General features: G+C 42.1%; 1 protein-coding gene across 1 annotated transcript; it reads right to left on the bottom strand.

Annotated features, from left to right (window-relative positions):
• Window positions 1–25091: 25091 nt before the first annotated feature.
• JAG1 (jagged canonical Notch ligand 1) lies at window positions 25092–68950 on the bottom strand. Its single transcript, XM_077282599.1, has 26 exons — window positions 68581–68950; window positions 67819–68124; window positions 51078–51129; window positions 48823–49077; window positions 48470–48530; window positions 45656–45786; window positions 45291–45410; window positions 44552–44665; window positions 44317–44430; window positions 41455–41568; window positions 41009–41055; window positions 39465–39638; window positions 38879–39029; window positions 38204–38368; window positions 38001–38114; window positions 36933–37046; window positions 36717–36830; window positions 35736–35852; window positions 35350–35377; window positions 34657–34742; window positions 31414–31527; window positions 30876–30985; window positions 29473–29712; window positions 28799–28930; window positions 28420–28567; window positions 25092–26780 (listed from the first exon to the last, which is right to left on the bottom strand). Exons 1-26 carry the CDS (start codon window positions 68656–68658, stop codon window positions 26326–26328), a joined length of 3654 nt encoding a protein of 1217 aa, XP_077138714.1. The 5' UTR covers window positions 68659–68950; the 3' UTR covers window positions 25092–26325.
• Between the last annotated feature and the right edge of the window lie 61492 nt (window positions 68951–130442).

Raw genomic sequence — 130442 nt, 5'->3', positions numbered from 1 at the left:
ACATGTGTCGGGAAATAATTTCCAAAGATTAATCCTTTATTTAGAGTCAAATTCCTTGCATAACCATGAAAAACCCCACAGCACTATCCCACCAGGATGGAGCTAGCAGGACAGATAAATGTACTGACCATCTGGAAATGTGTCCTCTTCTTCTGACATTTGTGGTAACGTTAATCTGTCGAGACTCCAACTCTGGATGATTAATTTGGCAATGGATGTAACTGAAAGAACGTAACCCTCTATTTAGAGGTGGCATCAAAATACTTCAGTTCTTTCAATATGTAGGGTGGGAGACTGATTTGAGGTTGAGCATTTCCTATCTCCAGTATATATTGGGCAGCTTTTCTGGCAGTATAGTGGATGCTGCAGGTGTTTGCCAGTAAATGAACCATCTTCTGTCTTACCGTAAGTGAAGAACCACATGAAACATGCAGCAGGTGGTCCTTATTCCCAGAAACGTACTTTAATCTGGATATAATCTCACCTGCCTGTGCTTCTGTTGTGGCCGCGCATATTTATTTCTTCGTGTTAAGCATAGAGGTTCTGTCAAATCTAAAGGTATTAATTGCCTGAATCATTTTTACATGACTGTCATAAAAAAGTACCAGGTAATAGCATAAGACACCTAAAAGGTTATTCCCATTATTGAGTTGATTGCCATATTGCTGGCATATGATTTAATGGATACACACAACCCAAAAAATGCGGCAAGACCAATTGTGTTATCATTAAACATGCTTTCTGGTTTAGGAAAACCCCTGTTAACCTTTTTAAAAAAAAACAAAAAAAATATTTTTGTCACTCACAGTGTAAGAAAGACTAAGTGCAACAGGAAGGGATGAGGGGAAGGGAACCCAACACTAGGGTGGGGGGAGTGGAGACCCCTTGGCAGATCTAAAGTCACTCTGTCTGCTCTAAACGTCCCTATATAGGCTCTGCACCTATCGCCGAGCTGGAACCTAATCCCTCTCTGACAATGGTGATAAGCCCTACTTAGGGAATAATGGGGTATGCACTAGTTGATCCCCACTACCACTAGAGACAGCTGGGATAGAGAACAAAGGGAATACTTATCTTGAGTAGATTCAGAGATGTAACACAGACATCCTCCAGCAACACCAAAGAGGAAGATAGCCGACTGCTATAGCTCCAAGCCTCAACAGGGGGAAATGGAAATATCACAAGCAACTCCCAGCAGAGGCTGGGAGTCTATAAACACCCAGGTCCAGGTATGTCCGTTAGTGCTGGATAATGGTTGCCACTGGGTCAGAGTCAAAAGAGTTAAAGGTGTCTGCAAGGCCAAACACAGAGACCTTCTGCAGCCTCGACACACCCGTGACAACTTTAGTCACCCTCCTCAGGTCCAGTGCTGAGTCTCTTCCCCTGTTATTGTCTACAGCGATGGAGTCATGTTGAAAGTGAGCTTAGTGTATCGTGCCATCAACTCAGTCTGAACTCCAATTATCAACTTGGACATTAGTGCTGCAGCCAATAACACAGACCGGGATCAGCGGTGGAGACTGAGCGCTAGACCCAGGAAGGGTGAGTAAAGTTTATTTTTATTTAAAACAATCTGCACCAGGGCAAGAGGGATTTTCAAAAAATGAAAAGCCTCTTTAATGATCCTCACCTTATTATATCATTAAATAATACAAAGAAAACATTTCAGGAATAAAAAAAGACAGATAGTGGGTAAACCCCCTCAGCTGGGGTACAGAAATACCGCCATGGTCATACCAGTAAGTAAGGCTGGCTTCATACTTTACAAGTTGGATCTATACATTAAAAAGAGAAAATGGTTATTTCCTCTGGTCCAAAAAATGCAAAATTACATCAACCTGACAAAATGAAGTAAAAAGATAATTTTTTTTCAACCCATTTTAATCTGCGTAGCCTGCCATATATTTCTGAGTATAATTTTTCGTAGTTCAAGCATATACGCCCAGTGGAATGTACTGTGTCTACAGCGGCAAGTCAAAGTTTGGGCACCACTGGTCAAAATTACTGTTATTGTGCACAGCTAAGCAAGTTGAAGATGAAATGATCTCTAAAAGGCCTAACATTAAAGACTACACATTTCCTTTATATTGTAAGTAGAAAATATATATATATTTTCATATTTTACATTTTAAAAATTACAAAAAGGAAAATGGGCCGATGCAAAAGTTTGGGCACTAAGGTTAGTACCTAGTAGCACCCCCTTTTGGAAGTATCACAGTTTGTAAATTATTTTTGTAGCTATTAAAGCGTCTTTCAATTCTTGTTTGAGGGATTTTCATCCATTCTTCCTTAGAAAATTCATCCAGTTCTGTGAGATTCCTGGGTTGTCTTGCATTCACTGCTATTTTGAGGACTAGCCACAGATTTTCATTGCTGTTCAGATGAAGGGACTGTGAGGGCCATTGTAAATCCTTGTGCCTTTTGAGGTAGTCTATTGTGGATTTTGTCATATGTTTAGGATCATTATCCATTTTCAACTTCAGCTTTTTTTTCACAGATGATGTTGTGTTTGCATCAAGAATTTGTTGAAATGTCATTGCACCTGTGAAATGATCCACATACCATTGGCTGCCACACAACCCCAAAGCATGATTGGTCTACCCCCATGCTTAATGATTTGCGCTATTGTCTTTTCCTGAAATTCTGAGACCTTTTTTCTCCACACTTAACTTTGATCATTATGGCCAAAGAGTCCTATTTTAACCTCATCGGTCGACCTTCCAAAATGCATCAGGCTTGTTTAGATGTTCTTTTTCTTATGTCTAACTCTGAGTTTTATTGTGAGGATATAGGAGAGATTTTCTTCTGATGACTCTTCCATGAAGGCCAAATGTTAGTTTATAATATGTGAGGAGGAAACGGTCAGATGTTTCTGCTGGTCTCCTACAGATAGACCTTATTGTCTGGAGATTATGTAACAAGCCCTACAGCCTCTCCAACCATTAATTAAATTAAGTCTAGCAATGTACAATGATCTGTTATAAATTAATGCAGGAAATTTGACTAAATGACAAATTAATGAACTGCTCTCTTTGAAGATATTGCTCTCTTTGGCTATAGTTTTCTCTTTTTTTATATACAGACCAGCCTGGGTATTTTGTTCTAAAAAAAGACAGTTGTATTTTGACTGACAAGTTATAATTTAGAAGCGTAGACTCAGCTTTAAAGGGAATGTCTAATTAATCAATTATATATTACGTAAAAATCTGTTTTTTTATGTTCATTTTATTTGTGTATATATATATATATATATATATATATATATATATATATATATATATATATATATATATATATATATATATATATCGGTGTGTATATATATATATATATATATATATATATATATATATATTTTAAAAGAGCTCTTTCAATTTTCAATCTGGCCACATTGGGGCTATTAAAGACTTTTCAGCAGTCTCATTATCATCACAGACTGGATTACAATGACAGGTAACACCATTATATACAGTGGGTACAAAAAGTATTCAGACCCCATTAAATTTTGGTTGGTTCTACTCCTTCATTGCAGTCCAGCTGTGTTTAATTAAAGTGATAGGACTTGATTTGTAAAGGCACACACCTGTCTATATAAGACTTCACAGCTCACAGTGCATGTCAAAACAAATGAGAATCATGAGGTCAAAGGAACTGGCCAAGGAGCTCAGAGACAGAATTGTGGCAAGGCACAGATCTGGCCAGGGTTACAAAAGAATTTCTGCAGTTCTCAAGGTTCCTAAGAGCACAGTGGCCTCCATAATCCCTAAATGAAAGAAGTTTGGGACCACCAGAAGTCTTCCTAGACCTGGCTGTCAAGCCAAACTGAGCAATCGTGGGAGAAGAGCCTTGGTGAGAAAGGTAAAGAAGAACCCCAAGATCACTGTGGCTGAGCTCCAGAGATGCAGTAGGGAGATGGGAGAAAGTTCCACAAAGTCCACAATCCCGGCGGCCCTCCACCAGTCAGGCCTTTATGGCAGAGTGGCCCTATGGAAGCCTCTCCTCAGTCCAAGACATATAAAAGACCCCATAGAATTTGCTAAAAAACACATGAAGGACTCCTAGACTAAGAGAAATAAGATTCGCTGGTCTGATGAGACAAAGATAGACCTTTTTGGTGATAATTCTAAGTGGTATGTGTAGAGAAAACCAGGCACTGCTCATCGCCTGCCCAATACAATCCCAACAGTGAAACATGGTGGTGGCAGCATCAGGCTATGTGGGTGTTTTTCAGCTGCAGGGGCAGAACGACTGGTTGCAATTGAACTTGAATGCAGCCAATTATAGAGATATCCTGGATGAAAACCTCTTCCAGAGTGCTCTGGGCCTCAGACTTGGCTGAAGGTTCACCTTCCAATGACCCTAAACACACAGCTAAAATAACAAAGGAGTGGCTTCAGAACAACTCTGATCATTCTTACCTGGTCCAGCCCTGACCTAAACCCAATTGAGCATCTCTGGAGAGACCTGAAAATGGCTGCCCACCAACGTTCACCATCCAACCTGACAGAACTGGAGAGGATCTGCAAGGAAGAATGGCAGATGATCCCCAAATCCAGGTGTGAAAAACTTGTTGCATCATTCCCAAGAAGACTCTAGCACTAGCTCAAAAGGTGCTTCTACTCAATACTGGGCAAAGGGTCTGAATACTTATGACCATGTGATATTTCAGTTTTTCTTTTTTTTTTAAATTTGCAAAAATTTCTACATTTGTTTTTTCAGTCAAGATGGGGTGCAGAGTGTACGTTAATGAGAAAAAAAATGAACTTTTTTGATTTACCAAATGGCTGCAATGAAAGAGTGAAAAATTTAAAGGGGTCTGAATACTTTCCGTATCCACTGTATATATGTCTTTGTTTTAAGAAAAAATAGATAATTGATTGTTGAATATAATATATTTGCACACATCCAGGATTTCGCATTTATTACTACCTGGGCTGCACTTTATATTAGGGTCCTAAAAGACAGCCACCAAGGAGCGGGGGCACCATATCGCACAACTTAGGGTGCCAACCTCCGCTGACAGGCAGGGACTCCCATAGGGAATTTTTTGGGTGACATAGTCCCTATATATTATATCCAATCAATTCATTATATTTTTTGGAGGACTGTTATGTATCTTGGCTGTTATATGTGTATTTGCCTGTATCATGTTCTATCGGGCTCTGCATCTGCCGAGGTATATCTCCATAAACATGGCGTCTGTAACCAGGTATGTTTTTCTTTGGAAGAGAGAAAATATGGTTAGAAGACCGTCTTTGGATTATGTGAAAAAATTAGACTAGTTTGGAGTCGCCTCTAGCCAGCTTTTACTGCTGCCGGTAGAGTAGATTGACCTGTCAATCATCTGGAGAAACACTAGGATCTTCCACCGATATCATGCAGACTGGCTCTCATTAAACGGGTTGTCCATTACTAGGAAAATCCCTTCTTAAACTGTTATGCCCCGATACTCCCCTCTCGTGCCGGCGCCGTTCCAGCGGTGTCGGCACTCGCGGTCCCGGGGCTGTGATGCGGTGTTGTGACATGTGGTGCCCGGCGCCCAATCAGCGCTGGTGTCACTGTCCCCACCTTTGGACAAACAACATGAAGAGGAAGTGAGAGATCAGCTGTAGCTCATCCTAGACTTCCTCTTCATGTTCACTTTGTCCGAAGGCGGAGACAGTGACGCCAGCGCTGATTGGGCGCCGGGCATCACATGTCACAACACCGCATCACAGCCCTGGGACCGCGAGTGGCGACACCACTGGAACGGAGCCAACACGGGAAGTGAGTAAAGGCTTTATTCTTTTATCGGGGCTGAACATTTACTTTAAGAAGGGGTTGTCCTTGTAGTGAACAAGCCCTTAATCATCTCCAGTGCTTTGGTCAGCATGAATCAAGTGACAGGTTCCCTTTAATATAATTTGCTTTTCTCGCCTCATAAAATGGTGAGCATCTTCATTTCTCAATGGATATTTTTAGGTAATTCTACTGTTTTTTCCATAATTACTGAAATCGCGTGCTTGTTTAGGCTCCACTTTAAAGTGGTCTTTTATCCTGGGCATACAGCTCATTACATCTGGTGTGTGTAGCGCTGCCTCCGCATTCACATGATCGTGCACGCTCCCACGCTGACTGATAGTCTAACACACTGGCAAATGTATCGGTATTTCAGAGAGGGAAGCGGAGAATGGAAATGGGTTTGCTCAGCCCAGATCTGTGGATTAACCTGTAATTTATAGATTAACAATATGGTGGATCTTGTAAACATACAGCGTTGCTAGAAACAGACTGATATCCCGTGACTGCACCAAGACAAACAGAAGCAGCTGACTTTAAGCTTCACATGCGTCTCTGCTTTCACTATGACAATGTATTACTTCTCTCTGTGCTTTTTTTTAATGCTGCAACTTATTTTTCCCACACTATTGTGGTTGTATCCATTTATAGAAAATGTCAGTGCTGCATACATGAAAAAATGTCAGATTACATTGGGCCGGGCACTCGAGCAGGGACCTCTGCCTATGGTCGGCGTGCTTTTTTTTGGGTTGACATAACCCTCTTAAATAATTCCGGAAGAGTAATATTTGGGATTTCAGTTACAGGGAGACTTTTCAGCCCAGAACCCCATATCATACTCATCGTTAGGGCTCGTGAACATGGCTGATTTTCTTGGACGAGTACTGTCCGTGGTTTTCATACCTATGATATTCTATGGGGATGTGCACATGTTCAGTTTTGATCCGAGGAATAAAATCAGAGTTTTTGATACGAGTGTCCGATCAAAATTGGCAATGCAAGTCTTCGGGTCTTTTCCCCAATTGCTCTGCATGTTGGAATACAATAAAGCTGGAGTTTTCTATATGGAGAGCGCTCCGTTCTTCACTGTTGGGTGGCTTGGAGAGTGGTGCTAAGAGCCAGCAGTCCAGTAAAAATAATCCAGACATATGAATGTAACTTGGCCAGTTTGCCAGCCAGTGCTTGGTCGGATCTATGCCTGTTACATGTAGTGCCGACACACACTCTCAGCGTACTTCACTGCAAAGCTCAAGAATAATTCACACCAATAATAACAGTTCAGTGTAACAAACCGAGAACAGGGGCTGCTTTTTGGCTCAGAGTATGGCTCTATCTGTGGATTACAGCTGACTTTCCCTTTGATGCTCTAGGAAGGAAGCGAGTTTGTTTTCATACTGTCTAGAGTAACAGCTGAAGTGAGAACGTCAGCAACACGAAACAGACAGTGGTGGATCTGTGCTGATGATTAGACAGTGTCTCTTGGCCTGGGAGATCATCTAATAATGGCGCTGTGTAATTCTGCGCTGTGTAACTGCCATTTGAATTACAGAAAACCATTCGGCCACAGCAATTATTACCCCCCAAAATGGGAATGTCCTGTGTAGAAAGTCTCAAATACCTGATTGGTTATTCTGATTTGGGGTGGGGGTACTTTTTGGGGGGCTAAAGATTGGCTAAAAAGAGTGACTCTCTCTGTAGACCCAGCACTATCATACATTACAGAAACATCCCATTGTCTCCAATGAGCTTCGTGCAATAATTTATTTTCCCTACGGTGACGCTGCAGCAAAATGAAATACTTGCAGCAAGGTGTACATCTAAGAAATGGGAGGAATAGAACTAAGCAACAGCACGTGAATAAGACTTGAGTATTCTAATAGATCACAGACTGCACATGAGTCAACAGTGTGATGCAGCAGCAAAAAAGGCAAACACAGTTCTAGTATGTATTAAGAGAAGCATAGAGTCTAAATCATGTAAAGTAATTATCCCCCTCTACTCCTTCTTGGTCAGACCTCATCTGAAACACTGTTTCCAGTTCTGGGCACCACATTTTAAAAAAGACATTGAAAAACCTGGAGCAAGTTCGGAGGTGAGAGTGTTAAAGGATCTGGGAATGTTTAGCTTGCAAAAAAGAAGGCTACGAGGAGATTTAATATGGTCTACAAATATCGGAAGAGATGTCACAGTGTAGAGGGATCATCTAGAGATTAGATATTAGAAAATACTTTTTGACAATGAGGGTGATCAATAAGTAGAATAGGCTGCCACGAGAGGTGGTGAGTTCTTCAATGGAAGTTTTTAAACAGAGGGTGGACAGACATCTGTCTGAGATGGTTTAGTGAATCCTGCATTGAGGGTTGGACATAATGACCCTGGAGGTCCCTTCCAACTAACATTCTAGGATTCACTCACAGATTTTAGCTGATCTCTAGGGGTCCTAGTAGCAAGACATGCTGTATCTTATTTTTGGAGAAAAACAAGAAAGGAACAAGCAGAAAGATTGGTTTAACCTCTTCCTGACATAGGACTTACTATTATGGCAGATACAGGTGCGGGCAGCAGCCTTAGGACAGAAGCCCACTCTACATACAGTAGATGCCAACTGTGTTACTCAGCCGGCACCTGCTGTTAACAGCAATGACCGGAGCTGCTGTTAGGATCCTGGAAGCTATTGATACTCCAGTGGTCCATTAGTAGTGATGTCCAACTAAAGGGGTTCTCGACAGATTGTTTTTAATTAGCTCGAGTTGGGACTAAGACTCAAGAGCTTATGATCAAGTTGGTCACCAGAGTGCAAAACTGAGTTTTAATTAATTTTAGGAGTCATCAAACCTTCTGACCATGGTAAATGGAGTGCACCTATAGACACAGGTCTACTTCCAGTAGCTGGCCAATTGCTATTATTGTGCCTTGAGACCTAATTTTTTATGACTTGTTCCCACATAATGTAATTGCCTTTATTAGATGTTCAAACAACATTCCCAGACTATCCCTTTACCACTATAAAGCTATATAAATATATATTTTAATAAATGCTTTTATTGCAGCTATTATTAAGTGAAACACTGATCCTTCTTAGTTTAATGGGAAGCAAGTCTATTTCTGCTCAAGCCTGGTGAATCATGCTTGGAGTAAAGAAAAAAAACACAAAGCAGCAGGGGGAGACTTATTGCATTTTCTTCCATTACTTGAGTGATTTCCTTCCAAGTCTACATGACACTTTGAACTCTGCAATTCTCATGAAGTCAGGGAAGGCAGAAGAAAAATAAATCATGGACACCACTTCTTGGTTAGCCTACAGTGGATGTGTAACCTAGGGGCAGCCATCTTGTGAATGGCAACTCCAAATATTTAGAGGTTTTCTCTACATCACAGAGGATTATCTAATATTCATAACTTTGTTATCAGTAGTTCTGTCCGCAGCATTGTTTCGGCATTCTTCTCATCAGTACAGATCAAGATACTGGTTGACTGAATGAAGACCCTAGATGCAGCTCAGCGAGGGATAATTGCTCGTTTTCAAGATACCCATCAGTATGGGGGTTTATTTTCAAGGCAATGCTTCATGGGAAATAAAAAATATGCTAATATGCTCATACCACCCAAACCCCACTATAGATGCAAGTTCACTAGAGTTGAGTTAAAATATCAGAGCCTGGTCCGTGAACACATTAGTAGTCCATGGCTTCCAAACTAGATCCCTGCAAGCCTACTAGCTGCAATTATCCTCAGCATGAGTTGGGCTGCACCATAATGCCATCCCAGGACCTACTCATCAGAAGAGGCCTCAAGAATGCCAATGGATAGTAGAAGGTTTGCAGGACTCTGGTTGGGTGGCCATAGATTGCTGATGTGGCCGCAGGACTTCTGACTCTTTCCTCAACTCTAAAATTTACTAAAATTGACTATTCTGTTTGGTCAATGCCAATAAAGACTGGGTAAAGGCTTAATATTAAGCCAAAACATGGATTCTGCAATACAATTGTATGTTAGAATAGTCATTGTTGGCTCATCATTTTTGTTTTGTATTTATTAAAGGCAACCTGGCATATCTATAAACTCTATTTACCTACAACAATAGGGGTAATCCGCAAAAAGTGTTTCAATCCTGTCTTATCAGCATACTGGAGCAGTGGCCACAGGGAGAAAATGAAGTTTTATTTTCCCCTCATATGGGCAGTAGAGAACGATTACAGTCACCACTCACTACACAATGAGCACAATGTAATCACTTCCCGTCACTTTTTTGATAGCCCGCTCTGCAGTGTGTGTGTGTGCACAATAAGCTGTAAATCCATGTGTGGGGGAATTTTTACAGGCGCGCTCACTGTGTAGTTAGTGGTGACTGGAAGTGAGCAGCTGCAGGGAGAATAAAGCTTCATTTTCTCCCTGTAGCTGCTGCTTCAGTAAGCTGGCTAAGCAGGATTTAAGGACTATTAACCTGCAGATTACCCCTATAGCTTCTGGTAAATCGAGTTTCTGGATGTGACAGGTTCCCTTTAAATAACCAGTGTTAGTCAATAGCGCAGCTGACACATCTTCATGTAATAATGGCCATACTTCCATATGAACTCCATACATAATGTCATATCAATGCCAAAACCATAATACAGATTCATACTTAATATTTTTGTTATCTATTTTATGGCTCCTTGTTTGTATATACAATAGGGATGAAAATACTGAGCAATATAAAGCTCAGTGATGAGAACACCTATATTTAATGTGCGATTTAATTCTGTACCCTTGTGGTTGATAAGAATGGTAAAAGTGAGCCGTAGCCTGAATGATACTTATAGGAAAATATCCTGCCGTGTGTAACTATGGTGTCATTTTAAATACATATGGGGAAAATCCATGATAATTTGTTTACTACTGATTTTTTTATTCTTGAGAATACAATTTTGTTTTTATTCGTTTCAAAAATTCAGTGGATTATATTATTATTATTTATTGTTATAGCGCCATTTATTCCATGGCGCTTTACAAGTGAGGAGGGGTATACATAATAAAAACAAGTACAATAATCTTAAACAAAACAAGTCATAACTGGTACAGGAGGAGAGAGGACCCTGCCCGCGAAGGCTCACAATCTACAAGGGATGGGTGAGAATACAGTAGGTGAGGGTAGAGCTGGTCATGCAGTGGTTTGGTCGATCGGTGGTTACTGCAGGTTGTAGGCTTGTCGGAAGAGGTGGGTCTTCAGGCTCTTTTTGAAGATTCCGATGGTAGGCGAGAGTCTGATGTGTTGTGGTAGAAGGTACCAGAGTAGGGGTGATACGCGAGAGAAATCTTGTATACGATTGTGGGAAGAGGAGATAAGAGGGGAGTAGAGAAGGAGATCTTGTGAGGATCGGAGGTTGCGTGTAGGTAAGTACCGGGAGACGAGGTCACAGATGTATGGAGGAGACAGGTTGTGGATGGCTTTGTATGTCATCGTTAGGGTTTTGTACTGGAGTCTCTGGGCAATGGGGAGCCAGTGAAGGGATTGACAGAGGGGAGAGGCCGGAGAATAGCGGGGGGACAGGTGGATTAGTCGGGCAGCAGAGTTTAGAATAGATTGGAGAGGGGGAGGGGAGGCCACAGAGCAGGAGGTTGCAGTAGTCGAGGCGAGAGATGATGAGGGCATGGACTAGGGTTTTTGCAGATTCTTGGTTGAGGAATGAACGGATTCGTGAAATATTTTTGAGTTGAAGTCGGCAGGAAGTGGAAAGGGCTTGGATATGTGGTTTGAAGGAGAGATCAGCGTCAAGGATTACCCCGAGGCAGCGAGCTTGTGTGACTGGGGAGAGTGGGCAGCCATTTACTGTAATGGATAGGTTCGTTGGGGGGGTCGCGTGAGATGGGGGAAAGATGATGAATTCTGTTTTGTCCATGTTAAGTTTGAGAAATCTAGCGGAGAAGAAGGATGAAATAGTGGACAGACATTGAGGGATTCTGGTTAGTAGGGAGGTGATATCTGGTCCAGAGATGTAGATCTGTGTGTCATCAGCATAGAGGTGATACTGAAAGCCATGAGATTCTATGAGCTGTCCCAGGCCAAAGGTGTAAATGGAGAAGAGCAGGGGCCCAAGGACTGAACCTTGTGGGACTCCGACAGATAGGGGGCGAGGTGAGGAGGTGGTGTGTGAGTGGGAGACGCTGAATGTCTGGTCTGTTAGGTATGAGGAGATCCAGGATAGGGCCAAGTCTGTGATGCCAAGGGGTGAGAGGGTCTGTAATAATAGGGAATGGTCCACTGTGTCAAAGGCAGAGGACAGGTCCCGGAGGAGGAGAACGGAGTAGTGTCGCTTGCTCTTGGCGGTTAAGAGGTCATTGGTGACCTTAGTTAGGGCAGTTTCAGTGGAATGGTGTGACCGGAAGCCAGATTGTAAGCGGTCAAAGAGGGAGCAAGAAGAGAGATGGGAGGACAGTTCAAGGTAAACGTGTTGTTCCAGTAGTTTTGAGGCATAGGGGAGAAGTGATATAGGGCGATAGCTAGATACAGAGGATGGGTCAAGAGAGGGCTTTTTGAGGATAGGTGTGATGGAGGCATGTTTAAAGCTTGAGGGGAAAACACCAGTTGTTAGTGATAGGTTATATATGATGTGACTTGAGCTCAGGTGACTGCATTCAGGAATTCATCTTGACATACTTAAGAAAAATTATATTTCAACCCTGAAGCATAAGGCTGTATATATACATTGTCTCACGGTTGGGTCAGAGGTGATACATCCAGCTATCTCACATTACTTTAATTCTTTTAAATCTTAATTAGATAATATATACACCGTATACATCTATCTTTCCATCTCCTCAGTATAAAGTAGAGACAGAGACCCTTATTGCAGCGATGTGTCACTTACTGGGCTGCTTACTGTAGTTTAGATAAAATCACTATTTTATAAGCAAATTATCACTAGAGGACTAGTAAACCGACTGCCATGTAGTCTGCCATGTTTATGAGTGACCCTTCCTCCATTACTGATTGGCAGCTTTCTGTACAGTAGATACGGGCAGAAAGCTGCCAATTAGTGGTGCGGGCGGGGTTATATTGGGCTTAGCATTCAGAGAACTGGTAGTAATCAGCCCAGTAAGTGATTCATCCCTGGAATTAGGGTTTCTGCACCTACATCATGTTGCTCTGAAATGAGGTAGTAAATATCTGATGAAAGATTCCCTTTAAATATATGAGGGGCCTTATTAGCATCTTTCTCTTTTTTCCTATAAGTTGCAGCTTGTCAAAAATATTATTCCATGTACTCACTTGTTGTTCAAATGGCAGGTTCTTCAGGGGGGTGACGATTAGAAATTACCGAACACGAACTGTGACGTTAGGGGTTTGTAACGTCCGGTGCTGAACTCCGAACACGGACTTCTCCCGGAAGTCCATTTTAGTGTTTGAAGATTCGGGAGAGATACAGAGAGAAACACCTAACCATTACTACGACCATTTTATGGCACCAAACTTTGGCTTCCCATTAAAATCTACTGGGATCGGGTAGAGTTCTGGAACCCAATCCGAACTTTGGACAAAAGATCGGTTGAACCCAAACAGCCACAGATCCGCTCCTCCCTATTGACAATCATCTGCATTGAGTTTGTATCTTCTCTCCCTAATTACATGGCTTCTCCAGATACTCATTTCTTCCTACACTTCAGAACCACACAGAAAGGTTAATTGGCCTCCGATGTGTCTAATATAGGAAAATGATGAGAAGACAGACAGCACAAGGCATAAAAATCCACATACAGTACAGACCAGAAGTTTGGACACACCTTCTCATGTAAAGATTTTTGAAGGCATCACAACTATGAATTAACGCATGTGGAATTATATACTTAACAAAAAAGTGTGAAACAACTGAAATTATGTCTTATATTATTATTATTATTTATTGTTATAGCGCCATTTATTCCATGGCGCTTTACAAGTGAGGAGGGGTATACATAATAAAAACAAGTACAATAATCTTGAACAATACAAGTCATAACTGGTACAGGAGGAGAGAGGACCCTGCCCACGAGGGCTCACAATCTTATATTCTAGGTTCTTCAAAGTAGCCACCTTTTGCTTTGTTGACTGCTTTGCACACTCTCGGCATTCTCTTGATGAGCTTCAAGAGGTAGTCACCGGGAATGGTCTTCCAACAATCTTGAGAGAGTTCCCAGAGGTGCTTAGCACTTGTTGGCCCTTTTGCCTTCACTCTGCGGTCCAGCTCACCCCAAACCATCTCGATTGGGTTCTGGTCTGTTGACTGTGGAGGCCAGGTCATCTGCCATAGCACCCAATCACTCTCCTTCTTGGTCAAATAGCCCTTACACAGCCTGGAGGTGTGTTTGGGGGTCATTGTCCTGTTGAAAAATAAATGATTGTCCAACTAAACGCAAACCGGATGGAATAGCATGCCGCTGCAAGATGCTGTGGTAGCCATGGTGGTTCAGTATGCCTTCAATTTTGAACAAATCCCCAACAGTGTCACCAGCAAAGCACCCCCACACCATCACACTTCCTCCTCCATGCTTCACAGTGGGAACCAGGCATGTAGAGTCCATCTGTTCACCTTTTCTGCGTCACACAAAGACACGGTGGTTGGAACCAAAGATCTCAAATTTGGACTAATCAGACCAAAGCACAGATTTCCACTGGTCTAATGTCCATTCCTTGTGTTCTTTAGCCCAAACAAGTCTCTTCTGCTTGTTGCCTGTCCTTAGCAGTGGTTTCCTAGCAGCTATTTTACCATGAAGGCCTGTTGCACAAAGTCTCCTCTTAACAGTTGTTGTAGAGATGTGTCTGCTGCTAGACCTCTATGTGGCATTGACCTGGTCTCTAATCTGAGCTGCTGTTAACCTGCGATTTCTGAGGCTGGTGACTCGGATAAACTCATCCTCAGAAGCAGAGGTGACTCCTGGTATTCCTTTCCTGGGGTGGTCCTCATGTGAGCCAGTTTCTTTGTAGCGCTTGATGGTTTTTGCCACTGCGCTTGGGGACACTTTCAAAAGTTTTCCCAATTTTTCGGACTGACTGACCTTCATTTCTTAAAGTAATGATGGCCACTCGTTTTTCTTTACTTAGCTGCTTTTTTCTTGCCATAATACAAATTCTAACAGTCTATTCAGTAGGACTATCAGCTGTGTGTCACGGGGAGACTAGGTGAGCGAGAGCTAATAACCTGGGCCCCTGCAATTTCCCTTAGACTAGGGAAATCCTGACTGACCCTCTACCTGAAGTTTACACTGATGGTGTGCATGTCCAGGCCTCGAACCTCACCCTGTCTCCTATTTCAACCCTAGGCTGAAACCTCCGCCCACCACCCAGTGAAGGTAATACACCAATACCCACAGTTAGCACAGACAAGGATAAAGGAAAATATACACCACGCCGCAGTCACTCAGGAATACACTATAAATGTGCAGGGCAAAATAAACACAAATATAGGAAGGAGTAAATAAGACAATGGAAAATACACCACCAGCAACGAATCTTTAACAACCAGCTCTCCACTCCAGTCCAAGATAACAACGCACCAGACAGAAGCTATAATCGGCGACGCCCAATGATCAGGAGAACTATTTAAAGGCAATGGGCATGGCCCAGCTTCCAATCCGAGGATCAGGTAAATTAACCCCGGAACAGCTAGATAAAATCTAGCCGACGCCAGTGAGCACATAGTGGTCAAAAGCGGAATTACCGCTGTCTGTCGAACGACCTGGTCTGAACAGCGTCCGACATGACACTGTGTATGCAACAGACTTCTGCACAGCACAACTGATGGTTCCAACCCCATTTATAAGGCAAGAAATCCCACTTAGGGTATGGCTCCACGGTACGGCTTGCCGGCGGGTTCTAAGCCCCGCCCCCTTTCTGGGACGCGATGGTGCCGGATGTGTACAGTACACATCCGGGATCATCGCACCCCTCGCCATAGGGCCCTGTGATATGCCTTGCGGGGACGCTGTGTCCCCGCAAGGTGTACGGACATGCTGCGTTCTGAAAAGACGCGCAGCATGTCCGGAGTCGCAGGGCCGCCGCGTGCGGGTTTCCACGCATAGTGGAGACGGGATTTCATAAAATCCCCTCCACTATGCTGGAACATCTGGACGCTGCTTGTTTGACGCTGCAGCGTCAAACAAGCAGCGTTTACTGACCGTGGAAACATACCCTTATTAAACCTGACAGGGCACACCTGTGAAGTGAAAACCATTCCCGGTGACTACCTCTTGAAGCTCATCAAGAGAATGCCAAGAGTGTGCAAAGCAGTCAAAGCAAAAGGTGGCTACTTTGAAGAACCTAGAATATAAGACATAATTTCAGCTGTTTCACACTTTTTTGTTAAGTATATAATTCCACATGTGTTAATTCATGGTTTTGATGCCTTCAGTGTGAATGTACAATTTTCATAGTCATGAAAATACAGAAAAATCTTTAAATGAGAAGGTGTGTCCAAACTTTTGGTCTGTACTGTATTCTTGAACAAATATGAGAAATGCTGCTAGGTTTTTCATCCTTTACCAGACAGTGCCTAAACTAACTAATCCACATTACCCGACGTTAAGGATCTCTTTACATATCAATTTTTATTTTCCATTCTTTAGCCCTCGCTGGTGGCTACCATACATGAAGCACATGCTCATATACAACACTCAAGCATTGTAGCGCCCTTATGATGTTGACATTTCCAAACAATGTCACCCATCCCTGTGTAAAAGTAATACGATCAAATAGCCAAACACACTTCCTTATGATCACTAGGAAATTTAACTCTTTCCTGCATTGGAGGCCTCTAAAAAAAATGTCAGACTTTTCAATTTTCCACTGAAAGGGGTTGTCAACCACTTGTAAAACCTTTATAAATACTGTATTCTCCAGTGTGATATAAAAATAAAATGCTCATTGTAATGTCCGCACCGAATCTCGCCTGACGTGGTCATACCATGTGAGCACTGCAGCCAATCGGTGGCCGCTTCGCTGATACTTCTCTTTGAAGACCAGGCACTGACATTGTTGGAACAGCACTAGTGTAGAAGGTAAGTATCCATTACTTTTTTACATTGTGGAGTACAGTGTTTAAGAAGGGGAGGTCCCGAGTAGTAGACAACCTTCTTTAAAATCTAGAAATACTCAAGCTACTTACCAGGTAGCGGTGTTTTTCAGGAGTCCATGACAGCACTAACGAGAGAGGGGATCCGCCCTTCAGGGACAGGAAACCTACAGAGATAAAAGGGCGGCACCTCTCTCCCGCATCAGTTGGATTACAGAGCATGAGAGGACCTCCATTGATTAGTAACACATAAATATCTTAACACATTTCACCTTGTGACTAAATTTTGTAGAAAATTAACCTACATTAGAATATACTTATCGTGATGAAACCCATACCAGCAGAAAGGGAGGGAATATAGGAGTGCTGTCATGGACTCCTGAAAAACACCGCTACCTGGTAAGTAGCTTGAGTATTTATTCAGTCGTCATGACAGCACTAACGAGAGAATTACAGAGAAAAGAGTATTAGGGTGGGATTACTGCTTCCAGCACCCTTCTACCAAATGTGAGATCATTGGAGCTACCAAGATCTAATCTATAGTGATTCAAGAAAGTAGACGGAGATGACCATGTGGCCGCCTTACATATGTCCTCAATTGACACCTCCGATCTCTCTGCCCAGGAAGATGCCATGGCACGAGTGGAATGAGCCTTTACGCCTTCCGGGACTTCTAGGCCACCTGCTGAATAAGCCAGAGAAATTGCCTCCCTAATCCATCTACTCAAGGTGTTTTTGGACACTCTAAACCCTTTTTTGACTCCCTGATAGGATATGAACAGGGAATTGTCTTTTTTCCAGGAATCTGTTAAAGAAATATATTTAAGAAGACATCTTTTGACATCTAATGTATGGAGTTTGAGTTCCTTTGGGTTTTTAGGATTAGGACAAAAGGTAGGGAGATTTATTTCCTGGAGTCTGTGGAACCTAGATGCTACTTTTGGGAGATAGAGGGGATCAGTTCTTAATACTACTCTATCATCTCTAATCTGCATATATGGAGTTAGTCTAGAGAGGGCCTGCAAATCACTAACTCTCCTAGCAGACGTAAGAGCAATCAAAAGAGCAGTTTTTAAGGACAGGATCTTTATAGATGCAGATTCTAAAGGCTCAAAGGGGGGTTCCGTTAACGCTGAGAGGACTAAGTTTAAGTCCCACGGGGCTAGTTTATTCTTAACGATGGGTCTTGATCTAGCGGCCGCTTTAATAAACCGAGCAATCCAATAATTTTTAGCTAACCCACAATTATACAGTGCCCCCAAGGCTGAAACTTGGACTCTGAGGGTGCTTGTAGCTAGCCCCATTTCGAGACCTTTCTGCAGGAACTCCAAGATCTTTGGAATACTAGCTTTCTGACTGATAACTGATCCTGAGACTGAAAGGAATTTTCTCCAGATTCTTACATAAATATTTGTAGTTGAGTTTTTTCTGCTTTTTAATAGGGTATTAATAAGTCCCTCAGAAAATCCCTTTTTTCTTAATAATGACCCTTCAAATCCCACGCCGTCAGATGTAAACTGGCCACTCGTGGATGGAAGATCGGACCCTGTGAGAGGAGGTCTGGGAGTTCTGGGAGAATCCATGGTTGAGAAATGGACATTTTCCTCAACCAAGGAAACCACGGCCTCTTGGGCCAGAATGGCGCTATCAGAATCACATGAGCTCTGTCCTCCCGAATCTTTCTGAGGACTATCGGGATCAAGTTCAACGGGGGAAAGGCATAGGCTGTTTCGAAGTGCCAAGGAATCAGGAGAGCGTCCACCACCACCGGGTTGTCTCTGGGATTTAGGGAACAAAATAGACGACATTTTTTGTTTTCTTTGTTGGCGAAGAGGTCTATTTGTGGGTATCCCCAACGATGGGTGATGTGATCGAAGATGGTCTGATTGAGCACCCACTCTCCTTGCCCGAGCTTTCTGCGACTTAGAAAGTCGGCTACAACGTTGTGCTTCCCCTTTATGTGCAGTGATGTTAGTGACCGTAGATGATTCTCGGCTATCTGTAAGATACGACCCGATACCTCCATTAAGGACCTGGATCGGGTTCCCCCTTGGTGGTTAACGTAAGCTACCGTTACCTGATTGTCTGAGAATATTCTGACGTGATGGTCCTGTAAGGATATAAGGAAATATGGCCAACAACTCTTTGAGGTTAGATGATAAACTCTGTTCGGAGGGTGACCAAACCCCCTGGACACACAACTCGCCCATATGCGCCCCCCATCCCGTGGGACTAGCGTCTGTGGTTAATACTCGCGATATGTGGTTTATCCAGGGTACCCCCTTACGAAGGTTTGGAGCGTGTAACCACCAACGTAAGGACTGAATAGTGGCATTTGACAAGGAAAGAGAATTGTCCAAGTGACCTTCTAACCGACGAGTGTTGTACAGAACCTCCCACTGTAGGACCCTGGTGTGGTACTGGGCCCATCGTACTGCCGGAATGCACGACGTGAGTGAGCCTAACAGTGACATTGCTCCCCTCAATGTTATAACTGGATTAGCAATCACTCCAAGAATCTGTCGTTGGATCTTTTCCAACTTAACGTCAGGTAGACGGCATTCTTGTAACCTCGAGTCCAATATGAGACCCAAGAATTCTTGAACCTCTAGAGGCTGCAACCGTGACTTTTTAAAATTGATTATCCACCCCAACCTTTGCAGGGCTGCGATTACTTTGTGTAGTTGGGACGTGCAGTGTGATTCGGAGTTTCCTATTATTAATAGGTCATCGAGATATGGAACTATGAGAATATCCTGCTCATGAAGATGCGCCATCACCTCCACCATTATTTTAGTGAATACCCGAGGGGCCACCGCAACACCAAAGGGGAGTGCCCTGTATTGGAAGTGTCTTATTGATTCTCCTAAGAGGACTGCAACTCTTAGATAACACTGGTGGTCTACGTGTATGGGGACGTGATAATACGCGTCTTTCAGATCCAAGACGACCATAAAGCACCCGCCAAACAATAACTTTATTGCAGACTTGACCGACTCCATTTTAAATGACGGGATCCACAAAAATCTATTTAGGCCTTTAAGGTTTATAATTGTGCGAAAGGTGTTATCTGGCTTTTTAACCAGGAAGAGGGGAGAATAGAATCCTTTACCCCTCTGTACTTCAGGAACCTCCACCAAAACGCCTTTCAGTTGGAGTTCCTGGACCTCAGTCTCTAACGCCAGCTGTTCTGTGGAGGAAGAACGCAATGGTGTTACCAGAAACCTGTCGACAGGAGTAAATCGAAAGTCAAACTTTAAACCAGACTCCACAATGTTCAAGACCCACGGGCTATTGGATATAGAACGCCATGCCGGATAGAAGGCTAGAAGCCTGCCTCCTACCCGGTCCGCCAGTCATTGTGGCTTCCTGTTGTCTCTAAAGGAGCTAAACATGTAGCCTCTACCTTTCTTTTTGTTGGCATCATATCTGGGTCTATCCCTATTTGGTCTTGTTCGATCAAACCATCTCCTATTAGTGCCTCTTCTGTAAGAAGGCCTACCCAGGTAGGGAAACCGTTTCTTACTGTCTCCCGCTTTCTCTAATAATTCGTCCAGAACCGGACCGAATAAGTGTTCTCCCACGCACGGGATGTTGCACAATTTAGATCTGGCCTGCATGTCTCCTTGCCAACATTTCAGCCAGATTGCTCTACGGGCTGAATTAGAGAGCGCGGCCGACCTCGCCGCCAATTTAACAGAGTCCGCTGAAGCGTCAGCAAGGTAAGCCGCAGCCCCCTGAATCATAGAGAGGGAAGATAATATTTCATCTCTCGGGGTTTTGTCCTTCAGCTGACCCTCCAGGCTATCCAGCCACACCATCATGGAGCGTGCCGTGCAGGTGGCAGCGATTGATGGTCTGAGAGCCCCTGCTGAAGTTTCCCAGGCTCCTTTGAGAAACACATCTGCCCTCCTGTCCAGTGGGTCCTTTAAAGTCCCCAGATCTTCAAAAGGTAGAGAGGACTTTTTAGAAGCCTTGGCTACAGCCGCATCAAGCTTCGGGGCTTTATCCCACGTGGCCGAAGCAGATTCCTCGAACGGATACTTCCGTTTGAAGGATGGAGGAAGAGAACCTTTTCTTTCCGGTTTTTTCCATTCTCTGGAAATTAGGGCGCTGACTTTCTCCACCACCGGAAAGCATCGGCGGGATTTACGGTCCAGACCTCTGAACATGACATCCTGCATGGATTTCTCTGGCGGCGTCTGCTCAATACCGATTGTATTATTTACCGCTTTAACGAGGCGGTCTATGCGGTCAAAAGAAAAACAGGAATGTTCATATTCAGAACCCGAGGAGGACACTGATGAGAGAGAGGCTTCCGACTTCAGATCTCCTAAGTCACTTTCGTGTGAACTTGGGGAAGCAGAGTCTATTATTTTAGACCCCTTGTTATGAGATTGAGATCTAGTAGAGCTCCTAATCTCTTGTCTAACCATCTGTCTCAGACTAGAAGCGAAATCTGGTGTTTCTTCCGCTATTAGACGTTGGATACACGGACCACATAGTCTTTTAACGTATTCGTCAGGTAGAGGAATACCACATTCTGCACATTCCTTGTGCTTAGATTTAGAGGACCGCTTCCTTCCCTGATGTAAAAAAGGGAATAAGGAGGGACACCAATCACTAAGTGAACTTTCACGATGATCACTTACCCCTACAGTGTCCGAGTGGTACCGAAGATTGCGGGGGGACCCTCTCCACCGAAGCAATATCCATCCGGCTCGAGGACTTTCCGGCTTTAACAGATTGAACAGCTTTACCTCCAGGACGACTACTGCCACTAGAACGTCGCTGGGTGTTTGCTGCATGGGGCTTCTCCAGGGGTTGCTGCTGCTCAGAAGGCAACTGCTCCTGCTCCTGAGACTCCATTGTAACAATGGATACGAAGCATGAGGCAGCCATCGATGAATCTTTAAATAGCCGGCCCCCTAAAGGTACCTCCCCCTGATGGGGGGACAGCAGGCCAATCCCGGTGAACTGCCTGGTGCCAGCCAGTGTGTGGGAGGCCCCTCCTTTCCCCCAAGACCCCTCCAATGGTACTCACAGCTTTATTCCGGAAGTACCGCCGCAAGATTCTACCTAAAACGCCCCCACGCCGATTATGCAGGGAAGAACGCTGGGCGCCGCCATGTTTTTTCTTCCATAGACGCACTGCGCATGCGCCGAGCGTCATTGCTTCTTGCCGGACTAAGCACCGCCCCCCTTATGCGCGTCACCTCCGGTGCGCCGTTTCCGGGACGCTGAGCGCAGCGCTCGTGCTGCATAGAATGCCGGTGTAAAGGGGAAGCTCTAGCCCCGACGCCGGTACCTAAGAACCCGCCGCTGCGATGCACCGCATAACACGCCCGTGCAGAGGGGACGCTCCAGCGCACAGTGCCGGCCGCAAAAGTACCGCCGCTGCGATGTGTGCCACCAGATGGGTATCGGAGGGCCTCCCACACAATACTTACCTGCACCTGGCGATGGGACACCACTCGAGCCAGCACTCCCCCTGAAGGCTGCTCCTGCCGTGCTGTTGCCTACCCCCACAGCCCTCTGTGGTGCGGCACTTCCAGCGTCGCGACCAACACCGGGGAAGGGGCCATCCCGCCTCCAGGATCGGTGAGTCGGACCTGGGTCCCAATTTCTTCGCCTTTCTTCAAAAGGCCTCTGCAGGGTCCCCTGTCAGGGACAGGAAACCAACTGATGCGGGAGAGAGGTGCCGCCCTTTTATCTCTGTAGGTTTCCTGTCCCTGAAGGGCGGATCCCCTCTCTCGTTAGTGCTGTCATGACGACTGAATAAAATAAAGTTTTCTTTATCGGTCTCTCCTTTTTCACAAACAGATGCGCTTCATTCAAAGGGTATCTGATCTCGTAGAAATGTCCAGGAGTCATTGATAGTCTTCAGGACAAGTAGTTCCAGCAATACCAAGATACCATCAAGCAAGATCTGGTTAATACACGGTTGCCAAAATTTTGGTTACTGAATTTTAACAAGTGTAAATAAAGGAAGTTTTATATTTACCTCCTCCTTCATTGCTGGAGAAATCTGATCTTTTGTAGTTTGGTCAATGTGTCAGTTTTTACAATCAGCATTTGGTCAGTTTCATGAATTTTTCTTGGCTAAAAAAAAATAAAATGGATGGATGGATGTTTCTACAGCTTTTGTCAAACAGTCTGTGAAAAACAGATGGCACTGTGGTGCCATCAGCTTTTTTTCCCCACAGATTTGCAGACTTTCATTAGAGAGTTTGATCTGGAACTGGGATGAATATTGTACAAGTCTCCATGCTGTTGAGCGAGGGTTTTTATTTTTTTGCCCTCCTTCAGATTGAGAGGTCCCTCCATCTGAAGGAGAAAAAAAAAAATTCAGATATGTGAAAAACCATAGACCAGAGGTCCCCAACCTATGGCTCGTTGTCCTATAATGGGTGGCTCACGGCTGTGGGCCAGCTTGATGCAGCCAGCTATTAATAGAAGGTCTCCAGATGGTGGACTTTTGTAAGCAGCCAAAAACAGAAGAGCAGGTCAGGATGCCCATTTACTGGCCCTGAGAGTAATCGGGTAATATTTTAAGCTGGAAATAGGTTGATACTGGTAGTTAGAGGGGGCTTTTGGTGTGGCTTATGGCCAGCTTTAAGAGCTGAAGGTGGCTCTTAAGGTAAAAAAAAAAATAAAGTTGGGAATCACCTTAGCTCTAGCCTTAGCTCTTGTATCTATGATGAAAGTCTCTGAAAAACCGATCACACTCGAAAAACGGGATGTGTGAACAAGGTCTTTATTGGATTTATTGCTATTGTACCTCACAATTTCCTCTCCACCCATCGTGTTTTTGCAAATGACATCAATCTGAAAAAGTATTTCTTTATTTTTTTACATTAGAGGTGGTCAAGATAGATTATCCAGAACCTCTTCCATATTGAAATAGGAGAGACAGAGCCCATGGTGCCATTGCCGGTCTCGTGTATGCCCAGCATTTAGACAGCCGTCCTATTTTTTTTTTTCATCAATAAGATGCATGTACAATATCTGCCGATGCCTGGCAAGCAGACGTCAGCACCCACTTGGCATTTTTCAGCTCCCAATGCAAGAACCGCTAGATGACCCCTAAAGGCCAAGTAACATGAAACTCCTTATACAAGAAGGAAACCGAACCAGTCTCGTACCGGTATGCTGCCACTATTGACGTTCTCTTCTGTGCGGTCGTTGTTGGTAAAGAACACAATGAACACAGTCTAAAGACCACTCAACCAGACGAGACAAAAAAAACCAAAAGAGCCGACCAGAAATCAAGAGGCCTAAATGGTAATGTGGATTTCTAATTGGTAGTAAATATTCCTGTGGCGCCTCCCACAATGGATGCCACGGTGGTGTGCAGGTGGTAGGTGCTGGTGCATTTAATACATAACTGGAATATTATTGACAGGTGATAACAAGAAGTGTGCTGAACAAACATGAATTCCAATATCACAGGTTTTCATACAAAAAAAATTTAATAAATATTACTTTCCAAAATTTGTAGCCTTGAACAACACATCAAAGAGGCAGGGTTTATATAACACTAATATCACAATACAGGGAATCTTCTGGATCTCTGCGGCCAATGATCAGGTCACAGAGTTTAGCCTTTTGGTGTAGATGTATACAAAGTTTGTAGTGTAAAGGAGTTACACGTCCCATTAGTAACACAGGGGTCCACGTATGGAATGTTTTGGGGTTTTTTTTGGTCCGGACACACAGGCAACTTTTTGTGATAAGTGGCAACAAAATGGTATACGGATAACAAAAAGATTTTTTTGAGGGTGGGAGGAGGGGGGTGATGGAAAAGTACAGATTTAACCTGTCAAACCGGGAATTATTTTTGCACGGAGATGGAGAAAAAAAAAAATGTGCATCTGACAAAGAACAAATGGACATTAGACATCAGGGTCAAGTTTTTGCCTTTTCAGTTTTGGCCTGGCCAGCGTGCCATTACATCAAGGGGTTTCTCTTTATACTATAAACGAAAAAAAACCCACCCATGTGCCATATTGGAATGGAAGGCAATATGTTATGTGGAAAAGCAACAGTGATCACTGGTTTTGTACTGTTCAAGTATTCAAAATCTAGCTTAATAGAATACTCTGGATTATCAGCAGATTACAAAAGAAAAATTAAAAAAAAATATCTACAAGTGGTTCTTTAGTTACAATTTCAAGGTGGAAGAAAACAGAAGAAAATCAAAAATTTACAAAAATACAAGATTGCGGAGCTTCGAACTTCAGACAATTTGATTTAAATTTTTTTTGTATTTTTTTTTTCCTTTTTTTAAACATGAACGCTGACATTCCTTGTACATGAATAGCTCTACATGGCTCCTCACACTGCCTTGTGGCAGAATATCTGCCAGTCACACTTTTTTCCTTGTTTTCTTTTTTTTTTTAATTTTTAATATCAAAGCCAAAAGCAGCAAAAGTTTTTCTTCTTTTCCCTAAACTCTACCTCTGAAAACGGTTTAATTCTCAACTTACAAAAACATTTCTTTTATGCGATGCTTTATAAAGGTATTTAACATCTGACAAAATGTACAAAAGAAAAAAAAACAAAAACACAACAGCATTGAGGCATGTGCGCCCATCCTATTCATAAAAAATAAAACTATTTGTAGAACACCTTAAATTTTGGCATATAGTTAACATGTAACAAGAAATAAATTTGGGAAGTGAAGAAAAAAAATAAAATAAAAATAATGAAGCCACAAGCTTACAAAGCTATCAAAAACCTTCAACTCTAAACAAGTACATATAAATAAAAAAAGGAATGATATTTAAGGCTCTTGATTATTAAGTTAATAAATCAAATATACACAGTGATTAATAAAAAAAAAAAAAAGGGAAAATAAAAAAAAAAATATTTACAGGTCTATACAAAACTTCTACGTGACAATTCTTCATTTTACCAGCAACAGCTGACAGTCTCGCCCGCCGCCCTCCCAGATTCCCGACACAAAAATACAATAAAAAAAAAAAATAAATAATAAACTTAAATTTCGATAGTTGCTGTGGTTCTGAGCTACAAAGGCACTTTCAAATACAGAACTAGTTGTACATTACTATAAAAACCAAATATACAAAATTAAAAAAAGGATATATAATAAATATAAATTAAAAAAAAGGTATTATATCTAAAGGCTGTATTATTGTGGACACCAGTCAAAAATGTGGCGTGTTAAAAAATGTAAAGAAAAAAAAAGAAAAAAAAAAAAAGACAAAACTAGCTAACTGCAAAGGCAATGCACGATCTTCCTGGGGGTTTCAGCTTCGGCTGAATTAACATTAGGGCACTTTTCACTAGTTTTGCATAGATGTGAAATGCAGCACTTGGTATTCCAGCCAACCACAGCAACTATCTTTGCCAGTGTAAGCCAGCTTGTCAAAACTTAAATTAACATAGGGATTCTAAGTAAATAATAGCCTTCGACTCAAATATTACACAACAGTTTAAGAACTAGAGAGTCGCGAGCCCTTAACAGCAGACACCAGCTCTGCATGGCAGCGCCGCTCCGCTATACGATGTACTCCATCCGATTTAGACTTTGTGCTGTTTCTAAGTCTCTGTTGTCCTGTTTATTTGTCCAGTTTGGCTGTTTTGTGGGAGTGCCATTAGGCGGCTTTTCATCTCTATCTACTAGCGTGTAGGCTGGCTGTTTCACGTATCGGCTCTTCTGCTGGTGTTTATCCATGTCGTCTTCCTCTACTTCGGAGTTGTGTGTCCTTATTTTGGCGTTGATTTTTTTGTTTTCGTAGTCTTTGATAGGAACGCTGATGGATGCGTGCTTTTCTATGGGGTTTTTAATCTGGTTCAGCTGCTCTCGGACATTGTTGGTGGTGTTGTCGTCGGTGGCCGTGTGACTCTGGCTGCTCGGCTTCCTACGTTTCCAGATGCACCAGTAAAAGGCAGTGATCAGGCAGCAAATCCAGGCCACCGTGAGGATGGAGCTCAGCAAAGGCACAAGGAAGTCTAGCGGGAGGATGGAGAGGGGTTAGAATATGGTTTCAAGACACGCAAAAAAAAGGAGAGGACTGCCGTTTTCTAGAAATTAAAAAGGGACTGTAAGTAAAGAATAACTGTTCAAACCAAGTATAGGCGCTCAGTGCTTCACGGTGGGGCCGATCATTTATATACACCTTCCCACCTACTCGTTTTCCTGCAGTCTCCACTGCGTCGTCTTTGATTGACAGCTCTGGCTTCATAGAAACACAGAAAGGTGGAGATAGATGGAAACCAAGCATGTAGGAAGGTGTATAGAAATGATTGGCCTGCTGTGATGTGCCGGTACTTGGTTTGAACAGTCGATCTGTGCCGACAGAATTCCTTTAAGGCCGGGGTCACACTTGTGAGTGTGATGCGAGAAACTCGTATCAATACCCGGCACTGCCGCCGGCACTCGAGACCGGAGTGTGCGGCTGAATCGAAATACATGCATAGAAATACATGGAGCCGAACACTCCGGTCCCGAGTGCCGGCAGCAGCGCCAGGTATTGATACGAGAGACCAAGTTTCTCGCATCACACTCACAAGTGTGACCCCTGGCCTAAAAAGGACTATCAGCACAAAATGACTGTTCAAACCAAGCACATGCGCTCAGTGCTCCATTATCATAGCCAAAATGGTCAGTACATCTTCCCACCTACTGGTTTTCCAACTATTTCTTCACTTCTCTGGCTCCTATAAGGCAAGAGCTGTCAATCAAGGAAGAAAAGGTAGAGATAGATGGAAAACAAGGAAATGGGGAGGTGTAGAAATGCTGCAGATTTGTTGCACGTTACAGTATAATTTCCTTTGTGGATAAGATTGCACAATGCGGCCGCAGCCATGTATCAGTGATTTTCTGCGTGTATGACTCATCATCATTATGGCCTCTTTTAGGGTATGCAATTATAACTAGTACACAGTGTCGTAGCGTTGAATGAAGGCTGGAGCATTGATCGGTATGTTGTATGGGGCAAATATATCTACATAACAAAAAGGTGTTATCTGAGCAGGCTCTTGTGCCAAGTGTCTTTAGCTTGCTCAAATAAGGTGTGAAGAGTCCCTGCGGCTGCATGTCTTGTGGCTGGTTAGGCAATCCCTGTATGTGTTGCAGCTGTCTAAGAACCGTGAGTGAGACATGCAGCCGCGGGGACTCGAACATATTTTTCAAGCACGCCAAAGTCACTTAGCACCCAAGCATGCTCAGATAACACCTTATCCCAGCACGTTTACGAATCACTAACTCGTGGGCAACTTTAAATTTCAAAACATCAGCCATGGGACCTTGCTGAGATTTACTAATGTAAAAAAATATATATATATATATTAACTTTAGGGAAAAACTGACATTACCTAGAAATGTAAAATCATGGTATTACAACAATTTATGAAAGTCACTGAGGCCCAAGTTTCGTCTCTCGTTATTTCGCATTATAGTATACCAAATGGAACACTTCTGATAAGGACTTGTTCTTATCTCAGATTTAGGTCTAGGACAAAAATGGAGCGATAGCCGCTCAGCTTGGCCTTTCTTCAAACCTCCTAATTTAGGTTATGGATGCCCTAAAACGGCTTAGACACACAAGTAAGCGCTGTAAATCCTGGCATGTGTTGGGTATAGTCTCACCTGTTCTGCTTTTAGTATGTGTTTGTACTCGGACTTCTGCCACCGATGCGATAAATGTGTTGTTTCCGTCTCTTTTGCTTACGAGGTCGATGATCTTTTCCGTGATACTCTGAATGGTGCTTCTTCCACTTCTGGTTTCATCAGCAGACTGGAAGGAAACGCAAAGATCGGTCAGAAAATTATCTTTTATTGTTTTTCCTATATTATATAGAAAGTCATCTATGGAAAAATTACTGGTGTGTAAACACACACACACACACACACAGGCACACACACACACAGGCACACACACACACAGGCACACAGGCACACACACACACAGGCACACACACACACACACGGGCGCGCGGTTGTGTAAAACACCATATATCTTACTTACTATAGCAACGTGGATCTCATTGTTTGCCGAAGGAGACGGCTCGCAGGTAACGTAGATTGAATATTTCGCTGAAGCATTCTTCAGGATGTTAAGATTCCTCAGTTCATTGCAAATGCTTTCTGTGGTGAGGCCCTGAGAGCACAAACACCACAGGTTAGTGACACTAGAAAGGGACAGTTTGTGTCACGGAAGTCTGATAACCAACATGTAAAAGCCCAACGTTACATCACATGATTACCGACAGCGATCAACTGTGCGGAGATAAAAATAGTAATGTGATCGGATACAGACAGTGAACTTTTCCCATCTCCAAGATCCTATCCCAATATGTCGTAGGTGTAATAATAATATTAGTTATAAATGTAGTATAGTTCTTCTGATTTGCTAGGATTCTTGCCTCATGTGCAGGGCGTTGCAGTAGCTTAGGTATCCATGGTTACAACTAGAGTGACAATTAGCTAGTTACCAGTGGTCGTAACCATGGATACCCAAGGCCCTGCCCATGACGAAAGAGACATAGCAAATCAGAAGAACTATACTACATTTATAACTAATTAGTACACCTACTACATATTGGGATAGGAATACCCGTTTAACCATCTGGACAGTACCATTATAGGAGATATTTTTTTTAACCAAAGGTGAATACAAGTATATAGGATGGTCTCACTCACCGGGGACATCAGCTCCTTGTTGAAGGTGAAAGTGATGTTCACACAGTTATTGTCCTGATAACTGGCATTGGAGTTACATTTTGTCTTCACCGGCGGCTGACCAGAGGGCCAACATTCCCCGGCTCCAGTACAGGGAGGGACAAAGCAGTGGTCGTCTTTGATGGGGACACAAGTTTGGCCAGTGGGACACTCGCTATGACCTTTACTGTGCAAATCACAGCGCTGAGGGCCACACCATACCTACAAAATTAAAGCAAATGTTAACATACGGCAAGAAAAAAAAAAATATAATGAATAAAAACATAATAGTGATGTCACTTTTATATGGAGGCTGAAATTCCTTTAATCCTAATCTGATGCAGAAAGTCAAAACAATCCTAATTCCCAATACAGCACTGCACTATAAAGAGGGAACTGCGCAAGGCTTAAAACCATATGCTTACAAAGGGAAACAGTCAGCAAGTTTGACCCCGCCAAATAGTTTAGACGAGGATGTAGCCCAGTGACAGATGAACTCACTGGTACCTTTATAACGTCAATTTATTGCCCGAATCTTGAGAAATCCACGTTTTTAGTGGTATGCAAATGAGATGTTAAGTGCAGTGGGTGGGGGAATGCACTTAACACCCAATTTGCTTACAGATAAAAATGTGGATTTCTCCAGATTCAGGCAGTGGGTTGAAATGATAAAAGGAACCAATGAGTTAATTTCTCACTGTGCTACATGCGCATATATAACCGGGTTAGGTGCTTGTGGGGTACGGGCCGAACTTCCTACAGATTCCCTTAAATGCTCTTCTGTTTATGGACGGTCCAACAATCCACAAAATGTAATGAACAGGACAATCTATTGCTGATATGACATCATATATGCCATATTATATAGCAGCATGATCCGTCACACACATATAATGTCTATAAAGTGGAGAAAAAAAAAAAATTATAAATATATATATATATATATATATATATATATATATATATATATATATTACACACACACACACACACACATATACTACGCTTTAGCTATTATAATAAGTGTGTGATGTATAATATCTCGTACACACGCAGCCTAGGCCTTGCATAAGCTCGTAGGTTTATGTTCTGTCAAGCGAGGAAACATCTGAGCTCAGACGTAACGCATCATCTCCAAGGATAAAGAATGAAGTGCATGAGAATGAAGCACAGCATATCTTCAAAAAAGCCGGCCGTGTGTACAGCATGAACTGTGCGGCCCGATGACTGTGGGTGCATCGTTACATGGCGAAGACAAGACGTTCATGATTTGTTCAAAGACTTTTTTGTCATTATCAATGCGGAACTCGCTGTGATATTAGTCTGTGTGAACAGCTCTCTGGTGCCCCTGGGAAGTGTAAGCAGCCGGTCACCGCTCCTCTTACCTTCGAGCAGGAAACCCTTCCGCTCAGACATTGGCACGTGTTACACTCTTCATTCCACTTGGCACCATCAGGCATAACATGTTCGTCAATTATACAAGGCCGGCCTGTAACTGCAGAAATAAGAAGGTCTGGTCTTAGAATAATTGGTCCTCAACCGTCCTCTCCATTAAAAGGTGCATTCAGATGGCCATATAACACGGACGACGATCACATCGCAGTGCTCGGACTGGCCGGCGGCTCGCCCCACAGCTGCATAGAAACACACTGTCACAGTCCGAGCACTGCAATGCGATAGTCGGCCATGTTATACGGCCGTGTGACTGCACCCTAGGCGACAGCTATAGCTTCCATTGTAGGCAATTTAAAAGGGATATCATGAACAGAACAGATGCAAACGTGTACAGATTTCTACCACCCACAACACTAATGAATATATTGATTGGACGCCAGCATTCGGCAGATTCCAGAAGCTTTATGTGAACAGTCCTCTCGATACCTTCTTAGCATAATATATAAGAGATCAGGACATGGCTTGTACCTTCTTGACACTTTGGGCCGCTGCGGCCGGGTGGACAGATACAACGATAGCTGTTGATCTCGTCTATGCATGTAGCTCCAAAGGCGCAAGGAGACGACTGACACTCATTGATATCTAGAAAGAAAATTTAAAAAAAAAAAAAAAAAAAAAAATTTGAAACCAACTCACTGAAGCTCATTGTGCAACATAATTAATATGTCCTCCCCGAGTTACTTGGCTGTTTTACTGCTAATTACATCACGCAACCTTTGTAACAGCAATAAAAGCAGAACGTATGCAAACACTAAGAGCGCTGGCTGCAAAAGGAAGAAAAAAACCATGATGAAATTCAAGATGTAGTTAAGAGTTTAAGGGCAAAGGTAAATGTTCTGTCCAAAACTTCCAGGAACTACAAAGGTTAAGTGATTATAGTAGAGAGTAAATGATGATGGCCGCGAGCTGCCCATTACTGCAGCCTCCATGTAAGAACTCACTATTTTTTTATAGTTAGATGTAACTAAACATTACAGATCAAGAGGAAAATAAGAAGGTAGCAGATAAAACTATGCAACGGACCACTGCATAAGGAGGCACATGTTAGCACCTTGGGATCTCCAAGAGCTGTTCTAGGGTTTTCCAGCAATGGAAAGAACAAAAAGTTTGCTGTGATCAGAAAACAAGATTTGAATATTTTCCCAGAAAACAGCTCAACTGGTAGGATGAGTCTAATTCACTTAAATAGGAATAGACTGCAGTACCACACATGGCCTATAGACAAGGGTGGTGCTGTTTCTGGTAAAGACTAGTGATGAGCAAGTGTACTCATTGCTCGGATTTTCCTGAGCATGCTCGGGTGGTCTCCGAGTACTTGTAACTGCTCGGAGATTTAGTTTTTGTTGAAGCAGCTGAATGATTTACAGCTACTAGCCAGGCTGAGTACATGTGGGGGTTGCCTGGTTGCTAGGGAATCCCCACATGTAATCAGGCTGTCTATCAGCTGTAAATCATGCAGCTGAGGCAACGAAAATAAAATCTCCGAGCACTTACAAATTCTTAGAGACCACCCGAGCAACGAGTACAGTCGCTCATCACTAGTGAAGACCTTTTACACACTCACACGAATCCTAAGTAATAGAATTAGTTAAGGAATGGTTCGGTGAAAAGAAGTCATCTAACCACGGGAGAGGTGATGAATGATTACTACTCAGGTGGTAAGAAGGGGACACATTGATTCTTGTTAGGATGGAGCAGCAGTGCCCCTGCCAGAACACCACTACAGTTATTCTCTTTTGGTGTTGCTTAAAAAAGCCAAACGCTGCGCTCGGCAGTCATATAGACAATGATTAGAGCGATGGCGGCTCCATTGTAAGGCAGATAAAGTGCCTGCCCTGGTGATCGGTGAGGATTCCAGTGGTTAGACCCCCACCGATCAACAAGGGAATAGGTGATAACTTGACAAAACATGGCCGATACTGAAATATAAAGTTCACCAGAAATTAAGTCCACACATTATTATGGGCAGCTTTTCAGACAGAAAACACAGTAATTTTTCCTAAGCCAAAAGGTTGACTTATTATTTTCCACTGTAATAAAATGTGGAGCCGGTTGAGTTACAAAGACGTTGGACGAGCCGTCTACCTCCTCCCCATCATCATCATCTTTCCCTTAGAAGTCCAATCTCTTCCTCTGATGCATAAACACAAAAGATCTTCCCTGCCTGCAAAGACCTGCACTCAGCACGCTGGCCGGAGCTTCTAACGAGCAGGCAGCGAGGGAGGGATGTCGTTATCCATACGCCAACTAGACCCCGCTTGGCTGCCACCCAAATCTGAGCAAGCCTATTCATAAATGGGTGTGTGAAAGGTTCCCAGCTGTATTAGCACGGCTATGGCTTTCCAAGAGGAATCTGGTGTGAAATCTACTGGGATAACATTTGGGACAGAATGCCATTTAAAAAAAAAAAAAAAAATCAAGGCTGGAGAACGCCAGGATGGATGGAAATTTCATTCTGCGCCATCCCAAGGCAGAAGTACGGGGAGCTAAATCGCAACTTAACGCTTCCTTTTCCAAACAAAATAAAAAGGAAATGTGAAACGCGTTGAAGGACATAAAACTTATTACAGGCTGACCAGTACCGGATTAGGAGGGCAGTGCAGGGCATATTCTGATATACAAGTCTAAATGAAGTTAACCAGATCAGTGGTGGCCAGTTTTCGTGTTTTTGGGGGCCACAATGAGTCTTGTTGTATGTAGGGTCATGTACAGTATAATCTTGTAGAACTTCTGGGTTCAGCAAAAAAAAAAAAAAAAAAGGTAGTAAATGGCTTAAACTATTAAGTGTTTTACCAGATAAATGCCCACCACCCTGGTCCGTTTACTTAAGCGCAGTAGTCAAGTGCCATCCACTGCTGCAGCCAATGATTGGCTGCAGCAGTCACGCGATACAGGTTTATTCATGTGTCCAATGGGAGGATGGCAAAAAGTGCCACAGCGGCAGAGGATTTACTAGGTCAAACCCCCTTATAGAGGCATTTCACTGCTATGATATTGAGGACTTCTCTTCAGGATGGCTCTTCAATGTCAAGTCAGCGGTGCACAATACCAGACACCCCACCGATCAGCTGTGCTCTGCTATAGCTGAATGTCAAGAATATTGGAGCTGACCAGCACCGCTCCAGTAACAGTTTAGTGGCTGGTGACAAGTAATACAGATCCGTTCCTTTCCATTTGAGTATAGGCAGAGTTCTAATTCTGAAAAAAGTGGAGAGGAAAAGGCGGTGGCGTCTTTGCGCTGTAGGGTGCGCGCACAGCGGCCCTTCATTATTTGGTGAATATTGGAGTTGTCCCGCGCACAATTAATCCAGGTGAGTGATCCACATCCCACCAATCACCCCGTGGTCTCACACAGGGAACGCTCCCTTTTTCTCTGCATATACTACAAGCTTTGATTCTCGGCAGTGGCCAGTGAATAGTTGATGGAGCGGTGCTGTTCAGCTCCGCTACCGCTTACATCCAGCCGCCAGTGCGGGGTGTCGAATCTTCACCAATCTGATACTATGTACCCCTGGGACAAGTCCTAAATGTCATACTTTAAAGGATAAGTAAAGTTTGCACTTAGAAATAAAGGATATCAATGGGGTTGGAGGCCAGAGGAGTCGTATGCCCCAGTAACAATTCCCAGTTTTAAATGTGCCCATTACATAACAGAAATGCTGATTGTTTCCCCAGATACGGTCACCCAGAAAACCCCCCCCCAATACTTACTAATTCTACAGTCAGGACCAGCAAATCCAGGCGCACATTCACACCGGTACCAGTTGTCTCCGTCCACACAAGTCCCACTGTTGTAGCTGAAAGAACACAACATAGACGTTAATTCTCCGCAACAATAAAGCATCAACGTTTATTTGCATCACGGCAGAGGAGAATTTATAGAAATTCCCGAGTTTCAGATGAATATAGAGAAACACTTCAGTCTTTTGTGTAATTGAAAAGACTTTTACAGGTTCATAAAAATTCTCTTTACGACACGAGCTTGTTCCCTTTACACAATCATTATCATATACTTCCTAGTAAAGATGCAGGCGACCAGACGGGAAAGCGCAGTTCTGGTAACAATCGGCCTTTTTGATATATTTCCCATGTAGTAGTACATGTAGTAGTAAGGATCCCTGTACAGAGGGGGCAAGGATGCCATTTAGGACATGCAATCCCTTTTGCAAAATATGTTGCTTGCCCTCATAGGTGTCATAGTTCAAAAGGGCAGCAGGGAGGGAGGCGGGCAGCAGGCATCTCCCCACCTCAATACTCTGGGTGGTCAGCACATTTTAAAAATTTCTCTTAAAAAAAAAAAAAAAAAGGGAGGAGTCCTTGAGACGGTGCATATTTGGCATTTCCCTACAGGGGTGGATTTTCCATGTTTTGCAGTAATACATATTTGTTTGCAGTTGTGCTTACCATGGATGTGGGCTGCAGTCATTAGTATCTAAAAACAAAACCAAAAAAAAAATAGAAAATTAAACACAGGTCGGGAACCACTCTAAACAAAATCAATCATGGGGTAATTTTATGCATTATAATAAAATCATGCAAACACAGGAAGAGACCCTTATAGGCGAAAAGGCACAGGATAAAAGCGAGCGAGGGGAAGCAGAAAAGTCATGTAGGAAAACACTGGGCAACATCTGTCTCTGGTTATCTCAAGCACAACTTTCTCAAGCCCAGGTGATGCTTCGCTCTTCTGGTTTCAATTTAGGGTACACAGGGGTGACGGGATGAGCTAAAAGGTCTCCACGTGGATACTCCCTCCCCCCATGCAGGGCAGCACTAGCACTTAAACTTACTTTGAGAGCATGTCGGACCTTCCCAGCCTTCTTTGCAAACACAAGTGAAAGAGTCCCCGCGGACCACGCAAGTTCCACCGTTGAAGCAAGGATTTGGCAAACAGCTGCTGTTTCTTGCTATGAGGAGAACAGTGCAATGTAAGCATGAAGCCGATCATGCAGCGGAGGTCTTAAGAGCAAACAAGATGTTCCCTGCGAGTTATTCCCTGCACATTGCAAGCAACAAATGCCCTCCATCTGCTGAGGTCCTACAAAACCTAAACCTAGAAGATCACAAGTCGTAGTGTGAGGATCTGTGATTTACTAATAGTTTAGTGGCCAGTACTCCCAGTTTCCTTCCAGTTATTAAATGGGATTGGCGGGATCAACCAACATTTGGCCAAAAGGCATAAAAAAAAAAGAAAACTACCATTACTTACATGACGATTCTTCGGTTACTCCAGAGCCAACACTCCCACGATCTCTCCATTTACTTCTCTACATTTGAGACATGGGTACTGCGGACGCCAATCACAGACCCCAATAATGATGCCAAGGTGGACTAAACAAGACCCCGTTTAGGCCAGTGATTGGCTGCAGAGGTCGTGTGGATAGATGGCGTGTGACCATCGCAGAAAGGTGAACAGAGACCAGTGGGGAGTCTTGTAATGGCAACGCAGGAGCGACGGAATTCAGCAGGTACCGAATGATCATTTTGAGCAAATTTTTTTTTTATTTTTTTTTTATTTATCGAAGAAAATTACGGAAAAAAAAAACACTCTTAACAGATCTTATAGGACAAACAGTTATGCTACTGGCAGTGGTTTTTCCAGTACTTCTTTGGATGCACCTACAGCACTTTAGCGATTACCAGGGCAGAACCTACATTGGGCTTCCCTAAATGTTAATTTTGGGGAACCAATTGACTGTTTTGATAAATACTGTCCCTGTCTAAGAAGTGTTACAGTTCTACTACAGGATTCATCCCTCTGGTGAACTTACCAATATTACAAGTGGTTCCCTCCCATCCAGGAGAACATATGCATTTAAATGTATCGCCCTCGTCGTAGCACGTCCCACCATTGTTGCAGGTGGACTCGTCACACTGGCTGTCTTCTGTAGTAGAGGGGGAAAAAAACAAAACAAAACAAAAAAACATGGTTATAGATTCAGCACTCAAAGAGATCAACATTTATCCTCAATTAGAAACACACTTACGGGAGTGGCACGTCTTTCCTTTCCACCCATTCTTACATTCACAGTAGAAATCATTAACCAAGTCTCGACAAGTACCTCCATTGTGGCAAGAATTTTTACTGCAGTTATTTATGTCTATAAACAAGAGCAACAGATATAGCACATGGTTAAAAACAAATGTATAGGACGTAAGGATCGTCAGGTGCCGCAGTAATCTGGATCAGAGAATCAAACCTCACCAATCTGTAAAAAGAGACATTAAAAGGGGTTGTCTGATTTTGTGGCGAGTCTGCAGCCTAGTGATGAGTGAATGTGCTCGGCTAAGGGGTTATCAGAGCATGCTCAAGTGCTAACCGAGCCTTCAGCGTGCTCGAAAAATGTCAGAGTCCCCACCTGACACGGCTGGGCGAGAGCCGCAACACATGGAGGGATTGCTTGCTTGTTAGGCAATCTCCACATGTGTTGCGGGTGTCAAACAGCCCTGAGACATGCAGCCGCGGGGACTCGAACATATTTTTTGGAGCACGCTGAAGACTCGGTTAGCACCTTATCCAAGCACGTTCGCTCATCACTACTGCACACTTTCCAATCCTTATATCCTTACACCGCATGCTGTCAGGATTCTCTGGCACTGCAAATGAGAGCGGGCCAGACAGAGTATGTGATTTGCAGACTTCCAGCCATGTTCCCACTGGACGTGCTCGGCCTCGCACAATTCACTTGCATTGAGCGAGGCCAAGGAACATCTAGTCGGCAAGTGACCTCATGTATGGAAATCATCTACTTGTGGTCACGCTCTCACTGGCAATACGGGAGAATCCTGACCGCGTACGGTGCGCCCGCTCTAAGGCTTTAGTAGTCTGCAGTCATATAGATTAACTGCAGACTGTCACCACAAACCCTGGAATATAATTAATGATTTCGATAGAAATGAAAAACCGACAATCCCTCAACAATCGCTAAAGACGGACCTACATCTCCAACACTAATGTTTAACCCTCAACATAGCCATTTACAGCATCACTGCTTGCTCCAGGACAATAAGATTTTCCTTGGCAGATCAGATCACGAATTCTTCCTGCCACTCACTTATTTCACAGTACGTTCCTTCCCATCCTTCGCTACATATGCACTGGTAGGAGTTCACCCCATCAATGCAGGTCCCACTGTTTTTACATGGGTTGCTTTCACAGTCATTGATATCTGCAATGAAAAACATATATTGTAATATCTCATATTATTCATGGCAATGACATCTCAATAAATATTTATATACACAAGGGTGCACTTACTTTCATGACAATATGTGCCGGTGAAGCCCTTGTTGCATTCGCAGGTGAATTTGCCACCAGCCTGGCTTTTGCATTTCCCATGTGGTCCACACACATTCGAAGAAATATACCTTACTCCTTCCGGGGTGCTGTTGGAAGCCACCGCAACCGTGCAGCTGTCAATCACTGCAAGATCGGAGAACAAACCATGGATTTTTTTTTTTTTTTAAGCATTTTGGGTGGAAATTACTAAAAGCAGCATTATATTTATCGCCAACAAGTAAGGAAATGCAGCATTTCTAACTGGACGTCTCAGATTCCACCATGGATGCGTTTTTTGCCCAATTTTCATAGGATTTAATCCCAGTATGATGAATCTGATGCAGATATTACCTCTAAAGTCCAGAGGCTAAGTATTAAAGTGGGACTTTGTCTTGTAGAACTTTCCTTTTTTTTTAAAAAAATTTAATTTTAAAAACACCAATTTAGAATTCCATAATAAAATGGGTCAAAGCACTTAATTGACCCATGGAGCGAGACTATGGCTTTAACCCCCTAGACACAGCTGGATTTCATCCTCTTGCTGTGAGGGTCATGACCATTTACACGGTTGTTGCACACATAAGTGATGGAGCTGTTGGTGGGAGCCCATGATATGGCAATGATGGCCGGCACAATGACGGGCGGCACGCATACCTTCACAGGGAGTAGTGCGACAGTGGTCTTTTAGCTGGGAGCAGTTCTTTCCCTCGTAGTCCTCGGAGCAGTTACAGAAGTAATCTGTGGCCAGATTAAAGCACTTGGCTCCATTCTGGCAAGGGTTGGGCTCGCAGTAATCTATGTCCAACTGTAAATGGGAAGCAAAAAAACTAAGGTTTTATTATTACCCCATTCAATGCTAAAGGGAGCAGACGCTCTGGAATCTGACCTTTCCATCTCTCTGCCTCCATTAATTTTACGTAAAGCAGAATGTACAGCCTTGCTTTCCCTAGATCTGAGCCGACAGATTCAGGATATAAAACAGTCACCAAAGGCCAGCAGCGAGCGAGCAACAAAACTTCTAACACGCAAAACATTTGCGATCTGTTTAACTGAATGGATCCGATTTCTCTTACTCATTCCACCCCCGACTTTATTGGCAGACAGCTGTAAGGAGTATGACTATATAGCAAGCCTGGCTGAACAGAAGGTATTTAGTGTACAAATCATTAGGAGGAGGGAAAAAAAAAAAAATAATTGGCCTACGACCATTCCTTAAGGTTTGCATTTCACCAGCGCTCACCTGACAGAGGTTTCCAGAGAAACCAGCAGGACACAGACATTGAAATCCATTGATTTCATCCTGGCAGTGACCCCCATTCAGGCAAGGGTTGCTGGCACATTCATTGATGTCTTTCTCACAGCGCTCCCCTGCATAGCCGGGCGGACAGATACAGCGAAATCCATTAACCAAGTCCTGCAATTAACACAAAAGGAAGGCTGTTTACTCAGATCCAACAATAACTTGTTAGAAAGGAAAATCCCCCCCCCAAAAAAAATTATCCTCAAATGAACGTAGTGTATTAGGGTATTTTTCCTTCAGCATCCCACCATAAAAACAAACACGGGCATATATGCACAATGGGCCATTACGCTCGTCATACGTGCACACTTTTTTTTTTACGTCGATGAGTATTTGTTCGATTTGCAAAGCACAAAATTGATTGTGTGTATGCGAAGAATAATGGCCACAGAACAACAAATATATACATAAATCATCACGGACCAAAGTGCGGAAACGTTATAATGTACAGCAGAGGCGGCCTTACAAAGAAGTACAACTTCTAACTAGTGAGGAGTGAAAGTGCGCTCTACTAGGGTTTGGATCGTGTGCTCTGGTACGCACGGAGTATCACGGGTGCTCGAGTGACAAGTCAGTAAAAAAAAACAACAAACAACCAAACAAACATGCGGGGATTGCCTGCCATAGATGGGCAATCCCTGCATGTTGTTGGACTAACATCCGCAAAAAATGTAGGGCCTCGAGCATGTCTGTCGAGAACCCGCGATACTCCGTGCGTCCCCGAGCACCCGAATAGCGAGCACTTTTGTGCATCACAATTATTAACTCATTAGTCAGTAAAGGGAACAGGTCACGATATACATGCAGTTCGATATGTGGACAGAATAGTAAAGAGAAGGAGAAGCTGAACAGAATGATACATAGAGTTTTTTATTGAAAAGACAACTTTTATTGTACTTTATTCATGGATATCACTGGTGTTTGTCTGCAGGAGTCCAGTGGGCGGTCCTACTAGTGATTGACAGTCTTCCCCGGACGACTGACAGCCATCTCTGTGTGCACAATCACTAGCAGGACCTCACACTGGACTCATGTATTCAAACACCAGGGATTTCAATGAATAAAATGCACGTTTTACTTAACCTTTTCCCACAACAATGTCCATCAGTCTGATCAGCTTATTCTGCCTGCAGAGCAGATGCCATTTTTATACGACAAGTTCCCTTTACACATGCATTGGAGGTTTTGTTAAGGGCTGCTACTACAGATGCAGTAAAAAAAAGTGTAGCCTGCTGTACTATTATGAGAGGTAAATAATGGACTACATGACAAACCTGACAATTATCGTTATAGAAAACTGGGTCAATCGGGCTCCACTAGTGTCAATCACCTAACAGTTAACTTATTTTTGTTTTTCCGCTTCTTTAACGGAGCCAAACAATGGCAATAAATAATGCAAATGTGAACACAGCCTTAAAAAAAAAAAAAAAAATCCTGTATAGCAAGGTTTGTCATAATGCAATCAATAGTGTAAAGAGACGTACCCTGCACGATCCTCCATTTTGACACTGGTCAATACAATCATTAATATCTAAAGAGGGAAAAAAAATAAAAGGGGAAAGAAATATTACACATTGTGCTTGTACCCATGACTCTGCACACACCGACTGCCGGCGACAGAATGCAAATCTGGAGTACAGAAGCGAGATAGCGACGTTTCCTGCATCCTTTCCTTTAGATAAGGTTATTCTTAAGGGTGGGACCTTGAAGCAATTCTTTCACAAGCTTTCTCAACTTCACATCATTGTTTTAGCCATGTTATCAGAATATGCCCATACTACAGACTAATACGTTTTGATAAAATTGTATATTTTCTTTCCAGGCGGACAACTCCCTTTTTCCTTAAATTATATATTGGCCATATATTTTCATCTAGGGTTCAAAAATAGGTAGAGGCAGGAAGAGGGGGACATGTGAATGGTGTACTTACTGATGTCGCAGTTCTGACCCGTCCAGCCAGGGATGCAGTCGCAGTAGTAACTACCGATGAGGTTTTTGCAGGAATTTGCATTCACACATGGTTTAACTTCACACTCGTTGGCATCTTAAAATAAAAAAGGCATTGGTATAGGTCAGCTGAAACCGTTGGCACTTCATGGCCCAGCATGCTTTACCTAGACACTTATACCACTACGCTCAATAATCAGGTTTGTGGTATTGTGCTTGCTGCATTTCTTAAGGTACCGTCACACTAAACGATATCGCTAGCGATCCGTGACGTTGCAGCGTCCTGGATAGCGATATCGTTGTGTTTGACACGCAGCAGCGATCAGGATCCTGCTGTGATGTCGCTGGTCGTTGATTAAAGTTCAGAACTTTATTTATTTGGTCTTCAGATCGCCGTGTATCGTTGTGTTTGACAGCAAAAGCAACGATACCAGCGATGTTTTACAATGGTAACCAGGGTAAATATCGGGTTACTAAGTGCAGGGCCGCGCTTAGTAACCCGATGTTTACCCTGGTTACCGGTGTAAAATGTAAAAAAAACAAACAGTACATACTCACCTTCGCGTCCCCCGGCGTCCGCTTCCTGCACTGACTGAGCACCGGCCATAAAGTGAAAGCACAGCACAGCGGTGACGTCACCGCTCTGCTGTTAGGGCCGGCGCTCAGTCAGTGCAGGAAGCGGACGCCGGGGGACACGAAGGTGAGTATGTACTGTTTGTTTTTTTTACATTTTACACTGGTAACCAGGGTAAACATCGCGTTACTAAGCGCGGCCCTGCGCTTAGTAACCCGATGTTTACCCTGGTTACCCGGGGACCTCGGCATCGTTGGTCGCTGGAGAGCGGTCTGTGTGACCGCTCTCCAGCGACCAAACAGCGACGCTGCAGCGATCGGCATCGTTGTCTGTATCGCTGCAGCGTCGCTTAGTGTGACGGTACCTTTAGGCTAGAGGTCAGACAGCCATAGGTTCTCTCATGAGAGAGGATGGGGACGATTATGTAATTGATCAAGCTCTTATCAGATTGTCAGCATTGTGTAATCAGATGCTCTTGGATAAGAGAAATGGAGCACACTAAAGAGAAGGAGAACAACATTTCTCCATCTTCTCTATTGTGTCAATTCATGAAAATGTAATCCGAGTGCAGGCTGATTTGCATGCACTCATTGACTTGCATGGCCGAGTGCGATCAGATAATCAAATCAAACTCAGACATGTTGTGAATTTTTATGAGATGGTCCAAGGAAAGGGAAAAAAAAAAAAATTGGCCCCATAGAATAACATGGGTCCGAGTGCAATCCAATGTTTTGTCAGATCACACACAGACCAAAAATACGGTCATCCGTTCCTGGCCTTAATGTTTAAAAAACTACAGTAAAGTCCGATACTCATGAAGCTTCCTAGAGCAATGCCTATACGGATAACCATGAGCCGGGAACAGGGTTGTACTATGGTAAAGTACTGACAAACCATCAAGACTGTTTCTATTAGTCCATACAATAGATCTTAGGAAGGGAAAAGCTTTGGCAGTTTATTTTCCCAGACTCGTGCATATATATGTAAAGGCTCTAGTAATCCTACCAGCTTATTCAAGTTCCTCTCTCCTAATTTCCCATAAATATATACACGAATAACCTTTGAACCGTCTTTCTGCCATTACTCCCTGAACCCCGGATAAAATGGTTCAGCATCAGCACATTTGCCTGTAAGGTGAAATTTGTCGACAAAAAAAATAAATAAAAAATCTGCTTTAATTTAATGGTATTTGCCCAATTGCTCATTATGAACAGTAAGAAGCAATTGACCATTTCAGGAGGGAGGAGGAGGAGGGGGTCTTCCTTCACTATTGTCAGGCAGATTAGAGACTTTCATAAAGAGAACGTAGACAACTCATTCTTCATGAGATCATCCACATTTTGGAGACCAGCTGTAAAGTCCTGGGTCTGTGGGAGTTGACACGGCTGAAAAGATACAGCAACTTTCCCACAGGACCAAGCAGGGGAGAACGTAGGCTCATGTTAAATGCTTTCCCAAAGTACACCACTTAGTTTAAGGATACTCATTTATTTATGGTTAATGCTGTAACCAGGCCGTACAGGGCCAGCGCTGCTCACTAAACTAGAACATGGAGAATTCCTGCGCAGCGAGCCTGCCAATAAATAGATCTGCGCTACTATTGCTCTAGTGGAGTCATAAAAAGGTAGATCTAAAAATGGAGACACCATCACAATTTGGGGAACCTGAGGGTTGATCGTGTAGAAAGGGAAATTCTTCATCTGTGGCTCTACAGACTAAATTAAGGGGGGATACATTCCGGCAGATACCCACATGGAATAGAAAAGGAGATCCTGGACAAAACAGGTCATTTCGACAAAGAAACTTCCAAGAAAAACCCTTATATAGTGCCCTTCCAAGCCAAGGGACTGCCTTCCATAACTTCTCACCCCTGTGGCATTCCCATGTTAGTAAATGACGGCAGATCACTCAAATAAGCCATGACTTATTGACTTTTGCAGGTTGAACCTCTGTGCCCCACTAAGGGTCCTGAGAATTAAGGAGGCTCCAGCACCACGTATCCTTTACAGGAAAAAAAAAATGATTTGCACTAAATCAGTACTAAGGCCCCATTCATTCTTATGGTTGGGGGGGGGGCTAGACATCATTAAAAGAGTACATATCCTATCACAAACCAAGATGGGAATACCTCTTTAGAAAACTTCTTTGTGTATTACCCAGCAATATATTATGCAAAACACAGGCTCCGGTACAAAGTGCAACAAAAACTAAAACATAAAAGACTAGAAACACTAAAAATAATAATTTATAATTAAGTAAAACAGTTATTACCTATTTGACAGGTTTTTCCAGTCCACTGGGAAGGGCAAACACACTTAAACCCATCTACTAAATCTTGGCAAGTCCCACCATGTCCACAAGGATTCGGGGCACAATCATCTATGTCTAGAATGAAACGAATATAACAAAAAAATAAATAATATAAATTATATGTAACTACGGTCCTGGAGTTATTGAAGACCTGGATTATTCATATCGTTACTAGATTAAAATAAGCTATACATACTGATGGAGCACGTGGGACCCGTCCACCCTGGAGCGCAGTTACATTCAAATCCCCCAATGGTCTCCAAACAACTGCCACCATTGTGGCAAGGATCAGAGAGGCAGGCATGTTCGGCTGGAAGAAGAAAATTATAAATATAAATTTATATAGAGAAAAATATACATACACAGGGAAAAAAAAAAAAAAAAAAAAGTAAAAGAAGTAAATTCTGCCTCGTTCGTAGACCACCTTGCTCTGCAAGAAGTGACCAGCACTAATACCGAAATATCTTATTCTCATTAACAGTGCTTGGTTTAACACAACTTCAAACACCAGGGAAATAATCTTTCATGCTATGTTGACCTGATCAATGTGCCATAGCTTAGATCAGTGGAATCTGAGCCAGGAGGAACACAGATTCCCATAGAATTAGGAGGAAATGGGGAGGGAAGAAAAAAAAAAAATGCTTAAAAGGGTTGTTCGAAAGGTCTGCATCTTCTCCCCCTCATTTAGGCAGCTCAGCTCCTGTCCACAGTAGTGCATCTCAGCCCCATTTACTTACGGTACATAATAATAAACTGCAATGTCAAACATGGCTCAAAAGCAAAAATGTCGCTTTTGCTTTGGGGAGAAAAAAAAAAAACCCACAGCTTTAGAATCCTCCTTTAGTCTATAATTATAAGGGTGCACAAATACCCAATAAAGATTATAATAAAATTACAGAGAATCAGAAGTTAGAAAAACATTTTTTTAAAGTTACCGATTTCACAATTCCGTCCCGAATACCCCTCCGTACAGGAACACTCGTACTTATCCGGGCCGGTATTGCTGCACGTGCCTCCATTTAGGCAGGGCTGGTACGTCCCACAGGAGTTTAAATCTGCCGATAAAAAAATGGCACGCATGGGTCATGGATGAATATCGTGAGAGAGCGCCATCATAGAGGTATACTGACGACAGACAAAGATTTATTCAAGCACTCGAAGGACGTATATTAATGTATACTGGCTCTGCAGCTGTTCTTCAAGGTCGGAATGTAATTGAACGGAAAACACACACAACTTGCATAAAAAGCAAAAAAGGCTTTACTTGGGGAATGTGGCGTTTGCTGTATGATTAGCATACCTTTGTTACAGAGCTGACCACCCCAATTCGTTTCACACAGACACTGCCATGGTTCAATGCAAGTGCCATGGACACATCCTGGGTGAGGAATGCACTTGTCACAGTACTGTCCCTGCCATCCATATTGGCATCTAGGTTGGAAGAAAAAAAAATAAAATAAAAAAATAAAAAAAAAAAGGACAAAAGGTTTATACAATTTGCCTTCAGAGCAACGGAATCCTTCCCCCTTGCAAAAAATGTATTGCATTCCTCGAGGGAGTTTTTGGTTCTCTCTCGTAAACAAACCTACCAGTAGTTTTGCCAAGGTCTGTAAGCCAATCTTTTTACAAAAGAATAACTGTTCTGGGAGACCCTGCATGGTGCCATTGAACACAATAATACTCTATTCTCAGGTCATTCAAATGAGACGGGGAGGGTGGGTGCTCCCTACAAATCAATCTCTAGGCAATGTCAGGGTGGACAATCAATTGCGTGGAAAAGAAAAAAAAAAAAGAAAAAAAAAAAGATCCCAGAGAACAATGGAAATGCCGCTTTCCTGCCTGCCGACTTTTCCTGCTACATTTCTGTATTATGTGTCTTTACAAATGTGCTCGCTGTATAAACAGCCACTCTCGTTTTCTGTGATCCATGTTTAGAAAAATTAATTATATCCGCTAAAACTAAAAAGGGGAAAGACCGCCATTTGGAAATCATAACCACATGAAGCAATGAAGATAGGAAACAGACGTGCTGAGTTACAAAAGGCTAGTGGGGTCTTCAATATTACATCAAGGATTCCTAAGCTAAACACTCCTTCAATGACCAAGACCAAAAACTTCCCCCAAAGCGGTCTTTAAATTTGTAAAAATAAACCATTAGATAGAGGTCACCCAGACTTCAAATACTAGTCTGCGAGAGCAAATCCGTATCATGGGAAAGCTAGAGAATTCAGAGGCAGGGGGAGAAATAGGGAAAGGGAGTCTGTTTAACCCTCCACTTTACTGTTCTAAAGGCTAGGGTGGTCACACAAGCGTCTTCTCTCATCCGAGAAAATCGTTCACATTTTGCTGATCAGGGTGTGATCTGATTTTCAGGGACGTGAAGATGAAAAATAATGAAAAAAAAGGAAGAAGTTTTCCATTTTCTCCACCCCTCATTCCGTAAAAATTGGACTGAGGACGCAAATCATGCATGCACTAGGACCAAAAACACGGCCGTCTGACCTAATAGTAAGCATTGATGCAACTCGACACGGATTGCCTGCCTTTTTACCAATCAGGGGCTATACGTAGCAACTACTGCCATAATGCCACCGAGATTGTGGTTATGCTCTCGAATGAGCATGCAATTATTTTATTTTTTCTTGTAACTACCAAAATTCGTAAAATGGGTGCATATTAATATGCCTAGAAAAACACAAAATTTGGCGGTCCTATGGGAAAAGAGTCTGGCAGGAGCACCGACAATTTCGGCAGATGCCAACACCAAAATGATCCCCATCCCCCTTGCTCTCAACACTATCCTTGGTTCCTTGGCAAGATCGCCCACCTTGGTTTTTCTCCATGTCAAGTAGGAGCCTGTAGCTTTGTCTGTCCTATCCCAGCCGAAGACATGAATATATTGTTCAAGCTTCTTTCCGACAAGTGTACGTATGCAAATAACATGTGGGAAAGTTGCACCTTAAACAAATACTATATGAGCAGCAGTGCATGTCTGAGCATGGAGTGGGAGGCGAGACGTAGAAAGAGAAAGGCCTAAAATCTGGAAACAAAGCCTGTTCTTGTAGTGGCACAGCAAGCCATGTTTATTTAAGTGACAAGTGCACAAATCATTAGCCCTCGCCTCATGGAGTCACTATATACAATGTCCAGAGCACTCATTTTACATGTTCACTGTGTAATAACCTGAAAAATTACACTGGCATTTCTGCCACCTTAGAACTCAAATTGCAGAAGAACATGTTCAATATGGAAAGGATGGGTCACCTTCTTTTTCATACTTCTGTTAACATGTCATGTTTTTTCCTTAAAATAGGGACTATATGTGGTTTATAATTGAAACCATTGGCAACTAAAGTTTTTAGTTGCCAATGGTTAGCATAAATCTTAAAACATTTTTCTATGACCATCATGAACCTATAATAGTCATCTAGAATCTACCCGGTCCCAGTCATGCCAGATTAATGGACTGTGAACGTGTCTACGTAATCCTAACTCTACACAACTGTAATTTACAGTCGATCTTTACGCTTCCCGTGATTTTGCTAGAGCTTAGCATTGCCATAAAGATGAAAGATAATCTGTAATTCCAGGCCATCCCAATATTTTAATTATTAAATTGTCCGGGTATGTATAAAACCTGCTTTCCATTGTATCAAAGCCAGAAGACAGACAACTTCAAAGCTCCGCAGCAAACAGTGTCTACTGACAAGATTCCATCTCAGCCATTAACCTCTCAGCACTCAGATACTGGCTCACAAGAGCCAAGGGACCCAGAGATTTTACTAATCCTAGTCTAAAGAATGCCTCACTTTTTGCCTATTGATAGACTTGGTGTGGGGGATGGACAGTACAAAGTGTTAACCCCTGTAATGACACCGAGCTAAGATGTCCACTGGCAAGAAGCCCATTATAACTCCTACACACGGATGTGTGTCAGAAACATGTACAGGAATTTAGGACGGGACTTCATACAAGTTTTGTTAAATTCCAAAAAGGTAGTATTATACAGTACCGTACAGTAGTATTGTACTTGTTTTTATTATGTATACCTCTCCTCACATGTAAAGCGCCATGGAATAAATGGCGCTATAATAATAATAAATAATAATAATACCTGCATTCTCCAGGAACCTTGCAAGTCCCATGCTTTGAGCTACAGCCTTGACTGCATATTGCTACAGGAAAAAAGAAAAATAGCGGGGGGAAGGAAGGGTCAATAATTTTATCCAATAAATGTATAGTAGTATAAATTGTAATTATCAATTACCTATACATCAATACACTCTCTGGCCAAGAATGGATAAAAATCCAAGCAGAACCACGACGACTCAAATGGTCCAGCAAGGACAGTATTCATAGACATTAATGGAATACAACCCCAAAAGTCAATTTCTAGACACATGACCAATTTGGTACTTGAAATTTTTTTTCTTTTATAAAGAATTGGTCAAAACAAATATAACTTGCCTCTGTTGCATTCAGCTCCATTCCAGCCTTCCAGACAGGTCTTGTTGCCATTTTGGTCACAAATATAATGTCCAAAGAAGTCATCTCTGGGCCGGCAAAATTTATTGCAGCCAAATCCATAGTAATGTTCACCACAAGTTACTCGGATCTGGTACTCGAAATGGGCCATTCCGGCGTTTTGTTTGAGGGTTTGCCATTGTCGGCTAGGGTTGATCATACCAGAGTGGGTGGCCTTGTCTATGATGTCATCACGCTCTTTAGAAAAGTTAAGAAAAAAAAAAAAAAGTCATGAATAACTACTCTTTAGAATGAAATGATCACATTATGTATTAGATAAAAAGATCTAAAAAAAAAAAAAAAAAAATGAGATAAATCTAAGATTTGGAGGATTTCACCTTCCAAGCATACTAGGGACAAGCCAAGACACACGACATGTCCTAAAAAGTGCATCTTCTTAACATTATAACCTGAAATAATATTTCACAGTAGTCCGGAATATTGTATACATCTGTGGTATTTCACTATGTACCCTGGGCCTTATGACTTAAACGATCTGACACCGTCTTACGACCTGCAGCAAGCTCTGCTTTGACTGCAAAGTGAAGAATTATCATAAAACGTTTAAATTAACTTTGCACACACAGTGGAAAGAAAAGCAGAAGGGCAGACCATTTAGCATAGCAAACAAGAAATGGTAAGGGACTTGTATAACAAACAAGAGAAGGGGAAAATGTTCAGGGAGGTGTCTTTGGTACGGACGACAATTTTTCTTATATGTGACTAAAAAAATTATTTTTTTGGGACTCTAAGATTTTACTATTCAATATAGGTATAACACAATTTTAATTCTAGAAATAACTGCTAAAACCCTTAGATGCCAAATTTGCTAAACCCCCAATTTTTTTCATCACAAAATATAAAGGGAGACTCAAACAGTTTCAAGTATTCCTTCCAGGGGGACAGTTCTACAAGAGTTGCGTAACCTTGGCTTGCACCTGCCCTCGTCATCCTACATTTCAAAACATTTTCATAACCAATAATGTTCTTCTACAGAGGGGGCCGTCATCTTCCAAATCAACCTATCAGCACTTCAGCCGCTAGCTATGGGAATACCATTAGCTTGCAGGAAAAGAAATAAAAACAAACTTCTATAGCTAAAACCCTAGCCGTTTGACTTGAAGGTCAAAAAGGAGTCCCCACTGTGGTCTCTTGATGGGAATGAACTGTTGCTGTTCTCGTGTTTATTTTTTTGTGCCGTCAAAAATGTGGAGAGGGAAGAAATTGAGCCAGAAAAAAAAAAAAAAACTAGTGGTTTAACCAGTACTTTAAGAAGGGATGACCTTCAGGCTTTGGAGGAGTAACTTTAAAACCTCAAAAAGCTGAAATCAAAAGAGCTTCCCTCTAGAAAAAAAAAAAAAACCTAGAGAGGCCTGCTGTAAGAAGTAGAATATATACTGTCTACTTATTTAAGAATACCAAGATAAGCTAGCCATGCACATTGGATAGCCGACAGATAGCTTGCCCAATGGAACTTGGCTGATCCATGTGTAAAACATCTTTGGTGGTGGCATATCGCCAAGAACAAGATGATCGGGCTGTTAACACCTTAATTTCCCCTGACATTGGGGGAAAGTTGGGTTGCCCTCCATATACACTAGGTGAAGATATCAGCCAATGAGCATTACATGTTTAACACCAGCGTAAGGCCTTATTCAGGTATTAACATTTCTGGTATGTAAAAAAGGTCCGAGTTTCAGTGTTTGAGATCCAATTTTCTGTGTTACAGTTTGTACCAGAAGTAATTTTCACGTATGAAAAATTAACACGTTACAAAGCATCTGACACCCACTGCAATGTTAATCATGGACAGCAAGCAGTTTGCACGTACATGCCACCCGCTTGCTCTTCATGATTTTTAAGGATCCATAGCATCTATAGAAGTCCACATCTGAATCAACAGAATAAAAAAAAAAAGTTGAGGATTTGACATATTCCAGAGGTTGCAATAATAAGACAACTATCATTCCCCTAAAAGCAAGCAGCAGCGCTGGGTAGGACTCCATGATTCCCTGCCAGGGCTCGGTTTCGTACATGAGGCATAAAAGACTTGAAGATGTATTCTATGTACGGCCATTCTTTTTTACGCATGTACATACTCCGAAATTCTAAGATCTTGCATGTAGTCTTCTTTCCAGAAAAGTGAGGTGTTGATAATCAGTAAAGCAAATACAATTAGGTATCTCATCAATACTAACCATTTGTCTCATTATTGTGATCCCACGCTTCAACCACCAAGGTGTAAGATCTCTGAACAAAAGAAATACAAAAAATGTATTACATAAAATGTACATGTAAAAACAAAACAAAAATAAAGTTAATTTTTTTTTAATATCCATCTATCTATCTATATATCTCTATCTCTATCTACACACATATACATATTTTCCTGAAGAGTTCGGATTAGTGAGTATGTTTGTGCCAATTGAAACCAAAATAGGCAACAGATTACATGTAAACCAAACATGATCCTCTTTCACCTTCTAAGCTAACTTATCCAGACTGATTCAGCAGAGACCTTTCACCTTAAATTACTCATCATTGTCAACCCTAATGAGTTTCATGTATTTTACTAAGAACAACCAATAAACACTTCTATTAATTTATTTAGTGTAAAAAAAAAAAAAAAAAAAAAAAAAAAAAAAAAACAAGAACACGTTCTAAAAAGTAGAACAAAAAATAAGGGGAGAAAAAAAAAAAACCAAGAGGCACAACTACATAGATAAAAAGTCTATAAAGATGATAAATATGTGCATATTCATGTAGTTTTGTGCAAACACTAATTCACGGAGCATCTGAAGTGTAGTCTCCTGGGAGTTTTTGCTTTTCAGCACCTCTTTGAAAGCTTTGTCTGCAATAGACCATCAATGCTCCCACAAGTATCAGGTAACGAGAAAAAGAACTGATGACTTTTAGGTTGGAGAGAGGAAAGCTTCTTTAATACAAAGCCTAGGACCTAAGCATGCAAAACCTTTAGGGCACAGCTATGTGTCACATTTATAGGCGCACTAATCTGACCAGGGGATCTCATACATTCCTGTAATAATCATAAGCATCTACTGCTTAAACTGACTCCTTAGCTCTGGACGGTTGCCAGCCATTGTATACAGCCACCTTTTATCTCTACTCCCCAAGCCGGGGAAGCAGAAGCTCTCGCTTGCTCCCTCTCCGCTCAGAACAGGCTTACAATTTTTTGACGAGGTTGAGATACAATAGGACCACTTTAAAAACACGTCTTTAAGACGACTAGAAGTGGCTAAATCCTCCGTTGTATGCTCATGTGAGCAAGTTAGAGCTGCTAGCCAACGAGAAAGGAACAAAGTTTTTTAAAAAAAAAAACAACTTGGCTCAGTCATGGTAGTAGCTGAAGATCCATAACCATTTGGAAACGAATGGAATGTGGTAATTACATAGAAGACAAACCAGAAGCACATACAGCGTTTATGGAAAAAGGTAAACACCTTGAAGGTGTAGGCATAAAGATAACTTCAAAAGTCAGCATAAAGCTACTTCTAATAACTTGACCGAGCATGCAGTCTTTGAAGGAAAGCCCTTCTTTGTGAGGCTCCACTTGGAATACAGCCTAAATATGTTCCATAGTCAAAGAACAGGATTCCATTTTGTTCACAGATAACTGTGGGAAAATTCAGAGACGAGTAAGCAAATCTTCACGAGCCCAGACATGTTCACAGTCTTCGATACAAAGGCCACCGCCAGGGCCATTTACCGGGTTATGAAGCTATGTTTTTCAACTATTTACAGCACATATTATATTTTTATGGGCTTTTATTCAACTTGTACAGTCCCAGGAAAGGGAATCTGCAAAGTGTTCACAACAATCCACCAAATAGTTGCTGCGTTATTACCACACCTTCATTCTTGAGAATGTAGCTGGGATTGTTGCTTTAAAGAAAGAAGTTAATTTACAATGGGTGATGGGCATTACACGGGAAAGAAAACCTAACGTATTTTTACATATAACAAACCCTGCTGATAGTGAAAAAGAGAGGTGCAATGTAGAGATTTCCAAAACTATTAAAGATCAAAGTCAACAGACAACTTCTATTCCAGTCAAAGTAAAGGAGAAGCAGAACCGCGTCAGTAGCTTTGTGCTGGTCCCAGAACCACGGCTCAGTCCTCTGGATATATAAAAAGCAAAAATAAAACCACAGCAACACTCTACAATTGCAAGAATTAAGCAGTAAGGGTACATTATTCACCAATAAAATAACGCAACATTTGGTCCCACATGAGACATTTTTTCCACAACACAAGCGTAACAAATGCAAAATACCAAACCCTAAGAGGCCAAAATGTGTACAAATATTGTCAAGTGTCAAAAGTTTATAAAAACCTAAAACAAATGACAACTAGGTTGTAACTGAATTAAACAATCTTTAGAAACGTATCACACCATGTGTACCCGCTCATCGTACAACCCCCTGAGTGTCACCATTTATCTTCTAACAATGAGCTAAGCACTTGGCCAATAAATTATATCTGCCAAGCCTGGAATGCCGACCTGATGTTAGTGCCAAAAGGTATAACTAATTACTAACTGAAGATCCAATCGGGCGCCACACTCACTCCACATCTGCCAGCCTGGTTGGGTGAAGCTCTAGGTCAACTTCAGTTTTTTTCCACCTTGGAAAATTCCTTCGCACTCTGGTGTATAGTTTTGTTTTGTTTTGGAGATATCTTGGTTGATCTTTTAGAGCAAAAAGTTCCCCCTCTAACTTCCAGAAAGCAAATACGGTAGCTACTGAATAAAAAATAAAAAAAATTCCAAAACCTGTAGACACCTATTGCTAAGGATGTTGCTCATTACGACTTTCATTTATTCCATCATTCGTGGCTAATTATATCCATCCAGAGATCCATCTCTATCCAGAGAAATATAACATTTTTACAAACAAAATTATAATATTTCAATAGCGACAATATGTACAGCAGCACTTTACATTTTACAGGGATTTGTAAAGACAATAAAAGACATTACAGATTAACAATAATCACATAAAACAGATACCAAGAGGAATGAAGGCCCTGCTTGCAAGCTTACAAATCTATGAGGAAATGGGGGGGGGGGGGGGACACAAAAGGCGGATGGTAACAATTGTTTTGACCAGCCACAATGTAAGAAATCGGGTGTTCATGTAATGCTGAATGAACCGGTAAACCAACCAGTATGTGTAAAAGTACAGACAGAGCGCTATTAAATGCATAAAGTGGGTGAGATCATGATACAAGGGTCCTGGTTATGAAGAGAATTTTGAATGGGCAACACAGGGATAGTTAGATAAATGCATTGAGACGGTAGGCCAGTCTGAAGAAATGAGTTTTTAGGGCACGCTTAAAACTGAGTATTGAGAATTAATCGAATTGTCCTGGGTAGTGTATTCCAAAGAACTGGAGCAGCACGTGAAAAGTCTTGGAGACAGGAGTGGGAGGTTCAGATTATTGGGGATGTTAACCTCAGGTCATTAGCAGAACGGAGGGCATGGGTAGGGTGGTAGACAGACGAGGGAGGAGATGTAGGGCGGTGCTGAACTGTGGAGCACTTTGTGGGTGAGAGTGATAAGTTTATATTGAACTCTTCCCCTCCAGACATTTTTTTTTAATCAATAATCACCATCTGTATATGAGGCCCAAGCAATTGGAAGTCCAGCAGGTCAGGACAGTTAACTCTTGTCAGCCAATCTGAAGCAACATAGACCATTTCAGAACTGCAGGCAGTCAATCTTTTTGAGTAATCTTAAACTGGTTGAAGGGTGTAGGGGGAGGAAAAAAAAAAAAAAAAAAAAAACAACAACAAAAAAAAAAAAAAACAACACACCCCATACGGCTAATAAATCTGCCATGTGCCAGAAGTTTTTGAATTAGCGATTCCACTTATATGGCAGCGATGCCACACACCATTTACAAAAAAAAATAAAATTATAAAAAACAAAAACACAAACAAGCAAAACAAGACATAATGATCATTTGAGGATTGCTAATGGGAGATAATCTCACTATATACCCTGCTCCAGTACATCATTGATCACGGCTTTTACATGGCAACTGTATGCGGGCCGAGATAGAATACCTACCGAATGGAAACCGGAGGGAGAGAAAAGCTCATTCACAATTATAATGGGAACTGTTGGTTTAATAATGGGTGAATGAACGCTCACATCCATCCGGCTGCATTAAGGTTTACTGAACATCTCTGGAATGAAGGCAACCAGCAGGTTTTAATGTTCCCATGACCATAGATGACCTCTGATAAATATACATCCAACCCAAATAATAAAACTGCACACAGTCAACGTATTCAAATGAGAGCTCCGCCATGGTGTCAAAGATCAGCTGTGTACTGATAATGTCACACTTAATTAGCCACCAGAGGTCTGACCCCTGAGCCAAAAAAATGCCCCTCCAGGAATATGCAGAGTGCTGAGGCCTTCCAAGTCATGCAGTGAATGTAGAGGACGCTTCATTTCAACCAACTATACACGGCAGCTAGACATCAGAAATAAAAGGCTTCCAATAACGAATTATATCCGCTCCAAACAAAAGGATTAGTCAATAATATTTGACAGAAAGGATTCTTCTCCTACATCATCTGTTGGGTGAAAGTCAAGAGGCCCTGATACACATGCCGGTGATATAAATGGTTTGCCGAGGGTTAGAAAAACCATGTTGAGTTTCTTCCAGATTCACCACATCTGTGTCCACGTAGTTTCTGCACTTGCAGCTCAGCTCTTATGAAGAGAATAGAACTGAGCTGCAATACCACACACCACCTGTGGACAGGTGTGGTGCTGTTTTTTTGGAAGAAGGCAGTTATATTTGTAGGATTTCTAATAATATATAATTTTTTTTTTTTTTTTTTAAATATATAAAATTTTCAAAAACTATTTGGCTATGTGCCATCGATCAGGATACAGCAGCGGTTTGGACAAAGCCTATTTTCCGCTGCATCCAAAATGCTGCATTCTAATCACACAGGCAAATCCTCCATGTGCTCAGTGAACCATGCGGATTATCAGCGCGGAATGAATGGCTATGGGTGAGACTACGCAGCGGAGACTAGCGATAATTCACATGCTGCAGCTCGTAAACCCGCGCCGCGGGTGAGTTTACACAGTGGCAAATAGAAGCACAGTGGGCATGCATTTCTATAAAACCCATCCACTGAGCTTGTAATGTAGAACGCAGCACAGGTGAGTTGTGTCCAAAACGCCGCTATTCCGGATCGTGGGCATGTACCCTAGAGCATCAAAGAACACTTCAATAAAAACAGCGCCATATTCCGGGTTTTTTTTTTTTTTAGCTTCAAAAACTCATCTGGTACACCAACATCTACAAGACGGCGTGTGCACAAACCCTGAGAGGCCGATGCACCATACAGTTTGCGCCATAAATCTAGAATATATACTGTTTGAAACGTTGCAGAATTTTTAGACAACTATAGGGCTAAAATTCGACAACTTTTCAAGAAGTGTGAGAAGCTTAGGCCACCTTCACATGTTCAGCATTTGGTCAGTAGGAGTGAGTGAAAAATGCCAAAGTGGTGACGTCTTTCTATTATACTTTTCCCTCTGATTATTTCTCTCCTAATTTTGCCTTACAAGTACTGATGTAAAAACACTGACGAATTACTGAACATGGCCTTATGTGCCAAATTCACCAAGATGCACACGCCTCATTGAATTTGGAGCATCTGTGAGGCAGTGACCCCTGTTACAGCTAGGGGGCGCTGTTTGTTCTCCCCAGGATGTGCAGAGGTGTAGTGAGGCCATGAGGGGGCCTTGTAGTCACAGGTGTAGCGGTGATTACACTTGTTAAAAGCCCTGTAGTATACAGAGGTTTTAGAGTCGAGTCTGATTCTCACGTGTGTCAGGGCCAGAGTGAGGCCTGACAACCCACAGCAAACACAGTGGTGCTGCTGCTGTCCACAATGACTGGTCACGGATGTGGACAGGTCTTGTGCCCGGAGGTGAACCGGAGGTAGACTGTCCTGTGCCCAAAGGAAGGGCTGGCGTGTGTCACAGCTGCAGACAGGAGGATGTCAAGGTCTGTGTACGGCTGTGGGTAGAGACTGTGATACAGCGATGCAGGACACCCACGGAATTAGAGGAGGACTAGCATGTGTAGTGACTGCAATCTAAAGGATGCTGTTATGAACTGGTGTGAATTGAACACTGAAGTTATATGCATTTGTGTGGATTAGAACCTTTTCTGTGTGAAGATAACATATTAAAGAGACTTTTATGTTTGAACTTTGTGGGTCACTGCCTCATCACTGGCTACCGGTGCACTACACATCATACACGATACTACAGAGAGCTCTTCATCAACACCAGTATGTAAAATGCCAATCTCGGTGAAATCGGCCACAGTGTGACTTGCCTATAGCAAGATATGCAGAATGCCTCTTCAGAAAGGAAGAGGACTTGAACTCTATAGTACCACCTGTTGGAAACAGCAATCTTACAAGTCACGATCGACCCTTTAACAAGCCTTCAAATGTGACTTAGGAAAAAAAAGCCAAATCGGAATCTCAATTTTTAGACACAGTGTTTTGGGGCGTTGTCCCTCGTCAGTGCAAAGTATGAGAACAGATTTGACTAGGTGAGAGGCTCCGGACTAAGGTCTAACGTTTCTCCTTGTGGAGAGTGACATACTGGCTCTGGCATGCCAAGGTAAGGAGGCTTATTTGCCCTGCAATGCTCCTCTGGGAAATGTAATATGCAAATTGTCTCTTCAGAGAGAAAGAGGACTTAAAAACCGTATGTAGCGCCACCTATAGCAACATAGTAAGATTAGTACAAGACCCAAAGGAAGAAGCCATTACAGTAGCCACACAGCTTTGCCGGACACCTTAATAACAAAAGCTGACCCTGTGTAAAGTGTAATGGAGGCCAATTTGTTTGTCATAGGTACAAGTTGAAAGGCCTCAATACAAAATACTGTCGTGGGACCACCGTGTGGCATTTATAACACTAGAGGCTTATGTGGTAAAGTGGCCTTTGGGTCCCCTTTAGGCACCAGGTGCGACTGCTACCTACAGCCACAATAGCCAAAGCCCTGTTGGTTTTTCTCCTGCTTTCTTATAAACATACGTCTAAAGAATTTTAAAACGATGGGAAAGAAGAGGAAAACACTTGGGACGTGAGAGAGAAATGGCTGTTAAGAGACCAGATTGTCACAAATTGAAATCTCACATTTTTCCAGCATTCCCTGCACACAGATAATAATGACAGACACGCAGTTTCACGCGCTGGCTGCTGCCTTGCCTACCAGGCAGACACTAACACACTACGTCGTCTGTATATGCATCATGCAGTTGCAATTTCCACATACTTTGCTAAGAGCAGAGCTTTCACCAGATATGAGAAGGCACCTAATCATGTCACAGCTAGGGAGCCCGGCTCATACAAAGAAGGTAACAAAGCTCTTGTCAGGCCTTGTCTGTAAATTGCTGACTGGAAGGAAAGTCCTGCTTTCACATAATTCCTGGAGAACCAAAAACAAAACGAAAAGCGATGAGCAACACCATATTTACCGACAGGGCAGCAAACTACAGCCGCTTACTCATCGGATAACACATGAGCTTCCACCGACAAACCACACCAAGATGGGGCTCCTGTAATAAGCAACATGTGATAGACGCCATCGGAGCGGCACAGGGAGAAATCCAACGCCATCACTAACAACAGTGCTAAAACCACATCAATCAACAACTGCAAATAAATAAATTCATTAACCAAAGTTGTGTGTGTCTGAGTAGCCAAAGCCACAAACCAGTATCCGAATTCATGAACTCGTACGATACAGTAGCAAATGTCTTGCCAAGGGACGGAGGGCAGACAAATGCCACGATCCAGACTATGCATGTGTCCAATACACTGGGCTGATCTCCGATCTGGCAAGCCCTCTGGAATAATGAGTATCCTGTGAATACATAATGTGCTAAAGTTACCATTGTGTGAACTAAGTCCACGGTTTGTCTGGGAGCCGAGCTGTGCTGAGTCTACTGCTGCTTCCTGTTGCTTGTCCTGTATTTGCATTATTTTTGGATGGGCCCCCATTATGTTCTGTAATCCTCGGTGCAGTCAGAATGGCCACGCTATTGTTCGTGGTTAATATTAGCAGTCATCGCCTGTCTGGGTGGCCAGACTACAATGTATCCTAATCACAAAAACTAGCATGTATTAAAAAGATTTTTTTTTTTGTTAAAGATCATAACATTTACTAGTTATTCCTCAGCTGTATAGCAGTTAATTTAGGAGTTCATTGGGTGGAGTTTTCTAATGGTCTTAGAATTTATGCATATGCTTCATCTTTTCTTAGATATAGCCTGTTTCCCACTAGATTACTTAGTGTTGTGCTTTATTAATATCAAGGGGTAGGATTTGTAAACTTGGAGGTTGTATCTACACATCACTGCCAGAAATAAAATTATCTCTGGAGGAAAAAAAAAAAAATAATAATAATTATAAATAAAAAAGTTATGAGAACATACCCTAAAAGGTGGAAACTACTTCTGGAAGGGTTCCCTTTGGGAGTGTTTTATGAAGGAGTCTTTTGGGGTCAGAAAGTAGGCAAAAAACAGAGAGGGAAACACTACAAATCTTCCCCCAGATCTCAAAAACTTCTCCCCCCAATTTTTTTGGGGGTGGGTGGTTTTGGGGCAGAAACTCTGCACAGTCACTTTTGGAGTGTTTTGGAAAAAGGTTTTTCCTGAAGAGTTTTTTTGCAGCCTTTTAATTGGCCAGTGACTAGGTAAGAGTAGATTACATTAAAGATTGGCTTCAACGTACCGTAATTACATTCACTTCCCTTTTTTAAATTTTCCCCCACCAAGGCATAAGAACATCAGAAGGAGGGGGAGGGGGGGGAAATTTTTCATTTGAGCAAGAATTTCCCATAGCAATGAACAGGAAGAATCTTCCAAGAATTGGACGAGACGGGCGCGTAAACAAAATAAAAATAATAATAATAAGGTAGTGTGCACATAGCACCCCAAGTCCCCCCTCTAGAGCTTCGTAAACCCAGAAGGGTCTTTTTTTTTAATCCAAACAACTTTTGGTCATTCTTTCCAATTCCATTAAGCAAGGAGGAAAATGCTGGAAAAGTTCTCTCAAATGTGCCATAGTTCGGATAAACAAAACTTCATATCAAAGTAGACTTTATTGTGGCCATAAATTCTTTCCACATTATTTGACATTAACCCGCCATCTTAAAGAATCCCACTGATAATTAAATGCACTAGTTACAAAAGGGTGGCAAGGTTAATAGATAGAATACCAGCTGGCCAGCCAAGCACAACAGTCAGGTTCACACACAGCAGGCAGGAACAAGAGCCCTTTCTACTGATTTACCTGAAGTGCAGAAACTGGGTTGAGCTGGCAGAAGAACGTCACAGAGCCCCCATTTTTAGGATTGATTTCTCACACTGTGGATATGTAGTGCACCAACTCTACGAGACTGCAGACCCATTACCTTTACCTACATGTTTAGTTCACCTTTTTATTTTTGTTTGACTCTTCCTAAAAAAAAACATTAAAAGTTATGTGCACATGACATTTCTCCAGGTGGGGAACCACCGGTGTCTTTCTCAAGCAAAAAAAAAAAAAAAAAAAGCTGACGAAAACAAAGGAAAAAAAAACGACTGAAAATAATCACTTTTATTCTCTAGGGGTTTTTGAAAATCTCAAAATCCTAAACAGAAATGTGTTACATAGAAATTTGTTAATTCTTTTCAAAATTATTCTAGGCGCATTTTTTTGTGTGGTTTTTTGGAGCGTATCTGCTCAATGTCAATGATCACATTAAGGTGACCCTCCACCTGGGGACTGAAATGTAACTCTACATTACTGATCTACCGGTAACTCAACCAGTGGCCTCCAGCTGCCTACTCCGTTGACCATTAAGGTCCTCCTGCGTACAAGATGGCCGCGCCGCAGTAACATGGGGTATACAGAGGCAAGTTTGAACTTTACCACTCCTACCCTTAGGCCAAGTGCACACGTTGAGTATTTGACAAGTTTTCTAACTCAATATTTGTAAACCAAAACCAGGAGTGGGTAAAAAACTGCAGAAGTGATGCACATTTCTATGACAGAAAACTATCATAGAAACACATCACCACTTCTGCTTTTTGTTTTTTACCCATTCCTGGTTTTGGCTTACAAATACTCATGTAAAAAACTCAAATACTCAATGTGTGTACGTGGCCTGTACCATGGGAGGTGAGGTTCAGACCCATCATTGCCCCCCTACACCACTGCGGTAGCCATGTTGAAGGCAGGAAAATGTCAAAGCCAGTCTTCGGCCACATTCACAAGTTCAGGTTTTAGTCAAAAGTATAATAGAAACACATCACTTCTGCATTTTTCACCCATTCCTGGTTTTGACTTATGGCTTTGCAGGGCCTCATAATGTAAAATACTGACCAAATACTTAAATATGTGAACTTGGCCTTTATGTAGGAGACACTAGGGTGTAACTGAGGTCACCAAGTGCTGTGATTATACATGACTAATTAATAGTCACTTTACAAAGTCAGGGGGAACAGGTTACTTCAAGTCTGGGCTAAAGGCTACAAAAGGTTGAACCAATGATTACGATGGCTGCCTTCCTTCAGAAACAGCATCACATATGTTGTGTGTGGTATTGCAAAGATCAGCCTTATTCCCTTCAACAAAACTGTGCTGCCATATGATATGCAATGCATGGACGGGGCGGCCCTATATTTTTCTAGATCCAGTTATACACATCCATCATTCATGTTCGGAGTATTGACCTGAAAAAACGTCCTCATACTGTATATCTTTATGAGGCTGTTGCATTCGGCTCAGAAGACCCACAGCTAGTCCAGTCATCATGGCTGGTGCTTGTACAGAGAATGCTGGACGTGTGAAACCGGCCTGATCCTACACAACCCTTTAAATGAAGATCTTTGACTCCATCAAATGATAAGGGCTGTAGTCCAAAAACTGGAGGCCCTGCAAAGCCATAGTGAGCAGTTTAGCTCTGCATCATTTACATGTCCAGTCCTCTCTTATCTGCCTAACTGGGAAAGGTCACAAGGGTTTAGCACATCAATTCCCAATGTAAACTGGAGGAGATGGAGGAATGCTTGTACAATTCAGCAGTATTTCATAGGTGATGTATTACATACAACCACGAACAGCACAAATGGCTGAACGAAACAAAGCCCGATCCATCAAGGGGGTTTCTGGCATAGAACACTTTGAAATATCACAGCATTTTTGATTTTGCAACTTGGGGTGTTTTTTTTTTTTTCTTCACCAGTCCAGGACAGCTTTGCCAAAATGGGCAAATCTGTGGCATGGCGAAGCATACCTGTTAAATTCATCAAAATTAATGTAAATTATGCCAGAAATGAACTCCAGGGTGAACGCCATTTGTAAGATGCGCATTATGTATTAAGTCACGTGCGCCATTTACTCTGGCCATGCCTTCATTAAGACCAGTGTAGAAATGATAGTTTTAATTAATCAGGTCCTAAAAAGCATAGATATAAAACATCGTAAAAGATAAAAAAAAAAAAAAATTATAAATATATATATATATATATATATATATATATATATATATATATATATATATATATATATATATATACATACATACATACACACACACACACACACACACACATATACACACACACCGGTATATATTTAATCCACATCTAGATTGTGTAGGGAGAAATACAACAATGGAAACTACAGCTACCAGCATCCTGCAGATTGGGAGTTATATAGTTTATACATATCTGGGTTAACAAAGACAACTTTGGTCCAAGAACATGATGATTCAGCCATTAAGTGGCGACTATCTCATGAAAGCAAATGCTCTGTCTGATAAGGTCTGAGGAAAACATGAAAAGAAGCCGCTTCCTTGTTAGATAGTTTCTTTAAAGTGATAAAATACTGGCTGAAATGGGGAAAAAGAAAGGGATCATCCTTATCCTCTATATTGCAGAAAATAGCAGCTTAAACCAGACATAATAAAGATGAATTTTTAGTGTAAATTTGATTTTAAAATTTGAGACAAAAGTCAAAGCAGTTCTCATCGTTCATAGCAACTGATCCCTTTAGTAAGTAATCCTACTATAGCTCAGGTAAGAAAGTGAAATAAGGGATTCTACATGTTACCGTGGGCAACAGGGCCTAGGTGGGTTTTGACATATGAGGCCTACTCTAGAGATTGGCTGGTCTGTTCTATGTGACATCAGAACTATGGCAAAGAAACCAGAGGCTAGAGTTATCAAATCTGGTGTAAAAGGAAAAAAACTTGGAGTAGTTGTCTTTCTTTAGTAATCAAATACCACAGTCATCTTGCTTCTTATCTGGTGGAGAAGTCCCCATCATTCTCCTCAAGAGCTTAGGGATCAACATAAGTCATTTGCAGGAATGGGTGCAGTGGTTACACATTTAGGCCAAATTACCGTACATACATATTGAAGTTTCTCTCTAGATACAACTTATTTCAGAAGCCCATATGGTCCTGGAGATCCAAGGACTTTGGAGCATTAGAATCTGGGCTGTGGAGTCAGTAAGCCAAAACCCAGACTCCAAATCCTCAATTTCTCAGCCTCCCCAGGACTGCCTCACTACTGAGCATGTACATAAAGTGCAGCACAGATTCTTCTCATCTAAAAGCAGAGATCCTTAGATCAGGAACAGAACAGACATTTATAATTTTCCCAAATTTTTACAGCATATCCTGCATTGTCCTACTGTACCCAATTTATTATATATTGTCGAAGTCTGTCCATTATATACGACTCCACAACCCTGATTCTAATATTAAAACCTCATTAACGAGGTTGCTCATTACTTTTACATTGATGACCTATCCTAAGGATAAGTTAAGTTATCAATGCCTTATCGGACAGGGTCCGACACCTGGCACCCCCGCCGATCAGCTGTTATCGGTGTCGGCGGCTGCCGGCAGGAAGTACTCACTCACCGAGCTGCTCAATCTACTTGTAGTTTGGTACTACACATCCACCTCCTATTCAAAAATCGATGAGATGTGGATGTGTACTGCCCTGCGGTGGCCACTACAAGTAGCCTAAGCAGATTGGCAAGTGAGTACTTCCTGCCGGCAGCCGACACCAGCTGATTTGCAGGGGGTGCCGGGTGTCGAACCCCGCATGATCAGACATTGATGACCTATCCCAAGGATAGGTCATCAAGGTAAAAAGTAGTGGACAACCTCTTAAATTACATCCCTAGTAGAGGTATAGAACAGACCAAGCATGTCCTGCTCTTTGTGGGAGATGGGGCAGTAATATGACACGTAAATTTGATAGGAAGCCATAAAAAAAAAAAAAAAAAGTGTAAGATGAGGTTCACACACTGTAATTTCAAGTTTTAGTTTTTTTAATAAAGAGCTCAAATAAACCATGAAAGATGCACAATGATGTGAACACAGTGGTCAGAAAGGCTGTGAGAAAATGTTAATGAATGAGCTAGTAAACAAGCTATAGATCTAGATTTATTATTCTTCTTCCTTGTCAAAGCTGTCTGATAAAGCTCCCGATTCTGCAGCCCCAGGACGTCCAGAATTAGATTACTGGAGGCCGCTATTAATTATAGGCCTAAACAAAATCACTTACACGCAAAACCAATACAAATATAACACAGCCGCCTAAGTGACCTAATGTGATTAGGAAGGATAAGAAAAAGGCAAAGTAGGGACAGTGTGAATACGCTGCACACTCTGCAGCATGGACGGCCATTCCCAGCCGCAGGTGCAAGAAAGTTTAGTGGACTTGTTTTGTCCCATGTCAGCCGGTAACCTAGCAACTTTACGTTTATTTACAGCCCCCTATTCTCTGGGCCAATTACTCAAGACTACACAACAGAGAAAGTCTGTTATCCATGCCATGAATAAGAGATCACAAATACCCAGAAAGGACGAAGGGACAAGTAGGAATCCCACCGACATCAGGCCAGGAAACTGAGTGAAATTAAAGGAAAAAAAAAAAAAAAAAAAACAACCCATGAGAAGATGTGCAGTATATATTAACAGATCCAAAAGCAAAAAAAAAAATAAATAAATAGCAGCTGAAATGGCCATATAGTGTTCTCGCATCCAGCTGCATGAAGCACTGCCTCCTAGTGGCCAACACAACAGAAAAACTAAAATCAAATAAAAACTAAATAAAATGAACCACAATACACTGTCTCAAACATAAGGATACAACCCCCCCACCCCCAATAAAAAATAAATAAAAAAAGATAGATAAATGCTAAATACATATATTACAAAATGAATGGTTCATCCAAACTTCCTTTTAGGACCCATCACTTGTCTTCCCCCACACAGATGAGAGAACAGTAGCTCTTCATTACTCCATACCACTGAACATAATAAGCTGTTCAGGATCAAACACCTGAATTTATTTCCTCGGGTTAGTAGGCAAACATCCGAATGAGCCCGTCCTTCAAAGCAAGAATGGGAAAGAAAGTCAAATGCCACAACAATGGAGGCACTACCTGCGTTGGCAGAACTTCAAATACCACAGATTTTTTATAAAACCTTTTATCCCTTTGATGGTAGTTTTTGATAATAGTTTTATCTCACTGCAAGAAGAACCTGGCTCTTTTTCTCCACCAACAGAGGCCACTTGTGTGATCCTGGGTACTGCACCAGTATCTGGCCAAACTTTACTTCTAGCTCTGCTCAAGAAGCCTGAAGACTACGAGGCACAGGACTCTATACTGGGAAGAAAAAAAAAAAAAAAAAGTTCCTTTCTGCATTCTTTTTATGGATGTTACACGATATACTTGTAAATCAGATTGCCGAATGTAAACGTCCAGGGAGACTGACAATGTAGAAAGCGCCGAACATGTGATTGGTTCCATACTAGTCTGTTACAACAGGGGTGGCCTCATTACAAAAAATATCTGTGGTCCCATTGGGCAACAACAAGGTTGAAAGCCTGAGATTGAAAACCACCAGTAGACAAAAGAGAACTGGCCTTTGAGCCAATTAAACCCCCCTCAAGGTTAAGAAGTGGATGCCCACACACCAGGAAGAGTGATAGCCAGCTAATGTGGCCACCAAGGCTTGTCATTAGAAAAAAAACAATCAAATTAGATCGGTAGTTATGATGCGGATTTTTCTTTTATTATTGTAAACTTCTAGAGCTGATAAACATGAAATGGTTACCCTGAGAAAAGATAAAAAGTAGTAATATTCCCTAAAAGAATCTAAATCTTAAAACATGGTTTCTCCAAACAGTAAACACAGAAGATGATATTTTTCAACAGTAAAATACAACAGAAAAATAGACAGTTTCCCCTTGTTGAGTTTGCAAATGATAAGCAAACACATATGATCCTCAGCAAGGCTTCACCTGATCACGCTCTCTACACGTGGCCTCAGATAACGAGCTAGCCCCCGAATAGCCACCGAAACGTGGACGCCAACTTGATCACAAAGTGAAGAAACGTACTAAGTTTTTTTTTTTCTTTTTCTGGAAAATTCAAAGTTATTATGGACACTTTGCCGAAAAGAAAAATAGTCTAAGGCACCAAAGCCATGATTAATAGGAATGGCACGCCTAGATTCAGTGGAGTTTGCACACCCACCCTGCAACACCTGGCTGGGATCGAAGGACACAGCTGGAGGGGAAGGGTAGGGCAACCACTGGAACAGGCAGGGCGTTCGGAGATACCATAGGTACAATACAATATAAAGTCCTGTGCCTTCTGGATCCATGCCAAACCTTCTTCTAAAAAGCATGCAGAAGAATCTGATAGCTTAGACCAGCAATAACAAGTCTCTCTGGGATAGCAAAGGGCAATTACCACCCTGTCTAGCTCCAGTTTACCGATGTAAACCACATGCAAGCCCATGTGTCAGTCAGGAGGAAGTGGCGCAAATGAAGCATTCAAAAGGCACATGGCAAATAGCATTGCTGGATGCAAGAAATACCGTGACGGACAGGTGTAGCGACACATCCGACAGTCCAAAAACAAACAAACAAACAAACAAACAAACAATACTCCCGGTGGGCATTTGCCCCCATTCAAAAATCGCAGAACTCTACTTTTGCCAATAACTTTACTACAGCTGTGGACGTACAAACATATTAAACCACAAAAAGGGAGGGGTGACGTGGAAATCTTAGCCTAGCCGGACCCTGCTAGGAAGGTTTAGAGGAGATTAGGCCACTTCTAGCTCCTCAATGCTACTTGAACAGCAGACCGAACTTCTGACCTCCTAATACACTCACAGTCATGGTACTAAGCCACCCGTAGACGGGACAGAGAAATTAATAAATATCTCGTTTTTCTGAGGTTCAGAACAATAACTCCCATGAACCAAGTGACAATACGCATACTGTGCATACATAAGAACATATACTCTGCCCGAATGGGACTCATGGTTCACGACCAACATTGCTATACGGGACCTCTACTACCCACTGATCAGACCTGATGGTGGCCTGGGATCGTAGTGTTTGTGGGCCACTTTACACAGCAGTCCCATCCTGGGACTAGAGGACACATGTTTCTAGGAGCAGCTCATGTATTCCCAGGCACTCCTCCCTCTCTCCTGGGCCAAATACTGGAGATCACAGTCCACTTCTCTACTCCCCAACCTCCCTCCTCTTCCAGTTGTATCCCCTTCTGCATCTCAGGCTGGAGTAGCTGAATTAACCCCTTGCCCACTGACAGCTGACGTCTTGATCCCTTGCTCGCTGGTAAGACATCCACTTGTAAAGCCTCTGCGCTGCATTTAATCTTGCGATAATAGCATCTTCCCATTACGCAATACTGGAGTCCCAATGTACAATAGTGGCACCATAGTGGGAAGAAAAAGCAATTGCAAAAAGAAGAGAAAATGTGACGGGTACAGTAAAAAGATATCTAAAAGTTTATTTCACAAGTGACTCACCGGCCATGCAAAACTGAATGGGAGCACAATCCTGTTCCTCTCGCTATTCCTGCTGAATTTATGGTTGAAGGAATTCCCTCCTAGAACAGGGGTAGATCCAGAGCCGAAACTGCAAGGGCCCCCAACAGACACCCGGGATTGGTACTCCTTTAGGCAAACTTTAAAATAAGTGTCACACTCATCCCTGGTGCACTTTCTATCAACAGGGTTCCTGGTTCCATCACAGCAATTGCTATTCTGCAATTCTCCATTGGGATTTTGCATAGATAAGATTTCCAATTCGAAGTACCCTGACGCTATAGACACCTGTTACAAAGAAAAGGGGGGGAAAAAAAAACACCTATGATGAGTGTTACAGCACGCTAAACAAAAAAAATGCAATCAATTAGCCACTAATTGCAACAAGGTGCATCTTAAAGGAACAATACACCAAGAAAAAAAAAAAAAGAAAAAAAAAAAAAAAAAAACTCTTCTGTGCATGTAGTGATTTTTTCCATGGGATGAGTCCAGAAAAAAAAAATGTCTGCCCCCTTGATCACTACTTGATAACAGATCTCCAGTTTTGATCACTTCCAGAAACACTTTGATCAAGCACGGCAGCAGCAGCAGTCGCGATGGACTGTAGGTGTAGTGTCCCTTTAAATGCATGCAAAAAAAAGTAGTACAAGTGCACTGTTTGCAACAAGGTGCATGCAAAATAATAATAAAAAAGTAAAAGCCGATGAGCTGGTCCTCCTGCGCGGGGTGCACGGAGCTCCGTACCTTCAGGGGGAGGCATAGTGCAGCAATGATGAGCCTGATGGACGTGTCAGATATCAGGGGTCTCCTCCGTACAAGCATCGCCTCTCTTCTGCAAGTGCTGCCCTGAAGCCACTGATGGCTGGGACCGCTCCACAGCTCTGATATAGCGCGCTGATTTGCTCATGCACGAGTGGAGGGCAGCACACTCCTCTATTGTCCTGAATGGCGGCGGCAGCAGCAGCAGCCTCCTTTATCACTGGATCCTCTATTATTAATATTATTGATTCTGCTCCTTTTCTCTGATTGCAAATCAGCTGCTGCGAGCGTCGGATGAGACAATGAGCTGAGTGCAGGCTGCCTGAGAGACTGCTCATCTGTGCGGAGGAGGCAGGAGGAGCAGGAGGATGGAGCGGTTAATATTCATGATGCTGGGTGGCCACAGGCTGCAGCCAGCCCCCTCCTCCCCGCTCACTGCGCCCTCCTCCTCCTCACTCACACAGCTAGGGAAGCCGCCGGGCTGTAGGTGAGGGAGACAGGTAGGAAGTTGGGATTAGCTGGCAGCAGACACACCAGGTGCCAGTCACAACAAGGCCGGGAAATAGCAGGGAGCTAGTGCAGACTTGTGAGGCAGGAGGGGCTGAGGGTGCAGGGCTGAGGGTGCAGGGCTGGAGGGGCTGAGGGTGCAGGGCTGGAGGGGCTGAGGGTGCAGGGCTGGAGGGGCTGAGGGGTGCGGGGCTGAGGGTGCAGGGCTGGAGGGGCTGAGGGTGCAGGGCTGGAGGGGCTGAGGGTGCAGGGCTGGAGGGGCTGAGGGGTGCGGGGCTGAGGGTGCAGGGCTGGAGGGGCTGAGGGTGCGGGGCTGGAGGGGCTGAGGGTGCGGGGCTGGAGGGGCTGAGGGTGCGGGGCTGGAGGGGCTGAGGGTGCGGGGCTGGAGGGGCTGAGGGTGCAGGGCTGGAGGGGCTGAGGGTGGAGGGGCTGAGGGTGCAGGGCTGGAGGGGCTGAGGGTGGAGGGGCTGAGGGTGCAGGGCTGGAGGGGCTGAGGGTGCAGGGCTGGAGGGGCTGAGGGTGGAGGGGCTGAGGGTGCGGGGCTGGAGGGGCTGAGGGTGCGGGGCTGGAGGGTGCGGGGCTGGAGGGGCTGAGGGTGCAGGGCTGGGGGGGCTGAGGGTGCAGGGCTGGGGGGGCTGGAGGGGCTGAGGGTGCGGGGCTGGGGGGGCTGAGGGTGCAGGGCTGAGGGTGCAGGGCTGCTGCTGCTGGCAACCCTCCCCTTCATCTGGACACATTGCACCACTGTTCACTACAGCCACACTCTTCCTCAGGGAAGTCATAATTCCACGTCTCCGTCTTGTGAAAATGGACTGAGCAGACAGCACTTAGTGCCAGATGTGGGGAAGATGCACAGGAGTTGTATGGAAAGTTATACAATGGGATGAAGTAGTATGGAGGCTTGTGTGTGCAGCCATATTATCATCCTGTAGTGCGCAGTTCCTAGACTGTCCCTAGAAAAGTCTCATAAAATCATAGCCTGTTCCTGGCTCCGAGGGGACGTTCCCACCTTCAGGGTCTGCTGCGGTTTGGACGCCGCACAATGTCCGCACTGTTTCCGCACCTCTCATGTAAATTAGCGGACACGCATTTACGTTTTTTTCACACATGCAGGTTTTCCTCAGTCATGCTGGTCTATGGGGAAAATCCTCCTGAGAAAGTCACATTCTGCGGATCCGAAAGACGCGTCAGTGTCCACAGGGGCGCATAGACGCACAGTGGACATGGCAGTTGTAGAAATCCCATCCACTAGGCTGTAACATCCGACCGCTGAGGTGTTTGATGCTGCATAAATACACAGCGCGAAAACCGCGGCAGATCCTGACCGTGCCCTGAGGCTATGTGCTCACGATCAGGATATAGCCGTGTTTTGGACGCAGCGTATTATCGCTGGACTCTGATCGCACAGGTAAATCCCCATGTGTTCAGTGAACCATGCAGATTCACCACATGTAATAATTGGCTATGGGTGAGACTATGCTGCAGATAATTGACATGCCGAGGCTCATAAATCTGCACCGCAGGTGTGCGTTTGCACAGCATTAAATAGAAGCACAGTGGGCATGGGATTTCTACAACTCTCATCCACTGTGCTTGTAATGTAGAAGTCACCATTTTGGACGCAGGGCAGGTGAGGTGCATCCAAAACGCTGCTATTCCTGATCGTGGGCACGTACCCTAAAGATGAGTTTTTGACACTGCAAATTTTCCCTAGGCCAAAAACGCAGCGTCTTACAGTTCCAGCAAAGTGGACGGGATTTATGGAAATCTCGCGCCCACCTTGCTTTTTTTTTTAACATAGCATAAACCAACCAATTTCTCTTCCTGTACGCATTTTAGGTGCAGATTTTCCCCATAGACTTCCATTAGGTGCGGAAAATCTGCAGGTAAAAACTTGTGGTATTTTTAGTACGTTTCCACATATATTCAGGCACATGACTGCATCAATAAAGTGTAATCAAAGCCAAATACCAGGAAGTACAACTAACAAAGCAGCTTTAATTAAAACATATAGAAAATGTGATATACAACTCCTTGCAGATACATGGGGTTTTTCTCCCCGTATTTGTGTGGGTTTCCTCCAGGTTTTGCTTTTTCCGCCCACACTCCAAAGACATACTGTTAAGGAAATCAGATGGTGAGCCCCAATGGGGACAGCGATGGTAATGTATGTAAAGTGCGGTAGAATAAGATATAAGAAACTCATATAATAATGTAAAAACAATGCACTAAAAAAGCAATGAAATAACATAAGTGCCCAAATTTACATATATCTATGGCAGTCACTTTGCTTTCACATGAAGCTCCTACAGCAATCCACACCGTTGATGAAGGTGCAGAATCAGGGCCTAAACGTTGATGTAGTTTATAGTTTTTTTGATTGCATGAATTAGAATTTTCACAATTTCCACTGCATACCATTGAGTTCTGAGTCCTCATAAATCTGCCATGGTTTGGACCCCTTCCTACTGAGTGAAATATACCTTCATCTTCAAATTTACATAATAGGTGCAGAAATGGTGCAGAAAATCTGGAACATCATAAACTCACCAAATAGTCATCATGGGAACATAGCCTTAACCTACGTTCACGTGTGTCACAGCAGCATCAGTACTTATGACAGTACGCACCCCCTGAAAGGGATAACAAAAATGTTGGAGTTGGTACAGAAAACATACAAACCCCAGAACTAGCATAATTAAATGAGAATTCTGGTTAATTCTAGCACAGATCTTGCACTTTTGCTTCTAATTTGTGTCAGATGATGGATTGAAAACTGCCTTTATTCCACCCTGCTTTCGCATCTAATTCTTGAGGAATTCATTGCAGCAAGTTCACATGGATTTGGCAGCAGTTATGCTAGTGATGAGCGAGCACACTCACATAAGGTGTTATGTGAGCATGCTTGTGTGTTATAGAGTATCTTCGGCGTGCTCGAATACTATGTTCGAGGCACCGTGGCTGCATGTCTTAGCCTTAGGTCAGGATCACACTACAGCGAGATACGGCCGAGTCTCGCAGGTTAAAACCTAGCTCTGGCACTGGCACTCCAGAGCGGAGCGTGCGGCCGAACAGCAATACATGGAGCTGCACGCTCTACTCCGGAGTGCCGGCGCCAGGGCTGGGTTTTAACCTGCGAGACTCTGCCGTATCTCGCTGTAGTGTGACTCCGGCCTTAAAGAGACGGGTCTAAGGCCATGTTCACACGATCCTTTTTTTTATCCTTTTTTTGATCCTTTTTTTTTCAGGTCCTGATTTGGAAAACCCGCAGTGCAAAACTGCACTGCTGATTTTCCTGCAGTTTCTTCTGCAGATTCCTCTGCGGGTTTTCAACAGCACTTTCCTATTGGTGCCTGTTGAAAACAGGAGCTGAATCCGCAGAAAGAAGTGACATGGTACTTCTTTTTTTCTGCAGGCAAATCCTTGCGGATTTGCCTGAGAAAAAAAGGATAGTGGGCACAGCGGTTTTTGTTTTCCATAGAGTAACATTGGACTGTACCCTGCATGGAAAAAGGACCTGAAAAAAAAAGGATCAAAAAAAGGATCGTGTGAACATAGCCTTAAAGAGGTTTTTCCTAGGAAAATGTTCACATGATGAGATTGCAATGTGTTTTTTTTTCACAATTGCTTTGAAAAATCGCAGCGAAAAATGGCAGCTGCACAGTTGCATCGTGTGAACATGGATTAAATAACCCACGTAAGCCATGATACTGTCAGTGCACCTATGAGATTAGTATCACTAAAGTACTTACTGGTGCTAAACTTCTGGTGAAACCAGTTTAAAGTTTGTACTGTTCTTTAAATTAAAGTTTCCATCAAGGCTGTAGAGTCGGAGTCAGAGCCCACTTTGGTGTCAGTGTCATGGAAATTGAGGAGTCAGAGGTTTGGCTTACTGACTCCACAGCCCTGGTTTCCATAACTTATTTTTATTTAATTGTAAGCAATGAAAAAAAGATGGAAAAACAATGCTTTCATTCTAAAAAATAATGTAAGGTAATCAATGAATGGGATATACCACAAAGGTGTCATGTAAAATAGTATGGCTCATGGAATGAGGATGATAACCTCCATGTTGACAGGTCTTTAAGGAGTTATTGGACATATTCAGCTTTAATAGGATCAGTCATATTTCTGGTGATCTTGATGGTAAAAATAGGGTGTTATATGCAAACATACTAGATCTCATACAAACATATGCTACCCCCTGTTGTCATCATCTCTAAAATAAGTATTCACGTGCCAGATTGTAAGGCTGACCCCACAGCTTGCAGTCCATTCCTGCCCACATTCTGTGCAACTTTGAGTATCTGGGAAGCTAGCACTTGCCATGGCCTACCCCTCAGCCATTACTTGTAGGATTGCACCAGATACATGTCTCGGGTAACGTAGGAAGATTATTATGCACGACTGTTCTTAAAACTGCTCATTTCATGAGATACTTTAAGGGTACCGTCACACAGTGCCATTTTCATCGCTACGACGGCACGATTCGTGACGTTGCAGCGTCGTATGATTATCGCTCCAGCGTCGTAGACTGCGGTCACACGTTGCAATACACGGCGCTGGAGCGATAATTTCATGACGTATTTGCGATGTAGAAGCCGTTGGTTACTGTGCGCACATCGTATACAACCTGTGTCACACGATGCAATCATGCCGCCACAGCGGGACACTAGACGACGAAAGAAAGTTTCAAACGATCTGCTACGACGTACGATTCTCAGCGGGGATCCGGATCGCAGTAGCGTGTCAGACACAGCGATATCGTAAATGCATCGCTGGAACGTCACGAATCGTGCCGTCGTAGCGACCAAAATTGCACTGTGTGACGGTACCCTAAGTGTAAACTGGCTGACGAGCTTCCACTGAACAAGCAAAGCGCTCATTCATCAGAGGAAATGATCTTCTGCACAGCGTGAAAATCATCATTCTTGGCAATGCATCATCCCTTGTAAAGAGGACTCTCACTATCGACAGCAATGTCAGTCTATGTGACAGTGACCTGTTACACATTCAGTGCACATAGTTTACTATAGACTGCTTGTGTAAACAGGTTATTAAACGCCCAACGATTGGTAAAGATTTACCCATTGACAGTCATTTATTAAAATAGATCGCTTAGGCTACTTTCACACATCAGGTTTTCAGTGTCAGGCTAAATCCGGCGAGTGTTGGAAAAACTGGATCCGGCGCAGATTGTGAAAAACTGATGCGACGGATCCGTTTTTTTGACGGATCCGGCTAGCCTATCTAGATTATTGGATAAAAAAAAAATTTGGAGCATGCTCAGTTTAAAAAACCGGATCAGGCCGCCGGATTCGCCGCTCCCATAGGCTTTCATTGTAGCAAACAGCCGGATCCGGCGCTCCAGGCTTTTTCGCTGGAGACAAAAAACGTTGCAGTAGACGTTTTTTTCAGAAGCCGAAATCGGAATTTTAGCCGGATCCGGAAAAAAATGGAAGGAACTCTGGGCCATGCGGCGCGATCCGGCGCTAATACAAGTCAATGGGGGGAAAACCGGTTCCGGTTTTTATTTTTTCCGGTTTTTCTCTAAAGAGCCGGATTTAGCCTGAAGCAAAAAACCTGATGTGTGAAAGCAGCCTTAGTGCGCACTAGCTGCCACGGTGCTATTGCGAGTTCTCTTTACGCAGGATGTTGCACCACCGAAAATGATCTTTTGTGCTGTGTAAAAGTTAATCTGAAGAGCAAGTGTTTTTCTCGTACATCGGGTGATCGGCGGCCTGTTTACCCTACAAGATAATTGTGAAACAATGGTTTTGAGAACACTCATTCATGTTTTTCCGCTACTGTTAAAACAGCTTAGGCTATGTTCATATGTCCAGTGATCATGCTTTAGAACTCATCCAGCAGCAATCCGTTGACAAAAAAGTTTTACAGTCACAGTTTTTTTTGTCCTCCTGAAGAAAACTCATTTCAACTGGATCCATTTTTTAACATGATGTTATATGGAAAACGGATCCATTAGTTAACCATCCGTTTTTCTCCCATTTGAAAAGGATCCGTTTTCTGCTTATTGGATCAGTTTTAAATAGATGATTAGGCTATGTTCGCATGTCCAGTAATGATCCGTTACAAAGGATCCAGCAACAAAATCGTTTGGCAAAAACATTGTGCAGACGCAACCTTTTAGTCCTTTTTTAAAAATGAGATCTCTGCTGCATCCGTTTTTTTTAACATTGAAGTCTATGGACAACGGATCTATTAATTAGCCATCCATTGTTCTTCCATTTGAGAAGGATACGTTTTTTGCTTACAGAATCTGTTTCAAATAGAAGATAACGGATAAGTCCATAGACTTCAATTAAAAAAAAAGCTGATCCAGCAGGGATCAGGTTTTTAAAAACATGGATCATTACTGGACGTGAATCTGTGAGTAGGATCAACCCTCTTAAGTAATCTATATGAGCATGAAGGTAATAGAAAGTTGAGTAAAATTATCTTCTTTTTCTTTTTTATATAGCGCTAACATATTCCGCAGCGCTTTACAGTTTTGCACACTTTATCATCACTGTCCCCAATGGGGCTCACTATCTAAAATCCCTATCAGTATGTCTTTGGAAAGTGGGAGGAAACCGGAGTACGCGGAGGAAACCCACGCAAACACGGGGAGAACATACAAACTCTTTGCAGATGTTGTCCTTGATGGGATTTGAATCCAGGACTCCAGCGCTGCAGTGCTATCCACTGAGCCACCGTGCTGCCCATACCTTGATATCTGCAAACCAATGTCTAATTCCAGAGAAATTAACATTTTTTTCTTAATATATAAATGAGCTATTAAGATTATGGGCCGGACATAGAGCTCCCTGAGAATCTGCCTCCAGAGCTCATTTTAAATGAAAGGGGCATTTACCAGTGTGAGACTTGTAGCTCAAGAAAGCAGACTGTCAGTTATTATATGTCTCACACAGGTAACACATCCTATTATTTAAAATAGTCTCTGGAGGCAGATTCTCAGAAAGATCTGTGTCCGGCCCATAGAACTTAATTTACATATTAGGAAAAATGTGGATTACTCTGGAATATGACATTGGATCACAGATATCAAGGTATCATTTTATTCAGCTTCCTATGACCTTCATGTCTATATAGACGGCAGAGGAGGGCTGATCCTACTGACAGATTCCCTTTAAGATTGCTGTTTGCACACACAAGCTACAGCAACAGAGCACTGGCAATTTTCTTGGCACAGAAGATGCATTTCTCTTTTTACATCTTAACTCTGTCCCAAAGAACCGTCAGGATAAAGTATTAAAAAAAACTGCATTCTCCTCCCTGCTCCCACACACAGTTTGGACTTAGTCTTTACAAACCCTTTAGACTCAAAAGCCCTCCAGATTCTCACCGTGAAAATCCTGATGCCTGACATATTTCTATATAGCCATCGGTCTCTCTAATATCTTCTAAATGGCAGCTACATTAGAGCACCTCTCCAGCAGGTTATTTTCATTGCCGCACTGGAGTGGCGTTACTAATGTAAGGTACCTGCCCCTAGTCTCATACTTACCAGCTGCCGTCTTCATCTTTTAGCCCCGCTGTTTTGGTCGGTCTCCAGCAGTTGGTGACTGGTCGCAATGCTCCAGTTTTTCCTAGGAAGTCACAACTCAATAAGTCAGAACGAGGCAAGAGCAAAGTTCTCATAGACTTACACTGTGAGCTTCTGACCGTTACCTCTGACTTCTGGTCAGTCAAGAGTTGCTGTCACAAGATGGCGGAACAGAAAAAAGCTGAAGACGGCGAGTGGAGAGTATAAGATTAGGTACAGGGATCTTGGAGCATCACTCCAGTGCTGAAATAAAATAAAATGCTGATGTGGTCCTTTAAACCTGAACTGGCCACAGACTTTCACTTGCATTCTGGTGTCCCTCAACCAGGGTGTGTGTCCCTCAACCGGGGTGTGTGTCCCTCAGCCGGTGGTGTGTGTCCCTCAGACGGTGGTATGTGTCCCTCAGACGGTGGTATGTGTCCCTCAGCCAGCGGTGTATGTCCCTAAGCTGGCAGTGTGTGTCCATCAACCAGCAGTGTGTGTCCCTCAGCTGGCAGTATGTGTCCCTCAGCCGGCGATGTGTGTCCCTCAGCCGGTGGTGTGTGTCCCTCAGCCGGTGGAGTGTGTCCCTCAGCCGGTGGCGTGTGTCCCTGAGCCTGTCCGGTGGCGTGTGTCGCTCAGCCAGTGGTGTGTGTCCCTCATCCGGTGGAGTGTGACTGTCAACCGGCGGCGTGTGTCCCTCAGCCAGTGGTGGGTGTCTCTCAACCGGGGTGTATCCCTCAGCCGGTGGTGTGTGTCTCTCAGCCGGTGGCGTGTGTCCCTCAGCCGGTGGAGTGTGTCCCTCAGCCGGTGGCGTGTGTCCCTCAGCCGGTGGTGTGTGTCCCTCAGCCGGTGGCGTGTGTTCCTCAGCCGGTGGCGTGTGTCCCTCAGCCGGTGGTGTGTGTCCCTGAGCCGGTCCGGTGGCGTTTGTCGCTCAGCCAGTGGTGTGTGTCCCTCATCCGGTGGAGTGTGTCTGTCAACCGGCGGCGTGTGTCCCTCAGCCAGTGGTGTGTGTCTCTCAACCGGGGTGTGTCCCTCAGCCGGTGGTGTGTGTCTCTCAGCCGGTGGTGTGTGTCCCTCAGCCGGTGGTGTGTGTCCCTCAACCGGTGGCGTGTGTTCCTCAGCCGGTGGCGTGTGTTCCTCAGCCGGTGGCGTGTGTCCCTCAGCCGGCGGTGTGTGTCCCAACTTTCTCATCTTGGGTCACCTGTCAGTTCTCTCGCACGCATTACACTTTTCACATTGCACACAATCACTCATTAGACGCCAAACACTGTCACTTATAAACATGTCTGCACGGACTCTTTGCACCCTGTTCTTCAACGAACGAAGAATCTGAGAATCGCTCTTCTTATTCCCGTAGACTCCCCGACATTGTACTAGAGTTGGCAGGTATGTTCTTCCTCATCTAGTGACAAAGCAGTGCTGTATCTCCGCGCCACAAACCTCACTATTATATTTGGGTTCTTTGAATACCAGTTCCATCTGATACATCTCCTTCTGCAAGTTGACACCCAGGCAAACTTGTGCCAATTGCTGAGGTGGCACCATAACAAGCGGAGCTCTACTATCCCATTATAAATGCAGTCTAATAGTTGCACAGACTTTATGCGGTAAATAATCGTGTGCACAACATAAAACAGCAACATAATAAAAATACTACACATTTCTTAAAAGGGTTGTTCATCAGGAGACAACCCCTGGTAAATCAATTCAGAACACCAATTAAAATAAAAACAATGGATACTCACCTCCCACAGTGGCGCCATCCCAGCTGTTCCCAGAGGATGACGTAACGTTGCTGTGTCACATGCCCACTGCAGCCAATGAATGATACCTGATTGGCTGCGGCCTTTACTATTTCATCAGTGCTGACTCCATGCTGACAAAATCTTGGTAAGTTACAGCCAAACAGCAAATTTCTGGGGACAACAGAATTGACATTGCAGCAGTAGCCGAGTACCCATTGTTATAATCTTATCTGAATAGTGATGAGCGAATGTGCTGGCATAAGGTGTTATCTGAGCACGCTTGGGTGCCAGCATAGTGGCTTTGGTGTGCTCGAGTAATTTGTTTGAGTCCCTATGGCTGCATGTCTCGCAGCTGTTTGATAGCCCAACACATGCAGTGATTAAAAGCAAACAAGCAATCCCTGAATGTGTTGCGGCTGTCGAACAGCCGCGAGACATGCAGCCGCGAGGACTTGAACATAGTTCTTGAGCACACCGAAGACTCTCGGTTAGCACACGTGCGTGCTGGGATAACACCTTATCTGAGCACGTTCGCTCATCACTAGTCTTAAATGATTAAGAAGGGGTTGTCCGGTACCCAACAGCCCTATTAAAGATACATGCATGCAATATTATGTAAGTGGCAATGTAAGTGTGTAATTACCGTTCACCTGCTTTACAGGCAAAAGCGCCATGATTTTTTTTCTCTAAAATAAATGTTGCAAATGCATAATAGAGAACATATTGTCTGTTAATTCTGAGTAGAAGGACATTTGCTGTTATTAATTACAGCTCCTGGTGTATTATACAATCAGCAATGTCATATCTATATCCAATAGCGTGAGATAAACCAAAAAAAAAAGACTTCAAGTTTGCTTTAGCTAAATAAGGTAATATTGTTATAGGGACATATTCATTTTACATTCTTAAGGGGTTTACATTATGGGAAAATTCAATTTGTTTATCCAGCAGCTGCCAACTTCCAACTTATGCCAAAAATGGTGACCTGTGATTTGGTTCCATTGGCATAGTAAGGGAAAGATTTTTCTTTGTAGAAAACACATACGGTACTTTCTAACGATTGTTAGAGGAAAATTTGGGGGGATGGTGAGATAACAAGAGTACCTTTCTTCATTTCTTGTAAAAAATTTTATCATATGAACCTATCACGTTTTTGGATGATGATTTTTTAGCTATTTTTATAGCGCCAACACATTCAGTAGCACAGAACACAGAACCAATTAAAGTACTGTATCTGCTTTTATATTGTATGAAGAAGCCTAAGCATCTATAACCACCATCCTACTACCAAAAGGGTTTTCTCGAAAAATGTCAGTCTTGCCCATAAGTCATGGTAGAACTATGGAATTACAAGAATAAAACCTTATAGAAAATAAATTGTGAAGACACCTTGTACCTACAGTTGAGTAAAAAGATTTACGTTGCCCTGGTCTGCCACCCAGTCTGTGGCAGCAGTCTTCACTTCTGCAGCCAGTGTCCTGGATGCTTCTGGCATTTACTAAGCAATTACTAGCATTTACTACACGTCGTGACAGCACGTCAGAGTAGAAGACAGGACGTTTTGGTGGTGGAATAGAAGGTGGTTAGGTGATGACCCAACTTCACCTTAGAGATGAGACAAAGCATCAGGAGAGAACCTGTTCAGGGAATGAGCAGGTTAACAATAGATAGAATAAACGACAGGGTGTCAGTTCGCTGCCCGGTACAGTACAGACGTTGAAGACACAGTGAATTTATTGTTATTGTTATTGGAAGACCACAGTTCACAGATCTTAAGGCCTAGTGACTAGGTCTCAATCAAGGTGTTGATGTTGCAAAGCCTAGAAAATGCCCAGGATGCTGGTCTGAGTATGCCAAGCATAATTTCTCTAATCAAACTAGTAGTATGGTTGTAAAGCTCGTAGGGAAACAATAAAAATTCTACCATTTTTTTAGTAATTCAATGTATGAACGTTAAGAAATCATGCTGTAAAGCTTCATGCCAAGGTTGGAAGTGCTTTGAGGGCATGTCTAAGATCTCAAAGTTCACCAACACACCCCCATTACAGTACCAGGTATCATTTTTATTTTTGTTATACAACCATGCCACTCGCTTGATTAATAAAATTGTCCTGGCAAGCCACTACACTGGTGTGACCATTTTTCTATTTTGGGGATTGCTGGTCGTTAAAATATGCTATAAATCTATTGGGAATACTCTTTGATGCAAAATACGCCCCCCTTTAATTATAAGAAATGTAGCAATAATTTAATGTCAGGAATAAATGCACATTTACTTGTAGTCAGATGGGGATATTACATGAGATGAGGAATTCACATCGAATTTCTATAGTCTTCCAAAAGCTGCTCAGAAGGATGACAGCATTTATTATCACCATTATTTAAGGGTAAATACAACGTCATTGAGCCAAACTTCATCTACATACAGTATAAACATTTCATGGCAGAAACAATTGAGTTTCCTAATTTTATGTTGACCCTAAAGGAAAACCTATATGATCATCCCGTGGCCGAAGATTTCCATTTTGCGTGGTCACAATTTTGCTCTAGGCTTGACAAAATTATTTCAACAAATGTCAATCAAAAAAACAGGTGCAAAATGCCCACTTGACGGCCTAAACGTCAGTGCTGTAAGATCTACCAGCTCTACCTCTAATCAGGAGAAGAGTTACATGAAAACTGGAATGACGATGAGCGCAATAGGGCCTTATCTGGGTTACAAGGGAAAAAGTAAAATGGGACTTGCTCACCTGGTGGGGTTGTGACAGTCAACACCTTAGTTTGCTTGTTTAAAGATGGCTTCCGCAGATCCACCAAAATGGTAAGATGCAAATTTGGGGATAAAGTGGATGTAAATTCGCGCTGCCAAAGATCCAACATATGATGAGAGACAAGAAACAGAATGCAGTTTTATTTGTCAACACGTTTAGAGGTAATCATACTTCTTCATCAGGACAAACCACAATGATCATTGATTACCTCGAAATGTGTTGACAAATAAAACAGCAACCATACTGTTTCTGGACACTCATCGTATAATGGATTTTTGGCAGCGTGGCTTTACGTCCACTTTATCTCCAAATTTGCAGCTGATCAGGAGATGTGTCCCTCCAAAAGACGTTCGACAACACTAAATTGAGGAGATCTGGTGACTGACACAGCTGGCCTAGTGATGCTTTTTATGACCATCTTGTAGATTCCCAAAGGGAATTATCACACAATTTTTAAAGAGACTGGATTGGGATCATCACCTGCTCCCATACTGCTACATAATTGGGCAATTTTATTGGGTAGGAGTTGTGCTGTCATCCTTTTTGCTCAAACGAGCTCTGTTAAAAAATATGGGAATGAGCTGTGTATCAAACTGGCAGTTTTAAGGGAGCGACAAAGTGAAAAGTCGCTCAATGTCTTTATTCCGAAAGAGAAAACCATAACTAATTAGTATCTATTAGTAGCGATATATATGGTGACTAGTGATGAGCGAGCATGCTCCTGTGCTAATAGAGTATCTTTGGCGTGCTCGAATACTATGTTCATGTTGCCGCTCCCGCATGTCTCGTGGCTGTTTTGTTCATTATAGATTTTTTAGTTATTATTACTTTTGTCAGATTCAAATTATTTCTCTAATCATTGTGGGTTTTCCTGTCATTAAACGATTATTTGGATTGACAATGCAAGCACATTGTAAAATTGTCAAATGGAAGGTGCAAGATGGCTCATTTTATTTATGGCCCACTTCCCTTTTTCACTAAAACTAGCCTTGGTACCAATGCATAAATAAGTAGATTTTCTGTACCTAATAAAAACTCTTTTTTACTGAGTTTTCCAGAAATATATATTTGGCTAACTGTCATAGACTGAAGAAACTTACTGACATTTACTAGTGATTTTACTAGTAGATACTATGACTAATAATGTAATATTTCTCTGAAGTCCATGAAACTGGAATACAAAGCCAAGAAAAGTCATTTTAAAATCAATGTGCCAATTTTCCAGCATATTACGGCCTGTGACCTCCGACGGCCATTGTAGCAGCTGTGTCCAGGACTTTGGCCTTTGCATGACTCTTATTAGCAAGTGAAAAATCCGCCTGAGCCATGTGCGGTCACACTAATACATCGTCATAGAATATTTAGCAGAAATATTTTCACAGGGTGATCGTCACACACTCAGGTTGTTGTAGGTAGCCTCAAGCTATCATTTGGTAGTGAAACACTAGCATGCTCAACATTAACCTTTTCATCTCTAATGGCAGAAGGTTTTATTGTCCCTAGATCTTTACTTTCCTTTGAACTGTAGACTATCTAAGTGCCATACTTAGATGTAAAAAGTTGTAGCAAGGGAGATTCTTTGTAACTAATATTGGATTCCAGCTCAAGGCACCTATTCTTGAAAGAGACTCCATCTCATAGACAGTATACTTTAATGTGGGTGTCTGTCGGATGTCCTAATAATATTCAGCTAGTGATTGCAATGGCACCCACTTAATGGCCCTGAGGGCGAAAGAGCGCCAGAGATCTTTGAGGAATTGTGTTGATTCGGTGAATGGACTCAAACAAAAATGGAGCTGATCACTTCCAACCTAAAGCACAGGCCATGACTCGATATATATGGAAATATAATACGTAATCTGGTCTGTGTTAATGATAGCGCTGCACTAGGAGCACATGCTCCTTGTACTTTTCTACATTTTTCACATCACACACACAAACGTAAATGTTTTTTTATTGGGATTTTATATGATATATCAACACTAAGGCCTCTTTCGCACTTCCGTTTTTACAATCTGCACAGGATCCGTCAAAATGTTGAAATGATGGATCCTGTGCAGATTTTAAAAAACGGAGGCACTGGGCCCATTTTTCTGATGGACCTATCGAGGCTATGTGCACATGTTGTGTATGTGTCTTCGCAGTGGTTTTCTGCTGCGAAAACACATACACAACACAACCCAGGTTAACCCATTCATGACCCAGCCTATTTTGGCCTTAATGACCTTGCCATTTTTTGCAATTCTGACCAGTGTCCCTTTATGAGGTAATAACTCAGGAACGCTTCAACGGATCCTAGCGATTCTGAGATTGTTTTTTCGTGACATATTGGGCTTCATGTTAGTGGTAAATTTAGGTCGATAATTTCTGAGTTTATTTGTGAAAAAAATGGAAATTTAGTGAACATTTTGAAAATTTAGCAATTTTCACATTTTGAATGTTTATTCTGTTAAACCAGAGAGTTATGTGACACAAAATAGTTAATAAATAACATTTCCCACATGTCTACTTTACATCACCATAATTATGGAAACAAATTTTTTTTTTTGCTAGGAAGTTATAAGGGTTAACATTTGACCAGTGATTTTTCATTTTTACAACAAAATTTACAAAACCATTTTTTTTAGGGACCACCTTACATTTGAAGTCAGTTTGAGGGTTCTATATGGCTGAAAATACCCAAAAGTGACACCATTCTAAAAACTGCACCCCTCAAGGTGCTCAAAACCACATTCAAGAAGTTTATTAACCCTTCAGGTGTTTCACAGCAGCAGAAGCAACATGGAAGGAATAAATTAACATTTAACTTTTTAGTCACAAAAATGATCTTTTCGCAACAATTTTTTTATTTTCCCAAGGGTAAAGGGAGAAACTGGACCACGAACGTTGTTGTCCAATTTGTCCTGAGTACGCTGATATCTCATATGTGGGGGTAAACCACTGTTTGGGCGCACGGCAGGGCTCAGAAAGGAAGGAGCGCCATTTGACTTTTTGAATAAAAAATTGGCTCCAATCTTTAGCGGACACCATGTCGCGTTTGAAGAGCCCCCGTGTGCCTAAACATTGGAGCACCCCCACAAGTGACCCCATTTTGGAAACTAGACCCCCCAAGGAACTTATCTAGAAGCATAGTGAGCACTTTAAAGCCCCAGGTGCTTCACAAATTAATCCGTAAAAATGAAAAAGTACTTTTTTTTCGCAAAAAAATTATTTTAGCCTCAATTTTTTCATTTTCACATGGGCAACAGGATAAAATGGATCTTAAAATTTGTTGGACAATTTCTCCTGAGTACACCGATACCTCACATGTGGGGGTAAACCACTGTTTGGGCACATGGTAAGGCTCGGAAGGGAAGGAGCGCCATTTGACTTTTTGAATGAAAAATTATCTCCATCGCTAGCGGACACCATGTCAGGTTTGGAGAGCCCCCGTGTGCCTAAACATTGGAGCTCCCCCACAAGTGACCCCATTTTGGAAACTAGACCCCCCAAGGAACTTATCTAGAAGCATAGTGAGCACTTTAAACCCTCAGGTGCTTCACAAATTGATCCGTAAAAATGAAAAAGTACTTTGTTTTCACACAAAATTTATTTTAGCCTCAATTTTTTCATTTTCACATGGGCAACAGGATAAAATGGATCCTAAAATTTGTTGGGCAATTTCTCCTGAGTACGCCGATACCTCATATGTGGGGGTAAACCACTGTTTGGGTGCACGGCAAGGCTCGGAAGGGAAGGCGCGCCATTTGACTTTTTGAATGGAAAATTAGCTCCAATCGTTAGCGGACACCATGTCGCGTTTGGAGAGCCCCTGTGTGCCTAAACATTGGAGCTCCCCTACAAGTGACCCCATTTTGGAAACTAGACCCCCCAAGGAACTTATCTAGATGCATAGTGAGCACTTAAAACCCCCAGGTGCTTCACAGAAGTTTATAACGCAGAGCCATGAAAATAAATTATTTTTCTTTCCTCAAAAATGATCTTTTCGCAACAATTTTTTTATTTTCCCAAGGGTAATAGGAGAAATTGGACCCCAAATGTTGTTGTCCAGTTTGTCCTGAGTACGATGATACCCCATATGTGGGGGTAAACCACTGTTTGGGCGCATAGCAGGGCTCGGAAGGGAAGGCACGCCATTTGGCTTTTTGAATGGAAAATTAGCTTCAATCATTAGCGGACACCATGTCGCGTTTGGAGAGCCCCTGTGTGCCTAAACATTGGAGCTCCCGCACAAGTGACCCCATTTTGGAAACTAGACCTCCCAAGGAACTAATCTAGATTCATAGTGAGCACTTTGAACCCCCAAGTGCTTCACAGAAGTTTATAACGCAGAGCCATGAAAATAAAAAATAATTTTTCTTTTCTCAAAAATGATTTTTTTAGCCCACAATTTTTATTTTCCCAAGGGTAACAGGAGAAATTGGACCCCAAAAGTTGTTGTCCAGCTTCTCCTGAGTACGATGATACCCCATATGTGGGGGTAAACCACTGTTTTGGCACACGTCGGGGTTTGGAAGGGAAGTAGTGACGTTTTGAAATGCAGACTTTGATGGAATGCTCTGCGGGCGTGACGTTGCGTTTGCAGAGCCCCTGATGTGCCTAAACAGTAGGAACTCCCCACAAGTGACCCCATTTTGGAAACTAGAACCCCAAGGGAACTTATCTAGATGTGTGGTGAGCACTTTGAACCCCCAAGTGCTTCACAGAAGTTTATAACGCAGAGCCGTGAAAATAATAAATGTGTTTTCTTTCCTCAAAAATATTTTTTTAGCCCAGAATTTTTTTATTTTCCCAAGGGTAACAGGAGAAATTTGACCACAAAAGTTGTTGTCCAGTTTCTCCTGAGTACGCTGATACCCCATATGTGGGGGTAAACCACTGTTTGGGCACATGCCGGGGCTCGGAAGGGAAGTAGTGACGATTTGGAATGCAGACTTTGATGGAATGGTCTGCGGGCATCATGTTACGTTTGCAGAGCCCCTGATGTGCCTAAACAGTAGAAACCCCCCACAAATGACCCCATTTTGGAAACTAGACCCCCCAAGGAACTTATCTAGATGTGTGGTGAGCACGTTCAACCCCCAAGTGCTTCACAGAAGTTTACAACGCAGAGCCGTGAAAATAAAAAATCATTTTTCTGTCCTCAAAAAAGATGTTTTAGCAAGCAATTTTTTATTTTCACAAGGGTAGCAGGAGAAATTGGACCCAAAGATTTGTTGCCCAGTTTGTTGTGAGTACGCTGATACCCCATATGTGGGGGTAAACAACTTTTTGGGCGCACGTCAGGGCTTGGAAGGGAAGTAGTGACATTTGAAATGCAGACTTTGATGGAATGGTCTGCGGGTGTCACGTTGCATTTGCAGAGCCCCTGATGTGCCTAAACAGTAGAAACACCCCACAAGTGACCCCATTTTGGAAACTATACCCCCGAAGGAACTTATCTAGATGTGTGGTGAGCACTTTGAACCCCCAAGTGCTTCTCAGAAGTTTATAACGCAGAGCCGTGAAAATAAAAAATAATTGTTCTTTCCTCAAAAATTATGTTTTAGCAAGTAATTTTTTATTTTTGCAAGGGTAATAGGAGAAATTGGACAACAACAGTTGTTGCCCAGTTTGTCCTGAGTACGCTGGTACCCCATATGTGGGGGTAAACCACTGTTTGGGCGCACGTCGGGGCTTGGAAGGGAGGGAGCACCATTTGACTTTTTGAAAGCAAGATTGGCTGGAATCAATGGTGGTGCCATGTTGCGTTTGGAGACCCCTGATGTGCCCAAACAGTGGAAACCCCTCAATTCTAACTTCAACACTAACCCCAACACACCCCTAACCCTAATCCCAACTGTAGCCCTAACCCTAACCACAACTGTAACCCCAACACACTCCTAACCCTATCCGTAACCCTAACCACAAGCCTAATCTTAACCCTATTTCCAAACCTAGCCCTAATTCCAACCCTAACTCTAATTCCAACCCTAACCCTAAGGCTATGTGCCCACGTTGCGGATTCGTGTGAGATTTTTCCGCACGATTTTTGAAAAATCTGCAGGTAAAAGGCACTGCGTTTTACCTGCAGACTTACAGCGGATTTCCAGTGTTTTTTTGTGCGAATTTCACCTGCGGATTCCTATTGAGGAACCGGTGTAAAACGCTGCGGAAACCGCACAAAGAATTGACATGCTGCGGAAAATACAACGCAGCGTTTCTGCACGGAATTTTCCGCACCATGGGCACAGCGGATTTGGTTTTCCATAGGTGTACATGGTACTGTAAACCTGATGGAAAACTGCTACGAATTCGCAGCAGCCAATCTGCTGCGGATCCTCGGCCAATCCGCTGCGGATCCGCGGCCAATCCGCTGCGGATCCGCGGCCAATCCGCTGCGGATCCGCAGCTAAATCCGCACTGTGTGCACATGCCCTACCCCTAACCCTAACCCTAGTTCTAACCCTAACCCTAGTGGAAAAAGAAAAAAAAATATTTTCTTTTTTTTATTATTGTCCCTACCTATGGGGGTGATAAAGGGGGGGTAATTTACTATTTTTTTTATTTTGATCACTGTGAGGTTTTATCACAGTGATCAAAATGTACATGGAACGAATCTGCCGGCTGGCAGATTCGGCGGGCGCACTGCGCATGCGCCCGCCATCTTGGAAGATGGTGGCGCCCAGCGAGGAGACGTACAGACACCGGGAGGATCGGTAAGTATGAAGAGGTGGTGGGGGGGTGGATCGGAGCACAGGGGGGGTGATCGGAGCACGGGGGGGTGGATCCGAGTAAGGAGGGAGCGGACAGGAGGGCGGGGGAGCGGGCAGGCGGACGGAGGGGACCGGACCACATAACGGAGGACTGGGGGGGCGATCGGTGGCGGTGGGGGGGGGCAGATCAGATTTTCCAGCCATGGCCGATGATATTGCAGCATCGGCCATGGCTGGATTGTAATATTTCACCGTTTTTTTGGGTGAAATATTACAAATCGCTCTGATTGGCAGTTTCACTTTCAACAGCCAATCAGAGCGATCGTAGCCACGGGGATGGGGTGAAGCCACCCCCCCTGGGCTGAAGCACCACTCCCCCTGTCCCTGCAGATCGGGTGAAATTGGAGTTAACCCTTTCACCCGATCTGCAGGGACGCGATCATTCCATGACGCATACGCTGCGTCACAGGTCGGATTGGCACCGACTTTCATGACGCAGCGTATGCGTCAAAGGTCGGGAAGGGGTTAAAAAGCGTTACCGATGCTCGCGATGCTCCCGGCAGCTGGCGTTCCCAGTAATGCCTTGCGTGCAATGACCTCTGATGATGTTGTGGTCTCGCGAGACCATTACGTCATTGGGTCATTTCACAATGCATTACTGGGAACGCCAGCTGCCAGGAGCATCGCGAGCTTCGGTAACACTGTGCGGGATGCCGCAAGGTGAGAATATTGCGATTTGTTTTAACATTATATCTTGTTACTATTGATGCTGCATAGGCAGCATCAATAGTAAAAAGAGAGAACGAGCGAGCGAGAATTTCCCTGACTGGAAATTCTTCCACGCATGCTCAGTTTTAAAAGACGGAACCCGTCGCTGAATTCCTGCTTTTGACAGTCAGCGACGAATCCTGCGTCCATAGGCTTCCATTATAGCCAACGACGGGTAGCGCAGGATTAGTTGCTGAGCTATTTTCCAACGTACAGGAAAAACGTTCCTCTGTGCGTTGTCCCCGCCCGACGGACAGCAATTTTCCAACGGATCCAGTGCACGACGAATGAAACCGATGGCCATCCGTCACAATCCATCGCTAATATAAGTCTATGAGAAAAAACAGGATACGGCAGAAAAATTTGCTGGATCCTGTTTTTTCAAAAATCAACTTATTTCGACTGGAGCTCAAAGGCGTAAGTGTAAAAGAGGCCTAAGTAGCAAGTATTTGTGAAGTGTGAAGGAAATGTTACATGGTTTTCTAATTATTTTAAAAATGTAAATCTGAAAATTGTGACATACATTTGTATTCAGCTCCCCTGATTCAATACTTTTGGGGTTTGTCTCTTTTATCTTTCCACATGTAGAATGTTTGCCCATTCTTTTTTACAAACTAGCTCTAGCTCAGTGAGATTGTATGGAGAGTGTATGTGAACAGCAATTTCCGAGTCTTTCCACAGATTCTCACTGGGACTTAAGTCTTGGCTGTGACTGGGCCTTTCACACACATGAATATGCTTTTATCTAAACAATTACATTGCAGCTCTGGCAGTATGTTTAGGGTCATTGTCCTGCTGGAAGGTGAACCTATACCCCAGTCTCAAGCATCCCTGTTCCTGCTGCAGAAAGCTTCCCTACAGGATGATGTTGCCACCACCATGTTTGACAGTGGGGATGGTGTTTTCAGGGTGATGCGCAGTGTTAGTTTTCTGCCACAGATAGCATTTTGCATTTACAGTGGGGAAAATAAATATTTGATATACTGACGATTTTGCAAGTTTTCCTACCTACAAAGAATGGAGAGGTCTGTAATTTTTATCATAGGTACACTTCAACAGTGAGAGACAGTCTAAGAAAATCCCATTGTATGATTTTTACATAATTAAATTGCATTTTATTGCATGAAATAAGTATTTCATACAATAAAAAAACAGAACTGAATATTCGGTACAGAAACCGTTGTTTGCAATTACAGAGGTCAGACGTTTCCTTGTTCTTGACCAATTTTGCACACACTTCAGCAGGAAATTTGGCCCACTTCTCCATACAGATCTTCTCCAGATCTTTCAGGTTGCAGGGCATGTTGCTGTAGCCCCAACATTTCTACTTTGGTATCATCTGACAAGAGCACCTTATTCCACATGCCATGTAGTGGACATAACTGGCATGTGGGAGAGTTGATGGGAAGATGAATGGAGATAAATACAGGGTAATCCTGGAGGAACACTTGTTAGGGGCAAACGTTTCATCCTCTAGATGTGCAAAGCAGGTGGAGACATACCCCAAAGGATTTGCAATAGTAATTGCAGCAAAATTTGGTCCGGACTAAGGGGTCTGAATACAAATGTATGTCACAATTTTCAGATTTATATTTTTTTAATATTTTTAGAAAACCATGTATCATTTCCTACACACTTCACAAACACTTTCTACTTTGTGTTGGTATGTCACACAAAATCCCGAAAAAATACTTTTAAGTTTGGCTGTATAATGTGAAAAAAATTGGAAAAGTTTATGGATATGAATACTTTTAATGACCCTGCCTACATCAAACCAGGCCAAATGCAATAAGTAGTCAATGCAACAAATGCAACAACCTAAAATAATCAAGGCGATTCTACTGTAATGTATAAATAATCAATAATTTTTATTAAGATATGATATGCTTTAAAGACTCGAGACTAAAACCATTACTAAGAACATGTTTTAATGCTTGTGTTAACATGCTGGCAGTCATCTGAAATATTGTAATAACAATAGTGCTGGTCCCAACAAGGGACTGTGTGCAACTGCCTGATTCCTCGAACTAGAGGCACCCTAGGCTACACCTGTCTCCGAGATTATCCCGGATGGTGGAGATGCCAGGGTCTCGTGCCTTGCTATGCTCCTATCTTACCACTATCTGTCCCCCCACTCAGATAGGTGTGAGGCTGAAGTGTATAAGCAAATACTTACCAGATAGACAGGGGTAAACAGACAGGGATAAAAGAAAACTACAATCACACAAATGCACTCAGAGTGGGAAATGGGAGCAATAGGAAGGAAGAAACCAAATGGAAGAGGATAAGATAAACATACAAACCAACTCAATGTAACAATCTAATGAAAAACTCTCTAACTGCCTACTCCAAACACTGAACTCTCTCCTTCAACTACAAACCAGGTAGTGGTAACTATCACTGGCAAGGTCAGAAGAAAGGAGGAGGGTTCTCATGCCTGCAGGGAGTAACAAACTCAGAACAGCTGATACAACCCAAGACAGAGAACTCCACGAGTCCTACTAAGCAGTTTAACTTTGCAGCACCAGAGCAAAGAAGCCAGAACTGCTGATAGGGTGGTGAAGCCTACTACCGCATGTGTATGTGTCACCAGATGCTGTTATCATCTGACCCCACTCTGTCGCAGAATCGCTGTTACACTGGCCAGTGCATGAGTGCCAATCAACTTGTATGTTGTAATCGTCCCATCTAAATGGGCCATAGAGGTACCCCTACAAAGCAAAATAGTTTTGAAGCAGATAAATGAAAGCAACAATAAAACTGTTGATTGTGTTGTAAAAAAAGGACATAATTAATGGCACCATGATCTATGAATGTAAACACGGCACAACTCCCATGAGGGCCATCGTTAGGCAGCAAAGATGCTTCCCATCAGACCAGGAAATAACATAATAATTAGATCCTCAGCATATATGATAGTATTCCAAAATTACTTTATTCCCTTAATTACTATGAAGCGTTAAATCATGGGCTACAACTCTAGGAATAAACAAGACCCCCAAATGCATTATTTATGCAGCAGTACAGTGTTTTTACTTCTAACGAGTGGGAAGAACATTAATTTCCTGACAATCGTGAAGTGTAAACAGAAAACCAAAAAACAAGTCCTCATAGAATAAGCAATGATCCTCTTCATATCCAACAATTAAACGAATAGCGACAATGAAGTAGCCACACGATCAGAGTAGTATAAAAATATATAAGAACATTTTTTATTACAGATATTACAATGATCTTACCAAAACAGATTTTTTTTTACAAAAGACAATTATTCAATTAAATTAGCAGTAGCAGGGATACCAAATACCCTGACAATCATGGACAATTACTGTAATAATAATAAATAATAATCATGTTTATTTTTATATAGCGCTAACATATTCCGCAGCGCAGTTTTGCACATATTATATTCGCTGTCCCCGATGGGGCTCATAATCTAAATTCCCTATCAGTATGTCTTTGGAATGTGGGAGGAAACCGGAGTACCCGGAGGAAACCCACGCAAACACGGAGAGAACATACAAACTCTTTGCAGATGTTGTCCTGGGTGGGATTAGAACCCAGGACTCCAGCGCTGCAAGGCTGCAGTGCTAACCACTGCACCACCGTGCAACAGTGAGACAAATTATAGAGATCTATGACCTAAACATCCTGATGAACATACATGCTCAAATAGTAACTTGGACACCCCTGTTGATCAAATAAAAGAATAAGGATAAAATCAATTACCAGCATAGGTGTCTATATCTAAAAAATAATCCCACAGTACATGAAGCAAATACTCAATGTAAATAACAATGGGAAATATATATGATAGTGACTATGTATATGATCATGTATCATTAAAAAAGATGGATAATAAATTACCTGTGGTAATGTTTAACAGGATGATGGTCTGTGGCTACACCTCGACGCGCGTTTCACCGCCTCTGCAGTTTCGTCAGGAGGTGGAGCGTAAACAGGTTGGAGATCACTCAGTGAATGAGCAAAACTTTTGTTCGCCAGGTGAAAAGAAATGTATTAACAGAACCACTACTGCCAAGGATAATGACAGCTTATGCACACTGAATTTATTTATTTATTTTACTCTCTTATATAGGGCCATCATATTTTGTAGTGCTTTACAGACGTCATCATCACTGTCTTCATTTAGGTTCACAAGATAAATTCCCTATCAGTAGGTCTTTGGAGTGTGGGAGGGAACCGGAGAACACGAAGGAAACCCACTCAAACCCGGGGAGAACATACAAACTCCTTGTAGAATGATCTGTTACTTATCATTCTGTGCAGTTTGGCCTGCCTAGTAGGCTATTAAGTGACCGCTGATCGGCAAACACGTTACTGATCGGCACTAATTTACCGCTACATGTAGTATAGACGCAGGCTTAGTCAGAATAAGCTTTGCACCTGATGTACAGCTACAATGCTGTCTATATGCTGAGACTTCAGCCTCATTCAGATGTCTGTTTTTCACATACATTTTCTATCTTTTTTTTTCATAGATAGAACACGTACTCATTATAATCTATGGAACGAGAGAGGCTCAAAAGTCCATGTATTTTTGTGGATCTGAGTCTCTTGTCAAAATCATCCATAAAAGTCTATGGATCCATAAAAATCACAGCACACAGATGGCACCCAATCCATGTGATGGCGTAGATTAAAATTGCAATGGGTAAGAGAGGCTTTGCCATTTTTTTTTTCATATGAGAAAATCACTGATGGTTAAAGCTGATGAAACTCCGATAGAAAACCTTGAGGAAACTCCGAACCTTTTTTTTTCCATATCAGAAACATCACTGAATGAGGCCTTAGTACATCTATTGTAATACTTGGACACATAAATGTCTTTTTTTTCACATGTTTCGTACATTTATGTATATGTATTTTTTTTTAATGTATTCTCTCTCTTTTTCAGTTCTGACCCGCAAGTACCCTTATATTTCTATCACTTTCTGGTGTAACACCTAAAAAAAAATCCGATTGCATCTCCACTATCTGATATCCACAGCCTGGGGCGTGTTATAAAGCTAATGAAGGACTGAGGTCATCAACAGAGCAGACACTTCCAAGGGATTTGTATTCCTCGGGGACCTAGCCCTGCTAATGGAATGTGAGATGAAAGATGTGGCCATTGTTTTGGGAACCACAAAAAAATAATTGATATTCTATTGTCCTAATCTGTCCATTATATTGTATTACAGCCCGCAGAGAATTTCCAAACTTCTCATCCTACATACATAAAGACAAGAAGGTGTGAATTACAATACTCTGGTGTTTATTATTAAACCTAAGAACTTCTTTTCTTACTGTCAAATCTGAATCTTTCTTGTGGTTAATGCGGGTGTTGCATCCCAGTCTGCAGTAACGAGCTGAGCAATTAATGGATCCTCTGGAGACTTTGCCCCATACACAACTCTGCCCTTCCCTTACGTTTCTCACAATATATGGCACAATTCCTTTGTGTGTCCCTTACTGTAAGTCAGAATGTCGCGTACATGGGAATAATACCAGCCTATGGTTCCTTCATGTGAGTGGTTAACGTTCTGCCCAATATCTAGGATTGCGTTCTTCTAAAGACCGTAATTCTCAATGCGTGTATCATATAATTGTATACTAGCCACAAAACAATGTAAATAGCCATAGCTGGAATTTGATATCATTTGAAAGGCAGCAGGTAAATTAAAGAGAGGGGTTCCCATTCATCTCCAGGAACAAAGAGAGGGGGCTGCACCTAAAGACTGAGCGCTCTTCTGGTGTCACTTGACACACATCATTATTCCAATGCCACCTTTGTCACCATAAATACAAATTACGACTTGGAATGCAGTAAATCACGTGAGAAATTGGTCTCTATGACCATTATCAGGCTCATTGTAATGGTGCATTGTTTAATCCTGATGTCATCGGGGACTATTGCCGTTTTTTAGTATTAGATGTGTAAAAGAATTATAATATTATGACGTGTTAATACAATCTTTGTTTTAAAAAAATTGATGTAATTAGTTTGCTTTTTTAACATATTTTACTCGGGATATGTGCATAAAACAATGAAATGATATCACTAACGAAACTAGATCTATCTATTCACCTATAAACCAACTATAAAATACTGTGATTCCATTAAAGGATTATTCTTACGTTTTTAAATGGGTAAAATTGCAAAGTGCTTGTAGGGCTAAGGTCACACAATAGTATTTTCTCTCATCCGTGAGAATCGGGCCAATTATGTTAATCACACTCTGATCAGAGTTTAATCACAGTGTAATCTGATTTTGTCAGATGTGGAGAAGATGGAAAAAAATTGTCTCTATCTTCTCCAGGATTGTTTTCTAATTACTGATTATTCTAATCTAATTACTTAGATTTTAGCTGGTGTCATGACTTTCCATGGCTTTTTACACCTCTCTTTCTTCATGTTTTCAATAATTATTTCCCTGTATAATTTCTCATTATTACACATAACTTTATTTATGGATATCTATGGTTTGATTTCTTTACCTTTGTGGATTAGATGGGTTGTTACCGACATCGGGTCAGAATTTCACATCAATAGCATCTTAGAAAATTTGGTGACGTGTTCAATAATTATTTCACCTGCTTTATATGAGTGCTCGGCTTTATTAGTGTAAATTCTTTTATGCCCCAAAAGACAAAAGCGTTCTAAGAATTATATCTTTATTGGCTAACCCAAAAAATTATCTTTGCAAGCTTTCAGAGCATAAAAACTCCTGGCTGAAGAAGGATCCTCTGTGCTTTGGAAGCTTGCAAAAATATTTTTTCTGGTTAGCCAATAAAGGTATCATTCTTAGAACGCTTTTGTCTTTTTGGGCATAAAAGTATTTACATAGATGTTTCTGGCTATCACGGTACCACAATATACGGCAATTTTTTTTATTGTACATCGATTTTATTTGTGAAAGTTTCCTGATTTACTTGCTCTATTAGGAAGAAGACAAGAAGTGCATTTCAGACCTACCAGCTTGTTTCCCTTCACCTAAATGACCCTGACTTTCAAGTATCTATGGCTCAGACTGAAAACTATTATAAAAGGGGGCAGGGAGACACAGGCTTCCTGGTGCCAGTGAATTAGAGGTCAAAATACAGTAGCACTAAAGGTGAGCCAGAGGATTAGTAATGGTAATTTGCTGAATAAGGTTTTTATTGCCTGGAGCTATGTGAGCTGGCAGATCTGCATGTGGAGAGCTTGTTTTACTGCCAGGTACTGTAGTTTGGAGAGGAGTTGAGTAGGAACAGTAAGGGTACTGTCACACCGTGCAATTTTCGTCGCTACGACGGCACGATCCGTGACGTCGCAGCGTCGTATGAGTATCGCTCCAGCGTCGTAGACTGCGGTCACACTTTGCAATCACGGCGCTGGAGCGATGCCGAGGTTCGCTGGTAACCAGGGTAAACATCGGGTTACTAAGCGCAGGGCCGCGCTTAGTAACCCGATGTTTACCATGGTTACCAGCGTAAAAGTAAAAAAAAAAAAACCGTACATACTCACCATCTGATGTCTGTCAGGTCCCTTGCAGTCTGCTTGCCGCTCTGACTGAGTGCAGCCGTACAGTGAGAGCAGAGCGCAGCAGTGACGTCACCGCTGTGATCTGCTCTCACTTTCCGGCCGGCGCTCACAGTCAGAGCGGGAAGCAGACTGCAAGGGACCTGACAGACATCAGATGGTGAGTATGTACGGTTTTTTTTTTTTTACTTTTACGCTGGTAACCACGGTAAACATCGGGTTACTAAGCGCGGCCCTGCGCTTAGTTACCCGATGTTTACCCTGGTTACCAGCGAACGCATCGCTGGATCGCTGTCACACACAACGATCCAGCGATGACAGCGGGAGATCCAGCGATGAAAGAAAGTTTCAAACGATCTGCTACGACGTACGATTCTCAGCAGGGTCCCTGATCGCTGCTGCCTGTCAGACACTGCGATATCGTAACGATATCACTAGAACGTCACGAATCGTACCGTCGTAGCGATCAAAATTGCACTGTGTGACAGTACCCTAAATGTGACAGTAGACTTACCCATCTGTCGTCCAATTCAACTAATAATGAGAAATGATGGTAGTTGTTGCATCTGTGGTATCATAAACTCATGTAAGTCAATTAGATCAGGATGATTCAGAACTGAGTATAATAGATCATGAACCCTTGAAAACTATTATAGTTTAAGAGAATTTTGGGATGGCCTCACATCAGGTTCCTCCTCAGTTGTTCCAACAAATGTAATGGCAACAATAATGTTGCATGCTTAAAAACAGCTGAAACTCTAACAGATATTGATGGGTTTTGCCAACACTCTAGTGTGTATGGGGTAGTTAGCCAAATTATTGTCAGGAAAAATGTCAATCGGACTTGTTGGATTTTGGACTGGTGATCGCTGTGCTCTCCTGGAGAGAAGTTGTAAGGATTCGGAGAAGAATCGGAGAGTGGACCCTCTGGGTCGTGACTCTAGAGCCCCCGAGGACGAGCGGACCAGATGGAGCCACCCCTCTATACAGGGAGCATTAGGAGCAGGTCCAAGGGGGAATGGAGACACAACAGCTAGAGCCAAAGGGATGACTAAAACAAAAGAAGTAGAAAGTAACCAGGCTAAAGGGAACTGGAACAGACACAGGAAGATATATGTACCAGGAGACACAGGAGAGGGACACGGGAAACCACGAGGCTGCAAAAGAAACAAAAAGAGAAAGAACTAAAGAACTGGACTACAAGCAGGAGGGGATGAGAAACGGAAAACTGGCACATGACTGGGAAAGGGCAGATAAAGCGGAGACACTCAGTGGACTGGAACACAGGACTGGCACGGCGGAGACACTGGGCGGACAAAGCTGGAACGCAGAGCAGACACGGCTGGAGCAAAGGGTAAACACAGCGGAGACACAGAGTAGAAAAAGCTGAAGCGCAGGGAAGACACAGCGGAGACAAAGGGCAAGAGGCGTAGGGAATAGTACTGAGACTAGGGAGCCTAGGGCATAGGAACGCTGACAAAAGTCCAGAGAAACCTACAAAGCAAAGGCGTCTTACCTGGGAAGACGCCGGGAAGAAATACCCGATGGGCGCCGCCATGTTGGGGTGGAGCCATCGGATCGCGACCTCCCAGGAGGCTCAGCGGCACAGGAGACGCGACTGCGCATGCACGAAGGAACCAGACGCCACGACCCAGCGAAGGGAGAAGCAGAACGGCGTGGGACAGAGTCACAAGCGCGCCAAGGGATAGGAGAAGGTAGTTAAGTATGTGTGGTCGTAACAGAAGTCAATGTCAAAGAGGTCTCCCAGGGGGATTTCTCAGTGAAAACACTAGCGCTCAGCCGAATGAGCGTGCTTGTGTATGGGACATACGGCTGAGATGGCTGTAGGCCGAATGATTGGCTGAAGCATCGTTTAGGTCAGGGCTGTGGAGTCAGAGTCGTGGAGTCGGAGCCCATTTTGGTGGAATCAGTGTCGGAGTCGGTGTCATGGAAATTGAGGAGTCGGAGGTTTGGCTTACCGACTCCACAGCCCTGGTTTAGGTGACAGCCATCTAATGTGCATGTCCAGTTTTAGTTCTTTCAACTGCTACTAAGATTCATTGTCTGATGATCTGGCACTAAGTGATCTCTTTCTTTATACACGAAAGCCACAATGCAGATGTGAACTTGCCATAATATTTAAAAATATACTTATAGATACTGAACTTAAAGAAAAAAAAATACATCTATGGTCAATACAAAAACAATTGCATACTAGAGTATCTCTTTCCCCTCACTGTCACTTTTTAGGTTCCACACTTGGACATTCACAATTACAATGGTAAATATTTGGGACAGCAGCAACATATAGTAGAAGCTCCTCTGGGTGTTACAGTGGTCACCAACATTTTGTGAGATGTGGCAGCTATCAACTTTGCAATGGCATGTAAAAGTTTGGGCATCCCTGGTCAAAATTACTGTTATTGTGAACAGTTAAGCAAGTTGCTGATGAAATGTTCTCTAAAAGGGCCTAAGATAAAGATGACACATTTCCTTTGTGCTTTAGGCAAAAACATTGTCGTTTTTTACATTTAAAAAATTACAAAAAGAAAAATGGTCCTATACAAAAGTTTGAGCACCCTCTTGGAGATTTGTGTGCTCAGATAACTTATCACCAAGGTTTCAGACCTTAATTAGACTGTTATGGTTAATGCTTGTTCACTATCATCGCGAGGAAAGGCCAGGTGATGCAAATCTCCCAGCTTTAGGGTATGTGCACATGTTCAGGTTTTTTTGCGTTTTTTCGCAATAAAAACGCTATAAAAACTCATTAAAAATGCATACAGTATGCACCCTATCATTTAGAATGCATTCTGCATGTTTTGTGCACATGGTGCGTTTTTTCTGCGAAAAAAACGCATTGCGGTAAAAAAAGCAGCATGTTCATTAATTTTGCGGATTTTCCGCGTTTTTCCCGCAATTCTATGCATTTGGAAAAAAACGCACAAAAAACACATCAAAAACGCATGAAAAAACGCGAAAAAAACGCATGCGGATTTCTGGCAGAAATGTCAGTTTTTTGCCAGGAAAATTTCTGCTAGAAATCCTGACATGTGCATGTAGACCTATAAAAACCCAGTCTCCTCTAACCTTGTGCCAAAAAACAGCAGCCATGGGCTCTTCTAAGCAGTTGCCTAGAGATCTGAGAATGAAAATGATAGGGGCCCAGAAAGTAGAAGGCTATAAAAAATAGCAAAGCGTTTTCAAGTTCCCCTTTCCTCAGTTTGAAATGTTTTTAAGAAATGGCAGTTAACAGGAATGGTGCAGGTCAAGATAAGGTCTAGAAGACCAAGAACATTTTTTGTGAGAGCGGCTCGTGAGATTGATAGAGAAACAAATGAGAACCCCAACTTAACTTCAAAAGACCTTCAGAAAAATTTAGCAAACTCTGGACTTGTGATACATTGTACATCTGCACAAATATAGCCTTCGTGGAAGAGTGATTAGAAAAACCTCTCCTGCGTCCTCACCATAAAATTCAGAGTCAGAAGTATGCAAAAAAAATCTAAACAAGCTTGATGCATTTTGGAAACAAGTTATGTGGACCAATGAAGTTAAAATAGAACTCTGACAATAATCAAAGGTATGTATGGAAAAAACAAGGGCACAGAATTTCAGGAAAAGAACATCTCAAAATCATTAAGCATGGGGGTGGATCAATCAAGCTACGAGGTTGTGTTGCAGTCAATGGCACAAGAAACATTTCATGGGTAGCGGGAAGTATGGATTCAATGAAATTTCAGCAAATTCTTGATACAAACATAACACCCACTGTAAAAAAGCTGAAGTTGAAAAGAGGATGGCTTCTACAAATGGCTAATGAATCCTAAACAAACGTCAAAATCCACAATAGACTACCTCAAAAGGCGCAAGATGAAGGTTTTACAATGGCCCTCACAGGCCCCTGATTTTAACATCATTGAAAATCTGTGGCTAGATCTCAAAATAGCAGTGCATTCAAGACAACCCAGGAATCTCACAAATCTGGACAAATTTTCCAAAGAAGTATGGTATGTAAGAAAATCCCTCAAACAAGAATTGATAGATTCTTTTACTGGCTACAAAAAGTGGTAACAAGCTGAAATGAACATTGTTTTTGGTGTGTTACCATATATGGCTACGTGTTGGCGAACAAAAAAATGCCATGTCTTTCCCTGATGGACTGAAGAAAGCGTATGGCTTCAGATGTCTACAGTTCTTAAGAGGTCACTGGTGTGCATGATTGGGCCACCAGATGATTTTAACTTCCCATTCTAATGCAAATGTCAAAAATATCTCAAGTAACCTTTGGCATTTGTATTTCACCTTATTATTGTGCCCAGACCAGGTCGGGGCTGTGAACCCACTCAATTCATAAGAAATTGCTGGGACTTTCATTCAGTGCACTGATGCAGCAACTGTCAAGCTTTTGAAAAGAAAAGGACAACTGTGGTTAGTCCTGTCCACTTTTCTACATGATGATGAGAACATGGGCAAGACTCTACTATCCATTGTCAGCAAGAAAGGGGTCAAGGAATCAGCCCAAGGAATGAATTTGGAGGGGGGAGAAAACACCAGGCTCTACTGACCAGAATGATGAAGCCTGGTAAATATTAGAAAGCTCATTATACAGTGCCTTGCGAAAGTATTCAGCTCCCTGGAACTTTTCAACCTTTTCCCAGATATCATGCTCCAAACATAAAGATACCAAATGTAACTTTTGGTGAAGAATCAACAACAAGTGGAACACAATTGTGAAGTTGAACGACATTTATTGGTTATTTTAAATTTTTGTGGAACTTCAAAAACTGAAAAGTGGGGCGTGCAATATTATTCGGCCCTTTTAACTTAATACTTTTTTGCGCCACCTTTTGCTGCGATTACAGCTGCAAGTCGCTTGGGGTATGTCTCTATCAGTTTTGTACATCAAGAGACTGAAATTCTTGCCCATTCTTCCTTGGCAAACAGCTCGAGCTCAGTGAGGATTCATGGAGATCGTTTGTGAACAGCAGTTTTCGACTCTTTCCACAGATTGTAGATTGGATTGAGGTATGGACTTTGACTTGGCCATTCTAACACCTGGATACGTTTATCTGTGAACCATTCCATTGTAGATTTTGCTTTATGTTTGGGATGACTGTCTTGTTGGAAGACAAATCTCTGTTCCAGTCTCAGGTCTTTTGCAGACTCCAACAGGTTTTCTTCAAGAATGGTCCTGTATTTGGCTCCATCCATCTTCCCATCAATTTTAACCATCTTCCCTGTCTCTGCTGAAGAAAAGCAGGCCCAAACCATGATGCTGCCACCACCATGTTTGACAGTGGGGATGGTGTGTTCAGGGTGATGAGCTGTGTTGCCTTTATGCCAAACATATTGTTTGACATTGTTGCCAAAAAGTTTGATTTTGGTTTCATCTGACCAGAGCACCTTCTTCCACATGTTTGCTGTGTCTCCCAGGTGGCTTGTTGGAAACTTTAAACTACACTTTTTATGGATATCTTTGACAAATGGCTTTTTTCTTGCCACTCTTCCATAAAGGCCAGATTTGTGCAGTGTACAAACTGTCCCACCGCAGCTGTAGATCTCTGCAGTTCATCCAGAGTGATCATGGGCCTCTTGGCTGCATCTCTGATCAGTCTTCTCTTTGTTTGAGATGAAAGTTTAGAGGGACGGCCGGGTCTTGGTAGATTTGCAGTGGTATGATACTCCTTCCATTTCAATATGATCGCTTGCACAGTGCTCCTTGGGATGTTTAAAGTTTTGGAAATCATTTTGTATCCAAATCCGGCTTTAACCTTCTCCACAACAGTATCACGGACCTGCCTGTTGTGTTCCTTGGTCTTCATGATGCTTTCTGTGCTTCAAACAGAACCCTGAGACTATCACAGAGCAGGTGCATTTATACGGAGACTTGATTACACACAGGTGGATTATATTTATCATCATTAGGCATTTAGGACAACATTGGATTATTCAGAGATCCGCAATGAACTTCTGGACTGAGTTTGCTGCACTGAAAGTAAAGGGGCCGAATAATATTGCACGCTCCACTTTTCAGTTTTTGAATTTCCACAAAAATTTAAAATAACCAATAAATTTCATTCAGCTTCACAATTAGGTTCCACTTGTTGTTGATTCTTCACCAAAAATTTACATTTGGTATCTTTATGTTTGAAGCATGATATGTGGGAAAAGGTTGAAAAGTTCCAGGAAGCCGAATATTTTCGCAAGGCACTGGATATTTATGAGGAAAAAAATAATTGTATTATATATTATTGCTAATATATTATCCATTAAATATGTTTTGCTATTGTTCAGTGAAAACAAGTTATCCCCATACATGTTGATTGGTGGGGTCCGACCACTGGGACCGTCATTGATCGGGAACTTTTATACTCATTATAAAGAAGGTGGCGGGAGTAGGCATAGCTATAAGAAACCCCCCATGGCTGTGTTTGGCCAGGGAGGTTTCAAACCAGGATGAGAAGAATAAGGACGTGATTGGCTTGGGATGGTAGGGGGAGGAGTCTTAAAGGGGGGCTGGAGGAGTAGTTTGTGGAAAGTGCAAGCCACCATTTCAGCCTGGGAACCAGAGCAAGAAGACCCAACCACCCTTCCCTTTCTGGTTCTGTATTTAGCCATAGGGCACGGGTTATTTAAAAAAAAAAACAAGAAGGGCATTTGGCATATATGTATTGCATATATATATATATTTATATTTGGTGTTTCTCGTCACAGTGGCAGGGTTGGCGGAGGGTGGGGTTTGGGAGTTGACGCTGAATGGTCAGGGGAAGGAATTGTAAGTAAATTACTGGCAGTTGGAAATTGTGTGGGGTTGATCTGGCATTTGGTTATGGGCTCTGGACTGGGTTTTGGTGCTTAGTCTTCCCGGTACGGGATGTATGGTGCCCTCGAGCTGGTGATGGACGGCTGAGGGTAACATGGTGGTCGAGGTTCATTTGTGTTTTGCCACATATAAAAGCCTGGTCTTTTAGCTCCAAGAACCCTCCCCTCATATTTACATACAGATCGTATTAATATTATTCTTATATATTATTGTTTGTTAATAAAATTGGTCGCTATGGCCAAAATGTATCCAATTTATATAAATAGTAGTGTTTTTATTTAAAGGGGGTGACATTTTGGTACGGATTGGTTTCAAGATGGAGGTGGTAAGGTAAAGAAACCGCATTAGCCATACGCGGTCATGGAGCAGTAGTGTACCTGTGCACCATCCATTCATTTTCTGCTGCCGAGTGCTACACTCGGCATTTTCCTGCAGCCTTATAAAGAATGCATGTAGCTGCAGTCAGGCGTCTGAGCGGCAGAGACATTTTGCAACTTGCAAAAAATTCCCTACTTTGGTAATCCGTACGGATTTCACCAGTGGGACACCCACAGATCAGCAAGTTACCATCTATCCTGTAAATAGGTGATAACTTGTTTTCCCTGGACAACCTCTTTACATGGCTGGGTACTGTTATGCTCACTTTCTTGGCATATAGGAGAATTTTTTTCCAGCAGTAAAGCATTTCATGCGTGCAATTCGTCTGTTATTTCAGCATGTGACTTGTGTAAGCCACAACAAATCACGTATCAAAACTAACTTGGCCAATGTGATAAGCTAAGACTTGGAGGATTTTAATTTCCTGTTGCTCTTCCAGTGTGTCTGATGTCTGTGTGTCTGGTCCACAAACATTTTTACAACTAGATTCCACCTATCTATTATCTGAGCTTATCTCCCCGGTGTCTCTGATGTGTCACAGTAAAATAAATAAATGAATGAAGCTTGTAAAAAACAGACTTCTGAAGAAGTGATATGCCATTTATCAGTTTTATATTGAGTCAGTATTGGCATTAGGTTGAGATAGTAATCTACAAATAAGGTAAACTTTTTATATTATTATTATTATTAATATTATTATTAACAACCTAAATTTCCCATCATTGTTTTTTTATGAATGTGAAGTTCTCAAAGGGAAAGGAAACTTCATCCACTCAAAAGAAAAATAAACCTCATTTTTTAGTTCTATTAATTTCTATGGGACTCAAAATTCATTAATCTTCATCTATTCCATCAACATTTTATTTTTGTACAGGATCTTTCATGTTTTTTCCCTAAATCTTTGAGGTCAAAAGGTGACAGACTGAAATTCCGTGTGACTTTATCATAGGTTTATACAGCTGTAGAACAAGAAAAATGGATATAAAAAAGAAAAGAAGAAAAAAATCCTAAATGTGAGCATAACCCTGAGGGTTTACTGATTTTTGCAAGAAAAATAGACAGCACATGGAGGCAATACAGGTAGCAGGACTGTGTTGTCCATTTTATTTATTTTTGTTTTGCAGACTCATACACTTGAATGGGTGAATGTGCCGCTCAGGACAAAAAGAAAAAAAAAAATCACATGTTAGAGAAGACATCAATAATAATATTTAGACTAGTTTATATATATACATACAGTGGGGAAAATAAGTATTTGATGAATACCAACTTTGCAAGTTTTCCCACCTTCAAAGAATAGAGAGGTCTGTAATTTTTATCGTAGGTACACTTCTTCTATGAAAAGCAGATGAATCATACTTGCGGATGTATGCGGATGCCTCCACATGTGTCGTTTCGACGCTGCACTGAACTGCGTCGAACGCAACATGTTGCATTTTGTTGCGGTCAGCGCAGCGTCAAAACGACGCACGCAGAGGCATCCGCATACATCCGCATGGCCTGCGTACCCAATGTTAAAGATAGGGTACGCAGGAGGCATGCAGACATATGTGGAGCTGAAGGAAGAGGTGCGGCAGTGGGCGAGGCTTAACGGAGGAAGAAGGCTGCCATCCACATCCCTGCCGAACGCTAGTGTGAAACCAGCTTTATGGATATGTTTCTTGTGGGATAACACTCTTGAGCATTCTGATATATTGTTATTGTCTAGCTAATTAGTTTATCTGAATTTTTAGAAATGTGCCTAAAAATGTCAACTTTTCCTCCGCACACTTGCCTGTTGTACTTTTCATTTGTGTTGTTTTTAGTTGAGCCTAACTGGTCAATGATGTTACATGACAGTGAGTTCATGTCCCTTCAGAAATGACACCTGATCTCCCTACTAACATAGCAAAGCCTGCTACATCGATGATATTTACGCTCTGTGAATACCAATAACATGTGGTATGACCGTAAAATCCATAACATACCATCAAGGGAAAAGGAAAGACAGACACTTCTCCAATGAACCACCTCTTTGAGAAGACTATACTTGAGATAGACTATAATTTTCAGTTTCTCTTAGTGAGTTGTCATACTTTTTGAAGAAAAACAACCCCTTTAGAACAGTGATCCATCATGTGCCCTTAATAAGGCAAAGTTATAGCTGCCTTCCCCAGTATAATTCATGAGGTCTCCAGTATGCAGAGTTCTTTGTCCAACCTTAAAGAACAGAGAAGATCCTCTTTTTTTCTGTGTGCACAAACAGTGACATAGCCCAGATTTTCTAAAAAAGTATGTATATTTTAACTAAAGGCATCAACAAAGTGAAGTTTATTTTCTCGTAACATGCCAGGACAAGCACATAAAGATGTTTCTCACTAAGAATTAATTGGGGGCTCCATACAATGCAGGAATATTAGATGGTGACGACTTTGAATGCCGCAATTAGTGTTGGCGGTATGTAATGAAATGGCAGGGTGAGAAGGTCTCTGCTCACTTCTCAACCCTCACTCAAAAGATCTTTCTTTCTGGTAATTTGAATCAGTTTTCGTGTGGGCGACTGTAATGGTTATTTTGCTGGGAGCCATTTATTCCATCCAACTACTAATAAGAATCACACCAAGGTACTTAAATAAGGGCAATTAAAACAATTCCTCTTGAAAAGTGCCTAATGAGAATGACTTAAACTCTAAAGCCTTCCAAACGCTGTTCAAATCCAATAAATTCTTTCCTTTCCAGCAAAGTTTTTAGCACATTGACCTATAATGTCTTGCCTACTCATGGAAGACCTGAGGGAATATATCCGAATGCAATGTAATGAATTCTTTGGAAACCATATTATAAATGCTCTATAAATACCAAAGTAATAGGCACAAAAAACAACAAAATTCAGAATAGAAATAGTAATGCTACACGGGTCTACTACATCAGTTACATGTTTAGAAGGGGTTGGAATAATTCTTTTAGTGGACTCCATGAATTTGTAAAAAGTTTTATTTTTAGGCAACACTTGGAAATGCAAATATTGCAAATTCATCTTACTATGAACTGCTGATTTAGAACTACTGCAGAATTAAAGTTTGTGTTTTCTTACAATAATCTCCCTGTATTTTGCTACCATTAAAAATTTGCCACATCAGACTTTTTCTTGGATTTTCCATATTAAAAGTAGTTAGGCTAATGAACAAATGTGACTTAAACATTTTTTCAGGGTGAACACTAAATATCCCAGCAGTCATAAATACTCGGAGGTCACTCGAGCGTTCTCGGGGGGGGGGACCCAAGCAACGAGTACACTCACTCATCACTACTTTTATTATATTGCAGTCATCATATTATATAGCACTGTGTACTTACAATTGCTCATTTTGCCTTCTACCCAGCTAATTCTTTTTTTTTGAGATATACGACATCATATGATTGAAAACAGACTAACTGAATCCTTTTAAGTCTCTTTTCCTTGCATGAGTCATCACTGCAAAAGTGACTGGCAGGGGGAGGAGTGGAACAGTTGGGTCAGGAATTGAAAATGGGAATTACTCAAGCAGGGAAAAGAGACTTTCTGTTTAAACACAGAGTAGAGAAAAGAGAAGAATTAACTAGATAGAAAGGCAAAAGTAGCAATTGTCAGTACACAGTGCTGTATAATATGATGACTGCAGTATATTAAGAGGATAAAAACTTTGATGGGAGGAGTGCTTCTTTAAGACAAAGCACCGCTACACCAGAAATAATATTTTGTGGCAGGTTGAGGTACTGCATAAGGTAGTAGGCCATATACATAGTAGAGTAGCCTGCTGGCCTTGCATTAAAAAAATGGACATCTGTAAATTGGCATAAATGGATACTTGTGAACCCTAAATGCAAAATCATCAGCAGAACCCCAAATATCAAGGGTCTTCAGCATCCCCTGTACACACTATAGTTATACTGTTTGAACCATAGAAGCCGGTGATGGGCACTTGAGTTTGTATTAAGAAGTAGTACACTGAGGAAGTAGTGGACATACTGTATGGCAATAATTAACGATTGGCGACCTTCTAACAGCACCATGCTATACTTCAGTGATAAGAGTAGAGGGTTCTGAAACCCCTGATTGGCCACCAAGAAAGATTGTTTAACACTTGACTGAATTTTAAGCAGTTTAGGTGTAGCGCAATGGGCGGTGCCCCTGTATGATGTCCCTTTCTCCCTCCATGCAGGGATGCCAGCTTATTCACCACCCCGGCCCTCAACGTGATTCCCCTGCGTGCTCCTGCTACTTCCTGGTGTGCGTCTTGCAGTTCACGGTGGCACATGCTCCCTTGCTTTTAAAGAGGCAGAGCATGCATGTAGTAAATGACTTCACCTTGTAGCTGAGAGGAATTTATCATAATGTGTTACACCTGCAAGATGGCTCCCATCCAATTGCTGGGAGTCATCTTGTATATAAGACCCCTTCTTCCTTAGGGAGTCACCAAGCAACGAGTTGAGTTATTTGGTAGTTGGTGTGCTACCAGTGCAGTTGTGGGGTCCATTTGTCCCATTGCAGCCAGTGTCTTCAACCCAAAATACCTGGTCCTGGTGTAGCCAGAGTCCTGAACTTGAATCCCTGTTCCCAGTGCCGCCAACGTCCTAAACCCAATCTCCGGTCCCATTGTAACCAGTGCCTGAACGTTGACTCCTGGTCCCGGTGTGGCCAGTCCTGTTCCTGTAGTTCCCTGATCAGAATGTGGCCAGTTCCTGAACGTTGTCCCTGGGTTCCAGTGTGGCCAGTCCTGTTCTTGTAGCTCCTGGTCCCAGTGCAGCCAGTTCCTGATCGTTGTCCCCCAGTCTGTGTGCGGTCAGTCCCTGATCCAGTGTCTTAGACCGGTGTGTCTGAACATAGCCCAAACCAGTGTCACCGAACCTGACCCATGGGGTCAGCAGCTGCAGTAGTAGGATCTGCTCATGTGTGGATTCTGGTGGATACCTGTGGCCCAGTCTGTGTCCACTATCTAGCCACTTAGCTACACTCCTTCCTGGGCAGGCCCAGGCTTGTGGCACAGTGTGTCTACAAATCCATATGTGCCACCATTAGACATAACATTACTTAAACTTGGCCCAAATAGATTTCGTAGATAAGCTAGCAATGAAAACGTTAGCTTACCGATTCAGTTCCTCCACCACTGCTTAATAAACAGAGCTTCCAGCTATCCTGTTGGCAGTTTCAGGCAAATCATATCCCTAAGCAAAAAAGTTGGAGATTCTGTTTAAAATGTAATATCTTGTATTCAAAATGCCATTAAAACATCAGCATGGCAAGATAGCACATTCTGTTGACGCTTCTCAACCATTTGGTCTTCATTGTAACATACAAGCCAAATACCAGAAAATCAATTTAAGACTGCTTGCCAATCTCCCATTGGTGACATCAATAACAATTGTTTTGTAGATGTTGGTGTTTGGTCAAGTTAAATCAAAATTATTTTTGATTAAACCTTTCCACCAAATATTCCTCCAACAGTAGAATGTTTTCTTTGCATATTACAATTGACTTGGTGTTGATGTGGTATTTCCTGAAGAAGGAGCCATATAGACTCTGAAACGTGTTGAATAAACCACCATTAATTCCTTCACTACGACTGGCTTTGAATTGGTTAGCAGCGCGGACATAATCCACAAATCTTCCTCTATAACATACAATTGACTTAATGTTCTACTTCTTTCCTATTCCATGGTGTTTTCAGGTCAAGTATATATTAATTGTCCTCAGTTTCACTTTTCACTTTCATCGCTCAAATTCCTGACCCTCCACCAGACATCTACCTATCTTCTTGGCAGTGGTTCCAAATAATCAATTCTTGACTACAGTCCTCATTGATCTCAGTTTTATCTGTCAGCTACAGCAGATGATTTTATCATGACAGCTCTGGGGATTTGTCACTGTGTAACACCTGCTGGTCATCTAGTATTCATCAGCCTTTTTTTCAACCCATAGTTTCCTGCTTCCTGTCACTGGTCTTTGTAGCTCTAGACAAGAGTTTCCTGAATTTTGTGGCCATGTCTAACTCCAGTTCTCAGTTGAAGTTCGTGGTCTCTCCCTTACTCTGTTATCTTTCAGTAGTGGAATAATGTCTTATGTTGTTATTTGACAACCATCGATTTTTATCCATTTTGATGGTTCTCAGATGTTAGCCAGATATTATTTAGATATTTTTCAATCACTTACCTTCTTTTTCAAGCGCATGGTATGTGGCTAAATTGTTAACTACAGTTGTCGCCTAGCACATAATATTTCCATTTCTTTATAAGGTTTTTAACCAAATTTTCAAACGATTTTGTACATTTGTACAGCAAAGTGAGCATAAGATTTTCAGTATTGGGCATAAATACTAAGCTAAGTACCTGTACTAAGCCTGCACCCTATTCATCTAAAGGTGAAGAAGTATTGAAATGTGGCCATAGACAATTATGATCAACAGACTTACAGCGAGTTAGTGCCAAATGCCAGATCAATAACAAAAACTGACCATCAACATTCCCGGCTAAACTAACAAATTAGGAAAATTGTCTAAAAATGTGATAAAATTGTATTTCAAAACTAATGACGGAATCATCAAATTATTCAATATATACAAACTGTAGGTTCCGTAATCAACAGCCGACAAATATAACATGACCAGATATCTTTGATTTCAGATGTTAGCCATTGCAAAACAAAAACAATTCAACAAACCTACTAGGATGAAGATATATAGCCCATACATTAGATAAAGGAACATGTTTAAAAACCTCATTAAAAATTATTAGTTCATTAGCTTAAAAAAACTTGAGGCAGATACAGGGGAGCACCGCTGGGGAACTTAGTCCCTGCCTCATTGCGTTTCGCCGTAAACAGCTTTATCAAGGGTGTCAATAATTCTTATAATTTTAGTAGGGTTTTTTTTAGATTATATTCACCCAAATTAACAATCTGGTGTGTATTGAATATCAAATGTACAATCTAGTGGCCATCTGGATCTAAAGATATTTGTGCATCATTGGAATTATTCTAATTATAAACTTATCACTCACCCACAAAAACGCTCCACAGTTCAGCACCACCCTACATCTCCTCCCTGGTCTCAGTCTACCACCCTACCCGTGCCCTCCGTTCTGCTAATGATCTAAGATTAACATCCTCAGTAATTCGAACCTCCCATTCCTGTCTCCAAGACTTGTCGCGTGCTGCGCCATTTATTTGGAATATACTATCCAGGACAATTCGATTAATCCCCAATGCTCACAGTTTTAAGCGTGCCCTAAAAACACATTTCTTCAGACTGGCCTACCGCCTCAACACATTTATCTAACTATCCCTGTGTTGCCCATTCAAAATTTTCTTCAAAACCTGGACCCTTGTATCGTCTGTTCTTATACATTTTATTAATTTAATAGCCTTCTGTGTCTGTACTTTTACACATACTGGTTGGTTACCGGTTCATGCAGCATTACAAGAACACCCGATTCTTACACTATGGCTGGTCCGAACAATGAAAGCAATTGTTACCATCCACCTTTCGTGTTTCCCCTATTTCCTCATAGATTATAAGCTTGAGAGCAGGGCCCTCATTCCTCTTGGTATCTGTTGATTTATGTGATTACTGTTATTCTGTAATGTCTTTTATTGTCCCCTCTAAAATGTAAAGTGCTGCGGAATATTGGCGCTATAGAAATAAAATTATTATTAGTATTATTATTATTAACTTGTAAAGATTTTTATTTGGCTGAGATGCGGAATAACTGACCAAGAATGTTACAGATGAAAACAGACAATTTTTGGTAAAATAAGAATAATATATTCGTTGCTCTCGTGTATCCTATCTTTGATCACTGAACCATAAAGTGTATGATTCACCTGAGCATTCAAATTGTTATTGCTATTATTTTTTGTTCATTTCTGAAACATTTAAATAGAACAATCATTATACATTCTCATTTAGAAAATAGTCCAAAATCCATTTTTAATTTTTAATTAAAACTATTAGGGACCAAACACCGTGAGGCACTTTATAATACTTTGTAAATGTTTCTAGCAGGAATATTTCATCTTCTGTATCTTTCCTTACAATCTGTCAAATAAGAAGAGACAGATCCCTTGACAAAAGCCCCGACTTCCCACCAGAATTGTTTGTTGTTTTATGCCTTTCTGCATCATTTGCAAAGTTGACTTTGATCTACATTCCTGTTGGGTCTGTGGTTTCCCTTTTAAGCCGCAAAAAAAGGAAACTTGTTTTGTTTAAAAAATGTGCTTATTTGGATATTTTATCAATGTTAAGTACCTTGTCCCGCAATTCTTAAAACCCACACAGATCTTTTTTCACTCTCTCTCAACCTTAGGACATTGTCTTACAATAGTTTTTTTTCCTTATCTTAAATTCACTGCCCTGTAGCTCTATTGCTGGGATTCATGGTGTGAATTTAAGCGATTTAGAGGGTAAAACTTTTCAACTGGTCTAATTCCTTTAAAAACTAATAGCTTTCCAATTGGTTGTGCTACTGCAGCTGCTCTAATTTAAGGATAAAAAGAATACAGCCCTTTGTGGCCCAGGCTTTATCTGCCATTGATCTGAAAATTTTCTCCCCTTCTTTGCTTCTTTTCAGAGTCACATCATCTACAAAGATTGACCCGGCAGGAGTTGTATAGAGATTGCACTTGTTCAAGGGTCTGAAACTTAAGTCCTCCCTTCTCTGCCTTTTGCAATTAAAGGTATTGTAAAACGGTGGACTCAACAGATGGGACTAGAGACTATGATTATGTTGTGCCCCTCCCGCCATCAATTTCCAGTGCAGGCTACATCACTCTGATTAGCATGGCAGGCTTGCAGATACACCAGCACGTGCTGTTCATAAATCTGTAATAGGGCAATGTCCACAGCAATTATCTTTCAGTGGCTGATGTGAAAGAGAGGGGTAGACCACCATCTCCTCAAAAGACCTAGGCTCTGATTCATCATCTCTGTATTTTTTAAAGTGACTTTTCTTCAAATTATAGCCCACAGGTTGTTGAATTATGTGCATAATCAAACATGTTCGTTTTTTTTGCCTCTTACCTTTTTTTTGCAACTTTGTAGATCAAAGAGTCGCATGATCCTTTTAAATGTTCCAGTAAAGCAAACAAAAAGAGACAGACTAGGTCTATGATATGAAGGATCACCACAAAGGACTATGGCTGTAATAATAAAGACACAATTTTATTCAAAAAACACTATATACAGCAAACCACATACAATTTTAAAAACAGTTAAAAAGGCAATCCTTTGCCATACAACACAAACCCACAATAAGGTTAGTAGCCCACACTTGACTCAGTGAATAAATAAATATAATGATAATATCAGTACATCCAAAACTGCATAGACAGCATATCCTTAAACCACAAAAAAGCCAAATATAGTACAGATCAAATGCAGACCTTATAGGTGAATATCCAAGGCCTATAGCTGAACCTAGGGGGTTAAAAAATGCTTAGTATACACACCCCACCAAATACATAAATATATCCCAACTGCCAAATGAGGGGCAAATATCTGGTAACATGGCTTCAAAAGCAAAGTAACACTATGAATGAGAGGCCACAAAGGGCTACTCAAATCTCTAGTATAATGAGCAGCTTGGCATGTACATATAAAAAGGATGAAAACAGATATGGAGCCAAACGGTCAGCAAAATAGCATGACCCAATGACGGTAAACTGATATATATTTACCAGACAAGCCAGCAAACCCTAAATACGCAGTTACATCCTGCAGCTGGACTGGCTCTAAGTGTGGGCTACACAGCTACCCAACGCGTGTCGCCACCTGCTGGTGGCTTCATCAGGGGTAATGTGTGCGTATGTAATCTGCTGATTAAATATAGAGAGCATAAACGTTTTTACCTGGATCAGCTGTGTCGCTGAAAGTTTAGCCGCATGGAGCTACAGGCGGCAGCCATTGAGCAGGAGCACATGCTCCGGCGTGTCGTGGGCGTCAGCATAGTCAGGCAGGGTTGCCAAGGCTATAGGACGCTACCCATCAGAGCGCCTGCGCCGGCGTCTCTGTGGGCGTGAATGCAACCAGGCCCCGAGTTGATCCCCAAAATTGCCGTAGGTTACATGAGCACAATTGTACAAAAATTTTGCAACATTTAAAAAAAGTCACAAGTGTTGTTGACAAATTCATCAAAATGGTTCACCACCAGATTAAAATAATTGGCACAAAGTAACGAATGGGCTTTCTTTAAGTCTTGTTTTTGTAACGTTTAGTGGGAAAAAATTGCACCACATTTTTGGTGCACTCAAAAATACACCATGGGAGGGGGGCTGGAGCGAAGTTGCACCAAAATTTGTGACTTTTTAAAAGGTAGTAATTGATAAATCAGACTAGAACATCCGGAATTGCTAGACTCATAGCACAAAGATGAAAACAAAAAAAAGCAGGAGACCACATACAGTATATGGCTACGGTCACACTCAGTATGTGGTCAGCATTTTACATCAGTTTTTGAAAACCAAAACCAGGTGAGGATCAATCTGAGAAAAACTGTAATACTGTAGAAACACATCACCACTTCTGTATTCTCCACGCACTCCTGATTTTGGCTTACAAATACTGATGTGAAATACTGACCAAATACTGAACATGTGAACGTGGCCTATAACAGACTTCAGTAAATAAATATAAATGGGGGAACCTAGTCTTTTCATTGAAAGACCAATAGGTGTCAAGTAGACTGATCTCATGTACAATATAAAGTTTTGGGTTTTTGCTTTAAACTTTATTTTTTTACGTGGTCTTGAGATTCTTTCAATTCCAACCAAAAATCAAGGATCTGACTGATATTGATTAATTTTAGGTAAGTTCATATATTATAAGTGACACATTTTAACCACGTGTGTCCTATTTGATAAAATTGTCACAACATAGAACCCAATTATTAAAGCACCACTCCAGCTTTTTTATATTGCAGTGCTGGAGTGGTGCCACTACTCTACGTTCCCTGCACTTAGTCTCATACTTACCAGTCGCTGTATTCTTCTGTTATCTGCGCCATTCCGGTCGGTCTCCAGCAGCCTGTGACATTTCAGATGGCTTCTGCGTTTGTTGGGCAAGACGGAAGTCACGACGCAATGTAAGTTTATGAGAGCCAGAATGAGGTTATCATAGACGTATATTGAGAGCTTGTGACCATTAGTTCTGACTTTGAGTCAGTCAGAAGTTGCGGTCACAAGACAGCGGCGCTGGGAACAGCTGAAGACGGCTGACGGTAAGTATAACAGTAGGCTCAGGGACCTTATGTTAGTGGCACCACTCCAGCACTGAAATAAGAACAATGCTAGAGTGGTGCTTTAATTTTCACCTTGGCGGAAAATTCACAACTTTTTCTCCATCAGGAGCTGTATCATTTTTACTATTAATAACTTTTTGGTAACTTTTTTAAAAAAGTTGTATTACATTAATTCCTATAAAACAAGTAAATTTTCCACTTCATTATTGCACCTTGACATTTACGGTTCAAATGACATGATATTCTTTAAAAAAAATTAAAATTACAAAATTATGCAAGAATGACATTAGTCCATAAATCTAAAGTCTGTGCCCATTCCTTTTGTTTATTTTCAGAGAAAGTAATAGTGACTACTGTGTGTGCTTGACTTCTTTTAAAGGATTTAACTCTTGAACAGCATTTATCACCAATCCAAGAGATAGATAACAAATGTCTGATTATGTGGGCCTTAAGACTGAGACCCTCAATGATCCCAAGAACAGGAGTCCTGAGTAATGGAAGCTTTGGACCACAACTCCATTCACTTCTATAGATCCGTTTGTGCGTATAGACAGTTAATGGAATGAGGTCATGTGTAGGCATTACTTCTCCATTTTCACATGGTACATTGGACACCCATTCTCATGATCTGTGAGGGCCTGACCTTTACATTATGTTATGGTGATAAATATTTTGAGGCCCCTTTGTGATTCATGTTGGCAAAGTTGATATTTTTGAAATGTGACTTTCAAAATTGCAGAAATCAACAAACCACATGCAGACTGTCCGATGTCAGACCACAATGGCCGCACATCTCCTAACCTGATTGTCACAGCTTCATATATTGCTATGAAGCTGTCATGCTTGGGTCAGGAAATGTGCGACTAGCCCGTCCATTGCGATCCCACATCGTGCCGATTATCACAGACGTCTGAACCAGCCCTAATAAAGCAGACATGTTCCTCACCAGGTGTTAAATGTGTGAATTAACTGCTATGGCCTTTGGCCTGACCATGGTATTCAGTATGTCTCATTGTGTTCATTACCCCCTGCATCGGCATGCACACTACCCAGCTTATCAATTATTCCTGCAACCTTTCACATGACCTAAATAGCCTTCTACAAAGAATATGTGCAAGTGTATCCCTATGGCACAGATTTTAGACTGTCTGGAGTCTTGGTGAGATGTTTCTTAAGACTACGTTGTAGGCTTTCAGCAAAGCTGATTACAATTTGGAAAAGGACATGGCTTTAAGGCATTGTAGGTGTAAAACTAAGTGCTGCTATGGGACAGTCCTGACTAATTAGAAGGCCATGTTGTGCCCTAGGAGAACCGGATATAATCTACCAGATTCCGCATCATGAATTGACAGTACAATTAACGTTTACGTTTTTTTCTTTCAATGCGATGATATCTGCATTATAGATTTTGCTTTATATATTGTGTGCTAAAAACATTTATTAAATATATGATCACTGTTGATGGTGTGAAAAGTGTTAAAAGATGACCGAGCAAACGGCTTCACCACTGAGTTGATTATGTGGTCAGCCACTGGCCACAGTTTTAGGCTGAGGCGGTGTGATTTGAATAATTGGCTCGAGAGACTTATGGTTTGATCTAATCAGACCTCTCACTTTCATGGGTGGTCACAGCCATACAAGGGTCATGCAGCTGTATCTACTATGCTCTTCAAACTCATGCAATATTGAATGTATTTTTTTGGCTTTCAGATATTTTGGATATTTTTACATTTTGACATGGATCTTGGAAAACCCTTTAAAGGGATTGTAACATTTCATTTAACTTCTACACCAGCATAAGTTCATTATTAAACAACGAACTGCAATGTACTCACCTTCCCTGGATCCACCGGTGAGTCTCCAGCTCCGTGCTCAGTGCCTGGCACTGGCTGTAGCACTGATGTCACATCAACAGTGCGGCTGCCAATCAATGAGTTCAGCAGCCTGTAAGGGGGTGTTTCATCTACACTGGCAGAGCAACTGAGCTCACTGGCAGCCGCACTGTCGAGGTGATGTCAGCGCCGTAGCCATTGCCACCAGGGGAAGGCGAGTTCAGTGCAGTTTGTTGTTTTATCATAATCTGCAGCCAGGGTAGAGACTTAATTGAAAGTGTTTAACCCCTTTAAATTTTATTTGTACTACTAAATAAGAAACTATTGGAATGGGTTGTAATTTGTCAATAATTGATCCAAATACCTTAAAGGGAACCTGTCATTTATCACCTGAGGGAGGTATTATTTTACCTACAAAAAAGTTTTCGCTCGTGAAACTAAAATGAAAATGTGATAACTCCTGTAAATGCATTTTATGTGCCGTAGCGGTTCTCGATCTACTTCCTCTACCTGTTTTCTAATTAGAAATAGCACCACCCTTTCGGTGAACTGTGTCTGCAATCAAATATAGCAACTGTTAACCTCCAGAGCATTTTTATGTTGAATGCTCCCAGATATTAAACAGTTGGTTAAAGGTCTATTCTGGTGTATCACCTATCCACAGAACCTCTAGATCATTGGGACCCAATTATTGAGACAGACCCCTATGATTGTGTGATGCACTGGATGTAGCACTTATGCTCAGCCGCCTGCTGCTCCAGTCGTTGTCTCGGGGACAGCAGGAGATAACCAAGTACTGTACTCAGCTATCCCATGTGGATCGATATCTTCTTTATTATAGCCACATACTCTATACTTATGTACAGATTTAGATTATGCTGTATTTATGTAGGTATACTAAAGACATACTGATTATTAACATAGGTTCATGTCCCGGAGTGACAAGTAGTAGAAATGAAAAATCTACAAAAATAAAATATTTTCTGCTTCATATATAACGCCAACCTGTTTCACAACACTGTACAGAGGTTGTCGCTATTCACATCGATCCTTGATAGTCCCACATTCTTATTCTCAAGTTCACACACTAAGGCCAATTTCAAAGGAAGTCCATTAGTGTATTGGTATGTATCTCCCACCTATACTGTACATTTTCCCCCTGATTGTTAGAACCTAAGAAGTTATCTACGAGCAACTAAAGTCCATCAGATGCAGCCCACCATGTTTCTTATCTGTATTAAAAGGAGTGTCCCAACATGCCAATCCTTATGTATCTGGCTGATAAAGAAAAATACTAAAGTTGCCAGAAAAAAAATATCAAGTGTGAACTTGGTCTTACCAGGTGCATCTGTGTTAACCAATATGTCATTCAAATAATTTGTGGAAGGAAATGCAAACTTTACTATAAATTCATTTTCCATTGCAAGTAATGAACCTCGTCACAAGAACGAACTATTCCTTACGTAGACACTCTTCCATTAAATTAAGACCCACCTTTTTAACACTTTATGGCACATTCTTTGTGGATTGCAAACATTAGAAGAGTCCAAACAATGATGGGAAAGTTGTAGCAAGGTATTGTCTACCTTGCAGCCAGTATTCCTGCCCTTTTGATTTTCCCATGGAGCAATTGTTCTATTGTTCCTCTAGTTGAAATGACCAGTGAAGCTGCCAGTGACATCAAATGCGATGCTGAAGGTCAGAGGTCGGCAGCTCCGTGCTTTCCAGCTGTTTTGGATTCCCGCACTGTCAGGTAGGGAGGATAATGAGCGCAGTATTCAGAGCACTGATAGAGGTTTTGTAGATTTCTCATGATTGTCTAGCCTTGAATGCAAAATACACTTGTCAGAGACTGGAAGGTTCTGGGAAGAAGAATTGAGATAAGAGATGATTTTTAATTCTTATGTACATCTAAGAATTAAGATTCTTAAGTAATAATCATGCTAAGCGATCAGTCGTCACAGCTTTAAACTAGCAGGAAAAGTGAATATAATTACACAGTACAGTAAGATATATTTGGGGATCCACACAACATCTTTTAGGAAATATATGAGCTAAATAAAAAAGTGCCTTTTGCACTGCAGTATGCATCCTCTATATACAATAGGGAAGAAGAAGGACTTGCACCAAGACTCATTAATTTATAACCTGGAAAACCTCTGACATTTTAAATGTAAAGAAAACCATGATCATTTCAACATTTATTTAAAGTAAATTTCCAGTGACCCTTTGGTTGCGTCTTCACCCATTGGAAAGGTTGTCATTAAGGGTTTGAGCAAGCATATTATTATTATTATTATTATTATTATTATTAACGGCCTTCAGCTCGATCTTGAGCCATGGCGACTTGATGGATGAATGCTCTGTAGAAAGATTGATCTTGTGCAAACCTAGATAGGTCCACCAGGGTCTTTTCCACCATTATCTTCATTGTGTCAAGCCATCGGGTTGCTTGTCTTCCTCTTCGCCTTGTTCCTTCTATTCTTCTGACTATGATGCCCTTCTCCAGTGATTGAAAAACAGTGATTGCTTAAAGATACTAATCACCTCATTTCCACTATTTACCTCATAGAGGGGAGTACCAAGGGAATCTGTCTGCACTAATATTCATAATGACCATGTTTGTACTGCTTTACAGGCGTTTTTTAATTTTCAATTTCTTCCTTATCTTTTGCTTCAGTCCAACTTTTCAGTAATACATGTCCACTGGTCTCTCTACCTTGTACATATGTAAGTCAGTGCTTATTAAGGGTCAAAAATCTATGGACAGAATTTGTTCTGGGGTCTAAGTGATTTCTGTGGTCTGTAGTCTGATGTCTGGATTCCAATGACTACCATAAAGTGGTTATGCTCACGACTTTGCCAAAAGTCGTTTTGGACTGTACAAAGTATAGGTCCGCATGCAAAAATCAAAACATTTGTGGCTGTACAAGACATTTGGCTCAGTGTTGAGATATTTTTCATATTGATGACACATTCCTTACCACAGTCCCCCATCGCAGCCTGTAGACGTAAAGATATTTATATGGAGAGTGGAGTAGAGGTCTTCAGTGGGGTCCTTAGCTGGTTTGGTGTTACTCGCTGAAGAAGTGTGGGAATCACTAGACTATTACATATGGTTCTTACTCTATATCTTGTCCATTACACATTTTTCTCATACACAGACACCTATGATCCAAGTAATATTTTTCTTTTCTTAGACACCTACGTTTTACCTTTTAATCTGAACATAGAAGATATAAACAAAAGTATGACAATACAATTAACTTGATGTTCTAATCTGTGGTGTCATTTAGATTAATGATGTGTTTATTTTAATTATTTAGCATTGAGTGATTTTGGCAATGGATTGATTAGTTACAGTATGTTTTCAGTCCCTAAGGAATAACACAGCTGAATCCAACTTATATTGTGAATTAACTGATGCATTACTGTTTTCATAGGCTACTGACATACCTCACAGGAAAGATTTATGTTTTAACATACTTCACATGCTTGTTGGAACTATAAATATACTGTATGTTATTTTTTAACTCAATTTTTAAGTGTAAGTTTGAGTTTGTTTGGGATGTCATATGGGGCATCATACGTTTCATTACCAGGCTGCAAGGCAAAGCAAATACACAAGCAAGCAAAAATGACATTGGAACGGTCGTGTTAAGAAGTTGTCTTTTCAAATGTGTTGCATGGCAATGACCACATATCCTAACTAGCTCTGTGGGTGCTGATATATTCTCCCTTTTGGGCTCACCCGTAGAGGTGGATCCTTCAAGCCTCAGATCTGGATGGGCACACACAGACTTCAGGCATTGATACATCATGCATGAAGGCTCGTTAAGAAAGGAGGACAAGGCATGCTCAGGAATCTCAGGAGAACAGGCACGCACAAACACAAAAAAAACACAGATGGTGGAGCACACCAAACAAGGGACTAGAGTCTGAAGCCCAAAAGGGCTGGGATACCTGGGACAGGTGTGTAACACTCCCAAGGAAGCAACAGTTCTACAAAAGACTACCTTCATAGAATTGGGGTAAAACATTCATATACAACTTAATATTGGAGACATTTGGAAGTTCAGTAGAGGTCTCATGTCCTATTATTGCTCCCTACTTGAGCCTATGGTCTTAAAATCAAATTGAGATGGTGATCCCAGATGTGGGGACCAGCATCTAGATCAATATTTCCCAAACTCCAGTCCTCACGGACCCCACGGGTCATGTTTTCAGGATTTCCATAGTGTTGCACAGGTGAAACAATTCCTGATGCCTTAATGATACTTCCACTACTTGCGCAATACTAAAGAAATCCTGAAAACATGACCCGTGGGGTCCATGAGGACTGGAGTTTTGGAAACACTGATCTAGATTGGGAATGGGAGTCACATAACCCTGACCCTCCTGGTGGAGAAACCATTGGCCACTGCATCCAAAGAGTGAATGTATTTAAAGTGAACCTGTCAGAAGCATTAGGATCATAAATCTAATGACATTGATGGAAAGTATAGTAAAATATATGTTCTCATGTACCTGACCACAAATGGATATTCCATAACTGAGAATTTTAACTTTAGTTCTGTAATGGAGGCTGCAAGTGCATGGAGAGCCGATTCCCAGTAAGAGCACCAATACTCAATGTAGAGCTCCCCCAGGATTGATTAACATCTGATTAGTACTTGGCAGTGGGGAAGTGGTGAGTAATGCAGACATTCGGTGCCTTTGCCCTAGGAATAGGTTCGCCCTTGGACCCACAATCTATCAGACATTGTAATGCTTTTGATATTTCACTGTTGACTTGTGGCAAATATTTTCACAAAAAATGCCGAGTTGAAACCAACCTAGGTGTGACCTGTTATCCCCTAGCACACCTTTATATGGTCACTTTGGGAATACACAATACAACACAATCTTCAGGAGCTTCTTATATAGCAAAGTAGGATAAGTCAATGCAGACACCTAGGCCACAGTGCATTAACCTGTAACTTTTTATTGGGTGTTTTAACCAAGAACAGCTGAAGCAGTGCTCCATGAACGAGATGCCAGAGAATAATAAAACACAATCCCTTCGGGCTTAGTCACACAGTGCCTTTTGTTTCAGGGAGTTGTCAGTAGCTCCTAACAAAACGCATATATATTTTGAAATTCGCATTATTTGTCTATTACCATAATGTAATGCACCAGAACTTGTATGATCTTCCGAGGTGAAAAGACCCTTTAATATTAATCATGCGGTGAAATCTCTTCATACTCCTTTCATTATATATAGAAGGCATGGTGCTAGTGTGAACAGGGTCTAAAGGAGTTGTCTAAATCTGGCCATACACAGTAGATGACTGAGATGACTGTTGGTTGTTGGTTGATGTACCGCCAACAACCATCTCAGCCGACCCTTCCATATACAAGGGAGTATATATGTGTGGGGTCCTAAATAGGGCTAAGTGCCCACAGCATGTAGACGGCTTAAACTTTAAGGCTAAGTACATCTAGTTTCTTTTTCTACCCTAAATCCTTTCCTGATCTACATAGTGAATCCACAGGTTAAATTCTCATAAATTAATGCAAAGTAAAGGCAGATTTAACCTTGCTACATTGAAAAGTAAAATCTGCTATAAAATTCTGCAACAACAGAAATGAAATTCATACCACATACCGGTTTTCTTAACAAAGTCTGCAGCATGTGGATAAGGTATGTAAAATCATAACTGAATTTTAACTCCCAATCCTTTTGTTTTCAAGGGATATCCAACCCCCGCCAGACGTGTCACAGCTTAAACCACTTTCCCAATGAAAAAATCATGCACGCTCGGTTCAGCTTAGGGGGTTTGGGAGGAATTCAAGGTGTATGCATACCTATCGATCTTCAGAACCACTTAGGCCAGGTTCATACTGCGTTAAAGCAGCCCGTTCAACGCATAGCGTTGACAGGCTGCTTTAATGCTATAGCATAGACGCCATTGCGTTATGCTATACCGCTAGCGCAGATGATTCATCTGCGCTAGTTGTGACGGAGCCTCAGGTGCTGCAGCCCGCGTCCGAGGCTCCGTCACTGAATGACGGCACATCGCTAGTGCATGCCGATTATGGCATGCGTTGGCGACGCGCCCGATGATAGAGGCTAATGGCAGCGTTAATGGACTGCGTTACACTGCGTTATGCCGCGGTGTAACGCATTCCGCCTAACGGACTGCCGTAGCGCAGTGTGACCCCAGCCTTAGTATGGATATTTGTGTGCACATTTCTGTCTGTACCACCTGTGTCTATAGAATCACTGTGTGCATGGCTCTTACTTGGGTCATTTATCAATTACACGAATATTAAAAATAGGGCTTAAGATTGTTAAATTAATTTTTCCTCCTACTAGTTTGTGTTACAAATGGTTGTCCTGCCTGCTCTTCTGCAAACTCTCTTTTGGCTTGCCTGAATACAATTTTTTTCCAACCTTCTAATGCAGGGGTGGGCAATTATTTTCCCAGAGAGTCCACATGAGAGACTGTGACTGTTGTGGAAGGCCGGACCAACAGGCTGAGATTAATTCTCAATTTTAAAAGTAAAATATTAATTACAATTATTTATATTAATATTAATTATATCACATAATATTGAGCAGAATTAAGTATGCTAAGAGTCCCCTATATACTATATGAGCCTGCACACAGCACCCCATATACCATATGAACCCCCACACAGCCCCCTATATAATGTAAGAGCCCAAACCCAGCCCCCAAATACAGTATCAGTTCCCACATAGCCTCCTATATACAGTATGAGCCCTTACTTAACCTCCCATATACAGTATGAGCCCTCACATAGGCTGCTATATACAATATGAGCCCCAACATAGCCCCAGATATATACAGTATGAGCTCCCACATAGCCTCTCTATATACAATATGAGCCCTCACATAGACTCTTCTATACAGTATGAGCCCCCACATAACCTCCTATATACTGTATAAGCCCCAAGATAGCATCCTATTTACAGCATGAACTCCCACATAGCTCCACTTTATACAGCTACAGCCTCCACAAAGCCTCCCTATCTATAGCATGAGCCCCATATAGCCCCTGATATACAGAATGTGCCCCACATAGCCTCCGATATACAGCATGTGCCCAACATAGCCTCTTATATACAGCTTGTGCCCCACATAGCCTCTTATATTCAGTTTGTGCCCCACATTGATTCTTATATACAGTATTGGCACCCCACATAGCCTCCAATATACAGTATTAGCCCCACATAGTTTACATATATACACTGTGAGCCCAACATACCTTCCATATATACACTGTGAGCCCTAAATAGCCTTTATATATACAGTATGAGCCCAACATAGCCTCCTATATACACTATGTTCCAAATTATTATGCAACTGACATTTTTCTCAGATTTTCCTAAATGGTCGGTGCAAATGACAGTCAGTCTAATAAAAGTAATCACCCGTTAGAGTATACATGGAATTTTATTGAAGAAACCTCCCAATGATAACAGTATAATCTCCAAAATGAATAAAAACTTAAAATGCACTGTTCCAAATTATTAGGCACAGTAGAATTTCTAAACATTTGATATGTTTTAAAGAACTGAAAATGCTCATTTGTGGAATTTGCAGAATTAGGAGGTCACATTAACTGAACAAAAATGCTATTTAACGCCAAAACCTCCTAACGGGCCAAGTTACATGTTACCATAGGACCCTTCTTTGATATCACCTTCACAATTCTTGCATCCATTGAACTTGTGAGTTTTTGGAGAGTTTCTGCTTGTATTTCTGTACATGAAGTCAGAATAGCCTCCCAGAGCTGCTGTTTTGATGTGAACTGCCTCCCACCCTCATAGATCTTTTGCTTGATGATACTCCAAAGGTTCTCTATAGGGTTGTAGTCAGGGGAAGATGGTGGCCACACCATGAGTTTATCTCCTTTTATGCCCATAGCAGCCAATGGGGTATTCTTTGCAGCATGAGATGGTGCATTGTCAGCATGAAGATGATTTTGCTCCTGAAGGTACATTTCTGCTTTTTATACCATGGAGGAAAGTTGTCAGTCAGAAACTCTATACAGTATACTTTGCAGAGGTAATTTTCACACCTTCAGGAACCTTAAAGGGCCCTACCAGCTGTTTCTCCATGATTCCGGCCCAAAACATGACTCCTCCACCTCCCTGCTGACGTCGCAGCCTTGTTGGGACATGGTGGCCATCCACCAACCATTCACTCAATGCTCAATGCTTATCAGTAAACAAGACTGTTTGGAAATTAGTCTTCATGTATGTGTGGGCCCAATGCAACCATTTCTGCTTGTGAACACTGTTTAAGGGTGGCCGAATAGTAGGTTTATGCACCACAGCAAGCCTTTGAAGGAGCCTACACCTTGAGGTTCGAGGGACTCCAGAGGCACCAGCAGCTTCAAATATCTGTTTGCTGCTTTGTAATGGCTTTTTAGCAGCTGCTCTCTTAATTCGATGAACTTGCCTGGCAGAAATCTTCCTCATTATGCCTTTATCAGCACAAACACATCTGTGCTCAGATACAGCCACAAATCTCTTAACACTACGTTGATCACGCTTAAGTTTTCGGGAAATTTCTAATGTTTTCATCCCTTCACCAAGGCATTGCACTATTTGATGCTTTTCGGCAGCAGAGAGATCCTTTTTCTTTCCCATGTTACTTGAAAACTGTGACCTGCTTAATAATGTGGAACATCATTTTTAAGTAGTTTTCCTTTAATTAGAATCACCTGGAAAACCAATTATCACATGTGTTTAAGATTGATTTCAGTGATACATTGAGCCCTGAGACACAATACCATTCACAAGTTTATTTGAAAAACAAAACAATTAAATCTTTATGACACTTAAATTCAATTTGCATAATAATTTGGAACACAGTGTACATGCAAATATCCCATACACATGGAAAAAAAAGACATACCTCACTCCTGTTTGCTCCTGTCCACTGAGTCTCAGCACCAGCTCGATGAAATGACGTCATCGCCTCTGCTATCTCACCCGCTGATTAGTGGAAGATGGAGCAGGTGGCTCCTCATCCACCAATGTATTCACTGCTGTCTGCCTCCGGAGGATGCAGATAGCGGTAGCAGTAAGCTGCGGACGGACGGCAAGTGGAAGAGTGTATGGTGGGACTTGTGAACATGAGGGATGCAGGGCCTTCTTTGTGCAATGACAACTTTGAATATATCTCAAGAGTCTTTATAAAACGTATAGATGAGTCATTAATGGTGCCTGCTGCATTTTAAAAACTCCCACCTAGGCGTATGGGAGAATGAAAAGCCAAGTTCTTTTCTTCGTCTATAAGGTTGGTTTCACACTAGCGTTCGTCAGGGCTGCGGATGGCAGCCTTCTTCCTCCGTTAAGCCCCACCCACTGCTGCACCTCTTCCTTCAGCTCCGCCTACATCTGCATGCATCCTGCATACCCTATCTTTAACATTGGGTACGCTGGCCATGCGGATGTATACGGATGCCTCCGCATGCGTCGTTTTGACACTGCGCTGACCTGCATCGAACGCAACATGTTGCATTTTGTTGCGGTCGGCGCAGGGTCAAAGCGACGCATGCGGAGGCATCCGCATACATCCATATGGCCTGCATACCCAATGTTAAAGCTAGGGTACGCAGGATGCATGCAGACGTAGGCGGAGTTGAAGGAAGAGGCGCAGCAGTGGGCGGGGCTTAACGAAGGAAGAAGGCTGCCATCCGCAGCCCTGCCGAATGCTAGTGTGAAACTAGCCTAACATTTATTGAAGATAGCGGCACATATGCATGGCCACTTCTCTAATGCATCCCTAAATAAAAACATACTGCTAAAATACAACGGTCCCTAAGATGGCCACAACAGTGCACAATTAGTACTTACATAACTTGGCATCAGAGACCGCTATCTCCCCTCTTCTTTCGGACAAGGAACATACAGCTGCGCAGCCCCCAGATTTGACATGTCTATAACCAGATGGTTGAAGACTAGAGATGAGCGAATCAGGTGAAATTTTAATTCACATGTTTGTGTGGTTTTTCCTGGGAAATTTAATTTTCAGAAAATGTTATTCTCCACAAATTTAATGTGCCTTTTTATGTTCTAGAGTATCATAGTATAGACCCTAGAGCATAATAAATAATATGTAAAAAATGAAAAAAAATCCTTATACTCACCTTTCTGCCCAACTCATCGCATCTTCTCATCCTCGCTGCTTGTGCTCAAATCCCCAGGCATGTCACACTGAATTGGGCCTTACAACTCCGAGGAGGCCCTGGAGGGCTCTGCGAAAATGCTTGAAATGTCACTGTCATGACGTCACAACCTGATCCATGACCTTCATCGTGAACAACCCTAGGTCTCATAAGAGCCAAGAAGTCCTGTGTCACTAAGAGAGAACCAGGGATGTCATTGCGATTTCAGAAAATACATCGAGGACCGTACGGATGACGTGGAGGGGCCAGAGATGTGAACAGTAAGGTGACTATAATTATTTTTCATTCTGTCGATGGCCCTTTATGGTTTTGAAAAATGACAGCTAGATGGTCTCCATTTTGCTGAATAGACACGGAAGCAAATTACTAAATTACTCCGTATTTTAGTAAATGTGTTTTTTTTTTAAAATTCGAGAGGAATTCAATTTCACTCCGATATATTTGTTCATCTCTACTGAGGACCACACAGAATGGCATCATGGCATGTGGCTGACAGCTTACACTAGAAGGTTTTTATTTGCGATATGACATTTATAATGCCCCTTTATATACTAAAGCTGCTTCATATGTTAATTTGCATGTATAGCATCTTGACCAAGAATAAGGATTAAGATTGTTCTTCATTTTACACTTGCAACCAGTCATCATAACAGCCATGCTTCTTTGTGATGAAAGAGGTCATGCTGGCACGTGTGCAAAATGTTTATTCAACTGCTATTTCTACAAGTGAAAAACATGGTCATGAGGACCATAAGACATCAATATTAATGTCTTATACAATGTTACCGGGGGGTATGATAGCACCTTACATCAACATTGTATAAACCACCTTCACAGTCATTTTTAAAGCTAATGGTTAAAGAGAATACCTTGAGGCCAAACTGCATGTGGCACAATATTGTTCAGGCGTCAGACATTGTTTTCTTAAACACCCCATGGTGCTATTTTATATGTGTTTCTTGTGTATTCGTAAAGTATAATATAAACCCAGTAAAGTACGTTTTCGGTTGTCCTGATGTTTCTTTAACTTTAACCCTTGCCCTGCGCCAAGAAATGCTCATTTACTATGTCAACTCATTAAACAAGAACATAAATTGCTTGGTAATTGCCAATATTCTGTAATTCCAATATATACCATGTATATTTATACATGTATATGTATATACAGTATATATAATGCACCACCAATATATACCATGTATATTTATACATGTATATATACCGTATATATACTAGATGGTGGCCCGATTCTAACGCATCGGGTATTCTAGAATATGTATGTAGTTTATTTATGAAGATTTCAGAATAATGCAATGAATACACAGGATTGTGTGTATTCCGGACTGCACCTGTTGCTGACCAATCAGTGAAGCCAGGGCCAGCTGCAGGTTTTTGAGGTCCCCGGGCGAAAGAGTTTCACAGCCCACATAGCATATAACACAGCCCATGTAGTATATAGCACAGGCACATAGTATATAGCACAGCTACGTAGTATGTAACACAGCCACGTAGCATATAGCACAGCCACGTAGTATATAGCAGCCACGCAGTATATAGCAGCCATGTAGAATATAGCCCAGCCACGTAGTATATAGCACAGGTACGTAGTATACAGCACAGCCCATGCAGTATATAACACAGCCACGTAGTATGTAGCACAGCCACGTAGTATATTGCACAGCCACATAGTATATAGCACAGCCACATAGTATATAGCACAGCTACGTAGTGTATAACACAGCCATGTAGTATATAGCACAGCCACGTAGTATATTGCAGAGCCACGTAGTACATAGCACAGCCCACGTAGTATATAGCACAGCCCACATAGTATATACTACAGCCCACGCAGTATATAGCACAGCCCACACAGTATATAGCACAGCCCACATAGTATAAAGCACAGCCCACGTAGTATATAGCACAGCCCATGCAGTATATAACACAGCCCACGTAGTATATAACACAGCCACGTAGTATATTGCACAGCCACGTAGTATATAGCACAGCTCACGTAGTGTAGAGCACAGCGACTTAGTATGTGACACAGCCCACGCAGTATATAACACAACCCACGCAGTATGTAACAGCCCACGTAGTATGTAACACAGCCCACGTAGTATATAGCAATGTGGGCACCATATCACTGTTAAAAAAAAAAATTCAAATAAAAAATAGTTATATACTCACCTTTCGGCGGCCCCCGGATCCAGCCCAGGCCTTTAGCGATGCTCCTTGTGACAGTCCGTTCCCAGTAATGCCTTGCGGCAATAACCCATGATGTAGTGGTCTCACGAGACCGCGATGTCATCACGTGTCGTTGCCGCAATGCATTCCTGGGACCAGAGTGTCGCGAGGAGCAGGAAAGGCTGCCCTGGACGCCGGGAGGTGAGAATAAAATGATTTTTTTATTATTATTATTAGTAGTAGTATTTTTAACATTATATGTTTTTACTTTTGATGCTGCATAGACAGCATCAATAGTAAAAAGTTGATCACACAGGGTTAATGGCAGCGTTAACGGACTGCGTTACCCCGCATTATGCCGCGGTGTAACGCAGTCCGTTTAACGGACTGCTAAAATGCTATGTGGGCGCTGACTGGAGGGGAGTATGAAGGAGGCACTGACTGGAGGGAGTAGGGAGGAGCCAATTCGCGGCCGGACTGTGCCTATCGCTGATTGGTCGCGCCCAGCCAGCTGCGACCAATCAGTGATGCGGAATTTCTGTGACAGACAAACAGACAGACAAACAGACAAATAGACGGAAGTGGACCTTAGACGATTATATATATAGATATGAAGCACCACCCACCAGTACATACACTTGCCCATTTTATAATTTTGTGACAACCTTGGACTGAATGTAACAAAGTTTTTAGATTTCACTAGTTTGACACTGATGAGTGGACAGGAACTATTTCATGTATTAGCAAAGACATATATATATATTAAAATATTACTAAACTGTAATAGTTGATTGTACATTTTGATAAGTTCACATTCCCTTGCATTGATAACAATGAAAAACAAGACCAACCATGAAGAAGTACATTTATTTTCTTCCCGAGGATTACTACTGCTTGTGAATGTACTTTAAGGGCTTATTCACATCTTGTAGTTTTCATGCCGATTTTTACAAATATTTTTGCAAAAGTACACAAGTTTCATAACAGTTGCGACAGAATTATACGAGTTGGGGAGACCGTTTTGACATGAGTGAATGACTGCGACAGAGAGTGGCCAAAAGACTGATTTCACATACTCCTGCACTGAATAGTAATATTAAATGGTGCTGGTTTCTCTTAGCAGTGCAGGGGTTAAACTGTTCAGCTTAGAATCTCTGAAGCTTTCCTGCTTGGGTGATCTCACCTGTGCAGTATTGGACACTCCCCTCTCCTATATATACTGGCCTCTGGCAAACTGGTTTGCCAGTGTTAGGCTACTTTCACACTAGTCCGTCGGTACGGGCCATCGCAAACCGTCGGCCCAAAGTACCGACGGACAGTGTGTTAATGTACCACAACGTGGGCAGCGGATCCAGTTTTACAACGCATCAGCTGCCCATTGTGAGTTCCGGGGAGAAGGGGGCGGAGTTTCGGCCGCGCATGCGCGGTCGAAAATGGCGGACTGGACGCACAAAAAAAGTTACATGGAACTTTTTTGTGCCGACGGTCCGCCAAAACACGACGCATCCGTCGCACGTGACGTGTGGCAATTCGTCGCAATGCGTCGCTAATGAAAGTCTATGGAGAAAAAACGCATCCTGTGGGCCACTGTGCAGGATGCGTTTTTTCTCCAAA

The sequence above is a fragment of the Ranitomeya variabilis genome, chromosome 2, assembly GCF_051348905.1.
Source record: "Ranitomeya variabilis isolate aRanVar5 chromosome 2, aRanVar5.hap1, whole genome shotgun sequence".
Classification (NCBI taxonomy): Eukaryota; Metazoa; Chordata; class Amphibia; order Anura; family Dendrobatidae; genus Ranitomeya; species Ranitomeya variabilis.
This window is presented reverse-complemented; position numbering and strand designations above follow the sequence as displayed.

What these genes read in the sequence shown, in the direction of transcription:
- JAG1 (XM_077282599.1), bottom strand. Translation starts at nt 68,658, where the DNA reads ATGCTTGTACGGAGGAGACCCCTGATATCTGACACGTCCATCAGGCTC. An exon ending in CATTCAGTTTTGCATGGCCG is followed by an intron (nt 51,130 to 67,818) that starts GTGAGTCACTTG and finishes TCTTTTGTTCAG; the next exon opens with AGATCTTACACCTTGGTGGT. An exon ending in TCTCTGGAAACCTCTGTCAG is followed by an intron (nt 39,030 to 39,464) that starts GTGAGCGCTGGT and finishes TCCCATTTACAG; the next exon opens with TTGGACATAGATTACTGCGA.